At 40.3% G+C, this 121,896-nt stretch overlaps 8 protein-coding genes and 1 non-coding gene across 10 annotated transcripts; 3 read left to right on the forward strand and 6 right to left on the reverse strand.

Moving 5' to 3' along the window:
* The first annotated feature begins 27,157 nt into the window (after positions 1–27,157).
* Positions 27,158–54,322, forward strand: frmd6 (FERM domain containing 6). The gene is made up of 14 exons (XM_054613728.1): positions 27,158–27,335; positions 37,525–37,807; positions 38,564–38,654; positions 40,855–40,934; positions 41,861–41,937; positions 42,074–42,260; positions 43,570–43,725; positions 43,931–43,996; positions 44,623–44,691; positions 47,958–48,132; positions 48,671–48,979; positions 49,477–49,608; positions 49,933–50,024; positions 51,111–54,322. Exons 2-14 carry the CDS (start codon positions 37,709–37,711, stop codon positions 51,450–51,452), a joined length of 1,875 nt encoding a protein of 624 aa, XP_054469703.1. The 5' UTR covers positions 27,158–27,335; positions 37,525–37,708; the 3' UTR covers positions 51,453–54,322.
* A 6,353-nt stretch (positions 54,323–60,675) lies between these two features.
* gng2 (guanine nucleotide binding protein (G protein), gamma 2) lies at positions 60,676–76,003 on the forward strand. The gene is made up of 4 exons (XM_054613860.1): positions 60,676–60,924; positions 69,880–69,956; positions 74,166–74,284; positions 74,852–76,003. The coding sequence occupies exons 3-4, from the start codon at positions 74,198–74,200 to the stop codon at positions 74,978–74,980; spliced, it is 216 nt and encodes a 71-aa protein (XP_054469835.1). The 5' UTR covers positions 60,676–60,924; positions 69,880–69,956; positions 74,166–74,197; the 3' UTR covers positions 74,981–76,003.
* Positions 76,004–77,950: 1,947 nt separating this feature from the next.
* On the reverse strand, positions 77,951–78,033 carry trnal-cag (transfer RNA leucine (anticodon CAG)). Its single transcript has one exon. It is a non-coding gene; the product is annotated as a tRNA-Leu (tRNA).
* Positions 78,034–78,506: 473 nt separating this feature from the next.
* Positions 78,507–80,672, forward strand: dusp23b (dual specificity phosphatase 23b). 2 transcript variants are annotated; one of them, XM_054613447.1, is made up of 3 exons: positions 78,507–78,576; positions 78,832–79,111; positions 79,718–80,672. In XM_054613447.1, exons 2-3 carry the CDS (start codon positions 78,842–78,844, stop codon positions 79,901–79,903), a joined length of 456 nt encoding a protein of 151 aa, XP_054469422.1. In that variant the 5' UTR covers positions 78,507–78,576; positions 78,832–78,841; the 3' UTR covers positions 79,904–80,672. The 2 variants fall into 2 exon arrangements, with proteins under 2 accessions (XP_054469422.1, XP_054469423.1); XM_054613448.1 differs by lacking the exon at positions 78,507–78,576 and adding an exon at positions 78,644–78,717.
* A 784-nt stretch (positions 80,673–81,456) lies between these two features.
* LOC129103697 (afadin) lies at positions 81,457–92,599 on the reverse strand. The gene is made up of 22 exons (XM_054614282.1): positions 92,504–92,599; positions 91,276–91,468; positions 90,753–90,859; positions 90,538–90,665; positions 90,400–90,430; positions 90,327–90,369; positions 90,081–90,161; positions 89,786–89,985; positions 89,519–89,664; positions 88,896–88,990; positions 88,501–88,772; positions 88,055–88,198; positions 85,387–85,585; positions 85,181–85,272; positions 85,012–85,098; positions 84,867–84,932; positions 84,675–84,748; positions 83,764–83,882; positions 83,512–83,637; positions 83,335–83,429; positions 83,038–83,178; positions 81,457–82,374 (listed from the first exon to the last, which is right to left on the reverse strand). The coding sequence occupies exons 1-22, from the start codon at positions 92,597–92,599 to the stop codon at positions 81,457–81,459; spliced, it is 3,453 nt and encodes a 1,150-aa protein (XP_054470257.1).
* A 913-nt stretch (positions 92,600–93,512) lies between these two features.
* On the reverse strand, positions 93,513–98,271 carry slc22a3 (solute carrier family 22 member 3). The gene is made up of 11 exons (XM_054613446.1): positions 97,647–98,271; positions 97,394–97,497; positions 97,129–97,283; positions 96,331–96,499; positions 95,751–95,868; positions 95,532–95,635; positions 95,207–95,421; positions 94,990–95,098; positions 94,523–94,635; positions 94,303–94,402; positions 93,513–94,048 (listed from the first exon to the last, which is right to left on the reverse strand). The coding sequence occupies exons 1-11, from the start codon at positions 98,043–98,045 to the stop codon at positions 93,994–93,996; spliced, it is 1,641 nt and encodes a 546-aa protein (XP_054469421.1). The 5' UTR covers positions 98,046–98,271; the 3' UTR covers positions 93,513–93,993.
* A 1,355-nt stretch (positions 98,272–99,626) lies between these two features.
* On the reverse strand, positions 99,627–104,177 carry LOC129103698 (uncharacterized). Its single transcript, XM_054614283.1, has 9 exons — positions 104,072–104,177; positions 103,784–103,877; positions 103,575–103,628; positions 102,858–102,903; positions 102,643–102,773; positions 102,425–102,539; positions 101,239–101,361; positions 101,015–101,152; positions 99,627–100,678 (listed from the first exon to the last, which is right to left on the reverse strand). The coding sequence occupies exons 1-9, from the start codon at positions 104,169–104,171 to the stop codon at positions 100,571–100,573; spliced, it is 909 nt and encodes a 302-aa protein (XP_054470258.1). The 5' UTR covers positions 104,172–104,177; the 3' UTR covers positions 99,627–100,570.
* A 942-nt stretch (positions 104,178–105,119) lies between these two features.
* txlnbb (taxilin beta b) lies at positions 105,120–109,079 on the reverse strand. The gene is made up of 9 exons (XM_054613676.1): positions 108,857–109,079; positions 108,455–108,546; positions 108,177–108,347; positions 106,854–107,048; positions 106,494–106,613; positions 106,308–106,382; positions 106,122–106,214; positions 105,782–105,877; positions 105,120–105,650 (listed from the first exon to the last, which is right to left on the reverse strand). Exons 1-9 carry the CDS (start codon positions 109,077–109,079, stop codon positions 105,120–105,122), a joined length of 1,596 nt encoding a protein of 531 aa, XP_054469651.1.
* A 4,246-nt stretch (positions 109,080–113,325) lies between these two features.
* hivep2b (HIVEP zinc finger 2b) lies at positions 113,326–121,595 on the reverse strand. The gene is made up of 6 exons (XM_054613674.1): positions 117,722–121,595; positions 116,833–116,990; positions 116,486–116,661; positions 116,012–116,110; positions 115,144–115,928; positions 113,326–114,262 (listed from the first exon to the last, which is right to left on the reverse strand). The coding sequence occupies exons 1-6, from the start codon at positions 121,559–121,561 to the stop codon at positions 113,852–113,854; spliced, it is 5,469 nt and encodes a 1,822-aa protein (XP_054469649.1). The 5' UTR covers positions 121,562–121,595; the 3' UTR covers positions 113,326–113,851.
* Between the last annotated feature and the right edge of the window lie 301 nt (positions 121,596–121,896).

Here is a 121,896-nt window from a genome sequence, read left to right on the forward strand (position 1 = left end):
TGATACTGCAGGATTTAACTAAAATAATTATGTGCAAGTATGTTATACTATATTTTACTTAATATTAATTGTACTTACACGTATAGGTAAAAAACATTCCGACCTTTTTACATTTCAGGGTATCCAGATGAAAACAAAACTGTCAATAAATATATTTAGTTTGTTTGATTCAAAATGATCTGCTCTGTCTTGGACGTTAAGAGTTTTTGTACACTGTAAGTTTAATTTTCTATAGATTTTGTGGAACGCAGAACAGAATTTTTTTTCCACCAGGTAACTTTACTTTATCTGACTTTTGTTGAGGTTTACTTTGGATTACTCTTTGAATTAGTTTTTGGGATAAATGCATTTATCGTAATCTTCTGAACATCTTAGACTCCCTATTTAGCCTTTTATATGACTTGTAAATGTGATATATTTTGTAGTTTCTAGATATTAATTGTATGTTTTACTAACTGCAATTTTAAAGATGTTAAACTTTAATACAACTCTAATTTTGTCTAACTTGAGAATAACCCGGAGCTTGTGATCATGATTTAAGTGCCATATCACACCTGCAACCTGTTCTCTTGATTGCCTGATGAAGCATTCAAAACACAACGACCGCCCTGCAACTTGCAGAAAATGTTTTTCTGCAGGAAATAAATCCCATGAAGCCATTTATGCGCCGAAACTCTGAGTATATAAGAGAGTGGCTTTGCAGAATAACACCCGCCTGTGAAACTGTGAAAGTTTAAGTTGAATCTTTGAGATGTTTTATATGTTTTAACTGCATCTTAATCGAAACAGGAAATCTCCAAATGACAGCAAATTAATAAATCACACTCAAATAACTTATTGTAAAGACATCCATCAAACTCTAAGTTCAACGAATCCCGGCCTGTATCTTTGAGAAACATCTGTTCAAGATCTCACATTGCTGTCTGTTTATTGTTCTCTTTCAACATACCTGGAATTTAACTACTATAGTCACAATATTACTACTTAAAACTTAAATTTGAGCTCTTCACGCCACAGAAATCGAGACTTTTTTTTCCATCTTTTGGTCATCGACTTTAAGCTTACGGAGCAGATTGCATTGCAGAGATTTCACGCTCTATATGGAGACACATTCCTTCATGTCAGCTTGGATCCAGTGCTCTAAATGCAGGACAGGCTGTAACCTGTTCACAGCTCCCCTGACATCCTGCTGCCTCCCTCACAGCAGCGTAACCCAATCACCCACCTATGCTCTTTTTTCTTTTTTACAGGTCACACACGCTGGCTTTGTTCCACACAAAATAAATCAATTATGAGATGCATAAATTCCTCTTTTGAGCTTTAACCTTTTATCTTAACTAGTTGTTCAGTATAACACTGTTTTTTTTAGTTTTTAACGTTTGTAAAAGTATTTAAAGCAGCTTTATTGGACTAATCTCAAACTGAGTATCTAACAAAAGAGTCATGAGACAAAACCTCAAATTACCTTGGAGGTTTGTCCCAGTTTCTTGTGCTTGAAGATGCGGCTGCGTTCACTCCTTCAGTAAAAGTCCCTTGCAGGTCCGGACATGTCGAACAAACATACAGGTTAAGCAGAGCGCTGGATTTGAAAGATGCACTTTGACAACAGCAGAGTGTTTGCATGACATACAGTGGGTACGGAAAGTATTCAGACCCCTTTAAATTTTTCACTCTTTGTTTCATTGCAGCCATTTGCTAAAATCGAAAAAGTTCATTTATTTTCGCATTAATGTACACTCAGCAACCCATCTTGACAGAAAAAAACAGAAATGTAGAAATTTTTGCAAATTTATTAAAAAAGAAAAACTGAAATATCACATGGTCATAAGTATTCAGACCCTTTGCTCAGTATTGAGTAGAAGCACCCTTTTGAGCTAGTACAGCCATGAGTCTTCTTGGGAATGATGCAACAAGTTTCTCACACCTGGATTTGGGGATCCTCTGCCATTCTTCCTTGCAGATCCTCTCCAGTTCTGTCAGGTTGGATGGTGAACGTTGGTGGACAGCCATTTTCAGGTCTCTCCAGAGATGCTCAATTGGGTTTAGGCCAAGGGTGAAAAATTTAAAGGGGTCTGAATACTTTCCGTACCCACTGTATATCAGCCGTATTGTATGTGTGTCACTGACCGTTTTCTCTATTTGAATCTCTCATGTCTTGCACAAACATTTACACGCTTGTGTTCAGGACACGTTGATTTTTTTGGAGTAATGTATGTTATATTTCACTGAAAGGCGTTCTCTTTTCTACACGGAGTAACTTGGGGATAACTTCAGCCAGCAGCAGAGATTCTTATCCCATCATAATGCTTCATTAAAGGAAAAGTGTTTAGCATTTAGGGGGATTTCTTGGTAGAAATAGTATATTATATTGATAAATATGTTTTCTTTGGTGTATAATTGCCTTGAAATTAACTTTGTTGTGTTTTAGTTCCCTGAGAATGAGCCGTTTATATCTATATAAAGACTGGGTCCTCCTCTCGGGGTCGGCCGATATGTTTCTACAGTAGCCCAGAACGGACAAACCAACCTGCTGGTTTATTAGTTTTTGGTCTCCAGGGCTGAAAAACAAAACACGGGAAACTTTTGTTGTTCTTGAGGAGATGCAGCATTTAATTCTGCACAAACTGCAACTTTCATTGTGCATTCACTTCGGTCTTAAGACGCATACAGTCTTTCAAAAAAAAAAAAAAAATTGTCTTCACAGAAAACAAGTCCGTTTGGTTTAGGCCACAAAACTACCGGTTGGTAAGTTTTGGAAGAGATCGTCTTTTGGATTAAAATAACTAGGGAAGTCCTATTACTGAAGTACGCAAGCTACATAACAAAAATATCAATGTTGACTTCTTGTTCCATACAGAAAACGAACAGCTGTCTCCTGGCTGAAAGATCAGCGTTTGTAGAACCCATCCAGCGCCTCTAATGTCCACCCTTTGTGAGTTTTTTGCCGTCTTTATACTTCCTCATGGATAACATACATAATTATTTTGTGGGATAGCTACAAATTACAGCACATTTAGGAAGTATTATAGCCACGAATGGTGACACATTTTGGCATCGGACACCGTAGTTCTCTTACACAATTGGCACACATATCCTACACACTGGACCTCTAAGTTAAAGGCAAAACAAGTAAAAAAATTCCAATTACAGGACATCTTCTTGTAAAACGTCCCACCTGAATAACTCTGTAGAGAAAATGCAACTCAAAAACATCCTTCTGACATAAATAATAAATATAAAAAGGGAAATCTTCCTTTTCTGACCACTTTGTTTTTACCCATGTCATATGTTTATGTGCATTCCCACATTTAAATGACGTGTGGGAAGTTCCCACTTCTGCGTCTCCTCAAAAGAGTGCACATTTAAACACATCATCTACTTTAACAGCCGGCTATTTTAGAAAAGGAATCTGGTTCTCTCTGCGGGCGTCTCAGAAACTATCAAAGCCTCAGCATGGACGACAGATGCATGAGATGAACGACTCGTTATTTTTGTTGTTCTGTGCTCCGTGCCAGCGCGGTGGAACGATAATAGAGGGTTATTTGAACATTTCTACACCAACTAGTTTGGTCGAAGCTTTATCACAGCACAGTGGGATTTGTACAAGACTAATTATTTGGCATCACATTTGCATTCTGGCCTTTCAGCTCAAGGTTGATGACAGACATATTGGTTGTGGTTTGGAACGAACCCGTGACCCCTCTTGATGTGGGTCGATGTACAGTATCAGCGCTGCCACGGCTATATGAATTCACTTCAGCGTTGTCATTGGTGGTCTGTCTCTTAACGATTAGAGGAGAACATGGTGAGGACAAATGGAGGACAACTAAGGGAGGTTCACATTCCTTCACTGCACTTACAGCTTGGCTTGTTTGACTCTATCTGACACAAGATTCGCCATAAAAAACTAATTTCCCACAGTAACCATAACCACACTTCTTCCTTCCCTTGCATTTCTTTTGGTGTCAAACTTCTAACAAATTTCAAACTTCCTGGAAACTCTGAAAGCTGCACAATTGTCACATGTCATCCAGACGTCTCTCTTTGTTTGGAAACCTCCTTACATTTCAAACAAGTTCAGAAAAGTCAGTTTAATACTGAGTCCGTGTGATGAAAACCAGCCGTGGTAACTGTGCTGTACAGCAGGCCAGTGTGGCTAAATATGGTATTGCTGGATAATAGTCAGTTTATTTACTGATAAAATTCGACCACAAATCACATTGTACAGACCTTAAAGACAAGCACCCCAGTGGGGAAAGCGTAGCTATTTGTATGCCAACAATGATTTTTGATCATTGCCGAAAATAAGCTCTGTGGTAGACAAATGTTTATGAGACCTATGTTTTGTTGAACCTTTTGTTCATCAAAATAATCTTTACAAATTAACAACATTTTTATTATTTTTGAAATGCAAATCGCCAGAAGTAAAAATGATAGAGACACGTAAAAACTTCAACATTCAACCTTATTTAAGGCATCTAACCAAAGAACCCTTCAAAGAACCCATTGACTTTGAGATGAAGGACCAGGCAGCAACCTCTGGGTCTGAAAAGTGAAGCCAATGCAGGAGTGCTCTAAACTTGCAGTCTTTATAATGGCCATAAGGGAGCTTTTCCTCTGGTTGCAAAAAGAAGTCAGATTTCATAGAAATCTATTACAAAATGACTCTACTTCTCACTTGATTTATTGCCTCAGTAAACATTGTAAAGATGAGTTTATGGTCTCAATCACTAGTTCGAAGTCTTCTTCAATACAGCATGATGCTCATTTAGTAAATTATGGTCTATTTAGTGTAAAATAGACCATAAAGCAGGGTGTGCTTTAGGGGGGGGGCTACCTTGTGATTGAGAGGTTGTCCAGTCTGGGAGTCTGTCTTAAAACTTTAACTCTTTTACAGTTTGGTCTGGTAAAAATGTTCTCGCTCTCGTGTCACTTCTGGTTGCAAAAAAACAAGATGGCGACGTCCAAAAACCAAGATTGGCGACACCCAAAAATGCCAAACTCAAGGCTTCAAAATTGTATCCCACAAACCAACTGGTGATGTCACAGTGACAACGTCCACTTTTTAAATACAGTCTATGCAAGGAACAAATGTGAACTTGGAAAAATCTTTTCCATCTATCCATTCCATAAGAAGTACATGTGGCATTAATATAATAAACGGAAAAAAGAAAATATGAACATGATTGCTACACAGCCACATGTATGAGTCACAGGGTTTTTTTCTCTTATTGAGACCTAATTATTCATAATTTACTGTACAATGACAAAGCTACATTTTTATTTTTTTCTTACTGTAACTCAAATGGAATTCTGTACCACAAGCACAAATGAACAGCTTCGTTTTGAGTCTAATAGATAGTCTGTGGGTTTGGAGGCTGAGGTTTGACCCGCGGAAAGTGCTGCGTATGTAGTTAACATCAGCGAGTGCGTATGCTGCTTTCTAACCCACCGGTTGTGTAACAGCAGGATTGGAGCTGCGGCTCTAAATCTCAATTTGAAGGGAATGGAGGCGGTTTCCTCCCAGAGAACGAGGGTGGATCCAGTCAAGTCCGTACAAACTGGATGCTCGCTTTTTTTCAAAACTTCATCCTTGGAACAGAAAAAAAGCCAGATTCCACCCAAGAGGAAAATAATTTGCATCATCTAATAACGCAAAGCCTGAAACCATAATGCTTGTCAGATGAATAAATTATGCTGTGGAATGTGAAAATCTGTTGTTTTCAGTGAAAATATACATGGGCCATGGAGACTAATCCCACAAGGTTGTTGCCTCTCCAAACTTCCCCAGCACCAGTTTTGAGTTACAACAAAAGCATGTTCGCCCTGCCAAAACAGCCATCAAGGTTTTCATCTCAAAATTTATGGACTGTCATTAGAGCCTCAGGTTCACAGTGTTGCGAAATATCAAGGGCCTTGTTGTCTCCTTAAGACAATCTTAACTTTGAACTTCTACCAACCCTGTCTCCCAGAAACATTTAAATACTACAAGGAAACTTTTTCTTCCTGGAAAACATTTGCTGTTTTTTCAAGTCCATAAAGTGTACTCATTGTTTCAATAATTAATATGAAAACCATAACCAATTACTTTGAGTTGACTAAACACATAAAAATTGTAAATAATGCTTCAGTTAAGTATCATAAGTAAGCACAAGTTAAATATATGTTGTCAGTGAAAGTTTTGTAGATACTTTCTGTGTTCATTCATTTGGAACTATGTAGATATGTTCATTTAAAAATACACCCATGTTCTCTCTAAACAGTTTCTGTAAAGCCATGTTTGCTTTTTTTTCCAGCATTTTTTATTAATTTTCACCTTAAGTGATTTACCTGACTTGAGTTAAATTCATTTTTGCTGCAGTTTATGTTGTAAGGATAACATAATTAGGGTTGCGCATGATTTTAGCCATGCTAGCCATGTGAATCTTTTCGGTACAGTTTGTTCGGGGCTCAACTTTGGTTCCGACTAAAATATCTCAGAATCGGATCTATTAACAAGAAATTTAGTTCAGGCATACATGTCTCCTTCATGATGGATTGAAATAACTTTAATGATCCCTTTACATTTCCTCTAGCGCCTCAAAATGTTTATTTATTTGTCAAATACTTTATGACCAAGTACCTGCAGAACTCATGCCTTTCCCATCAGCCTCAGTTATACTTTGTCTTTTAGTGGTAATTAGAAAATGTTGGCACGCTAAACTAAGATGGTGAATATTGTAAACATCCTTCCTGTTTCAGTTGTTAGCATCATGAGCATGTTAGCATGCTATTATTAGCATTTAGCTGAATGCACCTCTGTGCCTCACTGGTTGTAGACTCTTAGTCTCCAATCTTTCATTCATGCGTAGGTTATAATCTGAGTTTGTCATTAAGCAAATATGCCGGTCCAAGTAAAAAAATAATTTAAGACCACAGCTCAGGCTCATTTAAAGGCTAAAGGAAGCCTAGTTACGCACTTCTACTGAAGTAACAGACCTCATAGTCACCATGTCACTTCAAAGACACCACTTCAGTTGCTCATAGCATTAATATTCTCTAAATGAAATGCATACATGGCGGAATAAAAGGGCCTCAGAATAGGAATAGTTGCTCCTGCGAGGCACAGGAAGAGACCTGTTTTGATAAGGCCTAAAGCTGGAGCTGGTTTTCCTCTGTGACGCTGGGGATTCGGCCCAACCCAGAGCCGGATCATAGCTGGAGGAACATCTGGTTCTGTTTAGGAGCAGTGTTTATTCCACGCATCGTTCCAGGGGCTGTTTGTAATGCGTTCATGTGTCTGTAGAGTCAGCGAGGTCCCAGAGACGGGAGTTCAGCCATGAGATAGCAAAGTTGATTCAGGTTTGTCCCTGAGCCCGGGTTGAAATGGATTTAATCTGACCTATCCTTGACCGTCGGATAACATCCCGTCCTTTTCTACCCCCTCAGTCTGCAGTTTACACTTATTGTCCTGTGGCTGTGTTTATCGTTAAAGGCAGGTGGTTTTCTTCTGCATTTAGACGGGGAATTTCCTCATTTAGCCAAGCAATCCGGACCACTAGCGGATAACACTACCATTTAAAAGCAGGCTTTCGTTTTGAGGAGGAGAAAATTGCACCGTTAAAGCCCTGAAATAGAAAGTGGACAGCATGACACATCCGTTACTCAAAGCCTATTTTCTGTTGCTCCAAAAAAATAAAGTTACTGAGCCATAAAAACAGCTGCACGGTTTATTTTTAAGTGTAGAAAACCAGCAACATTCCCAATGCTATTACCACCATCTCCACCACAGTCATCATTATCACCTCCAGGCCCAACCATATTCACAGTCCCCATGTTGCCATCACCTCCACTCAGCACTCCCAGCACTACCAGTTTCCTGACCCAGTTTATCACAACGACCACACTGATCTCACTGACAATTAGCAGGAAGTGGATGACCTTAGCCGACTTCAGATCAGGCATTGTGACCTGCGGGCCGATTATCAGGAGAAGCAAGGATACAATGAAGAAAGCTGTAAACATATCTACAGGCGAGGATTGTTTACGGAACCCTGTGGCCCCCAGATTTGGTGCCAGACCGGCCGAAGAAAAACAGGCAGACTAGACGACTAGTGTTGCCTGGAGAACACAAACAATACTCTTTACCACATATTGAGCTGAAGTGATTGAAAAACGAAACCATTACAGGCAACAGTAGCTAAACTGGTTAATTATTCATGGGCCTGAAATGTCACAATAATCTACAACAAACTTCCTCTACAGAACAATGTAATCTGGTTGCCAATTTATTTTCGGGAAAAGAGATAGTGTTTAATTGGAAAACTTAAAATGTATTAATTACAATTAATTACAATTACAGAGTTAATTACCATTACATTACATACATTACCATTAGTCTTTTATTCAGAGCATAGCAAATGAGCTTAACACACAGATATATATATCAATATATATATAGAGATATATATAGAGATATATATAGAGAGATATATATATTAATATGTATGTGTCCAGCAATAAATAAGGGACAAATAACCTCAAATTATCTCTTTTAAGGAGATTGTTCTGGAAAGAAACTATAAATTCAACACAACTATTTCCCCTACAATTAATAGAATATAAAATAGAAATTATGTAAAATACAAACAAACATTACCGGTCATTTCATTTCTATCTTTCATTCCGTCTGACCTTTTTTGTCCTCCCTTGCCTTCTTTAACTGATATGAAATCATGAAAATCCAATATTAAAACCTAAATGTCACTTTACATCACATTAAGTTATTTTATTGTGATACTTTACTTTTACATTTTACTGCTTGTATGTGTTTAACTCGTAATTTGAATGCATGACTTTTATTTGTAATGGATGGTCTCCCACATGTGTTCAAGGTAAATTAAAACATACATGGAAGTAGATTTTCAGAACATGTTGATAGAAGTTATAGTAGCTAAGTTGTTTTTTCAAACATCAAAGCTTCTCATTAATACTCACTGGTAGAAAAAAGGGCCTGGCAGTTGGTAAGAATCAGTTTTCAGTGGAGACAGACGGACTAATGTGGTTGTTTGGAGGGAGGAGTTGGTCTACAGGTGCTTTGAAGCTGAAGGTTTGATCACTGAAGTATTATATTGATGGTGGGAGGAGGAGGAGGAGGTGGGGGGGGCTGAACGCACAGCACGAGATCACACAGCGACAGCCGGAGGTGAAGTGGCTCCCAGAGAGGAAACAAGGCACCAGTTAATCATTACCTAATGTGTTTAAAGAGGAGGAACTACAACAGGCCCCCAGAGGGACGAATCACAAGTCAATATTATGTCCTCCTATCTAATGACAAGGTGCTTTAATAAGTTACCTCAGCTGTTTGGATTAACTTCTGGTTCAATTCAGCATGAAAACTTTTTGGGGAAAAACTTCCAAAATTGCCACTGAAGTAATTCAATAACCAGATACTCTAGAGATAAAAAAAATAAATAAAGAGTATATGCCAAATACACAGAGTGCTAGTCCTACTGTCTCTTGATATTGTCACACAAATTACTGCAAAAATAAAGATGATTTAACCAAATGTATGCATGATCAGTAATTGGTGACAATGATGCTTGCACTGTAAATTATTTCCAGAATTTCACCAGATTTAACTGTAATATTTCACAATAAATGACACTTGAATTCATAGGCTTCAGATGTGATATTTCATAATACTGTACTCACAATTGTGTCATGAACTGGGTGAGGGCAGACTATTACACAGGAAATATGAGTTTGACCTGCCCAAGGCATTGTGGGATTTCAAAACTGTATAATAATCTAACTGGTATTGTACTGTAATGCAGTAACACTACAGCAAAATACTGCTATATCACAGTAATTTGATGCCATAACTTACTGGGAAGTCCCAGTATAAAGCTGTCATTTTACTATAATTTATATATATATTTTTTTGTAAAAGTAATGCAACTGGTAGCCAGTGATTTACTGTAAATGTTCATAAATCAACCCATTTAGAGAATTATTATTTCCAATCATAATGAAATGTTTTTACTAACTAGCATTAATTACTCGGACATTTAAGAGGGAAAACTTCAGTCATGATTTGCATTTCATTCTCAAATCATAATTCAAAAAAAAGAAATCCTCATGGATACATACGTTTATATGATACAAATAAATTATATAATTATATATTTTATTATATTTCTATGGTTTGTATATGTAAAATTAAAAAAAGGTTTCTATATTTTATAAACAGTATTTAAAACCAGTCTCTTTAGCCTCAGCTGCTGCTCATTTACATTAATTAACCCCATTTACACTGAGATCATCGTTTCCTACTGGCTTATAATGAAACCAGATTATTTTGGAAACCGGACCCAGCAGTTTGTTCCACATCATTAACATAAAAAAACAGAAAAGTCTTTGAACCAGACATCATGATATAGACAACAGGTAAGGTTCACAGCGCGGCTCACACAAGGTGGGTGGCGCTCCCACGGGTTACTGTTGTCCTTAATTAGCCCATTAGTGGATGACAGAGGAACAGGCCGACCTGCAGGGGATTAATAGCTCACAAAATTCTCTTTGTATCCGACCAACAACCATCCTGCCAAAGCACATTTACAGTGGAGGAGAAAGCTGTAAAAAAACAAGCCTTTAAAATGAAATAAACAGTTACCAGGACTGTAATTACGGCCTGCCACACATTAAAACTGGGGCGTGTGGTGTGTGGAGATGGTTGCTTAAGAAGCAGGATTGATCAGCATGAGCAAGGCGGGTAAACATCCTTATCACCATAAACGTCATACCACGCAGGAATAACTGATTCAAGTTAAGTGGAAAGAAGAATATGTCTTCTCATGTCTTGTCATGTTGATATTAAGTCAGAGGATGGACACTCAAAGCAGCGTCACCGGGGGAAAATAACGGGGAGAGCCAATCAAAAGTCAGGAATTCCAGTTTGGGCGATAAACACCCGACAAGCCTGCAGTGCTGACTCAACGCCAGGATGCTGTTTAATCACGTACGGGGAATGTCCCCTCAGGTGTGTTTTTTTCTATTTTGTAACAAGGACCTTGCTCTAGTGTTTTTGCTTCATCATAACTCAGTCGTGTGCCAGGGTTGTCCCAGAGTTTAGACTTGTTTTAATGGGAAAGGAGAGGATTTACAACAGTAATGAACTCCATTTTGGGACTATTAGAAAGTCGAAATGCCTGCGATAAGTGCTCTAAAAAAGGCACTAAGCTTCTTGATATACACATTATTTTTTTCTTGAGTAGTTGATTGTGTTTTCACATCTGCACTCCTGCTGTTCAGAAACAGAACTTTTAGTCTGTAAAGTGACTAAATATGTTTGATTTAATCAAAGGAAATATGTAAAAATGATGCGAGAGAGACATTAAGAATTTGTTGAATTGTTCTATGCTGCAGCCACAGAAAATAATTTTCTACATGTCAGATATCGCTTCAATAAAGCACAAGATGAACACATAGAGATGATAAAATATATATTCACATTTTCACATTCATGTGTATTATTATTTGTGTTTGTTGATTTATGTCTGCTATTTTTATTCTTCTCTCTTTCTTTGACTGGAACTGAGTTGATGTTTTTCCTATCTTTACAGCTGCTATAATCAATATTTTTATATTAACTATGGATCCAACAACAACATGTATTTGAAATGGGCCATTAAAAGTGATGAATCCACCAATATTTCGAACACAACTCAGCAGTTCACCTATGACCTTTGAGACATCTTTTAACTTTCCAGTCTCACCATTAGCATCATTTTCATAAAAGAAAAAAAAAAGATTAAAAAAAGAGAAAGTTAGCCACTAGCTGGTGATCGTAGTGGAGCACTTAGCAGCTAAAGAGTCAGATGTTCCCCTCAGGAGGTGGTGGAGACCAAAACTGAGCTAAAAGGAGAGTGCATAATGGACTTATTTTCAACAGATGGCAAGAAACATGATTGGGTATGAATGTCTCATTCTAAGCTAATGAAAACACGACGAGTCTTAGTATCAGGTGATTATACTCTAAAGAAAACAGACTTAATAATATTATATTCGATTTCTATCAATAGATCCCCATAAATGCAAAACTGTCCCTTTAAGAGGGAAATTGAGTTTGAGAGTTATTGACCATTATTTACATGATACTCAAATCAGGATGTAACTTGGACTGTATAGTAAAAAAGTTTCTAAATATCCTCTGTGGATACATGCTTAATTTCAAGCTATTTGTTATATGAATATGTAACATATCCTATCAAAAGACTACAAGACATTTCCTTCCTGAGGAGTTATTGGAAAGTTGGAGCTAATCTGCAGGACGACAATATGTCTTCCTGATGGATTTAAAAACATAAGCAGTTTGTGGTTGACGTACAGTGTGTTACAAATGTTGTTTAGACAGAGAGACAAGCCGCTGCTGTGCCGGGCGAGGCCTCCTGCTGGCTTCACTTATGGAGGCAGAGTCACAAAACATGAGTCACGTAATGCTCATTTCATTCACCGGGAGGATCATAACTCTTCACTTTGCTCATTGAGTCTGAGTCGCAGCCAGGAAACTTCCAATCATGAGTTTCTTAATCGCTCTCTGCTGTCATGAGCGTCTCCTCTCTCGTCTTCTGAAGCCTGTTGCACAAAACCTCTGAGAGATCAAGACGATCGATGTGAAAGGTCTTTGGATGTGACGTGACATTGAGTTTCTTTCAAACAGGCCTTTAGGGAAATTTGAGTCAACGGGGGTAGAAATGAGGGTTAGATCAATGGCATGGAAAATGAACTTCGGATTTGTTTCTGAGGCACTTTAAACAAACATCAAAACGTGTTTTACGTGAAGAAAAGCTGCAAATAAAGATCAAAACCAATGATGAAACCACAAGACAGAACAGGACCATCACAAACTCTCTATGACCCAGTGTGTGTGTGTGTGTGTGTGTGTGTGAGAGAGTCTCTAAATGAATGAACAAGCAATCTTTTCCAATCATTAGCTCCAGTTTTTCTTTTGTTCTAATAGAGGCATCCGGTGATGGAAAATGTAGATTTATCCGGGATTTCTATTTGTGAGGGTAATGAAAGGTGAAATGAGAACCGAGGACAACATCATCCCACGTAGAGACGCACACCATCTGGAACAAAGAAAACTGTGCTGTCCCACCTTCCTGCGTCTCCACCATTTTGTTTTTCCAAAAGGGCTAAAGAGGCTTCTGAAAGCTGACTATGAATAATTTAAAAAGCGATTTCCCCGATTGTAGTAGTTTCATTGTTTGATGACATTTACTGCAAATGTTATGAACACAATTATCTGCCCACACTGGAGCGTATAAAACAAATTGAAGGACAAAAACAGGATGATGAATTATGGTTTTATATTTGCTCAAAAATGTCAAGCCGACAAAACAGACAATCCTTACGGAAGAGAATAACAAAGAAAGTTATGTTAGTTAGTTCAATTCAGAAAACTTCAATGTAGGCAGCTCTAAAATATTCCGTTCAAATAGACAAAGCTGTTGAACCGCTCCAAGCAGAATAATTTAACTCTGCAATCTCACAATTAGTGCAGTGGAGTTCCAGTCTGACTCGATGCATACAAAGTGCCTGTTTATGCTTCATTCTGTTCCTACAAAAATGCCCTTTTCATTGTTTGGTCTGATAATATGGGCTTTAGATGTTGTGACAAAATCGGAAAAACCCATCTTTATTCTAATTATAATAAAAATGTATCATAGCCAGGGTGGGACAAACTCTGGGATCTAGACTTCTTTTATAGAGCGCTGGTGAAATTAACCTTAATGTTACAGTGTTGTCATGTGTTTAAAAGTCAAGCTTGGTGTCCCCAAACAAAGTCCGTCTCCCAATACTTTCTGACCTCCTTACTCTGCCTATAGCACACTACTTAAAGCACATTTGTTCATGCTGAAGACGCTAATCTATAAAGAACGATAACAAGTATATATTTATTTTTTTAAAGGCTAAAAAGTGTCCTAAAAGATGGCAGCTGTGTTTTTCAGAAAAGATTACTCAAACACTAATAAATGGAACAATTTTTTAGGGACTTTTTTGAGCTGCAGAATAATACACATTTGCTGAACTAGTGAGTATTTACAGCAGTATTTTTATTTTTTCATGGTTTATTTGGTAGGGACAGTGTACATTAATTAAACATTTCTGTAAATGCCAGAGTTAGCCAAGAGGCTATTTTTCATTTGTACTCCCTAGACAGGTGCTACAAAGTCAACCTAAAAACAGAATATAACATTAAAATTACAAAGTGATGCACTATTCAGTAAAACAGTGTATGTGTGATTTACTCAAAATAAATGATTGAAATGACTGAAAGAACATGTGACCCAGTGCAACGGTGTGGCTCACTGATGTTTTTACAGCCATGCTAGTGTCTTGATCAAGATTGAAATATCTCAACATCTAGAAATTTTGCTCAGACGTTCATGATCCCCAGAGGATGAAGCCTACCGACTTTGATGATCCCCTAAAAGATCCCTTAGAGCCACCGTGATATTTTGAGATCATAAATATCGTAAATATTCCATTGCCATGAAACATTTTAATTTGTACCTTTCTTTGGCTTATGATCCAAATACCTGCAAACCACCTGCACAACAGCACACCCTGCTAAACATCAGAACGTTAACGCTGTCTGACACGACATCTAAGCACCTTTCAAAACTAACAAGCATAAATAAAAACCCGCTTCACTGATAATGACGTTAATGATGCTCAGTAACCCGTACGTCACCGTTGCAAAACACTTCGGGGGAGGATTTGAGCTCATTACCTCCCACTTAAGTACGTAGAAACCTTACCTGGAGGGTAAAAACAGACTCAAAACTATGTGAGACACATGATCAAAGCTGGGCTACTTTTACCACTATTGTATTTCATCGCTTCAGTCAATCTTAAGATTACTCTCTAAGTGAACCCGCTAACTTTGACTGAACCCTCTTGCAGTGATGTCGAATTTTAACGGAGACAGTGGGAGTTACAGATACAGACAAAGAGACCACAACAATGGCTGAGTTCTTTGCCTCTTCACAATAGCTCCACAGTTTATCTAACGGCAGCTTGGACAGGACGCTAGAAACAGAAGACCAATCATGAGGAGACGCTGGGATGTCTCACCAGTCCCAGTGGGAGATGATGTAATCAGATGGTGATGTAATTGACTGACAGTGGGGGGCCCACAGAGTAAACGTTGACCCCCACCACCACGCCCTGATGTCAGATATGAATGAACCTGCACTCTGTCAATGTCACATTGCCTTTACAGTTACCGACTGTAACGAGTTAAGTGTTCAGTCAGAGACAGCGGATGACCCGGTGTCTGAAACAAGCATCATGTGTCCTCGGGCGAGACAATACTTCAATTTATTCACTAAGTGGTACTCCACAGGAAATTCCTGGTGAAATGTGAAATCCACTAAATGTTCTGTGGAAGAGAATCAACTAACAATAAAAGTTAGATCTAGTTTTGACTTGTCACATGGCAGTAAAAAGGTGTAATATATTAAATCCACAGTGGACCCATTCCAATTATCTCTAAGGCATGAACCAGCGAGTGGAACGCAGCTGTAATAAGATTTATTAATTTTACGGCAATACTTAACTGTGAATTTGCGTGTGAGAAATGTAATTAATTATGGTAATGGTTTTGTTGTACATTGTTGTCATTTTCTGCTATTTGCATCTATTTAATGTTGAGTTGTAATGTGTTTAAAAGTAGTGATGAGCAGTCTTAACTAGCGATGATATATCATTTCCCTCAGGATCATACTGTTCTATTCGCATGTTTACACTCATTCATTTTAAATCGACGAGAAGAACTGCTGTACAAGGTCTCGCTTGCTGCTGAAACACCATCGACTTGAAATCACAATATACTACAAATATCGTAATCTTTTTTAAGATTCCCCTAATTACAGGCAGCCATTGATTCCAAGTTTTTATTTCAACACAGACTGGAAATCAACTTGGAGATACTCACAATTTCCTTTTCTCTCGTGATATGTAGAATTAAATCATCTTTATTTGATTTGTTTATTACATTTTCTTTTCTTATTCTATATTCTAGTGACCTATTGGAGCCCTTGTACACACAAAGAAGTACACTTTTACGACTGAAAGCAGAATAATGTTGACTTAAATCAATTACTTTACTTAATGAAGTTTGAAATATAATATCATGCTAACTATTCATAAACAGAAAACAATGCCTGCCTGGAAGGAAGGAAATCAATCTGAAAATGCATTTTGATGTTAATTAAAGTATGAAACAACATTTGTACTCGTTCACCTCTTTGGTCCTTCTTGTTGTCCTTTTTTTATGTCCTACACAGTGTTCCTCACATTATTGCTGTTTCAGGGAAAAAAATGTACAAACCTCTAAACCTTTAACAGGGAGCGCACAGCAGGACAAACTACCCAGAGGGCCTTGAAACATTTCACCCAGGCTGCTATTCTTAGCTTCTCTCTGGACGGGGCGGGACGTTTTTAGAGGGATGCATACGATGCAAACATTGAGCCTTTGTGTGAGCGCATGATGCAGACAGAACAGGACGGACCCTCCGCTCAATACATCTACTGTTAGCCTTTACTGTTAAATACCACTAAATGTCCACTAAACCTAAAAAAAAACATCTTTACAGTTAGTTACTGTAATTTGCATAGCATTATGCATATAGTGCAGACATTATCATTTTCAGTAATTTACTGTTTTTATTATATTTCCTTACCAAACTCCTTACCCTCCTCCTTTCAGTGTTTAAAGTGTTTTATCCTTTATACTTTGTACATTTTATGTTACCAGCATTTCGTTACTTAAGCTTACGTTTGTTCATTTTACCTGCCTGGTGTTTTGCATTTGGGTCCACGTTTCAAACTGAAACCATAACAGCACAGCGTAATCCTGCTCTTTATTGAATTAAGGTTACATTTACACTGCAGCAACCCGAGACAACAAAACCCTTTACGTTTACCAAAACACACCAGTTATAGTCGTCATCCTCAAAGCCTTTTCCCTTTATTGGGCTTAAAGGTAACAAACTGTTAAAGTATGAAACAAATATCTAAATTTATGGGTTATGTTTGAACAAAATCAGATTATACACTTTATTTCCTCATACTTATTATATCACAATTAACCTTCATACCTTTTGCATGAATCATTATCTGGATGCTGACTGATACATCTTCTAACAACAGTACACCTTGCAGAATCACAGATCACCAGTTAGAGATAAGAAGTCGGTTTCATCATCTGACTAAAATCCAAGAATGTCAAAGGTAAATCTGCAAACTGTTTTTTACTGTAATCTTTGTCATGCAATAACAAAAAGCTTGACAGGCATGGGAACAGTAACAGTGCTTAGCAGATGGCCAATTGAGGACTTTAAAAATGCTGATACTACTGTATGTGCACTATTATACTCTACTATGCTACTGTTCTGTTCAGGCAATACAGAATGTAATAAAAGATTCATATAGAGTCGTGAATCCAGGACCTCTAAGAATAGCACAGTCTGAGAATTAAAAGCACAAATATTTCCACTTAGGTGTCACATAAACATGACAAGTAGAGCTGTTATATAAATACATCAGTGGTGGTATTAACACCAGGACTTAAGAGTTTTTCTTGTATCAGTAATTGTGCCGATTTATTGTCTAATCCTTGAAAACTTCACACACCCCCACACAGAGCTCCTCTCAGAAAACTTAATCCAGCTGGCACTGCCGCTATCTCTGCCTGCGGAGACACAACACACAGGGAGTCGAACATGTGGGAGGACAGCGAGTCCCATCTATATCGGCCCCTCCATCGCATCGTTGGCAAGCTTTCCCAGCCTTGACGACGTGCGTCAACAGGATCTATAATCCTCCGTGCAGACAGTTCAACCGTCATAATCTTTCCACATTCTAGCAACAAAAAAAAAAATGACACACATGTAAAGGAATCCAAGGTCAAACAATACCTGTGGGGTCAGACTTCTCACTTTGGGTTTATGTTTACACTGGCTGGTGTTGTGTGTTTCAGTTTCGTCTGGCAGAGAGAGTTTTAGGTTTCTGGACTTTGGACGGGGTGCCCGAAACCCAAACACTTCTCCTGTGAGGGCAAATATTTGCCTTTAACCTTTTTCCTTTTCCTTAACACAACACGGTATTCTGTCTGCAGCCTCTTTGTCTGTTTACAACAGCAACGTGTCCTCTCTTTTATCCTGTTTTGTCCTCCAGCGTAGATTGTGTTATACTAAAGCGTTTAGTTTACAGGATACAGTCAAGGACTCGGATTTAGACTCAGCACAGATAATAAAAGCCACCATGCTCAAGGATGTTGTGCCCTACGAGGCATCTTCCGTCGTTGTACCCCAGCCGTGACCCCAGCCGTGACCCCAGCGCCTTCTGCTCAAGCGAAAGGAGACAGATTCACAGCAGAGCAGATCTGATCAGATGTTGAAGAGTAATGTGAACAGAAACAAGTACACAGTCTGTTCTTTTCTTTTTTGATCTGAACACATGTGATTCAGATCAATGTCATCTTAATTCTGCATCTTCACCAGGAAAACATAAAGAAATTGTTAAATATAACCACTTAAGGCCAAACGTCAGAAATGGCATAAAGATTAGTCAGTGAAATGGTTTTGGCCTGAAATATGAGTGAGTTAAGATTCAGATTAACACATATTTCACCCTTTAATTTTAAACTACTGTACCTATCATTATATATGCAAGCACAGAGAACTGTCATCTGACTCAGCAGTTCCCCTCAGCCTCACAACGTTTTAACATCTTGCAGCTTCTTATTTATCTTTTTCGTCCCCAAACTTTAATATTTGTGTGGTTCAGTCTCACTGCTCTCATTAGCATAGTTTCCATCTCTTTCCAGCAAAAAACACTCAGATATCCCAATATACACCGAATAGAAAACAGATAAAGTTAGCAACTAGTAGGTGAGCAAAGTTGAGTATTTCAGTTGCTAAAGACGCAGATATTTACCTCAGGAAAAGTAGTTTAATAAAGAATATTAAACCTACTTTGAACGTGGTGGACAGAAACTCGACTCCAAATGAATCATAATGTTTTCATGTCAGCTCTACTCTAGTGCTAACTAGAACCATATAGGGTTTTTCGTCTTATCCCAATAGGAGGTTCCACCTGGAACTTTTTCAGATGGTTCAAGAACCCACCTGTTAAAGGTTCCAACCAGAACCCCCAATGAAAGGTTCTACAGAGATCCCTTCTATGGTGTGATGGTTCCAACTAGAGCCCACTCTGGAAGTTTTATCCAGAACATTTCCACCTTCCAACCCATTTATATTCCAAGGGTCATCTAGAACCCTGGGTGGGTTCTAGATTTAAAATAGAGTTCCTCAGAAGCAATTTCTTTTAGGAAGAACCTCAGCCCTTCAGAAGGAACACTTTTTGAACCCTCATTTCCAAGTGTGGTGCGTAAACTGTTTGCCATAACAAGTACACGGTATCACTTTTAGAAAATGAATCAATTTCCGTGTTGTGTTTACAGTTTGCTCTGTTACACTCAAGTGACCAACACACATTCATTTATGCTACTTTACAGATTTATTTACATTTATGAGCATCAGACAACCTAAATCTTTTGTGTTTACTTATTTCCACAGTTCTTGGCTCGGGGCGTTGGATTATCCGGTCACCTGTATCATTGTTTTGGTCTTGATCGCTCCATCTGATAACCTAAACAAATGCCTTCTGAGCCATGCCAGGCTTTGATGAGCAACGTCAAAAATTCTGGACAGGGTTTTCAAATTTGTAACCCAAAATACTGGTGTTGCTGTTAAGGTGTATATTTCAGTCTTTCTGTCCCCCCACTCACTTTGCACTCAACCCCCAACTCACATATTTAGAGAATGTTTTTATTGCAGTCGTAAGAGGAGGGCGGGGGGGTCACGCTTCAGTATTCGGGACATACCACAGAGCCGTACTGACCTACCTGTGTTCAGCATGCAGGAACTGGAACATTAACCTGCGTGTGTTGACATTTATCCTTTGGGATGTTACATTAGCGTTAGTGCAACATTTGTGGAGCAGATCCTGAGAGTTAACAATGGGGAACCCGGAGCAAACATACATGCACATTCCATGCAGTGGGGGTGGGGAGGAGATGAATGGGTTGCGTGGGGGGGGGGGGGATGTTTGTTTTGTTGCCTCTGCTCGGCCTCTGGCTCTGTGACCTCCACGGCCGGGAAGGGATCAGCGATCACAATCAACACTAATCCCTGATACACACCAACAACAGATATTCTAATCCCCCGCTGTGACAATCCCGGTGCGAGATGTTGGACAAGGTGATTTATGACTCGGGAACAACCGGTGACCTGTAATTTGGGACGAGACAATAACCCCCGCTGACTGAAAGCTGCTGATTTCACCGAAAAGTAAACATCTTAGTTCACGTTAATGGACTCCGGATGTGCTGCTCAGCTTGGGAAGTATAACAATCAGGTCTCGTCTCACAGAGAGCAGCTAATCGCCCGTGTCTTAGGTAACGTTAGCTGAGAGAGAAAAAAAGGCTGGTTTTCAAGGTGTTCCGTGTTTGAGCACACAACATCAGTTACAAGGCAACTGCTTGCTCAGGAGCTTTTTCACTGACACACTTTAACCTTGACTGCCAGACAACACATTCTATTAAAATGTGGTGGTTATTAATAGCACGTCAGGACCTGTACAGCCGCCCAGGTGTGAGGATCTCATAGTTCAGTCGTGTGCTATTTTCATTCTTCTGTTCAATACACTCCTACAACAAATACATGCTGCAAGGACACATATTGACATGGAGGAAATTTATTGTCAACCCAAGCAGAAGTGGAAATCTTCTTGTGGCCTTAACCTCAGCTTGAATTTAGCCAGAGGACCAAACCACTGACCTTGCTCAAAGGCACAAAGACCAGCTGTAACGGACCAGCATCAAGTCCTTGATCTCCGGCTCTGGCTAATCACACTAAAGTTGAACCCCGCACTGACAGGCGGAGAGAATCAATAATTGTTTACGATTGTTATAAAAAGGTCCATTAGACATCCATCTCAGTAGCTCGATACTCTCCTGTCCTGATCGCTTCGCGGTCAGAGAGGCCACACATGGGCAAAACACATATAAATCTACCCATCATGCAATACTCAGAATTGCATTCAATACCTGCAATTAATAATTTAGCACATATACCAGTCAGTGATCTTTACGATAGGGATGCCCAGTGCCAAGGGAAGTTCCAATAAAAGTTTGATTGTTTGAGATCTGAGATTATGACACCTAGTCTGACAAAATGAACAGCGGTGCAAAAATAAATGCAAATGGTACAAAAAGTTTGTCAAATGCACTTTTAGAAGTTTAAGTGAGCATCTTAAGATCTTATAATTGCCAGATTCTTCTTACAACCACAGACTGGATAAAGGCTTTGAAAAATTGGATTAAAAAATCTACAAAAATAGTACATTTTGTCCATTACTTCAGTTTGAGTGGATTTCTGCTGCTGTTTTGGTTGATCTGAACAGCACTGAACCGTTGGTTGTGGTGGAAACAAGCAAACAACAGTGTTCTGACTAAGACTGTGAAGAAGCCAGAAAAAATGTCTGTAAACACTGCAGGCTGCAATATTTTTTTCAAATCTAATTTTAAATATTTTATGAGGATGGAAATGTAATCAAAGTGTTTGTTAGAATCCAATCGTACAAACAAATCTCTGGGAAATGTAGTGCAAGAACAAGCAACCAAAGTTTCACTTCAGTCAGTAAAGATGTGATTTCCTTGAATGAAGAACATGTAGCGATGTTCTTTTAAATGGACCTGACTCTATGAGCAGAGCTGACAAAGTGCCAGGTATGACAGCTGGTGCTTGGATCTGGCCCGTATTGACTCACAGCTCCTAGCACGACCCCGTGTTGCTACATTAGCCACGTGGACGGCATTTCAAAACAAAGCAACATGCCTTTGCACCCAAAACATACACACACACACACACACACACACACACACACACACACACACACACACACACACACACACACACACACACACACACACACACACACACACACACACACACACACACACACACACACACACACACACAAGACATATACTGTGTGATCTATCCTGGCTCATATTTCTCACTTCAGGGCACATATTGAGATGAAACACTCACAGATGATTCTCAGTGATGACAGTCTGCAAAAGTGTGGCGTCTGTATGAGGACAATGTACTAAAGAGCGCCTGAAAACGGCGTAAGCATGTGTCTCTTTTTTATTAGTGAGTTGGATGCTGACAAAATAATGATTGTTTTATCCCAATGTGTTTAGATTGTTTCATCCAGTACTTTGGTGGAATATGGACAGAAAACTTTAGTGTCATGTCTCAACATTTTAGACCAATCATCATAAAGACCAATGAAAAATAAAATAAAATTGGAATTAAGCCTACATAAAAGAAATTCTGACTTAGCTGTATTCCGCAACTCTACTGGTCAATATGCATACTGTATACTGATAAAACTGAATTTGCATTCCTTCTTTTCTTCTTCACAAGAATCTTTATGAAAAGACAGGTATGAAACAGTTAAATGTTTGAAACGTGCCTTTACAGATTGACCTCCTGCTCTCTGTTCCAACTGTAACTGTGCTCATGCATGCTTTTTCTAAGGAATAACAGATTATTAGATTGTTCCCTTTCTCTTTTACCTTCAAATAGATGTTGTTAAGATGATTTGGATAAACTGCTGGCTTGTTAACATCTTGTCTGATCATCTGACTGCTAGCGTTTCTCGCCCCATTGGACTTAATTTTAGCTTTGTGTTAACAGATCTCACTGTAGCATTTACTGTGGTGAATGCAACATTATCATGACCAATGGTAGGAAAAGAAACAAACATTAGACCCAAATGGTGATAAACCAGAATTATCCTTTAAGGCTTTTTTTTTTTTTCCTTTTAAGAGATTAAAAATATCCCCTAAACCCACTGACCTCCAATTCTTAATGCCAATATGTATCTCTGTATATATGTAAATAAAGTACTATGTCCATTAAACCGCATTAAAGGGATGTTTTTTATCAGATGACGTCCCGAGCCAGTGATAACAACGTAATGCTACATTGGGCATCTGATCCGCGTATACTATTGCGGTATAGTCTTACATAAACACGGTGAATGAAGCCAGTGTAGTGTTACCATTGTGTATTCTTTTCACTGTACCATCTGGTGACTCACACTCCTCCACCCCGCCGTCCTCTCTTCCTTTGTTTATGTTTTCCTCCCTCTCTCTCTCTCTCTCTCTCTCTCTCTCTCTCTCTCTCTCTCTTGCTGCCTGTGCATTGAGAGAAACGAGCTGGTGACTGTGCAGATGTGCGTATGATGCTCGGCCCTTTTGTGTCAGCAAATACAGCCGCAATTGTTTCAGCCAAACAATGAGACAGAAAAAAAAAATATATATAATTACAAGTGCTGTTGGTGAATGAGAACAAACAACGTTCAAATCTAGAGGGAAAATGGGGAAAATTCTCAGTAAGTGACTAACATTTGTTATCAAAAGCTTCATCGTGACAGTTTTGTGCGTATAATAATTAGACAATAGAACAAGCTGTCTAATCTCTGCTCCATTATTTCTGCTTACTATCCCATTTCTTGGTGCCACAGAGAAATTAATGGATTCTCAGACGGTATGTGAAGAGGGCTCTGGCACAATAACTTAGATCAATGCCCTCATCTATCTGCCTGCCTGCGGGGATCTTCATCAGTACTGTTCTTCAACTAGCTTTATAGCGCGCCAGGGCTTCAGAATTACGACCTGCACTTTCCTGACAATATTGCATTCTAAAAGGTTTTAAGTGACCTGTTTCATTATTGCTCTCAGATAGAATTACTGTACTCTTGAGTGTACCTAAGTCTTCCCCTCACTATAACACTTTGTAATTCATCCTTCCAAGCAGATACCCTTTCCCTATTTCCCAGATATTTCCCTCAGGGGTGAGAATATTGAATCATGCAACAGACCAGCCATCTGCCCTAATGGCCTCTGAATGGATCTACATTCAAACTCATTCAAAGAAACTACAGAAAATCAACACGACCATCAATATCACACAGATACTGTAGTACGGTTTGAGCTTCCACCTCTCTTGACCCGACATTGCTCAGTAAGATTGGTATGTATTCTTAACAGAGCGACCAAATGAGAGCAGTTAGACAACATCTGCCGAGCTTTTGACTGAACGCACGGCATCTTAGACTTCCCGTCCAAGCTCCAAGGAGATTAAAAAAAACATGATTGTTGTCAGATTTAAACTGCAGCAATTTACATGCATTCTCTTGAAAGCTAAGAAATAAAAATGTAGAAGTTCAGGGTCATCAAGTTCAGATATACATAACTGTTGTAGTGTGCAAACATAATACAGTTTCCAGTAAATCTGAGGAATGCATTTTCTTCCAACAACACCTTCCAGATACCATAATTCTCGACAAAGTACAATAAGGTTTGAACTGAATAAATGGCAGGTTGCAAAGGTTGCAACGTCCTCATTCTGATCCCTGTTCTCAGGTTTCAAAATCTTCCAAAAAAAGCCAAAACCAGAACAGAGCATGCTGTTATAGCAGCATATCAATGTTTTTTGCAATAAAACATTCCCAAAAAATATATTTTTGTATAATGTTTGGGTGTCCACATAAGTCACCTGGACGATATATATTCGCTGCTTGCTCATCTATATGTTTTTATTGAATAATATGTAAGATTTCTAAGGTGCTGCTCCACAAAATTCTTGCTGCTGTGTAACATAGAATATTTCCTCTGTGGTTGTTCACAGCTATTGTACATAAATGGTTTTTACCCACATCTGTGTTTTTATCATTTAGTGTCACAGTGCAGCAAAACAGAAAAAGGGTTGTTTTTACCTCCCTTTGGGGGGTTTGGGTAATAGCTCCATGTGTCACATTAAGCTAAGGGAAGGGCTAATGGCAAGGACTCTCCATGATGACTGAAGTCTGGCGATGGGAGTGGGGGGGTGGGGGCTACTCATCTTCCCCTGGGGGAGACAGAAACACAGAGGGAGTTATTTCAATTAGTCAGATACTGCCACAACCAAAAGCCCAACCTGCTCCCCGCTGCACCTCCACCACCGGCCAGAGACAAGTAATCAAATCAAGACCGGGGAGATGCAGACAAAAGGCTGGAAGCACTCTGCGGTATGAGAGGGAGGAAGATGGGGGCGGGGGGGATGTACGCTGTACAACATGCCACATGTGCCATATTTGGAGTGGCATTCGTTACAGTGGTTTTGGGTTGTGTTAGGAAAAGTTTTTTTTGGATGATTTAGGGGACAAAGAGTGAGAGCGGAGGAAAACTTGCTCAGATATCCAAAATTATGAATGACAATGTTTTGAATGTGTTGCGTTAACTATATGCCATTCCCAATTATCCACCAAATGACATTTTCATTTTCACTATTTTCTCAGCTTAAAACATGACTGTAAGCTGATCAGCTCGCTGTCTGATCCATTGATTTTGGAGTGCAGTTTCTTTCTTTTTGTTAAAGATTTTAGCCTCTTGGTAAAGCTTTGTTGTTCCCAGGTCCCTTTCTGATGTCACTTCAAAGCCGTGTGTGCACTCTGGGCCGGAGGGGGTTCAGCATGACTTGACCAGGCACACTTCCGTGCCCCTTTTCATGTTCGGCACTCCATTTCTCTCTCTGACAAGCAGTTTTGAGCAGAGTCTGGGCCCCCCGAGCACTAATTACAGGTCACCATGTCAACTAAGAGGGGGCGCTCCCCACTTTTAAAAACCAATGGCTGACATCATGAAGGGGGAGGACAGGGCTTTAGGGAGAAACATAAGGGTCCCGTATACAAGGACTTTATCTTAATAAACATGGAGATGAGGCATGTGTTCATTTGTTATCGTGGCTCAGTGGGTGTCCACTCAGAGCCTTCCTTTCTTCCTTCTTATGTAAGGTTGACGGCACTTTAATATCACAGCATCCTCTTGGATTCCCACATTCCTAGCTTCCCTACTGCTTGCTGCCTTACTACAGCTTTTAATTAGAAGCACAAAAACACAGTCTTCAAGTGCTTCTTTATTCCAGCCCCACCAATGATTCGCCAGCCTTGATGTTGTACTAAGGTACAAAACTGTAAACTTTTACAAGTTCGGTCCCTTTCACAAATTGTATAGTATTTCTCCTATTTGATATTCATGATTCTTGACTTATGTAGTTTTGCTTTTTCTTTTTAGTATATTTATTGTTTTGCACCAAGGTACAAACTCCTTGCATGTGAAGCGTACTTTGCAATCAACCTGATTCTGAAACAAACCAAACAGTAATAGTAGACATGATGTGCATATTATTGTGTATTCTAGTCTTTCAATTGACCCTATTTAACAGCACTTAATTTAACTGACATTTGATTTAAAGCCAATTTGACTTTGATCCAACACAACTCACTTACCCTGCTACAATATTAAAGCCTATATATAGGCTGTTTAAATGTGTCCATCTCATTAAGTTCAAAGTCATCTTACAGCAGCCTACATTATGATAATTTGATGTCTTATGATATAATATGATTGGGCATTTTATAAAGGGGACTTGGTATCCTTCCTTTATCCTTGTTAAAAGATTTATTACAGGGTTTCATAATGGTCCCAGTCAAAAAAAGGGCATGATGAAAAGAAACCCAGTTGTAGAGTGCTGGGCAAACATAAAAAAATAAACTGCCCTACATCTGAAAAACTATAATTTTTTCCTGAGCTGGCTTTTAATTCATGACGCCGGTACTATTTCTCTCTGCCGACTTCCAAAATGAATGCGGCAGAGTTCCAGACCAGCAGAGTCGGGAGGAATGGAATGAGAGGCAGCCGTGGGCGATACCAAGTGCGGATTTCATAGGGGTGTGTGCACGGCTATTTCCGGGATTAAAGGGCATAAACACACACACTAATAGGGTGAAGTACATTACTGAGTATGTTTTGACTTTATTAAATTATATCTATTTTACAATGACAATTTAAATCAGCGTCGTTGATAAAAATAAATCTCCTTTACCCCGGTGCACCCCTCCCCTTCTCCCCGCTTCCACCCACCGCACATGTATTCCTATCTACTTGTTAGAGCTCCAGCGGGGGCAGAATGTGGCTCCAGTCGCAGGCGGAGAGAAGGAAGACTCATATCCGAAAGTTGTTGCGCTCTTTCCAATCTGTGGATTTCCGTTCCTCCCTGTTTGTTGCAATAAACGCCATAGAAACCCGTTCGGATTAACCCTTTTTTTTTTTTTTTTTCTTTTTTGTTGTTGAAAGGAATAGTTTGTTTTCTCATTTAAAAAAGGTAAGTTTTGCTCATGCCTATAAAGTTAGAATATTTCTCAGGGAATGTTTGCATGAAATATGTATTCATATATATATTTTTTTGTTGCAATTTGAGGCAGTTTTTCTTTGCTTGATTATGGCACAAACAAGTTTAACGGGTAAGTTTAAGGGTTTTAAAACTTTATATGTTCGACCACTTTTGTTTCCATCGTGTTGCATGCAAACTTCCTCACATACCTTTGACCCAAAAACACTAACCTGCTGTAAGTAAGGTATCCTCCACAGATGCCTCCCTTGTTATTGTCGTGTGAGTTCTATGCTCATCCACGACGTCAGCTCCAAGAGTTCTGCAAACTAGATGTCTTGCTGAAGTGTGACCAATGCAAAACGACCCTGTTTGGAGCTGAACACCCCCCCTTTCTTCCTCCTCCTTTGAACAAGCTGCAAAGTTGTTTTCTTAGCACTCAGGAATGTCAACAATTTCCCCCTCTGCTTAATATTAGACCAGAGAGCAATCAGGGAAAAACAAAGGGGGAATGGGAATCATCAGGTTTTTCCCCAAAAAGTTGGACATAGTTTGGGTCTACCTCTTTTTTTTTTTTTTAAATATGATTAGGTGAGCCATGCTGTGTATTATCATAATACTTTTACTCTCAAGGAATTATCTAGGCATTCTCATTCCAGAGATGTCAAAAGTCAGATGTTAAACACTCCTTGGAGCTATTGGGGACATTATGTCTTGCTCAAGGGCACTTCAGCAGAGAGGATGCTTTGCTGTCTCAACTTGCATCCCGTGGTGACTTGTTTTAAGTACCACGTCACTCATATGCCAAGTCATAAAGAGGTAGGTATTAATGTAATATAGTAATATAATAAAGGTTGCACAATTATGTTTTTAATGCAATTTACAAATGTAATCAAAAGAATTGGCCGACACAGTCAGTCATTATGGATGGCTGACACTTGAATCTCATCCAGTACACATGCTAGGCTAATGAGCTACCTTGTGTGGCCCATTCCCAAGCATACACCGTGTGGCACGTCAGCCAGTTCTCTGCTCCAGCTGTGGACGGAAGGAAAACAACTTGTGTTTTTCGTGATTGCGAAGCTGTCTTCGCAATCACGAAACAAAGTGAGAGGGAGAGAGAGAGAGAGAGGGAGAGAGAGAGAGGGAGAGAGTAGGTGCAGGTGTTGTCTGGACAGGAAGAACATTGCCTGAATAGGAAACAAAAAAGGAAACGTGTGAACAAAGATGGTTGGTATGCGTGTAGGTGACTCATTCAGATGCGTCTGTGTTGGAATGCCTGATGGGATAGCCCATAATTGCACAAGGCATTCCCCTTCCCACTTAAAACCTAATGTGAGGAAGGACTATGTTTTGGTATCATGTTCTTGCACTTTTAACCTACTTTCACTCATGAAACCCCCATACGACATTACTTGTTACGCACACGTTTTTCAGTGAGTGCCGATTCTGTTGTTTTTCCTGAATTAATCAGGCCTCGGCTGAATCCCTAGCCTGGGGGCTGGCTTTCTCTGATGCCGAAAACCACGCCACGAATACAAAATCTGTTAGACACAGTACCTGAGCCAAAGAGCAAAGCATCCGTGGTGCTACACGTAGGTAACTGGAGATAACCTGTTAAATGCCTTTTTTACATAATGGTCTCCTCACTATGCAAATTCTCCCCACGAAAGCCTGATAAACGCTAGGAGGGCATTTTCATAGCGTTTCAGAAGCTTGTTTATAAAATGCTCCCTCCTGAACTTATCGCTCAATCTTGCTAGAAGATAAGGTGTAAGAGGAACCATATTTTGAGTACCGGGACAATGTAGTAGAGGAATGGTGGAGGATGAGATTACCGTTATTGCCATAAAGAAGCAGAAACTCTTATCTCTCAACGTCCGATTGTATGCGTTATCTCCACAGTGTCTGCTGTTCTTGGTGGAAGTTATACAGGTGCCCCGGGCTCTCCGCTCCTATCACTCCACGCTATCTCGCCCATGTGGCTGCTTTTGGATGCAGCCACATGAACTTGTATCTCAGGAAAGTCAGTTTTCTAAATAGTTTCAGATTAAAACAGGCACGTTTCCAGAGAAGTGGCAATGTGTTTTGAGAGATTAACCGCGTGTGTGTTTATGAGTGGAATTGTGTCAATATGAGTTCTGCAAATAGACAACATCCATGCTGCGTGCCTTTTCTGCAACTGCAGGGATGATGACTCCGCACATCCGTGCACCAAAGGGGACAGATGAAAGAAAATGGGTCATTTCTTCCTGCACTTGTCTCCCTTTCTCCCTTTTCCTCGGATTGTATTTGTATTCCCCCCCTCTGCTTACTCGGCCTTCTTAGTGTAGCGTGAGTCCTTTTCAAGGAAGTGGACCAGAGAGATTTAACCTGCCAGCTTCCCCCCTGAGGATATTATCGGCTTATCTTGCGCTTCTTACTTCAGCTCAGTGTTTCCTGTGGGATATTTTGTTGATTTTGGTAGGATTGGTCGCAGGTAGGCGTGTTACTGAGACCCAGGATCAGTCTTGGGTCAGTAAGACCAGATACTAGAGTTTAGGAAAAGCTCCGCCTCCTTGCAGCATATTTATACCCTAGTATTACAGTTGTTGGTCCAATTGGAAGTCTTTTTGGATTTTGGCTTTAGATTAAGAATCCGGATCTTGCATTATCTTTACTTTGTCCCTTCATTGGGGTAGTTTTCAGGCTGTGACTGAAGTAAATGGTAGCAAAATACCAAGTAACATATCATGAAATCACAAAACTTTGTGGCCAGTTTAAACTTTTTAACCCTGTAAAATATAAATACCACGTGTCGGTCTTGTGACTCTCCTCAGGTGTGACAGTACTGTAAACGTTAGCCGACATTCCTGTCGCAAAATCTGCACAATGGAAACGGATCACATCACCTGCAACAATCCTTCAAAACGGAAGAAACAAAACAACAGGGCTTGGTTTGGGGGTTTTGCTTTAATTGCAGCTCATTGTTTAGCCCTCCACCTTTAAGGCCGCTCGCTCTATTTCCAGCATTCATAATGGTCGGGTTGCTAGTTTTTTTTTTCCTGGGGTTACTCATGCTCCGTCCAAGCCTGAACGCTGGGCGGGGAGGGAAGGGAGCGACTGCTGACTCTGTTCTAACATGTCTGGCAGCGCCGGCGGTTTGAGATGTGTGTTAGTATGTGTGTGTGTGTGTGTGTGTGTGCGTGTGTGCGTGTGTGCGCGCTCACTCCACATGGAAGCCAGATGTCATGAATGTTGAAATTATTTTTCCATAGGTACCCAAGCTTAAGTTCTTCTTCCCTGAGATTTGAACTTTGCCGCTTGAGCTCTCTGTTACATATTTTGTAACATATTTCACCTGATCCTTCCTTCCATACCAACGGATTAGTTTAAAAAAGGGCGTGAGGAAAAAGTTGATTCCCATTAAAAAAATCTGTAGTCTTATTTTATTTTATTTTTTTTATGAAATCACCAATCTAAAAAAAATACATTTTCTTTAATAGAACTGTACGCACACATGAGAGTCAATCAGTGGCTTGTACTTAAACAGGGCAAAAGTTGGAAACGATTTGGATTAATTAACTATGCTATGCTTTCTATTACGTCATCCATGGAGTGCTGAATTCCTGCCAGAGAACAGGTCACCACTTTAGAAAAGCTTCCAGCCAGCTGTGATCGGACATATAAAATGACTTAGTGCAAACTGTTTTATTTCAGAAGACCTGTAGCTTTGTAAATATCATTAAGCAAGTAGTAGTGATCAGAATCACCATACAGACTGGAGACTAATGACACCCATCCCTAATGCTTTCACACTGGTGTAAGAGGATAAAAATAGTGCCATTCTTTTCTGTATTGAGCCGACAGTCTATTTTTGAACCCACAATAAAATATAAGATAAAAGAATTCCACCCGTTATTTGAACATTTATCTGTCCATAAAGCCTTTGCCAAGAACGAGCCGTGGTATGTCTTTCCACGTCAAATCTCTTTCCACTGATAGCTGGTGCCATAAGTCTTATACAAACGGCTCAACTAGTGCAGTTGGCAGAGAAGCTGGTGTGTTGGCATTTGGAAGGCTGTCATTGAGTAAGACTTTCCCTGTCACTTTCATAATTATATCTCCATCAAGAAGGAGAGTGATTCATCAAGCACTGGTTCGCTCCAGGTTCTCAATTCCGCAGTCAATCCTGGACAAATGATGATTAAAAGTCAAAAGCTAAATGATGTGAGAAGTCTTCAGAATTAATTTCCAGTAAGAAAAGCCTCTCCAGTGAGTGGAGATGATGTACATTTACTGTGTGAGCTGTGTTTCAGCCTGAGGCCACCCACCATCCCATTCCTCGACGTCTCTTTGTGCATTACGTAACAGCGTTACAGTGCCGCGCTGTGTGCAGGCCTGACCTTCGGGGGTTAATGAGCGTGACATTTGAGTAAGGAGGCCGCGCAGGCGTTTACTCTTCAGATGTTGGATTTGTTTGAGCAAACATATAGATTATACTTAGCGTGAAAGAGTATATTATTTTTGTACTGGATCTGTGTTGTGGATAATTACCATCATTCAGATCCTACATTTCATCAACTTGAGATAGGTCGTTAAAATCTGGTCGAGGTTCTCAGACTTTAAGTTTGACTTTAGGCCAGACGCAAATTGTTTATCCTCCCTGTTAGCTCAGTGGAAATAGATAAATATCTGTTAGATGATCTTATGGGCAAAGGATCATGGGAATCAAGGTCCTAAGTAGTGCTGTGTGTTTTCCCTCTGCCTCTCAGATTAGGCTTAACGGCTAAAAAGACACACACACACACACAGAGCATCCAGGTATTTATGGGGCAGCAGCTAAACATGGCTCCAGGCTCTATTAATATCAGCAAGTCACAGTTATTTGTTTACTCCGTCTGTTGACAGCAGCGAAAGTCAAATATAAGAGAACATCATCGGAGTCAGAGCAGCTTTATTTGACAAGTATAACATAAATATGAGCACGTTTCCGGTAATGACAGCCACTTCCCGACAGCATGAAGAGCCAGCCAGAATCCAAAAATAGATGTTTAGGCGATCCAGAAGTTATGGGTTTGGGTGGTCGAGCATGTCGCCCAACAAGCTGGCCTTTTCCTGTTTATTTTGTAACACTCAGCTCCTCCTTTCAGCGTATCAGTAGGTTAACCACGGGAGGGATGTCTCGCTGTGAAGGCTATTGCCGTCTTGTGACCAATGTGATTTAGAGCCACTCGTCAGCTCGGCAACATTTCTCATCAGCTGAATAAACAGATCCCTCAGCAGCAAACTGAGGGGAGCAAAGCAAAAAAAATTCCCATTCATCTCCAGGCGTTGGCACTATTTATAAAAGTCGTGCCCTTTTGAAAGGGAGCCCTTTAAATATTTCAGCAGGACAGTCTGTGGCAGCGTCTGCAGCCCATGAAACAGGCTTCCTCCCTTTTGATTGGTTGCGCAAAATTAGGATTAGCTTTGTCTGTGTGCTGAACACACCCAGCCCATTGTAAAGTCTTTTTTTAGCTCCGTGACATGAGTTTTCATTCTGTGAGCACCACAACTTTTTTTTTTTTTTTTTTTTTGTATTCTTTACGTCCGTCAGCAGGAAGTGTTAAATGCTTATCGGTGCTGTTCAGAGTTACTATTGGTTGGCATCACGTATCCCTACGTAGCTGAACAGTTTTTGCAAAAACCTTTTTGTAGTGTTCTTTAAATGATCTAAATATAAGTGTTGTTTGGTTTTGTTTTTAGTTCCGTCTATCTCAATGAATTTTTTTCATTGTCACTTAATGAGCTGATCAAATAATAAAATGACCAGCACAATTTCCCAGAGTCTTGTCTTGTTTTGTCCGACCAACAAAACCCAAAAGATATTCAGTTAAAAAGCAGCAAATCCTCACACTTTAGAAGCTGGAATCAACAAATGTTTACGTTTTTTTTTACTTGATTAACAGATTCATTTCGGATTATCTGTTCATCATTTAATCGATTAATCAACTAATTGTTTGAGCCTCAAACACAAAACAACAGGTGATCCAAAGTAGTGCTGAGGCTAACGATTATGTTAATTATTAGTTAGTCACTAAACTGTCGCTGAATATTTCCTGAATCGTTTGTTTGGTCTGATAAGATGTGAAATAGATTCACAATCTCTCTGAGGTCCAAAGTTTCATCCTCAGATGTCTTGTTCTGTCTGAGTAACAGTCCGAAACCCGAAGATATTCAGTTTACCGTCACATGAGACGAAGACAAACGACAGAGAAGCTCGAACGAAGTATTTTTTGGCCCTTTTTTTTTTGCTTGAAAATGGCTTTAATAATTATCATATTATCAAAAGACTTACAGGTTATTCTACAGTTAATCGACTAATCGATTTTAAGAATCTATCTTACTGGTCCGTGTAGTTTCTCAGAGCAGGTGAAGCCAAACAAAACCAGTTGGTGAAACTGGTCAACACTGTTCAGCTCCATATCAGGGATTACAGTGCACGTGTGCTGTTCCAGGTTCAAGGATGCTGTCAGAGGATACCGTTTGTGTGCGCATGGAGACGGCGTCGGTGCTGCTCGTTGTGTGCATCGGGAATCAAAGGCCTCCATTGTTGGAATGAGAAGCAGATGTTAGTGAGGAATTCTCCTGACTGCAGCAGTTTTTTCTTTTTTTTTCATGCCCTAAGCTTCGAGCGCTGCCTCGCTCCATCTCCCCATCTCCCCCCTGCTGCATATATATCCACCCTGTGCTCTCTTCTTTCCCTCTCTTAACTTTGACACAGGCTGTACCTGAAGCTATTCTGAAATCAGCGTGGTGACAGCCTCCTTCAGTTCCTCTTTGTCTCCAGGCAGTGGAAGTTTTTTTTTGTTTTTTTTTTGGGTTCCCCCGTCCAACAGTTGGACACAGAGACTCTCCAGCCCTCTGATGTCAATGGAGGAAGGAAAGAATGAGAAAGAGAGAGGTGTAGTTGTGACAGAGGCCCTTTTTCTCTGCGTCCCGGTGTGGGATGTGGTGGCTCTGAGGTTTGCCACGTTGACAGAATCACAGTTTGAAAGGCAGGAGGACGCTCAGCTGGCTGCTGTTTGTGCGTGTGCTGCTTTAGATGGACTTTAGTGTTGCATCACACTTAGCACCACAGTGAAAAGGTGGTGGGGTGGGGGGGATGGACAGCAGCAGCAGTAATTTCATTATCCACCACTCTCCTCCCTCACAAGGAGTGTAAGAGAATACACCCTTTAATTTCACAGTGGACATGCTCTATGTGGTGATGTCTCATGTTTAGACCAGACATGACACAATCGACCTTGAAAGCCATCAATAATGACTATACTCAGTTATGTGTGAGTTACCCCTGTCTCTGCAAGAGAGCCACAGAGGCGTCCGCTTTCACCGTTAGCATTCAACAATGTAATAAACCAGTCGTTAGTGGGATGCGTCCGTGGGAGTCTGGAGTCATATTTCTGGCTAAAAAATGCAATATGATATGACTTCAGCTGAGCCCACTTCAAGGGCCATTAGCGTTCCTACAGTGAGATTCAACTGGATGTGCGAATGTTTCCACCTTGTATACAGATTTCCAAACCCCTGCAAAAAAGACTTCCAGAAAAAATTGCTCTTGAAATGCACATTTACAGTCTCAAGTAATTTAATGAAAATGCCTTAACTATAAGAAAAATGACTGAATCTTTTCTCCATATTCCTCTTTCCCCCCCCCCAAACATTTGTGTAGCACAGCCATCATCAGGTTAGAAATGAGACGAGCACTGTTTTGTTAGTTTGCTGAGTCACAACCTCTGACCTCCTGCTCACCATCATCACTTAAAGCATATGTTATAATATAATATTAGAATCTAGCCAATATAGAAGACGACATTAATCAAGTTTAGAGGAAATATTTAAGCTATATACACCCGTTTGCTTCCCTGCCAATAGTTTGATGAGAAGATTTGTACCTGCCTTGTGTCTGTACAGTAAATATGAAGCACAAACCAGCAGCTGGTTAGCCTAGCTTAGCTTAGATAGCCCCGCTCTGTCAAAAGGTAATGGTTGTTTAATCTGTGCAAAAATATTGGTTGCGGTTTAATGAGGAGGATGGGATGTATGTGTTTCCAGACTGATGCCAAAGTCTTCCGGTAGTCTCCTGCTCAAATAGAGAATGTAAGCACAGTTACGATGGGGAATATATGATTAAAGCACGATACGGCCTGATACGTACAATACACACATCGGTGCAATCAGAAGGTGAAATCCAACGCTTCACTATGCTGTAAATGTAAAAACATATCCACCTTGATAGCACAGTATAGTAGTATTTTCTTCAAATACTATATCTGTCCTAGCTTGCCGGCATCACTCTCGATCCCTGGAGGGGAATGAAGGTGATGTAGAGAAGCGATCCAATTAGATGGATCTCACTTCTAATTAAACCCCGCTGCCTGTAGTAGTAGCACCTGACATATGGTAGCGGCAAGAGTACAGGAACATGCTGAACGTGCGATATTTGTGCATCCGATTGCACGTGTGTTTTATATTTTCCTCCACACACGTGTGCATGTTTGTGTGTGTGTGTGTGTGCTGACGGTGCAGCAGTGATGTGTATAATCAAGGTCAGACGCAGCGCAGGGAGCCGTCCCGTCGGTCATGGCTCATCAGCAGACTTTGCTGAGTGGCTAGTCGCCCGCCACGCTGCACATCCAATGAGCAGCGCTAATGAGAACTGATGCTGTATGTCAACAGTGTGTGTATTTATGGCTGCCCTGCCCACAATGCTCCCTGTCTCTGCTGCAACAAAGCAGTGTTATATGTCCACAGCAGGCGTATTGAATGGGTACTTAGTCCGAAAAGCACTTTCTGACGTTGCAGCAGAGGGCCAAGCCCACAGTTAAAGCTGTTGTTTATCGGCATCACTGCACTCAGTTATTCTGGTGTTGTTTCCACTTCTGCATGCTTTGTTACAGTAACAAATTACAGATTTTTAAAGCTGCTTTTACACTTTATATTTATTGTCCTAGTTTGTAAAGGCAGAACAAACAGTGTCTGACCTAAACCTTTAATTCTCTCATCTAATCTTTTCAAATGCTAATTGTTTTTTCACTCTGTAATGCGGTCCTTCCTATCTGTTTTTAATGACAACATGTCTTCAAGGTGAGTGTCTTTCAACAGGAAGCAGTGATAATGTAGATTGATTGTTCCTTTTCCATTCTTTTGTCTGGTCTGAGACTTCTCACACCCTCTGAAGGCTCACACGTCCTCAGGCTAAGTTCATGCTGTGAGCTATTTGCTGCTCACAGCACAACTGTTAATGTTTGAGGTGTGTGTGTATTTTCTCTCTATAGAGTGTGTGTGTGTGTGTGTGTGTGTGTGTGTGTGTTTGTGAGAGAGAAAGGGATATAGTCGGTAGGAAACAAGGAAACACTGCTGTCATGTAACAGAAGCAGAAGTGTGAATGTTTAACCTGACTTGGGCTGAGGTGTGGAGGAAAAGGCAAAATTCGCAAACACAAATTCACTGTACAAATATGTTTTCACATTCCTGCAATACTACTTTGATAACAGTTTATGTTTTTTTTTTTAAAAAAGCAAGCATTGCTTTCAAAACAATACCACCGCAAAAGAGAGGTACATTTTTGTTTCGGGACATTTTAAAATACTTGCATTTCCCAAACACGAAGCCACAGTCTGACTCGCTACGGCACACAGTGAAGGAATTCAATTCAAACAGCCAAAAGCATGTCAACAGAACCGAACGAGTTCACAAAACCAAAGAAGGGAGGGATATGTGGAGCAGTTTGGTTTACAGAGCCAACAAAGACACACCCAGTCGACATCTTAACCACTGTGCAGAAGTGTCTTAACAGCTCTTAAAGCTTGTATACTCTTATTTTATTTGCTGCGTTGTTCTATTTCTGGTTGGTTCAAGTCCCCTAAAGTAATCGTTGAATTGCATCAGTTCTTCTCCAGACAGATGTTCATTCAGGAGTCCCCGAAAGTCCCCTGAAAAGATGTTCATGAACTCAAACGGGAATGCTGCCCTTCTTTTTTCTCTGCCTCTGTCTTTTATTGTCACGATCCTGTCAGACTCTTTCAGTGAGAATATATACCTCTGCAGATTTGCTATTTTTAAACGGTTAAGATCTTCAAACAAATTCATCATTTTAATGTCAGCCATGCAGTGATTGCACATCTTCCTAAGCTTCATCTTGTCCTTTGTGTCTCCACAGTGGCTGACTGCAGCTCTGGTCCCCATGCTCTGCCTTGTGAGTGCTGCCTGGCCTGTTGAGCCCATAGCTGCTGGTGTGTCTTTACTGGGCTGCAGCTGAAGCAGGAATACAGTGACTGGTGGAGGTGGTGGTGGTGGTGGTGGTGGTGGTGGTGGTGGTGGAGGTCGTCAGAGGCCACACGAAGATGAACAGACTGCCCTTCCACAACAACAAAGCCATGCAGGACCGCCGCTGTGTCTGTGTCTTTTTGCCCAATGATGACACGCTCAATGTCATAGTCAATGTGAGTGCAAATGTAAAAACGTATTCGTAGCAATGCTGCTCAGTTAAACTTTATGCCTAGATATGAAAAAAAGAAACACTTTCCCATGTCTGCTCTGATTTAAAAAAGAAAGTTAAAGAGAGAGTTTAACGTTTATGAAATGCACTTATTTGCATTTTTTTTATTTGCTTTCATTTAACCACAGCACATATGGCCCCATGAATTGACAACGTGTCATTTTTAAAATGAGCTTTTTGTATGAATACTTCAAATTGGATATAGTTTGTTAATAAGTGAGCATTAGAAGTGACTGGTATGACCATTCAACAGAGCAAGGCTAACGGTTTCCCCCCCGTTTCCAGTCTTTATGCTAAGCTAAGCTAAACATTGAGAGGTTTCTAATTACATATTAAATTGTGGTCAGTGTTTCTTGGCGCCTGTCAGCTGCTACTTATGAAACCGTTATCTGTGGGAACCATAGGAATTTATTTAATATCTGTAAATTAACAGCTGTTTTATTTATTGTCATTCTATTATAACTGCTCCATATACGATTTTTCATCGTTGGATGCTTCCTACATTAATTTAAATACATTTTGTGGTTTATTACAACATGAAATACATACCAAATATTTAGCAGTGTGGTAGCTTTTGTGTGACTATATATGTTAAAAAATAATATAATGGCTCACAGATGATCTTATGATACTAAAAGCGACCCTCCTCCTCCTCCTCCTCCTCCTCCTCCTCCTCCTCCTCCTCTTCTCTCCTCCCCAGGTGAAGACCTTGTGCCAGGAACTGTTGGTCCAGGTGTGTGACCTCCTGAGGCTGAAGGACTGTCACCTGTTTGGACTCAGCGTTATTCAGAGTAAGACTTCTCATTTCAGGGAGAACAAACAAAATCTCTGTTTGTTCGGTTCCATATGGTGTTTAGTGAGATGACGCACACAGTTTATCTATAAATGAACTTGTTTACCTCTCAACTGCACAGAACAGCTTATTTTCTGCCACTTGACATATCCGTCAAGTGCGTGGGGTGTAAATTAAATATATTATTATTTCTTATGACTATGTATAATCAAGTGGAGACTAACCGTTCAGTTGTGTCGTTTAAATTCTGAAGTGAATGCAGTCCCAAAGAGTAGGAGGGCCTCATAAAAACATTGTAGCTAGGCGGTTGCTTTCCTCAGACCAATAACTTGGCTGAAAAACAGGAATCCACCCTAAACGTAGCATCTCTCACCTACGTGTCATGGCGGTCTCCCAGGAACCAGGGCCTCCTCGTCATGACTGGCTCCCATTGTGCAGCGAGGCCAACGTTGTTGTTTTTTTTCCGGGTGACGGGATGGTGAGAGTCGTACGTATAGAATGAGTCACTGCGGCGGCACTGCGGAGAGGCAGACAGCGGCTGACAGTTCGTAGGCAGCTGCAAAGGGAGAGTAAATTGCAGAGGCAGTGTTTTCAGACAGCTGGCCTCCAGATGAGATGACGGCCCAGCAGGTCAGTGGAGCAGGAGCCAATGGGTCTGATTGTGGGACATTCCTGAAGTGCTTGTCTCAACAGCGTGAAATCCCCAAGGCAAACAGAGGCCACCCAGTCCCTGTGTGTCCCCTCGACCAGAGTGTCCACAGCAGACACGGGTTCAAATACGTCTTTGTTTGCTTGACGTTTTGGAGGATTTAACTCGCATGAAAAAACAATATATGTCCAACATTGATGATGCAGAAAGTGTACTTTTCTGCGACTGTGGCTGAATGGCTATCTTGAAGATGTGTGGCGCTGAAAAGATTAGTAGATTAGTCAATTAGTCGGTCAACTGAAAATAAATGCAACTGTTTTGAAAACCAATTAATCGTTACAGTAACAAAGGTTCCAGCCTCTTGAATTTGAAGGCTCCAAGTATTTTAGACCCAAAACAAGCAATAAGATGTCATCTTCTTGAACCCACTGTTTTTGGCTTCTATAGGCGAACAAACGATTCATTGATTCATGAAGATAAAAATCAGTAGATCATCTGTTAATGGGGGAAAAAAAGGCTAGTTGCAGCCTTAAAGCAGTGTTGGATAGTTGTTAGCAGACATGTGATTAACAGTTTGAAGTCAAAGCAGGCTGTTTTTCTTTTTTAATGTTCATGCAATCTTTTAGAATTTGTGTTTTTTTTTGACATGATATTCTTTTAAAAGACCACAAAAAGTAAGGTTCAGTTTCCTTAAACCTTAAATTGTACGTTTTCTCCACTGACCCCTGGTCTACTTACTTTACTGGAGATGTACAACCACAAATGGTTCTCAATAGCCCCTTTAACAAAGAGATTTCACAATACTGCTGTCAAGAATAACCGCTATTATTCCGGCTTTACTTTTTTTCACACTGAACCAAACAACGGCCGCATAAAGCCACTCCAGTTTTTGTAAGTGTGTAGTTCCACCATGGTCAAGGTCTGTGGATAAGCCTGAGAAGCAGCCATGTTTTTCTTTCTGGAAATGTCATATTTGGATTCTTGAAGCACCACAAATCAAATTTCATTGACCTCTATTGTGTCAGGATGGCGGCAGGAGTCTCTGCGGTAGAGATCTTAAATTTTCGCCAAATAAAACCCAAACTATCTTCATGTGAAGATATCACTCTGCTTGACAGCTGTAGGGCATCATAGTTATGTGTTGCTACTCAGAATTATGTGTTGCTACTCAGAATTGAAGCTTGTGTCATAGTTAAAGTCTTCACTACTGTTTACAGGTGTGGAAATATGTTTTCATTGTATAGAAACTCAGAGCTGTCACATCAGCAGCGATGCAGCTCATGAAAGGCGTCGCTCCAGGAGCAGATTAATGCATGAGAGAGTGAGGTGAAGACATGAGAAGGAACACCAGAGGCTCTGAGTACAAAGGGAAGTGCAGAAGCTGTCTGATGTGACGGCTCTGAGGCCTGAGTCTTTGAACAGGGCGCATTCAGGGGGGATTTCTCTCTGCTGCATGCACATGAAGGCACCTATACATCCACACGTACACACACAGATGATGCAGAGTATGAGTTTCAGTACTAAACCTCTTCCCCTCCTCCTCTGACAGATAATGAACACATCTATATGGAGCTGGATCAGAAGCTTTCCAAGTACTGCCCCAAAGAATGGAAGAGAGAAGCCAGCAAGGTGAGAAATGATGTGCCGGATTATTGACTTTCAGTCAACAGTCGAACAAAGAGGATCTTAAGTCTCCGTTATTAAGCTGCACTAGACAAGATTTAGTTTATGACATAACTTGACAGCCTAAATCACGAACCTGGATTTAATAGATCCCCCAACCTCAATCACAAGATAGAGCCAAATAAACTTCAGCGTCAGGTAGATGTGCTTGTTTTGGCTTTCTTTGCTCACTTGAAGTGTAAGGCTTCAAAGACTTATTCCCGATATTAACCATATAGATTGCGGGTGTATTTGTGTGATTTGAAAATGCTGATTTAATTTTTTTGTGTGTTGAAAATAAATACTTTTGTGAAACTCACTTATTCACAAGAGATGCACCTGGTGAAAAACAGTTTATAGATCTCTCCAACATTTCTGTGCCGGGCTTCAAGCTATACCGCCAGCTTTAGTTTCTATATGTGATATTACCACACCATGAAACCTCACTGTGACGACAAAACTACAGGAAGTCACTGCATCCTTTTACTATTAAGTCCCAAAACTAAAATCATTGGGATTTTATTTTGCATTTATAGACATTACTGATGTAAACAAACCTTGAACAGCGTCAGAAAACACAAATAACATAATTTAGCTGTTGTCTTTTTTTTGTAGAACAGTCATTTGTATTTATGTGGTGATATTCCAATTGGATCACAGATTGATTATTTAACAGCTACCGATACTGAACTCGGCAACATAATGTGATATTTTGAGTCCTTTTTAACTATGTTAGTTGTGGATATAAACTGATGCCAGATCAGCTTAGTTAGAAACATCGGTTTCCAGCTTGAGACGCAGACGTACAAAGTTTCCTAGCTGCTGATTTGAAATGTTAAATTCTTCCTCTGTTTTAGAAAATAAACACAGATTTCCACTTGTTTCTTTACCAGGGCATCGACCAGTTTGGGCCTCCAATGATCATCCACTTCAGAGCTCAGTACTACGTTGAGAACGGGAGATTAATCAGGCAAGTGAAGCTCCTCAACCGTCTGTAAACAACTTAGAGTCAAAGTGAAACACCTGTATACATTTATCTAGCATCAAACAGTTTAACACCAGTTAACCTATAATCCGATTATTTCTGCTTTTCTTCCGCCCTGCAGTGACCGGGCAGCCAGGTACTATTACTACTGGCACTTGAGGAAACAGGTGCTGCTCTCACAGTGCATCCAAAGGGAGGAGGCCTACTTCCTCCTGGCAGCCTTCGCCCTTCAGGCTGACCTCGGCAACTTCAAACGTAACAAGCACTTTGGGAAGTACTTTGAACCTGAAGCCTACTTCCCCTCATGGGTGAGTGTGTCCAACAAGTACCGTATGTGGGCCGAGCCCTAAGGTGTGTCAAACTTATCAGAGGAGAAGAGGTGATTGATGATGACAGACCATCATCCTGCACGTTGCTTTAGCTTCCTGTTCACACCAAACCACATCTGGGTCCTTCTGCACCTGCACCTGATCACATCTTGCATCAGTATCACAGACAAACCTGGACATATTTTCTCCCTGCCTCTTATTTAAAATAGGTTGATTTGCTCTCCTGGCTTTGGGTTTTTATTTTCATGTGTATGACCTGATTTATTAAGATTAAGCAGGGCTACTTGGGCAATAGCTGAGTTGTTTTACTTGGTGATTGCTTTTAGTATCTTGTTTTTTCCAACCAACAAATCTAAAATAATCAATTAATTTCGATATGCACCAAAGAAAAGCATTTTAATTGCCTTCCGGTGCTGCATACATAAGAAGCGTAAAGCAGTGTTAAGTATGAGTATCATAAAGTAAACACGTCACCGTATTAAACCACTAAATCCTTCTGTGGTAAGTCTGTCTGATACTCCAGTGATGCACAGTGACTTAAATAGGTCTCAGCTGAAAAATACCAAAGAATAAACTGCTGTATCACCGACTGAGAAGTTGAAATATACAGTTAAGGTGTGCTTAAGGCTGTTGGGATGTTTTCGGTGTCCTGGCCTGCGTTTTGTACAGTATGTGGGTCTGTAGCCACCTTCCATTAATCACTCTGACCAAACCCTTAACGACAGCTCCACATCTGAGCATGTGGGATAATAAGAACTGGGCCAATAGGTTTATTTTTGTCCCCGGAAAGGAGCACACACTGTTGTTGTTTTATTTTATTTTTTTTTTCCCGGAGAAATGCTCCGACTGACTTGGTTATTCTTGCCACCACCAGCATCCTCCACCTCTCCGTCCATGTCTGCCACACCCGTCTGATTGCCCCTCACTTCCTGTAATTTGCCTCCTGCCTCCTTATCGCCACTTGTAACCAGCGGTGACAGGAAATGGTTTGATGATGAGCGCTACCCTACAGTAAATCTCCTACAGATTTAGGAGCTTAGAGAGCTTTTTTTTTTTTTTTTTTTTATACAAATTCCTCAAAAAGCCACATGCAAGGCTTAGCGACTGCGTTTTTTCCGGTTTGTGCCTCTGGCTCTCGTCGAGTCTCTTCCAGGTTGACATCTGTTTGCCCCCTGCAGCAGGAAGCTTCATTACGCTCATTGGAAAACTGTGCTACCAGTCTGTTGTAATGGGTCTGTACAACTTCAGGGCAGCCAAGCCTAACACTTCCCTCTCTCTCTCCGCTCAGGTGATAACCAAGCGTGGCCGCGAGTACATCCTGAGGCACATCCCGAATATGCACAAGGACCAGTTTGCTCTCACAGCTTCAGAGGCTCACCTTAAATACATCAAGGAGTGTGCACACCTGGATGACGTCACTGTCCACTACTACAGACTCTACAAGGTGAGAGATGGAGAACAGGATCAGACGTACAGTAGCTTTATCTTTACCCGTCTATTCCAACACGGATGTTATTAGTGTTTCTGTCTGGTTTTGTGTTTGGCTAAGAGAGCATTTGATGCATTAACTGCTCAATAGATTTCAGGTTATTCTACTCTATCAAATGGGATTTAACCTTTGCCTCATATGATCTTATCTCTTTCATCAGGACAAGAAGGAAGTAGAGGCTTCTCTCAGCTTGGGACTGACTTTACGTGGAATCCAAATATTTCAGGTAATCCACGTTTCTTACTTAACAATGACAGTTGTGTTTAATGTGATTAGACTTGTTGGATTGTTTTGCTGTTTGTTTCCTGATTTATGTATTTCTGAAAATAAGAGGACTGCCATCTGATCAATTCATTTGTGTGCATTGTATTAAATCATAAAAGTCTTAAATCTGCCATTTAATCAGATTATTATTATTAGAAGTAAGACTCTGTTTTCTAATGTAAACATTGTAATTAAGCATCAACCTGAATTTTGTCATATATCTGAATCTACATTTTGAAGATGTCAACAATGTCTCTGGGCTATCTTTTAATATTTTCTAAAATATCATAGCCAAATTATGCAATTTAAGCTAAAAATGAATCAACAGTGTAAATAATTGAAGAGAGAATAAATCATATTTCTGAACTCTTTGGGTCTTGATTTGGGAAAATTACTGAAACAAGTTGATAGTTGAAATAAACAAGGATAAAAATAATACTGTACTGGGATTTCTTACTTGTTTCAAACTACAAAACAGCTGAATATTGGAAACTTCTATGGTGGTTGTGCAGCAGCGTTGTCTTTTTAATCAGCTGATCAACGTACCTGTAACGATTGACATCATGTGTCTTTGCTTCTGTGTTGAAGAATGTCGGATCCGTGAGGCAACTCTTGTACGACTTCCCCTGGACCAACGTGGGAAAACTGGTATTTGTGGTGAGTCAGATGCACATATTTCATGCGTTCGATTTGTTTTTTTTTTTATTCAGAAACCCAAGCATCCTTTGGCTTACGTCGATTGTTTTATGAAAGCCTAGCTCTCGCTCAGGGTCATGGAATTCTTTACGCTTCCTTTCTCCACACTGCTGTTTTATCTTCGCCCTGCAAGTCCTCTGGAACTAATCATGGCTTTAGGAAGACTTTCCTTGCATGCACAAACACACACACACCAGCAGACTGTATACTGTATACATATTGTCATGTAATCAGTTGCAGTATTGTCTCTCATATGATATACGTGCCTCTAGATTTATTCAAATTATCAATCATCACTGGTTTCCCCTCTGCCCTTTAAAGGAAATCCTGTTAAATCTTCTGATCTGAGCTCTGACTCAGCCTGTCGTTAAGCTGAGCACAGCAGTCGGTTAATTTGATTCCAAAGGGTTTCTGTTATCGCAGAGAGGCACAGAAGCTAACTATATATCTGCTTCACTCTGATGGCTTCACGTTTACCGCCAGTCTGCTATGAATCACCATCCAGAGGAGCTCGTTATTCCCTATCACTGCTGTTGCACAAAAACAAGCCATTGCAACTCTAAGTTTGGCTACTTCTTTATTTATGGGACTTTATAAGCAGGTTTCATGACTGCGAGGCCCCTTGAGGAACTTGCTTTGTTGTCCCTGAAGGTTTAGTGGTGAGCTTCGGCCTAATTTTGGAGCAAACAACAGTCGCGTCCGCCACACGGTCCACGGCGAAGACGTCCTGTTTTCCTCATTCTTGTTTTTTCGGTGGTTTCCTCGCGTCTGCCTTCCTCAGCGCCGTGAGAGTGAGCCGCTGTGGTTTCACTGTGGACATGAAGGGCCTCTCGTGGCCCTGGTCCCACCCTTCTCCTGAATAACAGTCCTTCTGCTCCGCCCGACCCACCAGTCACGTCATCCAACACCGCTGCCACCACGGCTGCAGCTACTTGGGCCGAGCGAGCCAGAGCGCGGAGCAGGGCGGAGGGACGGGGTGGGTCAATAAACACCAGATGTTGCAATGGTTTCAGGGGGATTTTCTATTCAGGATATTTTGGCCGGGACGACTTTAGCCTTTTTAAATCAAGGTTTAAGGGGGAAGGTTGGGATGCATTTTCTTGTTCGGTGTTGGAAAAGGTGTGTGTCAGTGGTTGTGATGCTAAAAGAGGAAAAAAGTAGTTACATAAACGCTTCCTTGAGCCTGTGAGGGTTTGATCTACTCCCACTGGAAGCTGAAATAAAGTAATCGCCCTCGTGTCCCGTGACGTTGGATCTGAGACTCGACCTCGCCAGCGGCCTGTCTGGTTGATGCCGGTCTGTTTGATGGATTGTTGGATTAAAAAACGGCCCTGTGGGTGATGCGGGGAGTTCTCGATGTGTGTGGCCTTTTTAGGGAGGTCTTGTTGGAAAGGAGAGAAAGTTATCCAGCTGTCCTAAGCAGAGAATATAGATGGAGTGACCATGTGTACTGCATGACACAAGAAACTTTTATAAGTGGCGTCTGGGCACTTTTTTATACCCTGCCACTTGACACCAGTCTGCTGCTGGGTGTATTTGGTCTGAAATAGAGTTACCACCTGCAGGGAGAGCCATTAATTCAACACGTTTGAATTTTAAATTATCCTTAAATAGTTAAACCCTGAGAGCCTGATAGATGCGGTTGTATGACAGGAGAATTGTTACGTGAGGGTTACAGATATTGGGCTTTGCCAATACAGCTCTATAGCCATAACATTTGGGTTTAATTTCCCTTAATGATGGAATTTGGCTCATATGAGTCATCGATGTTTGTTTGCTTATCAAGCAGATCCATATTGTTTAATTTATGACTTGGATGTTTATATTTACAAGTCAGAAACTCATCATTTTAGTAATTGCGAAATGACATGAATGCGGCAGAAAGATAAAGGTAACTGGCCCACTTTCTCAAAGCATGATGGGAACTGGGGTGCCAAAACTCATAACATTTGATACGATATAAAAAAATAAATAAAAAACAAGAGTGGCAAAATGAAAATATTGGGGGTTTTTGCAACATCAATAAATCTTATTTTGAGGGGCTAAGGTTACTCCCCTGGAACACCAGACATTCTCCTCTATCCTTTCTATTTTTTTTCAAAAGCATGCAAAACTCTTTAAAAGTGCATTAAACCTACAAAGAAATGTCCTAAGCACGTGATTGACCACTTACAGGGCTGTCTATGACACTTCTGAATAATGTAACTTATCCTAAAAAATAAAATGTACATTCATATACCTTTCTAAAGCATACAGTAGATTAAATAAGTTAACCAACCAAACCATCCGAGGATACAAAGAGTTCAGATCACCAGGGACAAAAGAGATTTCCTGCAGCAGTAACCAGCTTTGCATCACTCCGTTTCCCTTTTTCTACTTTGTTGCTGCCCAGTATGGTTTCTAATGGTTGCCAATAGACGCTGCAGAGAGGTAGTTTGAGGTTAAAGACAAACACTCAACTTCATTTTCCCACCCAGAGTTTTCCTGAAGGTTCAGGGATTTGAACAGGAAGTCTCTCAACCTCAAGGATACTTCTACCCAGAGAAAATTATATTTGAAAGGAAAACCACTGTCAATGAGCAAATGTCAGTTGATTTTTATGACTCATTTCTCCATAGTACAAAGCTGAATACCTATGATACGCTTACCTACCCATGTACAGGCTTTAAAGACTTGGATCAAGCTGCTTTTTTTTTTTTTCTTCCTGTAAATAAAACATAAGCTCAGTCTTGCGGTTAGAAATGTGCAGGTTTGTGCATTTTCCTCGGCTTTAAACCCACCCCGCTGCCTTTGAAAGTCCAAGCCCCCGCAGAAATGTTTATAGGTCTGTATAGAAAACAACCCCGCTGACACTAAAGACAGCTGTTTTTGGGTCGAGCCTTTGCCAAAAAAGCGCGGGAGAAAGCACAAAACCACCATTTTAGTTTTTCCGTGCGTTCGGCCAACATGTCCTCTCCCTGGAAAGTCCTCAAAACTTCTCAAAAATGCTCAGTTTCAGTCTCTGTAGGAAGAAATGAAGAACAGACACATGGACTGATTGTTCCATTGTGTTTGGCTGCAGAATAGTTTTCAAGAACAGACTCTCCTCTCCTGAGGTTTGCCTTCCTGTCCTGTCTGGCACTCAGTCATAATTTGAAATTCACATTCCGATTTCATAATCTTATAATATTGACTTCTATAAATCACTGAGTCTTGTAATTAACATTTTTCTCCTCCTACTCTCGCAGGGGAAGAAGTTTGAAATCCTCCCTGACGGTCTGCCCTCGGCCCGTAAACTCATCTACTACACGGGATGTCCCATTCGCTCTCGACACCTCCTGCAGCTGCTCAGCAACAGCCACCGGCTCTACATGAACCTGCAGCCCGTTCTCAAACAGGTCCGCCGGTTGGAGGAAAACGAAGGTATTTTTCCAGCAGTTTTATATCGTTCTTGCATTTCTTATCATTGTGTGTAAAAAAACACAATTCCATAAAAGTTGTAAACCTCAAGATTTTGGTTTAATACTTCAGCAAAAACTCAATCAATACTTTCCTGGAGTGTCAGAGCTGGTCGTTGCTCAGAGAGCCAAAAAATACTCTTGACACATAACCCTCTTCAAAATGTAAAATTGTAATTTTTACAATTCGTTTTTTATACAAAATAAACAAAATAGACATAATGTGTTAATTATTGAGCTTTAAGGGTCCTGGTAGGCAGATTTTGTTGCCTTTGGACAGAGACAGGCTAGCAGTTTCCCCCTGTTTCCAGTCTTTGTGCTAAGCTAAGCTAACCAACTCTTTGCTATTGCTACATATTTCCTAGACAGATATGAGGGTTATATCGATCCTAACATCTAATCCACCAGAAAACGTGTAACTCTTGCTTTAAGGGTTATAAATTAAGATAATATTAAAAAAACATTGCAGTTAATATTTTGAACTCTATCTAATCTGATTTCAGAGAAGAAGCAGTACAGGGAGTCGTACATCAGCGATGCTCTGGAACTGGACATGGACCAGCTGGACAAGCGTTCCCGAGCCAGCGGCAGCAGCGCAGGGAGCATGTCTCACCACAAACGCCTGTCTCGCCACTCCACGACCAGCCACGGCAGCTCCCACACCTCCGGCATTGGGACGGACAGCTTCAGGGCCTCAGGTCAGGCCCCACACAGACCCCTGAGGACCTGCAGCTCGTCCACGACCAGCCACGGGAGCTCACACACCTCCGGCATCGAGAGCAGCGGCAAGGAGCGCATTCTAGATGATGACGGTAAGATCGGGGAGTTGATGTTGAGTTAATGATTTAACCCCCCCCTATAAAACATCAGGGGTGTTTTAACTAAAGATAAACAAAGACACCAACATTTCTTATAGTAGTAGAAGTAAACACAAGGATGGTTCTTAATTCATTGTTTTCAGTGTTTAAGTAACAGCATTTCCCACAGCCGTTTCATGAAATATTTGCTTTTATAAAGATATGAAGTTATGTATTTGACATATTGTGACGTTGTCTGTTCAAATTAGCATCTTAAACAATTAGCATAACTGTTTTATCAAAGACAAACACCTGTAGAGACTTAAACATCGTCAATAGATAAATACCTTGCTGGACACACGAATGGCTGGTCAAGGGATTTCTGGGACTTGTAGTCCAAAAATCCAACAACTAAATGATTATAGAATACCAGTTGAAAGTTATAGTCATTTTAGGGATTTGTTGTAGTTTGTTGTAAGTTGTAACAATTCAGACAACATCTGTTCCTGCAGAGATTGAGATGCTTGTGGACGACCCCAAAGACTACGAGGAGCTTCATGAGATGGCTCTGGACCAGGAGCTGTGTATCCACATCACTGAGGACATGTTGACCATGTCGCCTGATCAGACCAACGGATACACAGGTACAGATGCTGTCTCACTGTTTCTGCTCTACTTTTACGACATTTTATACTTTGAGTGAAGACTCCTCCAGGGCGCAATGTAACGTGTGCAAAACATAAATAATGTTTTATTCAAGTAAAAAACAGTCCAACAGTGTACAGACAGAACACGTAGCAGAAAGCCATAAAGGAGCAATGGGGGTTGTAATAAACCCAGGGTGAATTATTTCTCTGTCTGTGGAATTATTATTTTAACGGCTACCACCAAGCAGGTCCACACTGAGCCGAGTGAAGATGAAGAATGGTTTCATTCTGCAGCTGAATGTTATGATCTGTTCTCCCCAGGACTGATAGTAAAGGACGTCAGCTCCTCCACCTCCAGCTCCTCGGAGACGGTCGTCAAGATGAGAGGACAGAGCATCGAGTCTCTGCCACAGGTAACTGAAGTGCGTTTTCTGTGGTTAAAAAATAGCTGTTTGGTCTCTGTTTATTTTTCTGAATGGCACATGAGGATATTTACAGTGTAGATGTTTCATCAGCTATTTGAATTCTAAATGGTAGAAATGTGAAGTTTTGTTGTCTACAGAATCGAACAATCTAATTTGTAGTGATGTTCAACATTCACACAGAGAGCTGCATCTTAGGAGATCAGAATGTAAATGGGGGTTTTTTTTTTGCAATTAATACTAGAAATGATAAAGGAACTTGCAAATGACAAGGTAATTCAAAATATAAACCATACTTTGGTGGCAAATTTTTACCTGAAGATCTACAAGCAGTAATTGCAGTGTGTGTTTTGGGATCTGAATTCCCAGGGATTCCAACAGTGATCAGTAATCTTTTTCCAGGAAGGTCAACACAGACACCTAGTATGTAATACTGCAAATGCAAGGGTTTTCATTGTTGGGCCAAAGGCTGAGTCACCATTGTGTTACTGATAGTGATTTGGCAATAGATAGTGACTCAACAAACATTTATTTAAATAAAAATCTTTAAGATAAGGTTATTACTTTAAGAGAGAAAGAATAAATATGAAACAAAATTCAAATCTAACCTCTAAACTATAAAGAAATCAACAACAGCATCTTGTATATTTTACATATTTTTCCATAAGAAAATAAACATTTTAATAACAAAGTGAAAGTGGATTTATACTTGAGACAAGTTGACTCCCGCTACTGATATCTACCGTGTAGGTTTTTATTTATAGTTTAGTTTCAGTTTGACATCCCGACCACAACACTATCGTGATCCTGTGTCAATGTTCTTTCATTCATTCATGTGATCAAAGGAACCAGTTGGACAACATATTAGAGGAGGAACACGTCGGCTACAGCAGCTACATAACTACTTAATCAGAACTATAAATCAAGCTTAACGGTACTATAGAGATAATAAAAGTTTATTACAGTATGACTTCAAAATAAAGAGTGTAAATGTTTTGATGGCTGACTTTTCCTTGATGTCATTCCCGTTTTATGCTACCATATCATAATATTTGATTTGTTGCTCTCCGCCTGCAGACTTCTGTGTGCAGGAAGCCTCAGTCTTCGACCGACCGACACAGCCAGTCCTTAGACGACGTCCGGCTCTACCAGAAGGACTGCCTGCAGTGGGCGGAGCTCTGCCAGGACACCGCCCACAGCTACACGTTCGGGTGCGCCCAGGAGCTGAGTGATGGAGGAGGCGGTGGCGGTGGAGGAGGTGGTGGCGGTGGCGGTGGCGGCGGCGGCGGTGGCTATCAGGGTCTCGCCGATCAGCGCGCCGGCATGCTCGGCGAGCAGCACCCGTTTCCCATCAAGAGAACCAACAAGTACTTCTCCCTGGATCTGACCAACGACGAGGTCCCAGAGTTTGTGGTGTGAAGGAGAGGAAACGAGGCGAGGTGACCTTTTTTATTTTTGCTCCGATGTAGAGATGCTTCAGCCTCAGGGAACGAGAAGAGAGAGTTGGAGAGGTGGTTTCTAGGATGAGTAAACTGGAAACAAGTCGGCGGTCCCTTCACTTACCACTTCGGACGAACAACAAATAATAAATGAACAAACATGGAGGACTCCGGCTGAAAAAGGGAACTTTAAGACACTCGGTTAAAAGAGATCTGCATCTTTACAAAGTAACCTGAGCTGCTCTCCTGTGTGAAAGGAAACAAAAGGGATCGTGCCATTTAAAAAAACAAAACAAAAAAAAACATTTTTATTCAAATCTGTCTCCTCCAAACTGGTTTCATGAACCACACGTTGCGTTTGCCTGCTTTATTAAGTCGTAAACAGACAGTGCTTACAGCAGACAGAGACTCGTGCACAGACGTGAGCAGCATATCAAAGATTTTCCTCTGGAGGAAACGGAGGACGAAAATCACTCTGAGCTACGAACCAAAGACGAGAAATGGAAATAAACTATGTCCAACTTTTTCCTCAGTGTGTAGTCATGATGAAAGAACATCACAAGTCATGCTGGGAGGGAAGAAGAACCCATAATCCTTTGAGAGGAAGCAGCCTTGGTTTTCTTCTTCTTCCACGCCGCTTCATTTGACCTCAACAGGAGGTGCAGTGTGCCAACTCTCCTTCGCTCAGACTGGACTCTGAATCATGTGAACACACTCCCGATGTGCCTTCATCACACTATGCAGGTGTCAAACCGTCGCCTTGACAATCACACACCCTCATCATCGTCATTTTTAAAGATCAAAACATTCAGAATTCAAAGCTCAACATTGTTTTTTAAATGTCTTACACACACACACACACTTGAAGACGGTTCTTCATCATCTTCAATGTCAAAAAAGTCTTGATTTCAAACTGTCATGTCCTGTTAACTCTGACAGATTTCCCCGTAGGAATGAGGTCGAGTCAGTTCCTACATGTCCTGACTTGCGTCGAGTTTTCAGCCACAAAAGCTCCCCTGTAATCTAGACTCAAAATGGAGCCCGGTTGGCTGGGGGCCAAAACAAACCGTACATTTTGATGCATACATGTGCGTCTTCCTTTCTGCTCGGCTGTCTTTCACTCTTGTTGTCTTCCGTTTCGTTTCATCCATCATTTTTCAACTGGAATTTGTCGCGTTTCTTTTATTTTTCATCCTCTCGTTTTACATGAAATCTCTTTACATGTATTTTTTGTATGAGCTCTCCAGACTTGTGTATGTTGAACAGTTAATCTGCGTGCAGTTGATGTAATTCAGTATTACAAGCAAATAATATGTGACAGTATTAAGGACAGGTGATGCTTGTGGCTCTGAACAAGAAAGATACTTTTTTTTTTTATCTCACAGTAGGATTCAAGAGAACTGAAGCCTGTTGTAGCCAAGGGTGACAAGTTCAGGAGGTTGTGGCAGGTTAAAACAACAAACAAGATTCATTTTTTTTTATTCATAAATCATGCAGCTCACGTTCAAAGTGCCACTGTTACCGCTCTGTCTGATTGAAATCAATAATATCATGCTTTTTTAAAGATACAACCATAATATTTGTAACTCTTTTGAATCAGGAGGAAAACATTTCTCCGTGATCTTTATCATGAAATAACAGTTTGATTTAAGAATGATCTCTCAAGATGAGTAGGTTCTATATACAACTTTTCAAGTGGTTAAAATCATCCCATTAGTTATTGGGGGAAAAAAATCAAAAAAAGACTGGATTCTGCTGATGATGTGTGATATTTAAGGATTAGTTCATAATTTTGGGGAATGCTTTTGATACAAATTTGTGCCAAGAGTTGGACGAGAAGCTCAAAACCACTCTCATTAACATGACGCTACAGCCAAAAGATGATTAGCTTAGCATAGCATAAAGACTGGAAACCGGGATAAACACCTAGCCAGGCTTTAACCAAAGGTAACAAAATCAACCTAATTACCAACTGATAGCTGTGTTTTTTTGTAGATGTAACAATCTATAAGATATAACAATATATAGAAGATAATGTGATAATTAGTGAGCTTAAGAAGGGCTGTTTGGTGGATTTCGTTACCTCTGGACAGAGCCTGGCTAGCTGTTTCCCTTTGTTTCCAGTCTTTATGCTAAGCTAAGCTAAAAGACTGCTGGTGGTAGCTTCATATTTTCAAGTATCAATCTTCTCATCAAACTCTTTGCAAGAAAGTAATTATGCGCATTTCACAAAATGTCAAACTTTTCCTTCAAATGTTTAGTGTTCACTGTGTTACATGTCATCTGCAGATAGGATGTTATCATTTTAAATTCAAACAGGCTTTTAAACATCTTGAGCTCCCAGAGTTGTTTTAAAAGACATAAGTCAGCAAGAGCAATAGCATCTGATCAAGGTTTTAAAAAATACATTTATGTAACAAATAAACACAGTTGATACTGCTATGTATGTTTTTTTCTTTCACTGATTTAAACTTGTAATTATTTCTACTCATTAATGGAAAATGTCTAAGGTCATATTTTGATGGACAATGATGTTTCTTATATAAAAACAGTATGTGTTAAGGTACATAGCCATACTCTCATAACCCATGTCCTTAAAAGTCTTCATAAGTTGTTCTAACTTCCTTTTTCTGACTTCAATATATGGTCATGCTTACACTGAGTAAGAGTCTGTATGTCTGTGTCCATTTAATCCTTTCTGTGAAAGGATCTCCCTTCAGGAAAAAATTAAAGATTTTTTTTGTCACCCTGTAGTTAAAAAAATATGATTTGTTATGATGAAGTCTGGTCCGTGCCTTCTTGGTACTAATGCCCTCAATATCCAATAAAAAGGTACACTTATTTGCCAAAGTTCTGCTGTTTTGTGGTGTTTTCAAAGTGGTGCTATATTGCAGTATTTGCTTTTTGGCATTTTAACAATATAATGCGGAAATGATACAAAAGGAAAATGGATTCTCCTTTTTGTTCAGGATCTTTGTCCTACCCATAACAAATAGAAAAGTAATTATCTGTATGTTGAACACAAAAAAAATAACAAAACTATTATTGAGATATAACAAATGTGGTTAATAAATAATAATATTATATGTTGGTTTTGAGTAAATGTGCTGTATCACATCCCCAAAATGTTTCCTTGGTTTGTCCTGACCTCTGGTGTTCAGACTCGTTCATGTAATTATCAGGTTGGCCTGAAGGTGGCGGTATTGTCTGACACTTGAGACATCAGCAGTACTGTACTTGTCCAGGTTTCCTTTTGACTATTTACCACCTGTCCACTTTAGATTTTATGTAAACACACAAATAACTTTTTATAGGTCAAAACACAGAAAATGTGTCGCATAAATATACATGTTTTAACTTAGATACTGTGTAAATGTGTTATTTAAAATACTTCTTTTGGACCATAAAGCACACATTTTATTATTTTATCATGGAGTAACTGGCTTTGTTTTGATTTAAAATATAACAGCATAACATTGCAATTTAATGCAGACGAAGCACAAGTTATGTTTCCTCTCTGGCCTTGTCCCTGAGATGAATTAAAGTTCCTCATCTGTTAAATGCACCTCATAAATCTAGGTGACACTGTTGACCTGGCATTGACTCTTGAACAGCACGTGAGGTGTTTGATTTATTCCCGTTAGCTCATCTAGCAGAGTGTCAACCTCAGGCTCATTGTGCTTTTAAGAAAACTGGTAGCAAACCTTGTGTTGAGAGCAATTTTGCCTCATTTTTTTACCAAAACAAAAAGCATGAACATAGAAAAATATGTATGGGTGTGAAATGGGCAATATCTACAAAAAACGGCGTAAAACCCAAATCGTTGTAATTGCACTCTGACCCTAAGTTAAGGTTCTACAGCTAAAACAAGAGCTAGCGCTAGCTAACCGTGATTAACTTGATAATGGTCAACGCTAGCTAACCTTTATTAACTTGATAATGGTCAACGCTAGCTAACCGTTATTAACTTGATGAAGGTTAACGCCAGCTAACTGTTATTAACTTGATAAAAGTTAACGTTAGCTAACCTTTATTAGCTTGATAAAAGTTAACGCTAGCTAACCTTTATTAACTTGATAAAGGTTAACGCTAGCTAACCGTTATTAACGTGATAAAAGTTAATGCTAACTAACCGTTATTAACTTGATCAAATGTAATGCTAGCTAACCGTTATTAACTTGATAATGGTTAACGCCAGCTAACCGTTATTAACTTGATAAAAGTTCATTCTAACCGTTATTAACTTGATAACCGTTATTAACTTGATGAAGGTTAACACTAGCTAACCATTATTAACTTGGTAATGGTAAACGCTAGCTAACCTTTATTAACTTGATAAAAGTTAACGCTAGCTAACCGTTATTAACTTGATAAAGGTTAACGCCAGCTAACCGTTATTAACTTGATAAAACTAGCGTTATTAACTTGATAAAAGTTAATGCTAGCTAACCGTTATTAACTTTATAAAGGTTAACGCTAGCTAACCTTTATTAGCCTGATAAAGGTTAACGCTAGCTAACCTTTATTAACGTGATAAAAGTTAATGCTAGCTAACCTTTATTAACTTGATAATGGTTAACGCTAGCTAACCTTTATTAACTTGATAAAAGTTAATGCTAGCTAACCTTTATTAACTTGATAATGGTTAACACCAGCTAACCTTTATTAAATTGATAATGGTTAACGCTAGCTAACCTTTATTAACTTGATAATGGTTAACGCTAGCTTACCTTCAGAAAGCTAATGTTAGCTTTTGAGATGGCAACGAATAAAGCTAACACACAATTTTATTGTTTTTCTCGTCGCCGTTATCTGTCATTCAACAATATGCATAAAGATAAGTCAGCTAGTTATTCAACATATACAAATGTTGCTGTAGCTAAGTACACTTACGAAAGAAGGAGGGGGGGCACTAACGTTACTGCTAAAGCTAACTAGCTTAACGCTTGCAGAGTAGCACTAACTGCCATTTCAGCTTCTGACTCAAGTTGACTTAATATGATTTGTAGTAAAGATACCTTAACATGACATCAATAATGAATGAATCTACAATTTAATATGTTTAAGTGGATTATAGACAAATTGGTAGAATTCAGTTTAGGATAAATATTAATGCAGTAGGAGACAGATTTCAGACAGAGACACGGCTGTGTTTTAACTTATTAAATGTTTTAACATATCCAAATAAAATGTATTATTTTAAACAAACAAGATACTATTATTGCTAGGTAATATATATCCTCCCATATTCTGTGTAGATTATCTAGAGGCAGCGTTTCTGAATTACCAATACCTTGACAGTATGTTTGGTCTATGACTGTATAATCAACCCACAAGGTATGAAGTAAGGAGGCATTACAACATTTGTATCTGTTACAGTTTTCCGGCCAGCCTGAAAATGTGCTCTCTGCCTTTGAACTGGCCCCTGCGCTCGCAACCACCAAGTAAGTAGACCTTGTGTTAACATTTTTATTTTATGTATACTGTATTTCACAAACACTGACTTCTGGCCAGGAGTGGAGGAAGAATTCAGATTCTTTACATAAGTAAAAGTAGAAATACCATAGTCTCAAATTACTCCATAAAATAGTCAAACAGTACAAAAGTATTATCAGTAAAATAAAGTGAAGGTCTTTATTATGCAGTAAAAAGTAATTATTATGCAGAAACACAACTTCCTGCAATAACGTTACATTAACAATACCCTGTATTATTGGATTTATGGCTTAATGTTGTAAGTTTGTCAATATGTTTTATACACCAATGCTGAGTTTAATAGTAAAGCACTGCATCATATTTCATAAACTCCTATTTTTGCCTTTAAAATCTTAATCTGGAAAGTAATTATGGTTGTCAGATAAAAGTACAGTATTTTCCTCGGAATTGTAGTGGAATTGAAGTAGGCCTATAAAGTAATATAAAATAAAAATACTCCTCAGTAGTACCTCAAAATTGAAATGTACATTACTTAAGTAAATGTACTTAGTTACTTTCCACCACTGCCTCTGGCTGCAAATTTTGTGTGAGCTTCCGACTGTTCCCTGTTTCAAAGAAGATTCCTAAATTAAATAAAAAAATTGGCAAAAAAAACATCCAGGCAGAAAACAGGACTGACCAGAGAGACTGATGATGTACAGTTTAAGAGAAAAACATGGATGCCTTCCTCAGTGAGCTCCACCTCCTTCCTCCGACACAGATAACGTGTCTCCCTCTCTCTCTCCCCTCCGAGCTCCACAGCTGTACAGGAAATCAGTCATCCACCATCCACTGCTGTCGCCATGGCAACACAGAGGGGGGAAATCCATTCTCTTTCTCCGTCACCTCCCCCCTTTCCTCCACTCTCCTCTCCTTTCTTTTGTCTTGTGGAAATAGGTGCTAAGGCAACGGTAATGTGTTGTTTTTTAAATTTAAAACAAGCTGACCTTAATGATAATTTGTTCCATCTGCACCTTTTTTTTTTTTACACTCCTCATCTGACAGTGTTCTTTCTACAGGTTTCCTTCCTGCCACCTCCATGCATTTTATCTCCTCATCTATGAGCGTGTGTGTGTGTGTGTGTGTGTGTGTGTGTGTGTGTGTGTGTCCGATCATTTGAGCTGATTGTTACGAGAGTATTAGGTGACAGTGTGTCTCCAGCAGCAGTGGTGACCTCTCCGTAAATCCCATGGGGCATTGGGGCGGCTCTGCTCGGCTCGGGCCAGCAGCTGCCTGGAGGAGCCAGATGGTTGCAAATCAGAAATGAAATCCAGCCCCGCCCCACGCCCCCCCACCCCAGCCTAAATAACCCCATCCATCGTGCACGCAAAAACACACACATACACTTAAATAAACGCTGCTCTTACAGGATCATTCGAACAACCTTCATCCTCCTCTGCCTCTCCCAAAAACCTTGTTAAATATGGTCGTATTTTAACTTAAAATGACGGATTACTATCGCTTGTAGGTTAAGAAAAACACATTGTTAGTTCTCCGTTCCTGAAAAGCTGACATGTATTTCATCTCCACCCAAATACTATTTATCACCCTAGAAAAGTCAATTTTAGTTATTCCAAGTCTGCGAGTCACCTCATCTGCCCGAGTCCTCCTAGAAGTGGATTAACAGCACTTAATAAACCAGCCTATTAACCAAAACAGCTGCACCGACACCACAAGGTTCAGAGATGATCCCCAGAGCCGATAATGAAACATAGTAATCAGATTACAAATCTCTGGATTTATCTCATCTCCAGTGATGAAGGGAGGGAGGGGTCTCACTGTTGCTGTCTCTGATGAAGCTCTGCTGAGGCCGTAAACATACTGTAGCTCCCAGCCGGCAGCACTTATACCTTAGGGAGGATTTCTGCAGCTGCCAGGACGTACGTGAAAAGTTGTGTGCTTGACAACTAGTTAGCAAGTGAGCAGAGAAGTTGAAATAGCTGAAAGTAACGAATTAACAGTTTAAATACTTATGCTTATATTTATAAAAAATGGATGGATGAGTTGTTGAAAGGTCCAGCTTTTGTAGTAGGAAGTAGTATGAACGGAAACTTAGGCAACCAACCTAAACATTGATGATTCAAATGTTTCAATATATATATATTTGCAGCAATCTCCCCCTCTGTATAATTAATAGTGTTAAATAACATCCAGCGTATTTTCCATTCATAAGAACATATATTTGCATCATGACAGATGATGGTGTACTTGAGCTCATCTGTTGGAGGATGTCAGGATCAAAAGGTTGGAAACCGCTGGCTTAGGGGACCCAGGAAGGGCTTTCACGGATCACTGTGGTATCCTGGTGACGGAGGCTTCCTGTGTTTTCCTCCACAGGATCCATGACTCACTTATTCTCCATCTTCCTCCTCCTCTTCCATCGTCCTCCTCCTCCTCTCTCGGTCTTTTACTTGGATGTATACTGTTACTGTACGTTTCACGGAGAATTACGTCTGCCTGAATGAAGCTGAGGAAGATGTGATTCACAGAAAAACGTGACGTTGAGCTCAGACAGTAAAGGTGAAGATGAGTAACAGTTGCTGAGCTTAGCCCTCAGGCAAAGCACGCACGTGCATGAGAGCAGATGTAGAGTATGCTCTTACAAACACGAATACGTGGATGCATGCATACAGTCAGAAATATACAAGACAAACTAGGAAGCTCTTTAATATCCCGAGTACAATCCTCATTATTTATATCAGATGTGATAATTGGTGCTCTTTGTGTAGATTTTTCAAATTTGGTTGCAATTGCTGAATGTTTATCATGTCAAACCTTTAAGTTTATTAGCTTTCTAACAATTGCTAATTAGAAAGAAAAACACAAAATACAGCTGAGGATGATCGTTTTAGTAACTATAACCAAACTATTGGACAAATTAGTATTTTGACCTGATGATAGTGCAAAATGAAAAGTCAGAGTATTACTAATGTTATTACAAATCATCCTTAAGGGAACATGAATGTCGGTACCAAATATCATGACAATCCATCCAGTGGTTTTTGAGATATTTCACGAAAAACAAGACATATATATACAGACAAACATATGGGACCAAAAACATATCCGCCTTGGTCATGTTAATAACTCCCCTTCTCATATACACACCAGCTGCATGTATACACTCTGGCATTTGTTTAGTTCATCCTGTACATGCAGTAGGTAAACACTCAGATGTGTTGCTGCACAGTTGCAGGAACGTTCTTTCTTTTTTTATGTTTTAATCTTTGATGGTTTCCCTGTAATATAAAAGTGGTTTAAAGATTAAAAGCCTCAACTCTTGCAGGGCACATGTCGTGCGGCAGTGCAGCATGATGTTGTTGTTGTTGTTGAGGGGGGGAAAAAAAGAAAATTCTTCTCATGCAATGCCTGGAAACAAACACAGTTGCATTCATTTGGTAGGCGAAAAAAAAAGCTCAACTTAAATGTGAGTTAAGAGGAGGGAAAATGAGCAGTTGAAAACGTATTGCAGGGGACATTATGAATATTTATCAGGACGTAAATCCAGCTATTCCAGACTGTCAGCTGTCCTGGTATGCATTTGTTTACTGTAGGTGTTTAGAGAGACAGTCAAGGCTTTTTCCTGTGGACCTTAGGGAGACGGAGGGAGTGTGTCCTGATAGCAGAAAAGAGATGGAGGGAGGAGGAGGAGGAGGAGGAGGGCAGTTTCTTTCAGCCGGAGCGTTTGGCTTGAAGGGTGGAGACTCAGAGCAGCAGTGAGGAGGGAGGCAGGGAGTATCTCAGCTGGAGCAGAGAGAGAGAGAGAGAGAGAGAGAGAGAGAGGGGGAGAGGCGTACAGAGAGAGGAGTGTGTGTGGATGTACTCCTGCCTCGCTGACTGACTGACTGACTGACTGACTGACTGTGTGTTTGTGTGTGTTTGTGTGTGACAGAGCGAGGGGAGGACGCGTGGATACTACGCCACAGGACTGGATGTGTTTGGCGTCACAGAACGAGACCACGCATACAACCACAAAGGTAGGATTTATAGATTTTCTGTGGGGTGCGTTTTATTATTTATTTTTCTGTGTTTTTGGTGCCATCTGGGTTACTCACATCCAAAACAGGGTGTGTTCAAGAGGAGGAGGGGGGGGGTTCATATCCACGCTGTCGTTTTGCCAGCACTCGAGGGGCAAGATTGATGCTGATGGCTGCTTTACATCATGGAATCCCCTCCTCCCTCTAACATATCTAAAAACATCCGTGCTGTCAGGTGAGCCCCCCCGGCATCTTGCATCTTGTTTCGTGTGAGGGGAATAAGAGAAAATACTCCCTTCTCTTCTTCCTCCCTCCTAAGGATAGGGCATCTGTTATTCACAATAAAAAAGAGGCGGGGGGGGGGGAAAATGAAAAAGGGTAAGATGTGGAAAAGGGGACACAAAAGACAGCAGCAAACCGGAGAGGAAATCCCAGAATCCTCCTGTGAGGTTTTTCATCCATTCTCAACTCTCACCCTTTATACCGTGAGGAGAAAGCAGTCGACCACACACAAGCCCCATGTAGTGGTTGTATGAGGCAGATGGCCGGTAGATGAGGAAGAGGAGGAGGAGGAGGAGGAAGAGGAGGAGGTGGGGTGGTGTTTTTATGTTGCTCATAGAGAGATACAGTCGCTGACAGCAGCATGCGTTCAAAGAAAAAAAAAAACCCAGAGAAAACCAAGACGACGTGTTGTTTTTTTTCCTCACTCTTAGCTCGTCACACGAAAGGCATCGTCATACACAACTCACATTAAGTCGTCCAATCATGTGTGTTGCACATCCAGGCCTGTTGCAAACGCACACAGCGAGTCAGAATTACGCAAGAGCTCGACGTCCGGGGCGTCTCGTATTGTATCTCTTGGGCGAGCTGCCTCCAAGGCCACAGATTGTTGTTTCACACGTGCACGTCGATGTTGAGGCTAGAAGAGCAGCTTCGCTAAGTGTCCAACGATAAACAAGAAACATTAATCACGATGACAGTTTTTTCCGGAGAACATTGGAAATCGTTGAGATGAACAGATAGATGAGCAGAGAGGGAGTGAGGGAGGAAGGATGAGCAGCCGTCCACGCCTTATTGATCACTTTGACCTCTCTGCTCCCGTCACTGCCTCCTCCCTAAGAAATACATCCAACCCTGAGCTGAGCTTCCTAAAAGCCTGATTGAAGGAGCAGGAGGTAGGAAGGATGTTGTCGTAGTTAACGCTTCGACCTTTGTACTCAATGCACTTGTTTACTCACAGTGTTGATTTTGGGTTTTAAGCATATTCTATCGTCTGTTTGGATGGAAGCATCCAGAGCAGTTTTTTCTTTCTTTTGGGGAAAGACAAAGTTAAGCCAAGTCTTGTCAAACCAAGTCTCAAGTCTTGTCCAGCTTACTCTCGAGTCAGTAAAAACATGAGAGTGGAATATTTTTGCTTTTAAGTCAAGTCTTCAGGTTATCAAATGAAATATTACAGCATTACAGTTCAAGACATGTCTTGAAACCAAGAACCAGGCAACTCCCAAGTCTCAATTAAAGTCTCTAGTCCTAGCAAAACATCAGATATATTTGGAATTCAAGTCTCACAGCTGTCATGCCTATGTGAGGCTCCAAGTCCTCGTTTATTTTGTTGAGTAAAGTCAGACTCAAGTCCAAGTCTCCAGAGCTGTTTTTATTTCTTTTGAGTCAGGTCTCATGTCTTGTTTTCACGGCAAAACTTTGCAAACTTTGAATGTTGTTTCTTTCAAATCAAGTAAAGTATTTCAGGAATCAAGTCTTAAAATATTGTCCAAGTTCTCATCTCATGACTTAAGTCAATATCTCAAGTCTACCAATGTTTTATTTTTAGCCTCTTGACAATGAGTCTAAGCATAACACTTTTGTTGTTGTATTTGTTGTTGTTGTGTTTCAGGCTTAAGTCAGCTCAAGCCTTTAGGGAGTCTTGTCTGAAGTAAGATGACTTTCACACCAGTCAAGTTTGACTTCATTTTCACAACTCAAGGCCTTGAGGGCTAAAAACATATAACTTGAATGTGTTTGCTTTAAAGTCTGTAGTTCTCACAGCATTCAGGACCGAGTTTTGAATCCTCTTTTTTTGATATCCTCTATGACTTTTAAATCTTTTGGGAGTCTAGTCTTCCAGCAGTCAAGTCAGCATTTTTGTGACTTATGTCTGACTCGAGTCCAACTCTCAAGTCTTCACCCTTGGAAGCATTAGCCACAGATGGAAATCTCTGACAGCTCGGATGAAATCACTCTCAAGACTTTCAGCCAAACCTTCAGTCGTAGAAACGGTCCGAGCAGCGCACTCAGACTCTCAGCAGAATCTAAACAAGCCCGGATGTTTGTAATATTGTTAACAGCCCAGGAGTCTGGCCGTGTTATTCTTGGCATGCTGATTGATTCCAGAGGAAAAGTATGTTTATGCCTCCTCACTCAAAGCAAATGCAAAAAATCCTGCTGACTCCTCACAGTTGAAGCACGGAGAAGAGAGCTTTAATGTACACAACGCTCCGTCAAACTATCATTTGTGACACACTTGGGAAAGTTAACCCTTTAAATCTGGCGGCCACTTTCAAATATGATTTCCATATTGGGAAAGGAGCCATCACATGACGGCCAAAAAATAAAGGGGAATTTAAAACGGTCCTTCTCACTCAAAGCCAAAATTCACCAGCAATATTTGTCAGGTTACTGGTGTTCCTTTTCCACCATGGTCACAGAAAAACACAAGTTATTTGGTCTGCTTCTAAAGAACGTCGCTGTCCCTGTGACAGCAGTGTCGGGCATTGCTTCTACCCCACTAACCACATTGCTGTTACATCACACGCATTTCAAAGGTTTTAAAAAGCAAGTCTTTAAACGTTTGAGGAAAAGACAAACCACTCGGTCACTGCTTTAATCCAACAAAAGAAGAAACATGCCGGGCCTTGATCGTTTGATTTAATAAACATAATAGACCACATTTGTGCTCCCTGGAGCAATAAGCCACTTCCCTGCTGCCTCCTCGACTCCCGGAGGATGCATCATTTCCTGGGCCACTGCCTTCACCCCTCCCCCCCTTCTGGGACCTAGATTAACCCCCCAACACACACACACACACACACACACACACACACACCCACACATCACACCACAATCTCTAAAATGGCAGGATGGGCAGGGCACGCTGGGGGTGGCACAGATGTCCGGGCTAATCGAATATTCACGGGTGGTGGTAGTCTGACCGAGAGGCAGCGGCACAAGGAAGGAGAGAGCAGGAGAGTTAGGATTAATGAACACTTTAATAGAGGCTAATACATCGAGACATAAACCTTTCATGTCAAATGTCTTCTTTTAGGAAAACAGTAAGAAACACACAACTATTATTTGCCAAAATTACAAAGATGCTGGGTAATTCACGTGGAGATTTGTGTGTTTTTTTTCTCTTCTCAGTGGTTGAAAGTGGACGGGCTCTGTTGTTGGAAAAAATTTGATCGTTGAGCTGAATTGCCATTTCATTTCACCTTATTCATTCAGTCTGACATCATGGTCATGTGAGCCTGTTTCCTGTTGGGAGACGGGGTTATTTTGGTTTGTTTTGTCACATTACAAATCTGTCCCATCAATGTCATCTTCAGTCGACACAGAAGCTTTAGCTGTTGCTTGGAGCAATCAACACTTTTCAAGAAAAAGAAAATGACATTTCAAAGTATTTTTTCTGTAAAAAATTTTTTATTAAAACAACATCCACTCGTGAACATTTTTGTGTAGACGTTTTTGTCACGTTTTTTTACATGACAGATAATGTACCATTTCATCCAACATGCGAGAACCATCAATGAGCACAACGCCAGATCTATTTGTAGCGCTGCAGTAGAAAACAACCCTTTGTCAGGTATTTTCCATGCACCTTTATAGATTTTCCAATAATCAGAATCTAGTTTCAGAAACACATTTGTTTTTAACTTTAATTGTTGCAACAATTAACATGTTTCCAGTGTTGTTTTTCATATTTAAGAATATTGTAAACCCCTTGAACATACTATTTCAGGAATAATCTGTTTGTTATTCCTGTATTATTGCGTGTTAGAAGCTGTTTAGAGCCTGGAGGTCGGCTCCAGGTGTCTAACAGAAATAGTGATGGAGAAGGACGCCCAGCTGTCACATTCGGCGTCATCTCCCCAGACGATCTTTGCCTGACAGCTCTGCTCTCTGTGTGCCATCTCTTTATCTTTGTGTGCAGAGGGAGGGGCGTCCTTTCTCCTATTCAAGGGCGGGGATCCGTGCTGTATTACATTCAATTGTCAATATCCGACTTGATTGTGTTCATTAATAACTTGGAAAGGTCAGTTTTATGTTACTCATCCTTACCTCGCCGTAAAAGCCACGCTGAAAAAAGATATGAATGTCACATCTTGGCCTCTGTAATCCTCCTGATAAACTTTATTCCTATTTATTTATACCCATTCTGTGCAACCTCTCCAATCAATTCATGACTCTGTTTGTTTAGCTGAATGTGCCCTTCACTGCCTCCTGTTTCGCGGTGACATTGCAGTCTCATTGTCCGATGACACAATGAGGATGGTTACAGTCACTCTTGTGAACTTGTGGAACGACTGCGAGTGCTTTTGCATGCTCATGCTCCACTGATGTCTAGTCTTTTGTCTTCTTGAGATAACTAACAAAACATTTATAACTTTTTACAAATCTGCATCATTATGTAGTTATTTTTGGTATCCCTTTTGTAAGTTTATTGCAATTAAATCACAGCAAAATTGTTAATTTTGGGTTCATACAGCTGTAGTTAACCAGCTGACGTGTGGCTTGCTAGATATAGTGAATACAGCCCGATGAAATTCACAGATCAGCTTCGGATGATGTTACAGGCGTTTAGTTTCCCAGATATGTTTGATTATCACAACAAGAACAAAGCAGAAATAGTGGTTATGTCTAGTCAACTTTTACAGTTACAAAATTGGAGTCAGAATGGTTTGTATGATAAACAAAGTAGCATCCCGTTTTTTACTAAAGGGTCAGTTCACCCAAATAACAAGAAAACATATTTTTTTAACTGGTGGTATTTTGATATGAACTTGATTACAAGAAAGAAGATCTTTTAGTGGTACATTTCCCACTGTTTTCATTGAAAACTTGACATGCATAGCAACAGTATCTAAGAGGGGTGGGGATTATTGACCTGCAAAACTTATCCTGGGTTATCTCTGAGCAGGGGTCCCATCCTGTCTCCTCGCGTCCCTGCAGACCCTTGCAGGTTAATCACTGGCTTTCCAGAGTCCAGATGACTGAGCAAGGGACGCATTTTTAATTACCACGCTCTGATTTCACACCCTGGGCATCACAGAGGACAGAACTAAATTTATCTCATAGGATGGTGTTAAAAAAAAAAAAGTACAATAAGGTGTGCACTACAGAAAGAGAGCAGGGGAGAAAGGGGGAGGGAGGACCGAGCTGGGACTCAGCATATGTGAGAGTGCGGTACAGATCATCACTCTCGACAGGCCAGGAATTATATTTTCCTCCCCAGGAAGTTTCCTGTGGCGCTTAATCACCCTTTAAGTCAGCGACGCCCAGAGTCGAGCTACGGCTATAATCACATCTGTGGAGGGCCCCGTCATGAACACAAACCCCCCGAAAAGACGGAGGAAGGGGTTCAAAACGGCCCCAAATGGCAGGGGAAGGATGGTGCAGGGGGTCAGATTGATTCGGTGGTGTTAGCAGCAGGACGGAGCGTGCTGGGGGTGTTTCAGTCTCATCACCGAACACCTGTCAGCCACAGAGGGAGGGATGGGAAGCAGAAGGCTAGAACACGGGAGAGAAATGGATCAGCAGCTACATCCCATAATACACCTTTTTCCACTACAACGTCATCTCAAGATGCTTTACTCGCACAAAAGTAGAGAACAATATTGCCGAAGCGTTAAGATAAGTTTCAACATTCACTCTCTCTGTCTGCTGCACTGCAACATAAATATGATGACATAAACAATTCACGTTGGGAAACCAAATTCAGCAACGTTTGTTTTATTTTTTTCTGTTATTATTTTTTAAGAACTGTCGACTTTCTTGCCACTTTTGCAGCGTACAGTAAACTGATCCAAAAGTAGAGAGAAGAAACTAAAAGGAGACAGTGAGAGATGTAAGAGTGCAGTCAGGACTTTGAATTTAATAAAACACTTTGACACCTTGGTGTTGCCTCAGTACAAAACTTTTAAAATATCACGGTTCTACTTTTTAAAGCTTCATCTTCTTGGATCAACTATATAAATCGAAAGAAATATATATCAGAATTAATTAAAAATAAGCTAATGCTCCCTTGATCAATGCATGACAATTGTTGGCCATTTGATGGCAGCAGAAACAAGCTATAAACAAAACACTGACATATTATAATCTTTTAAGTTGATACGTCGTACTTGATACGTCGTAAAAAAAAATGCTAATTTATTCATCCAGCAGTTATGGAGCAACATTTGCATTCATTTGGAGTCTGTGTCTCGCCACCTGATGAATATAACTCACTGAATCAATATTTACTCTATTTAAGCTCTGGTTGGTCTATACCAACTCCCAACAAAAAAATGTTAAAACAGTAAAGTTTTGGGCTGTAAAACCAAAACAATTAGATTAAAGACACTAAGAGGACACCTTTCCCATATATGTAGTCATTAGGTGCATTGTTAAGGTAAAAACATTGATAACATTGCTTTAAACACAACTGAAGTAATGTTTATTCCCTTTCACAGTTTTTGATTTTCTGATATGTTTTGACAGACCAATTCTTTTGGTACTTTCTAATACTTTGTTTACAGAATAGAAATCAATCAGCAGAACCTAGAAAGTCTTACCTAATGTTTCAACGGTGTATTAATAGGTTTGTCTATTGTATGGAAATGATTAGAAACCAGTTTCCTGGAACGGTAGACCAATAAATCCACGTTTGTAGAACACAGCAGCAATGTTTGCAAAATTGTTAGCTGTAATGTAAAGTGATTTATAATAAATGGCTAGAACATACATGAGCACTGGTACAGTACTTTTAACATTCAGCAACTACTGCAGCACACACAAACTGTGGAATCATCCCAATATTTAAAAAAACTTTTACTTTGATGACCAGAAGCACACAAACAGCAGATGATTGTATGGTTTTCATGGGAAACTCCCAGATGTAAATGTGACTGATGGGTGATGAGCAGTTTGCTCTGAGCAAATAACATCATAACACAGTCACAAGTTACAGGTCATGTGACTGTGAAAGGTAATGTCAACAATGGAGATTTAGTTGTTTGCTCTTTGTTTTTCAAATGAACAATCTATGAGACCCGAGAAACGCCTCCAATGTCTTTCTGGTGAAACTTTAAAGAAGTCCTGCTGGAATATGTGAGTAATAGACACGATGTGAGCAGATGCTTTCTTTTATTTTCCATTTGGATCATGAAACGTTATATACTGAGTACTGACAACATGATTGATGAAGGAACTTTTTCAGCCTTAGACAGAATGCAGGGCATTAAACCCCAATGCATTTTTACTACCGACCGAAATGTGTCTTATTAGCCCCATTTACTAAAAACTGTCAGGTACCAGATGGTGACAATTTTCTCATGAGATATTTCCAGATTTAAATTAGAATATTGTGAATTATAGACAATTACAGGCAGAGTTCTCAACATTGTTTGTTTTTAGACATTTCACATTAGAGAACTTTTGTTGGAAAAGAACCTTTCCAAAATTTTAATTTATAAAAATAGATGCTTTTGTTTTGTGAAGCACCCCAGCTAATAGCTAAAGAATCAATGTACTGATAAAGGGACTATACAGCTTGTATAACACAGAGTAACGGTGTAGATTAATGGCTCCAGTGAATAAGGAGGTGTGACAGCACCGTACAGTAAGATCTGCTCTTCCTTGGTTTGTTTTTAAAACTCTAAGCAGTTTCAACGTTGCTGAAATACCCTGGCTCAGGGGTTTTGGCTGCTGTTGCCGATGTTTTTTTTGTGATTGGATGCTTTTCTGTAACGTTGCTTTAACGTTGCTTGCCTTGGTGATTTACGATGGGTGGAATTCCCTTCCTCTGCAGATCTGCTCATGCAGTTTAATTGGCCCATTTATCAGAAGCAGCAGAAAGTGAGCTGCAGAGTCAGAGATGAATGAATCTATTGGACCAGAGAAAGGGAGAAAAGGGGGGAAGATAGTCAGGAAGAGGAGGAGAGGTGAAAGGGTCAGCACCAAAAAAAGCTCAACATAAAGAAACAGTTTGGAAATACTATTTGTCAAATGAGAGCAATGACTTCCTGAAGTAGTCCAGCACATAACCCAGTCTTCACGCTAAACTAAGCTAAGCTAAGCTAAGCTAAGCTAAGCTAACCATCTCCTGACTGTAGTTTCATATCTAAGGGACAGATATGAGAGTACTATCGATCTTTTCATCTAACTCTCGGCAAGAAAGAAAATTAAGCTGCACATTTTTGGTTCTAAATATTACTAATAACTGATATGGATGTCCCTTTTCCTGGCAAATAAATATTCCCAAAGACATCTTCCCCTTAGTTTTTGTTAGGATTTAAGTTAATTAGTGAATCTACCCACTGGAGATTTAATTCGATTTGGACAAGGCCAAGCAAGCAGTTTCCCCCTGCTTCCTGTCTTTATGCTAAGCTAAGCTAACCGGCTGCTGCCTGTAGCTTCATATTAAACATATCAATCAATCTTCTAACGCTAGGCAACAAAAGCACATCTACCAACATGTTGAACTGTTCCTTATTTGTCCACTCAATTATCTTTCACTTGCATCTCTTTCATTAGTTCGTTGTGGTGTTTTATTCTCAGTGAGAGTTTTGTAAGAGCGAGGACACAAAGACTCGCCGTAATTTATCAGGAATGTAGGAATAAAAAAAAGGAGCAGCTCTTCAGCCTTTTGATACTCATCCTTCTCTTCAACCTCTCTTTATCTATTTTTCTGTCTGTTTGCAGAGAGCTGGGCCGACACAAAGTGCTGACTGAACTGCAGACAGACACCAGGGCAGAGTGCGGAGGAGTAAGCAGACAAGGTAGGTCAAGACAAGCAAGAGGAGGAGGAGGAGGAGGAGGAAGAGGAGGAGGCACTGTGGCATGCTAACATCAGCCAGTTTCATAATATTACAGCATGAGCCGCGTTACAACTTTCCCAGGAAGCTGTCGACAGCCGTCACATTGAAGGCCCCGCGTCCAGCCGAATGTATTATTTATCAGCGCCCGTTGGGATGTCACCGCTATCAGCATGTGAACACCATGTGCAGCATCTCAGGGTGGTATTTTGGGCTGCTGACAGATAGGAAGGAAGGAGGAACAAGAGGTTTCGTGGATTACAGATGAGCAGAGCAGAAGCAGTGGAGTTATGTCCTAAAACTCAACACACTATAAATATAAAGACAGGAAACAATCTACTGTCTTTATTGTTTATTTAACACTTTTAGTTGCCTTTAAGGTCGCAGCTATTCTTCCTGGAGTCGACATATACATGGTCATCCTCTTCATGCCACCAACACCCCTCCCTCACTAGATATGAAAATGTCAGGGTGGCATTTTCGCACGCTCCAACGACAATAAGCAGGAAAATGACTTTGTAGACACAGTTACAGCTCTGCTAAATAGTTTATGAGGTATTTTGTGTTCTGCGCTTTTACATATTTTGCACAGCCGAGTGAAAATATACGTGAATATAAACACAAAATGATTGTAGGTGTCGGTTAGATGCTTCATATTTCTGGAAATCCCAGAATTTTTGATTATTATAGCTGCTAAAACACCAGCATGTCACCATCATCATTGTGAGCATTTTTGCATGACGACGTTAGCATTTAGCTCGATGCAAAGCTGTGGCAAAGTACAGCCTCACAGAGCTGCTGGTTTGGCTGTGGAGTTTTTGACATGAAGCAGTGTTTAGAAAAGAAGTTTGAAGACTCTCGTTTTCCAAGTCCTTCATTTCAAAGGAGTTCAGCAGGTTCGGCAAATTGTTTTATGTGCCTAAGTACTGGGCCAGCTCTCCAAAGTCATCAGAGTTAGCACAATACAAATTGGATGTGCCTATTCTTTCGTCTCCCAGCCGCTCGAGGCACATTTGCTTTTATGGTATTTATTTAGAAAATCATCTCACTGAGTCAATTCCACTCAAACTAGGCTATTGTGTCACAGTGTCTGATTTTTTTTTTTTGTAAAGAACAGAGCCCTACTTTTGCTTCGACATCCCAGAAACCTTAAAGATTGACATCTGTTCCTATCAATAGTCTGGTGTATACGCTGGCCTGTTTTGACATTTCCCCTGAGTGTTGAAACAATATTATGGCCTTGATACAAAATACGCCCCAAAGACTAATTTCTACTTGTCAATCAGAAATTTATAGTAAGTCCCTCACCTGTTTTTATATTGGTGACAAAAGTGAGGTTTGTAAGACTCCTATGATATGTATACATCATTCCCACTTAAAAAGTACATAATTCATTATTATCCTGACAGATATTACAAAATATGCTGGAAAACTCTGTTTGTTATTGCAGGAAAGTTATTTCAAAAATAAGCCAGGAGTTCATTGATGTAAACAACGTCCTAAACAATGTCCCACAGAACTGTAACAGATTCTTAAGTACATGTCTTAAACGTCTTAAATTATAAACCAGATAAGAAATATTAATAAAAAGTTAAATAACAGAAAATATTTCCAACAGGTCCGAAATGTTACAACATTAAATAAAATATGTAACAATTATTTTCTAGATATTTTTTTCTATTTCTAGTAATACTACATAAAACTGATTTCCTTTAAATACTGACACCAAAAATAACACAAAAGGTTATGTTTTTTGACTCCCACCTGAGTTTAAATTTAAACACCCTAAATGGTGAAACCGTCCTCAGAGTGAGAACGTCCAGGATCCCTCGGCCTCAGTGACTGTAAAACATAATATTTATGTTACACTGTTTATACTGTGCAGTCTGCTGCAGACTTGTGCTCATAAATCCTCTTCAGATACAGTCGTTTAGTTTCATCTGACAGTGGGTCGAGATTTTACAGACAAGTTTGGAACAAATCGGTCCTGAAAATGTGTCACTTAAGTAAAAATGTTTCACTTGAACTTGAATTTTCAAACTATAAGCGGTTTATAAAGATATAGGTATCACCTCAAGCTCTAAAAACAAGTGATCTAGCCATTGCTATCTAATTAACTGACATTTTATGGAGTGCACAATAATGCAATTAATCTAAAAAAGTAATTAAATGACTAACCACTCCAAATAGTAATCACATTAACCTGTATTATAATTCAGTGAAAATGGAAAAAGACAATTTAAAACCCGTTATCTGCTACATTTGTTCACAGACACTCTAGCAAACTGTCAATCACTAATAAATCAAACTATCATGTGAAACACCTGTAACCAGCGACCCTGTTCAGGTTCTAATTGATGATCGGGTCGTCGGGGTTCGGGTCTCTGTGAACGCAGCAGTTCCCCTGATGAGCAGGTGTTGCCACCGTAGACCATCAATATTCACGCTGAGCTCCAGCACCTCGCTGAGATCAGTCTTAACCGCACACTGAGTCATACCACAGCGCATACAGAGGGACGACGGAGGGAGAGATTGATCACACGCTAAGGAGGACGCTGTCACAGAGCGCCCACCGCTTGATCCATTTAATCAAAGAGGTTATAAAAGAAACCGGAGCACCTGAGAACACAGAGCTGAAACGGTGTACCGATACAGACAGGTGACATAGCTGAATGGATTGGTAAAGAAATGCCGACACTTAAAAATCACAATAAAACGTATGAACTGTTTGAGGATGCGTGATGTACTGTAAATATGTATTGGTAACTAATATATTTGATACAGCTGTTTCTGTAGGGAGTTATTCCATATAGGCTGGAAAAGAAAACCAGTGTTGTTTAGTTTGATAATAAACGCTCCGTTTTCAAGAACAAAATGTGTATCACTTCTACTGAGGATGAAAACAAGTTATTAACAAGTATTAGCATTGAAATATACTTCAAAACCATCAAAAATAAAAGTACTAATTCTGGGAAATGGCTAATTTTAAAAAGCTATGTGTATATTATTAGATAATTATTGATGCATTAATGTGTACATCACTTTAATGTTGCTGCTCCTTAAGATTTATAATTTGCAAGGTAGTTTAATCGATAATACATCATAATTTATGAGTTGATCATATTTTGTATTCAAAATCTAAATATGCAAATGATTTAAAGCTTTAAACCGCCACTGTAGAACAGATAGTTTGCAGACAGGGTACATATCAGAAACAGAAATGCAAATACAGCATTGCTGAGACTTTGTAACATCGGCCGCCTGTGAGGTGACCTGTCTCACCTCGAACTCAATATATTGATTTATCGTCCTTCGCATGATACAGAGGGAGGTGTTGAAAGGAATGAGACGGCTTTGTATTTAACATTCAGAGCATTTATCGAGCAGCAAACAACGCTTAGCTCTGTAAATACATCGTGGAGTAAAGCCCTGAGCTGAGATGATGTCACTCTCCCTCTGTTGAATAAACAAATCTATTTACTATCATACTGTTTTTTATAACACTCACATCTTTATTTACTCAGACAGAATCTCTTACTGGAAATGTAGTCAACCTCTACTGCTTTATCGTGTACAACTGTCCTGAAACAGCTATTTTGATGATTATACTTTAAGAGTAGTTTAAACTTAACTTTGTACAGAAAATATAGTTTTACATCTTACAGGTAGGGCAAGAGTTCTTTAAAAAAACAAACTCATGTCCTGAAGGAACAATAGGGCCAATGAAATAGTGATAATAAGAATAAATCTAACTGTGCAGTAAAAAAATATATATGTTAAAAAATAATATTTTTTTGCAATCGAAATACTACCAATCTCAGATCTTGCACCTTTAAGAAAACCAGCATCACCAGTGCATTAATGTTTTTTTCTCCTGTCGAAACCAGTGATGTTCGTTATCTGTTTATCTGTTTTAAATACGGTGCTGGACAAAGCACTGCCCCCTCACTCCTCCCCCTCCTCCCCCTCACTGTCATGGGCTGCCTAGCAACTGACACCATAAATAATATGCTTCTTTGTGTGTGTGTGTGTGTGTGTGTGATAATCAACAGGGTTATCTACCAGCACGCCTCTCTGCATGCCTGCTTTATTATAGCGCTGGTCCTCATCAGTGGCACACAGTGGACGAACTGCCATGTTCAGGATTTTTGAATCTCTTTCTCGTCTTCGTAGGCAGAGCACACGAGAACTGACCGACAGCGGCCATGGCGAGCAATAACACGGCCAGCATCGCACAAGCCAGGAAGCTGGTGGAGCAGCTGAAGATGGAGGCCAACATCGACAGGATAAAGGTGAGCAGACACATGTCATCCATGAAAAGATGTATTTTCTTGTAGGTTTCAGTCCATTAACTGTCAGTTGCAAGCATTTCACACAATTTCCCATCGTCCAGGCGGGCATTGTTTACTGTTTAAACCAGTTGCAACTTGCATATAATAAAAATGTTACTGATTTACTACATGTAGTCAATAACAGCGAACATTTAATAACTGTTAATCTGCCAAGTGAAATGTACTTTATGCCTAAAGTCTGAAAGCAAGGGGGCAACAACCAACCTGGCTCTGTCCAAAATACATCAAAACACCTATCAATACATCTGAAGCTCATTTATTAACATATTGTATCATGCTTGTTGAGTATATAAACAAACTGAAATGTTAAAGCAACAGTTTGTGGTGTTGCATGCTTTGAACCGTTATGCTAAGCTAGGCTAATTACTCCCCTAGCTCTAGATCTATACGTAAAGTAGGCGGGCATCCTCTCATGGACGAGAGTTCTAGATTAAGGACGGCCTCCTAACTCCCTTTAACTTTATAAACTGACATGTTGTACACTTGTGTGTTTGTTTTTGATTCCAGGTGTCAAAAGCAGCGGCGGACTTAATGTCATACTGCGAAGCTCATGCCAAAGAGGACCCTCTGCTATCGCCGGTGCCGGCGTCAGAGAACCCGTTCAGGGAGAAGAAGTTCTTCTGTGCCATCCTGTAAACCCGGCATGGCCCTTCAGCAGTCTGCTCAGTGTGGGACTTTGAACGCGGACGTTCAAAATACGTAGAAATCTTCTAGTAGGAGGGCAAGTTATTGCCCCTCCCCCCCTTTTCTCGGACGGCACCTAAATAGTGCGAAAATTTTAAACCCACAGAGTTTACATGTAACTATTAAAGGGGTTCTGGTTGTGATATTTTTAAAAAGGGGTGTTGCAGCATGTTGAAGGGGTCTGTGCTTTAAGATGACACAAAGAGGAGGATGATGATGATGATGATGATGATGATGAGTGTGATGATAACCCAGAGACGTGACGGAGAACCAGTCAACCTACAAAGTGTTCAGGTTGTGATGTGTACAAAAACAAAAACAAAATAGATAAAATGAAAATAAAAATAATTTGTGGTTCTGTTCTGGGACTTCCAAATGTTCTGTTAAATGGTTTGTTGGTGGGTCGGGTGACGTAGGACAACAAACCCGAATACACCGACCATTAAACACCACCTGATTATTGGAATGTTGTTTTTTTTAAGTTGTTTATGTTTCAGCTTTACCTATCACCTAGATATCTTTCTATAACTGTACGTGGAACAGCTCTGTTTACTTTTTATTTGTTCGTTTTTACACCAACCGGTTAGTGAAAGCTTTTTGTTTTAATAGGATGTTTGAAACATTCGACTCTGTGATTCTTCTTTACAAACACCCGTCTGAAAATCAAGTCTCCGTGTATCGACATCTATCCGGCAAATGTGATGCAGTTTGTCTCCTTCAGATACAAAAACCCTCTTTCTACTGTTTGTATAAAATGACTAGCAAGTAAACTGTGCTGTGCTGTGAGTTCTGAATGTTTGTGTTTGTATCATTAACTATTGCATGAAATGGACAAACAGTCTTTATTTCCATTCATGTGGAGGTTGTATAAAACAGAGGCGGCCTCCATCTGGAAGTGCCAAAACGTATTAAAAACACCAGTGATTCAATATGGACTCAACAAGGACATCTCTCACATATAAATAATTCTGGATACATTACATTAAAAGCTGAATGATCACATTCAGGTACTAATTACATATTTAAACTGCAGATGACATTAAATGTTTGGACTGATTTGATTAAGATTGCTTTCGATATTTTCAGATATATTTATATGTATTTATGCAAACTAAAACACAGATATTCCCTTATGTTTCTTTAATTTGAGATAAAAAATAAAATAAAAAGCTTATCCTGAATACCTAACCCGCTCATGAGCAGGGGCCCCTTCTATAAAAGTGAATTTCCCAAATACGCCAGGCTTATTTTGGTTATCCTGACTTCTCATTTTCAGTCGATTTGGTTCCATAAAGAAAATCAAACATAGTTCAAGCTCAGTTACTATGGCAACTTATGCTGTGAAGTTAACCTGGTATGTGGCAGTCTGAGTTGTTGCTTAACCAGAGTCCCTGTAACATTGACCCAACAGGAAAAAGCAATGATTTTACCACTGTCTTTCCAGAGTGAAGCCATATTATTTGACTTTATTGACCAATATCAGTCAAGAAAACGCCTAAATTAATTTACAAAAAAATGAATAAGGCATAGCTGCTCAAATATATGGCTTATACACATATATATTGTCCTGTATGAAAGGTAAGAAGTTAAAGAATATGACTCCAGTGAAGGTTAATTAAAAAACAATTGCCATTCCAGAGAAGATTTGGAAGCAATGAAGGAAAACAATAACATTTTTATCCTCACCTAGTATAAAATACTAAATTACAGAGGCAATAACATTATGATGCATCTAAATGTCTTCTACTCATTGACTTCAACTGTAACTACACTTTAAAAAAGTGAATCTACTGAAAACGCTAGTGCGCATGCTCCATGGGCCGGTGAATTCGGAACATCCGGGTATTTACGTCTGAATTCTGAACCTGTCGTGGAGCTTCTTCATGGTTCCCGGATGAGAGCAGCAAATAAAAGAGTTGCAGCCGAATTTCGTGTTCATGATGCACTTTTTAAAAGGTGAGACGTTCAAAGAGTGAGACATATTATCAGCACACCTGAATATAAATAACACGTGCATTAAAGCATGTTAGTGGATTTTCCCCCACTAAACTAATTTGTAAAAAATAATAAACATTTTTATTTATGTTAAAGTTATGTACATTTCTGAATATGTTAATTACTTTAAAAAGACCTTTCTCAGTAATCCCAGACAATGACTGATATATTTGTGTTCAGCCTCCAACTTGCTTGTATTAAAAGAGTGTTTTTCCTGGTTTAAATTTTGAGCAATTTCAAAGTAAAAGTCCCCCATTTTGGATACTATTATAGAGTTGGTGGTGAAGAGTAATATAGTATTAGTAATATATATTGATCTTTTAATGATCTTTCAATGTTCAAATCAGAAATCAAAACTCACCTCTTCAAATCTGCTTTTAATGTCTGACCAATGCTGTGTGTTTTAAGTTTTAAGTTTTTAGTGTGTAGCTTTTAATGCTGATTTTAAATGTCTGTAAAGCGTCTTTACTTTGACAAAATAAAAAACCAACCAAATGTTATTCATAAAAGAAAATTAAAAAAACAAAGTTTTTTTGTTTTATTATTTTTATATAAAAGTGAAAGCTGTAATATATTTAGAGAAGAAGATGCCAGTTCATGTTGTTGGTTTATGCTTTTAGATGCTTGTTTAAGAAAGGAGATGCACTTATGACTTCTGGTGACTAGTAGTTCTCTTGAATACCTATGTTGAATACACTGATTGTAAGTCGCTTTGGATAAAAGCGTCTGCTAAATGACTGTAATGTAATGTAATGTTGTGTATTTGGTTTCATTTGTTTTGTTTTGAGCACAAATTTCCAACAAATAAATAAAATATATTAATTAATATTATATAATATTATTATTATAATATTAAATCTAACTTATATGTTTATTTAGTAGAGTAATAAAACCTACATGTACCAAAAAATAAACAAGAAAAGATGATGTCAGAAGTGGGATTCGAACCCACGCCTCCAGGGGAGACTGCGACCTGAACGCAGCGCCTTAGACCGCTCGGCCATCCTGACTTGTGTAACCAAACTGAACCACACTCTAAATAAAGTTAATAAATGATAAAGGTGCACAGCTTTTCTGATTTACAGTGCCAGCTGGGTTATCTGATAGCCGCACCTCGTATTACTAGCGTTGTTATATAAAGACTGACCTATGTAGGCTTGTTGTCTCTCTCTGCAGGAAACGTAGCAATAAATATAAAAGGAAGCACCAGCCTGAACAGTAGCGGAAAACTGTTAGTCATTTTGCAAATAATGTGCTGTACATTAATGTGTCTGTGCGCTTTAATAGAGGGGACATGTAATGTAAACAGCTGGGATCTATATTAGCACTTGCATTGGCTATTCCACCACATGTGTGACCCACACAGACTGGAGTCACAGTTTAGTTTCTGTATCACTTATATAGTAATGTAAAAGTGTTGGGTTTCATCCAGGCCAGTAGGGGGCGCTAGCGGGGCGTTTGTGCCTCAGGGGAAGCTATTTCCCAAAGAACATGAGCTCCTCCTCATTCTGCTGAGAGCTAACTAACAGAACTGTCTTTTCCCTGTAAAACAGGTTAGTTTGGTTATCAGCCACATAAATCTAATAGTTGTATGTAGTGTGTAAGTATTGTATTATAGGAGTGGTGCCTAACTAATATGTGTGTTTGACTTCTGGAGGGATACTGAACTACTTGATTCTGCAAGGATAGACTAAGTATATTGTACAGATTTTAATGGCAGGTGTTCACTGTTTTATTTGGTGTAAAGCATGTAGTTTATGCAAAGAAACTGGCTTGATCTCACTGGTGTCCTTTCCTTCTCTTCCCAGTTTGACCAGCATGGCTTCCACTCCTCCACACAATTTCTCCTGGGTCGATCCAGACAAACTGGCCGGGCTGGCGCTTCCCAGGATGACATCTGAATACCAGTACCTGCTGGACAATGGGATCAAACACCTGGTTTGCCTGTGCGAGAGGAAACCACCTTACTATGACTCCTGCCCAGAGTTACAGCTGCACCACATCAGGATAGTGGACTTCACTCCTCCTTCACCGGGTCAGATCGATACATTCCTCTCCATCGTGGAAGAGGCCAACTCCAAGGGAGAGGTAAGATATCGGATAGACTGTCATTTATGGATGGTGATGCTTATAAAGTACTTTTAGGACTCTTACAAGCCACAAGTACTGAAATCTAAAACGTTTTGCATCAAGTTGACAGTGGAAAGGAAAACATTTAGGCTGCAGAAACTGTGTTTCACAGCCTAAATGCTCCTCCAAAGTGCATGAACCAAAAAGTAAAAGGAGAAAAAAAAAAAGCTTTAAATGATATAATGCTAAATAATTTAAGTATATTTTAGTGCATAGCAAGCATTCTTTTTTATTCTCAAAAAGGCTTTCAGCACCAATGTTTATTCTAAAGGTTAGTCTGTTGTTTGAAGTATCTGACTTACTTCAGTCAGGGTGAGTATTCCTGTTCTTGCATCATTTGTTCTATAAAAAAATCTGTGAAATCCAAGAAGATGTCTTCAAATCGGTTGCTTTGTCTGATTAAAAGTCTAAAACCCAAATATATTCATATACCACCACTTAAGACACATTTAGTTTTTGCAAGCTCTACTTGCGAAGAACAAAAGTACAAATTCCTGTCTCATAGCAGTAATGCAGTATGGGTGTGCCGTGTTACTAAACTAATAAGGCATTGTTCCTCTTTAGGGTGTGGGAGTTCACTGCATGCACGGTCATGGGAGGACGGGGACCATGCTGGCCTGCTACCTGGTGAAAACCAGGAAGATATCGGGGATCGAGGCCATCACTGAGATCCGCAATCTGCGGAGAGGCTCCATCGAAACTCACGAACAAGAGAAAGCTGTGGTGCATTTTTATCAGCGCACAAAGTAGCTTTTACAGCAGGAATACACATTTCTTTACAGTTAATAAGCTTAAAATAAGTGGAAGAAGTGCCTCAACTTTATTGCTAAATGAACAATTTATTATCTATGAATAGGAAAATACAAGCATTTAATTAATGTTTAAACAGATAATAAAAAAATGAATGTCCTGGAAAACAATACTGAACCCAGTATTGACGTCACACGCCGGATGAGACGTTTGACAAACATTTCTAGGGTAAATACATCATCACACTGTCTCTTTACATGGTACTGTAATGTATACTCTCATTTTGCTTGGCAAATTACTACTTCTGTTTATATAGACATGTGCCTCCTCTGAGGTTCTCTGTTTACAATTCTTCAACCTTCATTTATGCACTGAACGCCAGAGAAAAGAGACGCTGACGCTCCTTGAATGTGAGCTTTTCTGGAGCTGAGGCCCGCCTGGTTTTCTCCTCCTGGTTTCTGTGAATGAACAATGATATTAGCTTAAATACTTGAGATGTTTTAAGGGGGAATCACTTCCGGGGACGCAAACAGTAGCCTGTGCTGTTTTACAATGTATTAATAGAGTAGTTAAGTAAAACAGGGTTTTACTCAGGGATCTCTTTCAAACGCTGTTTTTGGAAAAATTATGTTGCAATAATTTAACTATTTTAAAAATGATTAAGGAGCTTGCATTAAGTCACTATTAGTAATGCTGCATAAATATGTGCTTGTTAGATTTGATTGAATAATTTTTTTGAACAGTTTAAACTCACTCTTTTGATGACATGTTGTTAAAGTCTTGACTCCGTCCACTTTGTCTCTGATCTGCCAGAAAACATTAAAATATTGTCAATGTGCAATAAAATAAGATGTCTGATGAGGACGGGCTCTTTTGAATAAATGAAACCGACAAACAATTACCTGTCTTTGCTTTTGTCTCTGCCTGCTTTTCACACTCAGTGTTGACGTTTCCAGCTGAGCTTGTCTTATTGTAAAGATGAGAAAAATGTATAAATAAAGGGTATTGTGGCTTTTTAATTAACGGCTTTATCATTCAGATTGATCTTTAGTTCACACAGAAGTATTCCATTGTTGATTAAAGTTATTAAGGTGATTAACAAATATATATTTAGACATTTTAGTTGTATGCAATGTAAGCTTATGTAATATGTTTCCTTTCCCTTTAGGTTTGGAGAAACTTTACATTAAAGACTTTTAGGTTGTACACCAATCTTATTAAGTGTTTCAAGAGGAAGGAAACGCATTAATATCTACTGGTAAAACACTACAATATTATATTTATAATATCATTTAGTAATAATCTATAGTCCATATGAACACATTATAAACATATTTTAATGAGTTATGCAGGTAGGGTCAATGTCCCGTAATCATAATTCTTAGTGTTTGTAAAAAAGTATTTGTTAGAAACATTACTTTTTATCTGTTATATATAGTTAATATGTGATCATGTACCATGTTTGTTGTACTTACTTTCCTTCAACCCACTTAATCTACTTTAGTTGGTTATTTCCTACATTTCCCAGAATGCTTTTAGTGTGGATCTTTCCTTCAACTTACATCTGTGTGGGTCTTCACCTGTGCTCTTTTCTCCAGCTCCTGTATTAGCACCATCATGTCCAAATCCTCCTCATCCTCCTCATCCTCCTCATCCTCTCCTCTCTGCTGGACCTCCTGCAGCCTCTTCTGAAACTGCCACTCCAGGCTGAGCCTTCGGAGCCGCTCGTTCTCCTCCGCCGTGCGCCTCGCTCTGCCCTGGAGCTCCTGCACCTCCTGCTCCAGGAGCTCCACCATACGGAGCCTCTGCTGCTTCTCCAGCTTCTCCTGGGCCTCCCTCCTCCAGGGGTCGGACCTCTCCTGAGGGTCTTTTGGCTTCGTAGGTCCCGTGCCCTGCTTCTCCTGAGTGGGAGGTTCTTGGAAGGAGACATGTTTTGTCGGGGGGATGCTCACTTGGGGTTTTGAACCTTGACCCCTGTGAGTGGTGGATCTCTGCTGCTGTGAGAGAAGCGAAGGCCGAGGCAGCTTCTTGGTTGCAGTAATGGGACACGCATAGATAGGATCCGCCCTGTGTTTATGTCCCTGTACTTTAAGGGTTTGGCTCATCCTCGCCGCCAGCAAAGATGAACTCTGGAAGGTGGTGAGTGGAGGACTGGTGTGTGTGTTCACCGCTCTGGTTACAGGGATGTCGATGCGTATCGGCTGGTTGGAAGGCGTCGGTGTTGGATGTTGTGAGAAAGGAGTTCTCCAGACGCCGGCGCCACTTGTGCGGCTGCCCTGCTGCAGTTTTGTAGGAGAGCAATAATCTGAGAGGATGTCATGAGAGGAAACACTCGAGCGGATCGGGAAAGATGAATAGTGGCTCAGGGTTTGCTTTGCACGCTGCTCCTTCTGCTCCCACAAGCTCTGCCTTTTGTCCAGCAGGGGGCCTCCACTGTCCACACACAGGTCCTCCTGTGACAGAGCTTGGCGCTAGAAGGATAAATACAGAGATTTTGATACAATTTACCTTAATGTATTATGTGTATTTAGTTATTTTATGAACAATCAGTAATGGAATAAGCTCCAACATCTATTACTTAAAACCTGGAAGTACTCTGTTAAAGTACACAAAAGCAAACTGGACTAAAAGTACTGTATAATGTAAGTAAAAGTCATAGTATTACAGCTAGTACAGGTAGTTTAATCCTGTGGTTCCCAACCTACAAGTCAGGCCCTCCAAAGGGTCACAAGATAAGTCTGATGAGTCGTAAGATGATTAATGATGATTAACACAATTTTGTATGTTATTGCAATAGAAACATACTGAAAATAGTCTCTTAGGTGAAAATGCTGGAAGGGAATAACGGGCACTGCTTTTTTTGAAGAGGTCACAAGACAAACATATTGGGAAGCACTGTATTAAACTTTAACAATGTATTGTATTTTATAATCGTATATGTTTTTTTATTTAAAATTCACTATATGCAAGTAAAGCACACGCACCTCTAAATTGTAAACCACTGGAGTTAATGTTTTTATTTACTTCCTACCGCTGTGATCTACAAGTTTACTTCTCCTTTTCTTAGTGAATAATAAATATGATGACACATTATGGTGCCAGAGGGACATTAGGACTCTTTAATAAATACTTACCATGAAGGTCCTCTTAGTGGAGTTCTGTCCATCTAAAGGCCTCAAAGACACTTTCACTGTTTGCTGTGGTCGACTGGTTTCAGACACGTTCTTGTCCTGGGACTTTGGAGTCGGAAGTGTCAAGTATTCCCTGTGAGATGTCTAAATACGGACATAAAAACAAGTCATTTTGTCACACAAGTTCAGTTAAAAACAATGATTTCTTGTTTGAGCATTTAGCCGACATTTCTTTAATAGTGACTGAATGTTTTACAAATGTCACAATGAATTAAAGGGAGAAATCTAGAATAATCTCACGTCATCACAGAGGTTGACACTGGAGACAGCAGCCATGTTGTTCGCTCTCACAGCAGATTCAACAGGTTCGTCTCCATCCTCGGGGGAAAAACACGCTGAAATAGGAGAAAATAAATACTTACGTATTAAGTGTATGCACCCAGCAGTGTTTCACTATAACAGTAAAAGTGCACCCACTGTTCATGTCGGGGTTGGAGCGATAAAGTTGTCTGTTTCTCTGCATTATCTGGTCTTTCGACCTCTTGCTGCCTCCATGGAGCCGCTCTGACGGACCAGGATCCACAACTCTGTACAGCATGAGCGCTTTACCGTTTGGCTTGGTGTGGCTTGTGTCGCCTTGTGAATCAAGAAAAAGGTCTTAATTAAGTCATGGAGAGCAGAAGTGAAAAAAAACAACAACAATGGTTTTAGTTGTATTTGTGTTTTCACCTGTGGTCCTCTCTGATGTCGGGTCAGTCAGCAGAGCTCCCAGGCCGTGGTAGTTCGCTCCAAACTTTGCAACCTGTAAGGTCACAACGGGGCCGGTTTGCATCATGATCGCTGCTGCCCTAAATCATTAGAAGAGTTGTGTCTATTATATATTTAAGACTGTATACCCTTGGTCATAATCTGAGAGTAAGACTCACAACTATTTCATGTTGAATGAGTTTGAAAGTAAGAATTTCGCTGCAATAACTTGTCTATTTGAAAATGGTTCCATGGAAAAAAAAAATACTTTGTATTGGTTCAATATGTGGATACCTAGATGATATTTGCCAACCAAACACACAGTTTTGTATTTCAGCACTTTTATTGCATGAGAAAAACAACAATAGTCTACCACAGCCATGCTATCAGCTCTGTGAGTGTGTATTTAGGCCCAGCGTTGCTTTTAGCAGGTAGAATGTTTACCATGTTCACAATCTTAGTTTTACACGTTTAATGCACATGTTTAAGATGCTAACACATGCTAAACATGTCGATTAAACACGGTACAGCTGAGGTCATTGGGCTTGTTGCTTTTGCGTATATTTATTAGTAGTATTGCACACATTTATTTGTGCATAAATTTGACGCCAGATAAAAAGTAATCACCAGTATTTCAGTTCATCCTGAGGAGAGCATGAATGTCTGTGACAAATGACATGGCAATCCATTCAAACATTGTTGAGACTTTTCACACAGAACCACTAGAGGAAAAGTTGTGAAAGTTCTTAGGGTTCATCCTCTGGGGGGAATGAATGGGTGCTGCACAATGTCACGGCAATCCATTAAATAGCTGTTGAGATATTTCGGTCTGGACCAAAGTGGTGGAACGCCAGACTAATGTATGTCTAAACATAAACCTTAATGCAGCTAACCTTTCTTGGCTGAGGCCGACCACACTTTGACCATCCACACTCAGCAGCTGGTCCCCAGCTGTTAACCTGCCATTCTGTACAAAGTAGAGATTTTGTCTATCAGTTCAGTCTTCCCTTGTGTAATTCCATTAAATTATTCTGTACAGTGCACATCTCAAGGTAACATGAATAACAAAATATGTTAGATCTCACCATCTCAGCTGGTCCTCCCTTTACAATAGATTTGATATAAATCCCAAGGTTTTCTTGCCCTGCTCCCTGTAGCAAAATAAGAGGGTGAGCATCAATTATTCAAAACATTTAGTTTTGGTCTTTGAATAGTTTTCAAAGCACTCACCTTTGCAGCCACAATGCTGACCCCCATCCCACTGTTCAGAGGTTTGTTCAGTGTGATAGTCACAATGTCTGGCTCTCTGTGTGCTGCCTATTGAAGACAACATAAATAATTGACATGTATGCTTAATTTTATGTTAAAATTAAATGATACATTATGTGTTTTTGCTTACCAAACATGTGCTCTCTGCAGAGGAAGTCGGGTCACTGAAGTACACGGTCCAGTCACCTTTAGAGTTTGGCTGGGGTGTTAAAAAGCAGAGACCTGAAAGAGAAATAAAATGATTTTAGGTTTGTTTATCTTAGATACACAACGTTCCTAGTACTCTAGAATATTTTCTCATTTTGCAAATATGACAGACTATTAAGAATCCCCAACCTTTACGGCAAATTGGCTCCAAAAATTCCCTAAACCCTGGAGGGATTCCTCTCACGGTGTCACAGGAGTATCCTCCCTCCGGCAGCAGGAAGGGCAGATGTAGGTCGAGGCTCTCTTCCAGCTGGACATCCCGTCCTTCGCTCCGAATCAGGTTATCTGCTGAGGCCTTCGCAGCCGTCACTACGGCATCGATCAAATCCTGCAGCGAGGATGACAAGTGGATCAGACAGCGGAAAAATTTCAGGAAAAGGTCGTTCTAGTGTATGGATTGGCATTTTGTCATTCTGTGACAGGGCTTCAGGGAAGCAACATCCAATCTGCCTGCTGTGACCCTGAACTAAATACTGATGACCTTCCTGCAGATGATGCTGACCTCCCAGGAGAGGTAGAAAAGTACAACATTAAAGTAATCTCGTACTAATATTCTACCTGTGACTAGACTGCAGTGTTACTGTAGTAATAGTCTGGTGAAAAGTACAAGGACTTTCTTTCAAGAACTATACTAGTACAATTTTGAGGTACTTTTACTGTGCTTGTCTAGTTACACTATATAATACTTCATACTCCTACTTCACTACAATTACTTTACATTAATTTAACTCATATTAACTGTACAGATTAAGATTTCACATACAAAACCTATAATCTTCTTATAGAATATAACGTTTTTTTTTTTTTACTTCTGACACTACCTAACAGAATAATGTACTTAAAAGCTCCACCACTAAACATTATTAAAGTCCTATTAACATAGAACTGTATCTGTGAATATCCAATAATATATAACAATAATACTGTCATTCTGCAGCATATTAAGTACTTTTGCTTTTGATGTTTCAAATAAAAATTAATTGATGCTTTTTTGACTTTTTGAGTGTATTCACATATTAAATCCTCCCTGTCATCAGTGGAAGTATCAGTTTGCTTGTAGTGGCAGTTAGGACCGTTAGAAGCAGCATCTGTACACGTTGCTAGGAGACGGAGTAGCGCCAAACTCGCAGCTAGCTTTTTTTTTGTTATCTATATCAGAGAATGTCTAATATGAGACGGGCTCTGTCTATATACATCGATTAAGCCCCGCCCACCACGGCTGTCAGTGTCGCTACGCAACGCTGCTCGCTAGCCGTAGGTTAGCTAACTCTACGAATGCTAACGTTGCGAAAACGTGCTTCAAATGAGCAGCTTCCTGTCCCGATGTCGACAACCTGTGACCTAACTATGTGCTGCCTGCTGCTAATATTAGTCAGTTAGTTAACGTGAGTTCATGTTTTGGGTCTGTTCTGTTTGTGTTCGTCTTAGCTAACTAATGCTATGAGCTAACTAGCTAGCTAGCTAGCTAACACCACCCCGCTCTCTTGTAGGGCCCCACCTTGTTAGCTTCTTTATGCTCTTATGCTAACATTTCTATTTGCTTCTAGTATTTGTTGTGTTGTTGTGGCTGAGCTCATTTTTGCATGGTTGTTTCACACAAGCCAAAATAGTGTCATTTTTAATTATCCATGTTATATATATATATATATATATATATATATATATATATATATATATACAGTGTTAGCTTATTTATCTTTAGCATGAACTACATGCAAGTCACATAAACTAGCATACGTCAAGAAGGTCTTTTAACAATGCAAAACATAAGTTTTAAGTTATTATTCAGACCCCCAGAGACTCATACAACTAGTTGTTATATGCATAAAAAAAATGGTTTGAATTTTGCATTGAATTTATTAATTAATTTCCCATTTGCAGCTGTATTTCCTGAATCAAACAAAGATGGTAGCCGGACATTTAATGGCTATTTCCTTGCTTGTTTTGCACGACTTAAACAAAATACAAAGATAAGATAAGATAATCCTTTATTAGTCCCGCAGCGGGGACATTTACAGGATTACAGCAGCATAGATGTAGTGCAAACAAGGTAAAAAAAAAAAACAAGTATTTTAAATAAGTAAGTAAGTAAGAAAAATAAAAAATCCACAATAACTAAAAAAGGCATTACTATTTGTAATATAAGTCAATATAAGAGACTCCAAGAGACTCTAATGTACATGAGCGTGAGCGTGTTTCCTGATGTTGGTATTCATAGTGGGGAAATAGGATGTTTGTTTGAGTATATGTTATGGGCTGAATTGGATTTGAGGCATTTTTCCTACTAGGTTGTTGTAGCAGTTTTGAATGGTAAACCCAGGTTCTAATAGAGGGCGGTATTGCATTGCTGTGGTTTTGGCCCACAGCCCATTCACAAAATGATTTCCCTGTAATATTGGCTTAATGGGAAATGTCTTTTGTCAAACAGAATAGGTACACACACACACACACACACACACACACACACACACACACACACACCTTATATAACGCAACATATTAGAGAAATATTTCACTCAAAGGCAATGGGTTTATGTGACAACTCACTTTACAATTCGTGATACATTATTCATGATCCTATTCATCATTGTAAATTATTCATATTATTAAATCTATACTGCTGAGCTCCTGTTCTGTGGTCGATTCTGCTGCTGCTTCAATGAAAACCATAAGCCTATATCTATACTATGATTAGTAGTAGTACTTACGTTTAAACAGACTATTTGTCTGACAGGATTTGTCCCAAAAAGCAGCATCATAGAAGTAGTTTCAAAAAGGTAAAACAACAGGTACTCACAGGCGTAATGTGAGGTTCATTGGTTGCATAGAGGTAGCCGGATAGCAACGTCTGGAGCTGCAGTGAGTTCAACTTGAAACAGTTATTCTGGATGGCCTTCACGTCTTGCATTGAATACTTGTTCATGGTCAGGATCATGGTTGCCTAGAAACAGCAAGGCAATGCTATTTTAACAGCTTGTACTGACTGAAATATGTGCTCTGACACGTAAATAAAAGCTGGGATAAAAACTGCAAACCATCAACAGGATCAGAAATATATCATCTTACAAACAAGCTCATATCATGCATATAGAAAAACGATCATTTGATTCAGTCAGTTTTACTGCCTTTTGAGGTAGAAATTCTAGCAAAATGGTGGTAAAAGACACTAGTTCCATATTTCATTAAGGCCCAGTCTTAGATAAAAAAAATGTACTTGGACATGTAATGCAGGGAGGGACTGACCTGGATGATGTGTCCGAGGTGGCAGTCAGTAGCCAGCTCCAGGCCCTGCCTCTCCGCCCACGCTTCGATGGCCGTGAGCCTCTGGCGGAGAGAAGCTCCCCAGTAGTGGGAGCGCAGGCCTGGAGGGTTGGCCTCAGGGCTCATGAGCTGGTTGAAGAGCCAGGCGCTGATGAAATGGAAGAGCTGAGAGAAGAGCTGGATGGTTAGGGCAGGGTTCACCCGGCAGCGGCGTAAAAGGGACATGGTGTTCATCAAGGTGTTCAGCACCATCTCTGCAACAGGCAAGACAAAACGTTTACATTATTTGAACAGGGAGGCAACATCAGCTCTTCCAAGAGTCCTAAATGATGTTGTGGACTGAATAATTATTACTGTACTAATAAAGAAACATTTACCTATACCCGCTGGCAGTGTGCCATGTTGCTCAGGATCAATCAAAAATGTTGGCAAGTGCTTCCTTAACTCGTTCTGCAGACACTGTAGCAGACAACTAGGAGAACACACAAACAAAAATTTAACATTTACGGCTGCATGATTTTAGCCAATAAGCTGCATATTTCCATTATTTGTATTTGTATAATATAATAGTTTGCTTTTTCTGTACTGCAAGAACTGTTTTGTTTTTGTATATCTTATATACATATCTGATATATGTACAAAAAGTGATTATCGATTAACAAATTGTCTATGGATGATATTTACAGACATAGTAGGAAGAAGAAATGCGTGTGGAAGTAACACAGCGTTGAAGTTGTTTTTTTGTGTATACTGTATGGTTGGGATTTGTGAATTCAGGGTTGCTATTGCTGTAGAAAATAACCTATTTTAAAGTTGTTTGTTTTTGTGACTGGAGATTTGTTGAGTTTCTAAGAGGGCAAAGACTTGACTCGGTAGACAGCTGGGTCAGCAGGCTAAACGTGTGATTTTAGCTGCACCTTTGATGACATGTTTATAGGACAATGACTCTGTTTGGATTCATGATCTCTGGATCTCTATGGTCAGGTCTCCTCGTTTGTACCTGAAAGCTTTGTGCACCAGGTGGGACAGATCCAGCTGACTTTGCCGTGTGAGCGAGCCGAGGTCTTTGTCCTGCTTGAAGAAGTTCAGCAGCTCAGAGGAGTTGGCCATCCAGAAGGCGAGAGCACCGGCCATGGCCTGCTGCCTCTGCAGGGCAAATATAGCAGCAGTGTCACGCAAACGCACAGAACGGAGTGTTTGCTTATAGAGAAGATATTCTTTTTAATGTGTGCAATTGTAAGAAAAGTAATGAGGTTCTTGTTCTTGCCTGGATGACCTTTAATGTCATGGCCACCATTTTGCTTGCAGTCAAAGTAACACCGTTTTCGCAAAGTGATGAGCCTCGCCTGTAATGGCGTTGCAGAGCAAAGCGTCCCACGGCATAGAGGATGTATGCAGGTGAGAGCTTGAAATGAACTGTGGAGCTGTTGGTGTAATTTATGACTGCAGACAGGAAGGCTTCCTCAGCTGAAATGTACAAGATGCCAGCAGGGGGCAGGAGGACATTATGACAAGTATCAAAGTAACACTGTGGAAGAAAACTTGTGTAGTTCAATACTCACAGCTGTCACAGAATTTAATTCCAATTGGTAATCCAGGTTGTTCTGAAAAATCCGGATACAGATTTTCTGTGTGCGTTCCTCCTGTATTTTAGCAAACAGAAGTCATCAGCCACCCTGTTTATATCATATATTATAGTTCACATTGATTGGAAGTTAAATCTACTTTTACTTGATGAATGGGAAGTCTGGGTCTTATTCATGAGACTGAACTGTTCGTCATTTCTATTTTTACTGCAGATTACTTACCCATGGCAGGCTGCCTCTGTTGCTTTTTGTTTTCTGTGCAGCTCTTTTTTTTCTCATGGTTAGACACACAAACGCTGTTGTTGTTCAGGAGCTCCTCAGTTGACCTGGATATTTATTCAAAAAGAGTAGACGAGTTATTCTGACCGTTAGGCAGGCCTGAAGCAAACAGTCTGGAAAATAGAAATGTGATTGTGAACGTTGAGCATTTTACCCGATCTCATCATCTGAAACCTTGTCAGTCGCTTTAGCTTTGTTCTTCTCTTTCTTTTTCTCTTTTCTTGACAGTGTCCTCTTGAAGCTTTGGATCACGCCTCCCTTTTCCTTCCCGTGAAAGTTTTCCTTTATTGTTTAACACACATGCAAATAACAGAAGTGAGATTATGTGAAGAGAGAGGGTCAAACTGCAGGAAATGGTTTGAGTTATACCTCCAAACTCTCTTTGTCTTTCTTGAGCACAAATCGTCCTTCTCTGTTGTCGGTGTTCCAGTTTAATAGTTCAACCAAAGGTCTCTCGTCCACATCCAGTTTACGTTCTTACTCAACATACAAAACAAAAACAAACGCTCAGAGAATATTCTTAAATCAACTGGACTTCCAACACCAAAGCAAAGATTTGATTTACAATTCCTTTCGATATCAAGACATCTTCAGGGAAGCCACATCCAATCTGCCTTCCTGCAGATGATGCTTGTTGATTTAATCAATTAATCTTTTGGTCATCTTTGGTCAAAACCCCCCAAATATTCAATTTGCTCTCAAATGACACAGTAAAGCAGGACATTATTTTATATTTATAATTGTGAACCAGCACATTTTTGGCTGAAAAACATCTTGAAGTGATTAAACGATTATCAAAGTTGTTGCTGGTTTATTTTCTCTTCGGTTGATTCATTTATTCATTGTGTTGACCTTTTTTTAACAACATATACGGTATGAGTGAAGTGATTACCTTTATTGCCGTGGATCTCATACAGGGAATAACGAGCAGTCAGCATTTTCATGTCAGGTCTGAACTTCTCTGACAGAGTTTCAATAACCTCGCGAGTTGAAGAGTTGCTGCAGACACGCAGGCACTTGGTGGCCACATTTCCTCCAACACGATCCTCAAAGTAGAAGCGCATCACTCCATGGAACTCCAAGTTCTGCCAGAAAACCAGTTTAGTTTAAGTGAGTCCAGTATTTTCAGCTGATTTCATTTAACATTTCTACCTCTAAATCTTGGTCAAACCATATTTCTGAATAGGCTTTCATGATGAAAAGGCCAATCTTTCCTTTTTTATAAAATACTGCTTTGGATTTAGGGATTTGTTAAGCTTTCAAGAACTCCCTAAATACCTAAACACAGGAATGCAGATCAAAGTGGTTAGGAATATTTAACTTGCACCAAACCCTTCAGTCAACACTGTTAACTAATCGCTTACTAGTGTTTGAAGTAGTAATATTTCTGTTACTAATCTCAGTTGCACAACCTTAAATGCTGTCCACACTGCCGTGAGTAGATTTCTGTAGGGGAACCACTAACCACTAACCAATAGTTTCATTATCGTTTCATTATCGACTAATGGCTGCATCACTAGATTTTTGTATTTACTTATTTATGATAGTGGTGGTGTGAAAATGATGTCCTATAATTCACCCTTCCCTAAATCCCGCCTCTCGGACTGACACAGGGGTTGTTGTTTAGTTTTTTTGCAACTAATTCTTACTTAAATATATTTTTTCGATCTGTTTTTGTCATTATAAGCTTTCACAAATAACCCAAATATTACGTTTGCCAGAAATATATATATATTTTTTTTTTTACCGAACAAGGTAGATTTGTAGATTTTTCTGATCTTATGCACTGCGAGTAAAGGCATCAACCAATCACGTTGTGCTGGAAGGACTTATTCAAATCATAAACTATGTGTACAACAACATGGAGGCTCTGTGGTCAGTTCCAAAGATGGCAAATTGTATTACTCAACTTTGCCATAGCAGCGCATACTAGAGGAACTCTACCCTTCACAATTACAAATGTATTTAAATCTTTTATTGAAAGTATGGCAAATTTTCATTGCGGCCGGTATGAATAGTTTATTCACACTCGAGTATTTCATAAATAGGCTATTACAAACGTAAACAGAGAATCGATCTGAAGTATGACCCCTGTCTGATGTCTGCAGGCTCAGACTCACCTCATCCGGTTGACTTATTTCAAACAGGTCCAGTCTGTTGTTGTTCCACTGTCTGATGACTTCGGCTAATTTCTCCCGTTCTGCCTCCTCCGGCATTTTTCACCAATTAACCTCAAAGTTTCTATCCGACCGGCTGCTGTAGAGTTTTCTCCAGAAAAGGACAGAGAGGACGATCCTGTGACAGTAACGTTTGTGTCTGTCTTTGCTATTGTATCTATTAGGACCCCACCCCTTCTCCAATCTATTCCCCATTAGCTATAAACTCATTGTACGGCGCAGTGAGTCCTCGTACATAATTGCCTGCTTCCTCCCCACATCCACATCCCCTCTCCGAGCCCTCACCCCCACCCCCTTACTTCATCTAACGGGTCAGTGGATCTCTGTTATGTGAGGCAAACGGGTTCCTAATCATAATCCGTCCCAAAGGATTCCCATCTCTATAGTCCAGAACCAAATTGGATCTGTCATTTTCTTTTTAATCTTCATCATATCATTTCCATGAGAAAAAGTGCATGTTTTGATTTCTCAAGAGTGTTTACTCGCACAATTTTTTTTTTTACATGTATTTAAAGCTTTTATAGTATATTTTAACCATGCTGCAGAAGTCCTCGTGCGATGCTGACAGTGTCCCAGTCACCATGAGGTATTTCCATCCTTGTTTTTCCGCAGCAACACAGATATCTACGCTTGAGGGAATCCCACTTCTCATGCATACCAGGGATTTTCAACACAATTTATGGTTACATGTTTACCCATTCAGTCAACCTTATGAATGTAGGGCAGCTTTTGTTGGCTGCTGTGAAGCTTTCTGGGTGAACATACAATGGAACAAAAGCCTGAACTCAATTAGATATACAGTATACCATTTAAAGAACTTAACAATCCAGGGTATTGTTGTCTGGATGTTGGAAAAATGCAGAGAAGACGCCTTTCAGTAGGAGAAACATATGATGATAGTATCTGCCCTGATGATCCAGTTGAGAAACATGAACAAGGCTACAGCCCATCAGCATAATTCTTTTTATTTGCATTATGAAATTGAAAGAACTCAGAGAGTGCTGTGTCAAAGTTACATAAATCTTCCACATTTTGTTATATAAGAAAAGCATTTTATGAATAGTATAAAAGAAAAACTTTGAATTGACTGATGCGGCCATGATTTCTGGAGGATGAACAATCCGCTCTGGAGTTATGTCCATTTAAATTTAGCATGCTGCTGTAGCGCCACATACTGTAGTGTACGTCCTTGTACAGTTTATAGGGTTGCTTCGAGTTGATATGTGCATGTCATTTGACTTTTGGAAACAAGTGCATGGTGTGTTGTAGCAGTTGATGTCAGACAAACCTTTTGGACTTTTCTACTTATGATACTGATCCATAGGATCTTCTTGTTAGTAGGATTGGTTTCTGTTGGTTTTGGTCTTTTCACAGGATTTATTTACTTATTAGAAAATATGTACAACAAAATAATACAGTAATGTTCCAGGTCTTTAAGGCTTCAATCCTAAAAGGAAGCCCTCTGCATCCTTGGACTTGTCTTTCCCTCTGTCAGAAAACAGAAAATACAAATTTACAAGCATATTCTTGTCAGTTTCAGAGATTTTCACCTTTTCTGGCACCTTTCATGCCACCTTCCCAGCTCCTGACACTTGCCTGTTATGTCCTAACACTTTTCTGCTTGATCTATTTACCTTCCTCTTTCCTGTCATACTCAAACATTTTTGAGAAATAGGGAGTTGTATTTGTTGTCTTTTTGTTGTTTTTGCACTTATAATGTCATTTTGAAATGATCATTTTACCTCTCTAGATTCTCCACGTCCTCTATGGTATCTGGCAGGGCGACTCCGCTCATCTCTGGCAACCATGTCACCAATCCGCTGTACAGCACCGACATCACACCTGAAACAAAGGTAAGGCACTTTTTTGCTATGGAATGGTTTTAATTGTCCGTATGTATCGTTTTCGAGAGCTAAAGCATTTGACGAACATTGTGGCAGGTAGAGGAAGACTGAAATTTACCGTAAAGTAAAAGAGGCAGATCCTGCCAGATACTGGCCAGTCTGTAGAGCAGAAATGGGGCCACAATTGCTCCAAAGTCGCTGGCTGAAGAGCACACTGAGACACCCATATTTCTGTGAGAAATTGAAAAGCAAATCAAGCCACAATCAAGTTAGACCTTCAGAATGTCTTTTCCTTTTAGCTTGCAGATATTGTCTGCTTCTTTCCAGACATCTGCCGCTCCATATTTTTCTTTTCTTCTTTCTTTCCATTCATGGTTCGAATTTCACAAAGTAATGCTGCCTTGTTCTTTTTGTCAATATCGTTGAGTATGTGGTTGCCTTGTTTGAATCAACTCTATTGGAATTGTGGATGGACAATGTCGATCGATGCGTCTGAGTTTACGTTCAGCATGAACACCCACATGCTGATTTTACATAGCACACGAAAAACAAATGAATATGTGCCAACTCTCATTGGATTCTCACCTCAAAGATGTTGGATACAACTCTGTGTTTGCAAAGTTCAAGGTCTCAAATCCAATGGCAACAGCAAGCCTCCCAAGGATCACCACCGACTTTTTCAACCAGGAAAAATCTGTAGTTAAGACAGAGAAGACAAAATCCAAGCAGAGGCCAGATCAATTTACCAACCAACAACGGTTTTACCTATGATTGTTCAGAAATGACGTTCAGCTGCACCTACCCGAGGAGATGAAGGGGGTAACGAGGCAGGCGATGCCACCGGTTAAGTTTGCGATGGACAGGAGGCAGCGTCGGCCGACTCTGTCGACCAGCAGGTAGAAGATGAGGCCGGTGGGGAGCTCCACCGCAGCAGAGATGAAGAAATCCAAGAAGACGTTGTCGCCTGTGATCCCAAGCCGCAAGATCAGGCCTTGAAACACAATGGTACTGGTAAACCTGGATGAGAGGAATATTGAGTAAAAAGTATTTTTTTTAATTACCAGCACATCCTAATATAGTATTTTATAGTATCATGTGGAAGGAAGTAACTTTTCAAACCCACTTACCAAGCATAAATTAATATTAGTGTGTTTTTTCTTATACTTGGTGTCCTAAACAAATCCACAACGGATACATGATTCACAACTTTCTTTTCTTCCTGAAGAAGTATCTGAAAAAGAATGTATTGAACGGTTAATCAGATTTCCAGATTTGCATTTGCATTGACGAAGGCAAAGGTAATTAAGGATTTAAGCAGGATATACATTGTAGACATGCTGTCATACCTCTGGAAGATTATGTGGTAAAGATCTCCCGTTGCATTTTGCAATTTCCGCAGCAACTTTCAAGGCCTCTGTAGTTCTTTTTTGTGCGAACAGCCAACGTGGAGATTCTGGAACAATCCTTTAACAACAAAACGCAAGTTTGTAGCTTATTGTATTTTACAGCTACCTGCCTATTAATAAAACAGACATACAGCGCTCGGCGGGTATACCGCTTCATCCTTATGCTTATAACTTTATAACACAACAATAAGTAACCCACAACTTACTTTTTTTTAACTGGTAAAACACCATGGCACACAATACACAACAATGTATAAAACTAATAATCGTACATTTACAAATTAACATCGCTGAATGGCATCATTTTGTGGGTCCAAGCAAAACCTTAAGTAATTAAAGACTTCAGTATATACATGATGATACTACAAACCTATATAAAGGCAAAGTCAAGTAAAAAAAATAGATAGAAATACTGTGATAAACCGTGAAACTGCAAGAATCCTGAAAAAAATACTGTGATACAGATTTTTGGCCATACTGCCCAACACTACTGCCATATTTGAGGAAAATGTATGTATACCAGTGGTAAAAGATAAACAGGATGCAGGGAAGACTCATGATCATCTGCAGAGTCCTCCAGGAGGACAGGGAGTAAGCCAGACCTGGCAGGATGACCATACCGATGGAGTAGAAAGTCCGGCTCACCATGGACACAAACTTTCTGTTGTTTGATCCAAAGAACTCTATCACTGTAACAAAAAATATATATGTTTTAGCAGACAGAATCACCTCTTCCACATATATTTGCCAAAATACAGATGACAGGCGCTGGTTATAAAACATTACTATCAGACAATATGACTGACATCAATGAATAGAATAACACTGGGAATTAAATAATTATAAATAACTATGGTGGCAGGTATAGGATGACTGAATAATTATAAATAAAAAAATGTCCAGTCATCAAAAGGCTACTCCGTATACTCAGTATACTCAGTATGTAGAATGACCCATTTCAAAAATATATATATTTACGGTAGGCCTATGTCTTTGGATTATATGTATTGATGCATAAATGTGGCATCTGCAAAAGGTTGAGCTAATTTAACCACTTTATATACTTAATAAATAGGATATATACATCTGAATACGCAGAGTAGCCTTACTAGTAACTAATATTGTCAAATAAAAGTAGTGAAGGTAAAAGTACAATATTTCCCTCTAAGATGTAGTAGAAGTAAAGAGGTACTTGAGTAGCCTAAATGTACTTAGTTACGTTCCACCACTGCCAGAACAAACATTTACAGAGCGCAAAGTTTATCATAGATGTTGCTTCTTAATTTTGAACAGCAGAATGATCCATGTTGGAACATACCAAGCACATAGGTGGCCGTCCATGCTCCCTTTCCGCAAAACCCTTGTACAAACCGAAAGACAAGCAACAGCGGGTACCATGGCGACAGCATTACCCCTATGCCTGAGATACCAAGGCCAACCATCGACGCAATAAAACAGGGCTTTCTGCCAAACCTGTGAAAAGACCATTATTATTATTATTTGAACATATTAAAAACTCAAAAGCTGCTCAGTGTAAATTGTAAAAGGGGGGAGTTATTGAAACTAAACAGTGCGTAACAAACCTGTCAGCCAAGTAGCCAGTGACAAAAGCGCCAATAAAATATCCAAATGCCAGGAAAACTTGATTCAAATCAGCGAGCCAGGATTTCTCACAGATCAATAAGAACTAAGAGGAGAAAAAAACCAAAAACAAATCTTAATTAGAAAAAAAAAGGTATATTATCTATGACATTATAAGATGGCGGTGCAGCCTCATATTTTCCTATTTCTAACACGATTTATGTTAGTAGGTAAAAAAAGGGCAATAGACCTTACCTCAGAAACAATCGTGCTGTGGCTTTTATCGAACACCCACCGGCCATCACAAGGCACCAGCTGGGTTGCATTATGAGCCGTCAGCCAGTCAAGCTCATTGCATTTGTTCTGGCTTTTGCTCCAGTCCAATTCAAACCTCTGACAGCTGCTGAAGGGTCCCGACTGTTCGGACTGGGGAACAGTGACTTCTCGCACCTCCAAATCGGTCCAGCCACATTGCTCCTGGAGGAGCTCGGATCCAGGACTCCAACACCAGTGATCTGGAGTGTGCCCAATGAAAACAACCCCGACAAGTGTGAATGCAAAAAATATCAGTGGAATTGAACCAAGCGTAACAATCTTCTTCTGAAAAGGCCCAAAGTCTCCTATGTGGTCAATGAGTTTGTCTACATTTGCCATCTCTGCTGATTTGTCTAAAGGCTGAAGTAAGATTCTGAGTCTGATGGAGCAGCCGGGAAGAGACGGGCTTTTAAGTAAACGAGCGGAGCACGAGATCAAAGTCCTTCTTTCTTTCTCACTTCTTGAGTTAACCGATCATATTTTCAAGGAACTGAGCAAGCTTATCTTGAAAAAACATATACTTGCCTGTGATTTATGGACCCTGGGCTTTACTTAATTTTATCAACATTCTTCCAATCAGGGAAACACATTAACTTTCTCTTCAGTGGGCATTTGGATCATTGCTTTTATTTTTAATTAACTGAATTAATACATAATCTACGAAGAACCCCATCTGTAGCACAAAGGTTTGTTTAAACTAATGCACCTTCCGGAAACGCTTTGTCCTTATTCCTTTTTTTAAATCTCCTTTTATCTCCATTGCCATGACATTTTTACAGACATTCATTGTCCCAAGATGATGAATCCTGATGACTTGGTGACTTGGTGACCTTGGAGCCATCAGAAGGTTGACACTTTTTGATTTTAGTGAAATATCTTGACAACTAATGGATGAATTGGGATGGCACTTAGTACAGTAATCCCTATCTCCTCAGTATAAACAATAATAACTTTATCAGGTCATTTTAATGTAATAAACAGTGTAAATGTAACACTAAGATTGCGTCCTTGGTAAACATTATACCTGAGACTAGTACAACCTTCACCTACAGTGGCCCATGGGTGACAGTATTTGCAATAGTTGCAATGGCATAAGAACATTTGGCAAGAGTATTCCTAAACATTGAAGTCATTAGCTTAAGTTTTGCCCCGAGCCTCTGTGAAATGTATACATTGATTTAGCATAATTGTTCTCCCCATGTTCTGGCTACCAAGTAGAGGTTTTTACCCCCAAAAACACATGTCAGGGGCCTGTGCCACAAAGATGTTATGATGTTATGAAGCTAAAAGTTGTTATTACAAAAGATAGGGTTTGAATAAGTAATCAAAATCATTTCTGTACTTTTGAATATCGGCAAACGTGATCCGGGGCCCGTCTGGATGAAATTAGAAAAATGTTACCCATAATATTTCCTCATGGTAGTTTCACCAGACAAAAGCATCAAACCACCTTGTAATGCTTCCTATCCCTGTGGCTGTTTTGTCATTTTCACTGAACCCTTAACCCTTAAAAATACACTCAATGTAGCAATAATGTAATCATTAACCAAACATGCAGCATTTCAGAGAAACAAGATGCACTTTAATCAGTTACTGAGTTTTGCGCTTGCAAAAGCTAATATAATATATTCCAAGAATGACTCCTATCATGATATAACTGGTTAGACAACCTTTCTGTTATGTGCTTTTCTGTATGGTGCCAGTGCACATGGAACCATACACTGAATATGTATACAGTATATTAGATATGTTTGGTAGTTTCCTTAGTCTTCAACTTGTGAACTGAATATTTTTTATAGTAGTTTTTAAAATAGTTTTTTTGTTGGTTGGACAAACCATAATTTAAAGACGTCACTTGAACCCTTGAAATTGTGGTTTTATAGACAGGACAGATTAATAAACGAATCAATAAAATAGTTTTTAAATTATTTATTGGTGAAAATAACTGTTAATTGCAGCCCTACTTATCCACAAGTGTATTTGTGCAGTCTTAGTGTGCACAGAAATATTTATTTTGTCACATCAATGTACGCTGTTAGGATTGGAACAAAAAAAAAGAAAGATCTCAGTGGACAAAATAATAGAAACACCTAAGAATATAACCAATTGCAGAGATTACATTACATTACAGTCATTTAGCAGACGCTTTTATCCAAAGCGACTTACAGTCAGTAGTATATTACATATCATTCAATTCACACACTGATGACAGGCTACCATGCAAGGTGCCACCATCAGACTCTAACTAACATTCATGCAACATCCAGTCCACACCGATGGCAAGCCTTCGGGAGCAACTTGGGGTTAAGTGTCTTGCCCAAGGACACATCGACTGCCGAAGCCGGGTATCGAACCACCGACCCTCTGATTGGAGAACTACCTTGCTCTCCACTACGCCACAGCCGCCGTGTCGAGATTACAGTCTCGACACCTTAAGTAGCAAATCAAAGTTAAGATTTGTTGCAGGGTTTTCCTTCGGATCTAATTCATTTGTTGGGTGTTCCTGTTATTTTGTCCTCCCGTTCTATATGTTGCAGTGAAAGGTATAACATAAGAGGAAGCTTGATGGTTATATTTTATACCACACTGGCCGACTGCTTTAAATGCGATTTTTATTCGAAAGTCTGGTAAATTGTATCATTAATACTTTATTTAATGTATCCATCACATCACATCTGTTATCAACAAGTTGACATCTTCTATTTGTTGCTTAAAGATGCCTGTCGCACAATATTATGAGTTTACAGCATGGTCTGTAGCAATTACTCGTATTTTAATCTGGTAAAAGAAGCTTGTCAGCTGACATCACCTGTTTTTTTGCTCTCCTTTAATAAACCTGAGTGGTGCATGAAGGAGCTTTATCTTCACTGTGCAGATAAAATGTCTTCCACTGAAGGTCTGTCTACGGGACTCTGACAGCAGTGAGCGAGCAGCACCCTCCCATGTTCGTCCAAAACAAAGTCGCCTCCCAGCTACAAAAATACATAGGAAGCAAAATGTGGAAATGTTAAAACCTAAATGTTATTAGAAAAATACATGTATTATATAAAATTGTTAAGAATGGAAAATTAAAGTCATGAATTATTAATGTTTATTTTGAATGCACATTTTTTTATCAGAAATATATATTATCTGAACTCAAATGTTTTATTCTTCACCCTCACATAGTTCAGACACATTTGCACATGCGCTTCCTTTTATTATTGTATTGTTACTGGTTGAATAAGAAGTTTCACTGCAGAATAGACTTTACGGACATAAGGCCTCAAATGTCTTCTCTTCTACTTGAAGCTGCGAGCATTATTCACCTGAAACATGTCGTCTTGAATCGATGGAAGCCCTCTTGGAAACTCCATGTTGTCCACCACGTATTCAGCATAGAGCAGCATGTTCCTAAAGTTCAATACTTTCTTCACCGACGCTCCCAGGCCGAATGCAGCGTACATCTGCAGCAGGCGACAGAGTTTACCGTTATTAGGAAAGGTTTGAACTGTGTATTCTGTATTATCGTTGCCTGCCGTTGACCTCTGACCTTTCTCTCAGGGTCCAACAGCATGTCGTACTGACAGCTAGTCTCCTGCAGCCAGTGTGAAGCTCCCTCATTACAGCCGAAAGAAACCACCACCACCTCAATTGAGTGTGCATCCAGGGAACTCTGAAAAGTAATGACATATTTACTGAGTTAAATGTAATTTATGACAGATTGAATTAAAAAACTGAGATTAGGGATGATAGGAAATCCAACCTAGATTCACTTACTTAATAGTCATAACTGTAAGAGAACATGCGCAAGGTTTTAAAGGAGGATTGTAACATCCGAAGACAGCTGTGCCAAATATTGAAGTCTGATTTTCCAGCGTTCTTTTTGTTTTTTTCAAACAGTTAAATGATTATTTTAGAGATTGAGATGCTGCATAACTGTAGTTAATGGGTGGCTTCATTTGCTTCCTTACTGACGAGCTTTCTGACAGGAACTTGACTGGACACTTTCCAGTTTTTTGCTCTCTGATTATGGGAAATACACTTTACTCAAACTTAATGTGATTATGGACCTATAGCTCATAACAGAACATGCTTCAATTCCCAAACAATTTTTTCTCAATTATTTTATTAATTAAATGAAATAAAAAAACTACATGCATGCCAAGCATGAGCACATCATCATGTTTTAACTATCTGCACTCAATACAGTAGAAGTAAAGTACAAGATGTGCATGTAAAATGGAGTGGTAGGCCAAGCCATGTACACATATGTGGTTTAGATAATGACCAGATATTTAAATCCAACTCCTTCATGATTTTATTCCACAACAAGAGTTTCATTTTCATATAAAAAAACATTTGTGTTTTTTGCATTTTCATATTAAAGTCTAAAATACCTGCTTCTTTTACAAAGTAATTAGTTTAGCAACGTTTTGGAGGACGACTGACGCGTGGTGGAAGTCTAGCGCCCACCCTTTGGTTTCCCCTCAGCTCTGTCAGCACGTTTGCTGTAGTTTCAGCGCTAGCAGTCTCAGCACCGTTAGCTACAAGACGCTTGCTCAGGTGTCGCCATGTTGAAAGTCCTTGAGAGGCAATCAAAATGCTCACAATCTTGTATTATGCATCTTTGAAAATCTCTCATGTAATATTGTATTTTGCAGTTGGCTACTGTAGTATCTGTCTGAACAGGCGAGGAACAAAAGTATTGCAGTAAACATGAACTCTCCAGCGTTTACCTGATTCTTCTTTAGATCCTCAAGGTGGAGACGGCAGAGTAGACAGGAGAACTGACGGATTAACACCAGCAGGATCTTTTTACCTTTCCCAAGATATTTCTCTAGTATCACTGTTCTGCAAAACACATCGAATAGGCCACATTAACACAAAGGTTTTAGGCAGATTATGAAATTTTGAACTTGCAGTGTTTATTTGAATTTCAATCAATGAATCAAACTTACTCTCTTGTCTGGCATCGATGAGAGATGTTTCTGGTGAAATACATTTTGACTGATGGTCCCTGTCTAATGTTTTAGCACTCAGTTGTAACTCATCATCCAAACGCTGCATGAAGGCATCCCACTGCACCTGTGTTACATCGGCCACAGTCAGTAAAAAGTAAATGCCCTGATGAGAATATTTTTGAAAATATTTACGATGTCAGTTACTCACTTCTAGTTGCTGAAAGTCCTGCACAGCGTTCTGCAAAGCAGCACAGCTGGAGACGTCACAATAAAAGTTTTTTACTATTGTTTCAGTTTATAGAGACTTTGAGATTTTTGTTATCCCTCAGCAGATTCTCAACCACGTCAGCGTGAAGGTTACAGCAGCTTTGGTGGCTTCAGTCAGACTAGATTCTCTACAGTATTAACATGCTGAAATACATTTTGAAAGGTGTAAAAATAAAAGTTTAAGCTGTGTATTTTTGATGACCAGGGCTAACTAATTAATCAAACATATATTTAAATAGTCATTCCTCATTGTGTTTGGAAGTTTAGGTGCAAATGTTCAGAGATCAAGTGACTTGCTTCATTAAGAAGAAAATATATTTTCTTCACTCTTACTAGGGCTGCAGTCATCTTTTTTTCTAAATGATTAAACTGCTTAGTTTTTTCAATTAATAGATTAGTTGTTTAATCTATAAAATGCCAGAAAAAAGTGGGCAATGATTTCCTAAAGCCTAAATTGATGTCCTTGAATAGCTTGTTGTGTCTGACCAAATCAAAAATGATTGTTTTATTATCACATATGACAAAGAACCAAAAACAAATGATCACAATCAAGAAGCTGAAACTAAACATTTGGTATTTCTCAAAACGATTTGAAAAACAATAAATTGGAGAATATTTTTCTGATCATCACTTCATTTTTTTCAGCTTTAGCTCTTACTGATTGTTTTTCCTCCAGATGTCTTCTGCATCGTTTTTCCTCTTAACAGACAAACTGTGAAATTAGAAAAAAAAAAAGTAAACACCTTATCTCTGCATGTCAAAAAAAGCAAAGCTTAATCTGTTCTGCTATGAAGTTCTGTTGACTTTTTTATTTTAGCAGAAATGATATTTATAGCCTGTTTGTATACTGTGTGTACGGCTCATGACCTTCTGTACAAAGCTGCTCCGGCTTCAATCAGACCCAGCACAGACTGTTTTTGCTCGATGCGGATTTTCTGCCTGATGAATACGTGGATAGAGTCTGCATGGGATAAAGTGAATGACTTAATGTTTGACAGTCTTTAGGTTCAGTCTTTAGGTCTAATGATTGACAGGCCTCATGCTTTCTCCCACTCATGGTACAACCATTAATCTTGTGCCAACTGCGGAGCAAGCTGTCTGCATGTCTTTTTTTTTTTTTCTGTGCACACGTCGTCCCCACAAAAGGCTGCCTACCTTCTCTACTCTCCTTCTCGGCGATATACAGCAGAGCTTTTCCTTTTTCAACAAAAGCTGTGAGAGCTTTCGCTGTAGCACGGTCTGCCTTTTCAGCCATTTTCTGTCTTTGTTTGGTTTCTAATAGTTGCATAAGAGATGCAGGTTCTTATCAGTGCACGTGGTGAAATAATCTCCGCTTTCTATCGAAGTCCACTCTCGGTAAAATGGGGAACAAAAGGTTTTCAGTTTGAGCTCATTTTAAAGGGTACTCCACTGCTTGAGAGAATGGTTGTATAATATGTTATGTGGCTCTGGAAGGAGCTTTGTCAGTTCTGAGAAAGTTACTGATTTGATAACACATTCATTTATTTTGGAAATGCAACGCAAAACTAGAAGAGTGCCTGTAAAAGTCTTCTGGTTTGTAGGGGTAAAATAACAGAATTACGAATAGGTGGATCTGAGCAGCTGGAAGTCTTTCCCCACATTCTGTAATCTCCTACATTTATTTTCTTTAAACAATAATCATTGTCACAATCACAATTTTACATAGAAACACAGGATTTTTCGGAATTTGTCAGCTTGTCATCGGGGATGGCTCTGAATACTACAATACCCATGAGCCTCGGCCGCTGTTTCTAAGGAGAAGAAGTCGCAAATGCAGATGCACAAATTTCAAAATGCTTCTGTGTTGTAGTTGTTACCACAAAACATGGCCTATAGTGTCTAAATTATTTTAGAATTGAACAGATTTTAAGCTCTGATTGGATGTCTCTTGCTGAAGTTCACCTTGGGAGTCGTAGTTCACTTTTAGTACACAGTCTTGCACCTTTTCAAAGAACCAGATATTTTCTTATGCAGTTGTTAATCTTTTGTATTGATGATCAATCACAACAAGCTAAGCAGTGGACGCGAGTCAAAACTTTTGATCTGTGGGTTTGAAAAGGCATAAAACTATTTATTTGTAGTTGGACTTCAAACACTGAACACAAAGCCAGCTTTGCCATTTTTCTTTTTATTGCTCTGTATCTCACACCAGCCAGATTTCTTCACCACGTTAGTTTCAGCATTAATCAACCGACTCCATTTCCAAATCTCTCTCTCCTTGGCATCCGTCGTCTTCGACCTCCGGGAGGTGTTCGCCGTTGGTCTCCTCTATGTGGTTCTCCCCTGTGTGGTTCTCCTCTGGCTCTTGGACGCCCTCGGAGAGTTCTTGTGATTGGCTGACGGCTGTTTCTGTGGGTAAAACATGAGAGATTGTGAAAGAGCCGGCGATCTCCTTCAGGCGGCTCTGCTCGGCCTTCAGTTTATCCAGTTCCTTGGTCATTGGGGTTTGGGGTGTTGGCTTCCCAGCGGGGGCAGCGGAGGCGGGAGCTTCAGTTTCCTGGACGGGGTCTGCGTCTTTAGGGACTTCAGGGGTCACCAGCTCCTCGGGGCCCTCTTTCTCCGTTGGCTCTGCACTGTTGATGTGTGGTTGAGTTCCAGCTCCTTGCACCTTCTCAAAGAGAGTCTTCCTCTCCTCTTGCAAAGCCCTGCACAGATTCTCGAGCTTCTGGTTCTTGATGTTGATGAGCTCAAACTCCTTTTCCTTGATTGCTTTCTGTATTGGAATATAATGCAAGAAAAGTAAAATTTGGTGGAAACTTTTGTCTATTCTTGTAAAAAAAAAAAGAGACCAACAACCAAATCTTTGTATTGGGCTATAAATGACCAAAGAAAAATGTTCCTTACATCTGAAACCATGTCGAGGAGACTCTTGTTGCAGTTATCAAAGCGACTCTTCCACGACTGGTTCTCTTTATCCAGCTTTTTCATTTTCTTGGCCATCTACACCGCAAAAAAAAACAAAAAAACACGTTACAGAGTACACAACCAAAGCCACTTCCCAAAATAGCAGCCACAATAGAATGTATGATCAATACGGTTTGTCAGATTTAGTGTTAGCGTAAATCTCATGGGAATAATTTTTCTTATTTCTGTTTTTATCATGTTATCATTCCCAGATAAACTAAATAACATAACAGATATCACGAAGCCAACTTCAAATGTTCTGTAAAACCAGTCTTCTTACTTTGTCCATGTCCTGTTTGAAGTCGCTGTAGACGCTGTTACTCTTTGATACCGTGCCCTGGAATTCATCAAACTTCTTGGAGTACATCTCGAGCTGAGGAGAGATGGTGAGAAAAACGTTATGCGTGCCTCTATAGCGGCCGTAAAAACAAGTCGATTTGGCTCCTGATGGCCCCCGCTACTGTACCTGGATCCTCATATCGTTTTCTTGCTCCCTCATGACCTTCAGTTTCGCTTTATATTCTGTCATCTGTTTATGCATCTGTTGGAAAATTAAAATGGTCGATGAAAATTAGCGTTAGGGATTTTAAAATGCAGACATGTTCTTAGAAAATGCTCGGAGCGCTTGACAAATCTGATGCGCGAAACGTACCAGCTCTCTTTCCAGCTTGTGCGTGTCCTCCGTCTCCTTCAGTATCATGTTGGCCTGCGTGAGTTTGGTATCCAGCAGCTTTTCTTTCAGGTCTCTGTGTTTGAAGACCTTTTCCAGGTTCTGGAAGACAATTTATTAGAGAAAGCTGTTTCATTTCTTGCTCAGGGAGGCTACATAAAACCAAAAATACTGTAGCTAATACATGTAAGACCTGTGAAATGGGCAAATTATTTATGTGTGTGAAACTGACACGGAGGCCCAGATGTGTGAGGTCTGAGCACGGTTCAGGTAGTGTCGGGATGCATTGCATGAAAGTCTGTTTTGAACCCATGTGTGCTCAGCACGTCTGGGGATCCGTACCGCCTCTCGCTGGTCGTATTGTGAAATGAGTCCCTTCAGTTTCTCTGCCAGCGCGCTGTTCTCCTGGCACAGCTTGGTGTTGCGGCCGCTGTGTTCCTCGATTTGGGCCTGAATCTCACTCAGCGTCCCCTGGAAATGGGTGGTGATCTCTTTCCTCTTCAGGTCGTCCTCTCTGCACCTCTGCAGGGTCTCTTCCTGCATTTCAGAGATGGATGTTAAAGGTCAAAACAACCTGGTATATGACACAATCAGCATATTGACATAGAGCTAGGGTCATCTTTAGTTTGTCATTTGATTTTATACAATTCCCAGGAGTCCATGCAACAGTGAAATGTGTAAAATAGCTGTGGTTAAACCCTCTGCCCCCCCCCCCCTACAACTGAACAGCCTGACAAATGGGAAGATATTAGAGCAGCAACACATTATTTTCATTATCGATTAATCTTCTGATTATTTTCTCATTAAATTTTGGTTTGGTATAAAAAAAAAGTCAGAGGAAAGTAAGAACGCCTTTCACAATTTCAAAAGAATTGACAATGATGTCTTGAAGCTGCATATTTTTTAATGACTAACGGTTTAATAATTAAAGATATATTTCTAAGTTTACTGTCACATTAACCCTCACATCTGAAAAGCTGTAATCAGATCGTGTTTGGCATTTTCGCCAGAAATTGAATGGTAAATTGATAATCAAAATAGTCGCTGACAATCAACTAATTGATTAATCAACTAATTGGTGCAAAGAAATTATTTGCTATTATAGTTGCTATAGAAGTTAGTAAAAAACACACTTATGGTTTATAAAATACTTTCCCCTGTTATATTCTGTTATTACTTCACACCTAAACTACTCAAGATGGTAACCTTTTAACCTCTTAGATACTTGGTATTATTAAAAAATGTCCCTTAAGGAATACATAGAGCAACAACATTTTCAGTAAAGCTTGGAGTGAAATATCTGCTCCTTTACATGCAGTGTAAATATATTGTAGATGTATTCAATATCTTGGTGAATTAGGAGGATCTCTTCTAGTACAAGATGTGAAATTGTCTGCTTGGCGTCACATGATTTGTGTCAGTTTGAGAGGTCAAATCCTGAGCTATGCCACAATTGTTGATCTTTGGTGCCAGCTGGTGTCACCTCCTCTAGAGCACAACATATGGTCACAACAGCCGGCAACGGAAATCAACCAACAACTAAACGGCAAATTCCAGGAGCTCAGATTAGATGCCATGCTTTTCAAGAGGTTTGGTGTTTAGTTATTCCTAAATATTACTTCCACTACTGAGAACAAGGAGCAGAACCGACAGGAGCCGGAGTACCTTTAAGGTCTTGTTGTGCCTCTGCAGCTCTCGGCAGAGACTCTCCAGTTTACTGCGAGCCAGCACGGCCCGGCTGTGCTCGCTCTGCAGCTGGTCCTTCTCCTTCATCACCTGGAGCAGCTTCTTCTGCAGAACTTTGAGCTGCTTCTGGTCACTCCGGTGCTCCTCCAACTGTGGAAATGCACAGAAGAATCCAACACATGCCCACAGGGGTAAAGATACACACCACTTCTATGTTTATCTCTTTCTATTTCATTTTCAATATTGCATCCACTCACCAGCTCAGCGTGCTTCTTGATGATGGCTTCCAGTTTCTGCTCTGGAGTGTTGAGTTTGTTCAAACTTTGCATCAGCAGCATGGCTTCTTTCCCTGAACAGCCACAGAGAATTAAACATCACTAGTCATTCACAAGTCAAGTTTGAGCTTAAATCATTTCGACTGCCCCTGTATCGAATATGGGACTAAGAGAAGTCTTATGCCGACTGTAAAAGGCTTGTGGAAATACTATTTTACCATCCTTTCTTTTGCAGATGGATGCACTTACACGGCATTACAGCTCTACTTACACACCTATCAGTTTCAGTGCAACTTGGACTTTTGCTGACGGAGCTGAATGAAACCCACCTTAGCTAAAAAATCAATAAAACATTTTGAGATTTATATAAAAAGAAAAAGAAACCTAGATTTTTGAGCATCTTCTTCTCCAGTTTCTGGTCCTTGCGGGTGTCTGGCACTTTGACGGCTGTGACCTCCTCTGTGTCCTCTGGCTCAGCGGGAATATCGTCAGCCTGGTAGGCGCTAATGATGTCCTCCAGCTGCTGGGCCAGGTCCTCTGTCAGGTCAATGTGCTGACCCTCGGCTGGCAGAGCCTCAGGACTCGTGGGTGCAGGACAAGCCTCCATTACTCTGTTGAGCTGTACTGGGAGAGAAACAATTGGTTTCTCTATATGAATAGGACCAACCGGTGTCCATCTTGGTAATGCGTCTTGGTTACCTTTTGAAGGCTAGTCTTGAATAATACTTAACTCAATGAACTTCTGTTTAACTGAAAGATAGATTTGTACTTTTCATCATGCAAAAGCTTTAGGCCTTTATCACAGCTGGCACTTTGCCTTCCTATAACAGGAAAACACAGGGGTGTTCCTAATAACATTAACAATGGCTGTTTACTATTTAAGTGTCCCAGTAGGTGACAGCTTGCACAATACCAGGATCCTGAAACTGAGTTATTATGTTATATTATTTATACCTGCGCCTTTCCTACTGGAAACGTGAAGAAGACCTAAATCAAAACTGATATATTGGCTGATAAACAGGATGATATTAGAGTTTTGCTGATTAGAGCTGCAGAGTAAGTCGATTAATCGATTAGTCTAAATACAGAAAATTAACTATTTCGATTACCGCTTTAATCATTTTTAAAGCACAAAAGCAAAACATTAGCTGGTTCCAGCTTCTCAGATGTGAGGATTTACTTCTTTTTTTTCGTGATATATGACAGTAAACTGGTTATCTTTGGGTTTTTGACCGTTGGCCGTACAAAACAGGGCATTTAAACCAGCTGTATATTCTGTGCTGAAGGAGCTCAGTGATAAATATAAGATCCCCTTTTGTAAACAATTGGAGCTGTGAAAGACTATATTCTTGTTCTTGAAAGCACATAATGCTTTTCTCTTAAGACAAGTCAAATTCAAGAAAATGCTTCCTTCTTTGATTAAAAAAAAAATGATTCAAGCCCAGTAAATCAAAGCGTTAGTGAAGCTTATTATTGTACCACAGTGTTTGTGCCTGTCTTACAATCTCACAGCCAGAGCCTGTTTACGTGCATAAAATTAGTGCAGCCTTCACACTGCTTTCACAAGCAGAGCACATGGCACCTGTTCCAGACCCCACAGGCTATTTTAGGAACTTCTTAATATGGGCAAGTTATTTATTTATTTCCAATCCACTCTTATTGATGTCAATGTCAGTGGTTGTGCGTACAAAAGCTGCATTTCCAACCTTGAAAAATGTCTGTATTACATAAGTGACCTCATCTATGTTCAATATTTTTTAAAAGGAGACAGATATCCAAATGAAAATTCCACTTGAAATAAATGACAGTCGGAAAATATTATAAATATTCATATCTTCACTGTGCAAAGGAACAATTAGAGGTGGTGCACAATCAGATAATCCAAACAAATATTAAGTATTGTTTCCATTCTTTACAAATGACTCGGGCAAGTCTCAATTGAGTCTCTCTCCTTCTCATTTTCAACAAAGCTTCAGAAAGCCATCAAATTCAAACAAACGGTTATAAGTACCTTTAAGAGCAAGAGAAGGTTTGGAAACCACTTCAACCACAGAATTCAAGGTTATTTGGATGCAATTCAAGTGTAAATGTCACGGAAGAAGCAGGGTAGCGAGCAAACAGGGTCTTACCAGGACCAAGGGCCAGAGTGGGAAAAGGAAGAGTGTGGAGGGGCTCGGGAGAGGGAGCCACCACAGATACAACAGCTGTGATAAGACCACCTCAAAATAAACCAGAGGAGCAGAGCTCACTCTGAGCAGAGAGAGGGAGGACAGAGGCACGGCATGTCTCTGTCCAGGACACCCATCGTCCTCTGATTGTAATGCAAGCGGGAATTGACACACAGTCGCTTCGTGTATGAATGCAATCAAAATGCTTCATCATTGAAAGTTTTTTATTTATTTATTTTTTCTGTTTAGATCTTGAGCAGCCATTTTATGCGATGCCTCTGCTGCTTAAAGCCATCGCAGCACTAACTTTATTTTAAGCTGCGATGCTGTTAACAGCCATATAATTATTCTAACAAATGGGCCTGACAGGCATAGTCACTGAGCAGGATTGAGAAAAAAAAAAAAAAAAAAATTAGATCTGTGTCTGTGATTGGCCAGAATTAGAACATACCTCCTCCCAAACCCAGAGAAGAGCCGGAATAGTGCACCACAAAGATCACAGTCATTTCCTCCCTTAATAAGTGGTTCACACATGCAGTAGAGTGCAGTACACGCTGAATGGGCTGTCAGCGTGTAATTTGACGCATCCTGAAAGTGGTTGAATATTACCCACAAGGTGAGAACTATTTTTTGGAAGAATTCATTTATTTCTCTTGTACCATGTTATGACTGCAGTAATCATTTTCCACCAGAGGATGTCACTGGTAGGAGTCTCACCAATTTTTCACTCTGGAGAGATTTCTTTTTTTTTTTTTTTTTTTTTTTTTTGTCCACCCCTCCGCCTGAAGGTAAAATGTGAATGATTTCATCTGATTCCCTGCGTGCTCTAATTCAAACAATCGTGAGTTATGCAGGAGGAAAGGCATGGAAGCCATTTTGAGTAATAAAGTCAAAGACATACATGAAATAAACTGCAACACACATCCTTGGGTTAGAAGTATATTCTTTTTAAAACAATTCTGAATTTAATCTGAAAAAGTAGAGCACCAAACAATAAAGTCCCCATAGCATAAAAGAGGCACTCCGTCCTGACTAACCAGTTTCGATGCAAATAGCTAAACAACGGGTTGGCTACTGAGGTGTTTTTTTTCCCTCAAAAGATCTTAGCTGAGAGGTAAAATGATTCGTCCTCTGTGTGATTTACAGGGAATTTCATAGACATGAGAGGCACAAAGCAGTTCAGTAAATATGAATACACAATTAAAAACGAAACACAAACACAATCTGAATACATACTGTATGCCAAAGCAAATGGAAGGCTTCACTTTCCCTTCACACGTTATGAGCATTCTGCACCGTCACGACAAATAAAAATACATGAAATCAAAGCTACAGACATCTTCAGAAAAGGGAAACACAGGATTAAAGCAGTGCACCTTTTAAATTCTTTTATGTAAACATGAGTGAACAAAGTGTTTTTTCTGATTTTGAAAAATTCATACTCAAACTGGTATCACAACCACTAGAAGATGTGAATACACTTTCTTTTTTTTTTTTTTTTTTAAAGATGAGACACACGGTGTTAGCGATCAACACTGTGCTATTTTCGCCCTCATTAAAACCTCCGTTACGTCAACTGCAGACTTGTTACCTCTTAAAGAGATATAAACAATCCACATAAAAAGTTCTCAGAATTCAACACTGCAAAAATAGTTTAAATCATAAAAATACACATATATGTACAGAGAAGAAGTAATGCATTTGGTGAATGATTACTTACATTTTGAGCTGAAGCACAGTAACAGTCAACCAACTCACGCTGTTAACATCATTACTTTAGCATTACTTACAGTAAAGTGATATTGATTCATCCAGTTACACTTGAAATGCAAGAAAACATACTATTGACTGATCATCATAGCCCCTTGAATTAGTTAGTGTGCAACATGTTTCACAAAATGAGAAACGTGAAAAAACGACTGGAATGTTTCAAAAACCACAAGAGAACATAACATGTTTTACTCCCTTATTTTCACTGACCACGTCAGTTAAAAACATCAAAGATGAAAGGATGAAAGTGCATCGTCAAAACTCATAAAATGCTTATGGTCATCTGTATAAGAGAGAGAGAGAGAGAAAAAACGCTGTTTAATCAAAGCAAATACATGAGATCAAAAGCAATGCCAGCGTGGCTCACTGCATAACTGCATCACTGCTGCATAAGTACAGATATACCATATAAATAGTAGTCAAATATTTACCAGTATCAATAAGTGCTCACGTTCTAATATATAAATACATCTTACAGTATTCATAATTACATAATAACTTCCTCTATTTTTGTGCAATAGCAAATCCCATGCATTTTTACCAAGATAAAAACCACAACATTTAGAAAAATGCAACAGAAGAAACATTTTTTTTTAAGATTGTTTCACATAAATCAAGCTGCATCCGTCTTGTCTGCACAACTGACGGAACAAGAAAGAAAGAAAAAGCTTTTCCTTTTGAGCGAACTCTTTGACAGCGCTGACGCTTCTGAATAAAGCCTACCTCGACATATTTCCTTATTCTCACAACAACCTTCTCATAACAAAATAATGAAAAGCAAAAATAAAGGCACAGACCCTTGCCGCTTGATTAGAAGCACCAAACTGCACAAGAAGCACTACTTAAAATTTGGTCAGACTGTTTCATAATACACATACTTTTCCCCTTATAAATAGTCTTTATTTACTGCACTACTGCGTCACACCTTGATATGATTACATTAAACAACAGTCTATTTTAAAAGTACACATACAGTAAAATACACTGTTTGTATGCATCTAAGAAGGAGTATATGTTAAGGACATTTGTACAGAATCCATAAATATAATTTATGTGCAATAGTACGCAAACTGCTATGTCAAACGAAGGCATATTAGCATAATATCTTTCCATATTGCACCTGCACCCAATAATGATTCTCCACCTCGCATTACATCCTGCTGCTCGTCCAATCATTTCAAAGAGTCTCTGAAGGGAAGCGCACATCAGACAGGGTGGGTTTCTTCTTCACTGTGAAGGTTTGATCTCCACTCAGATTTAAAAAGGAGCTGTCTGGAGTATGTGCAAGACCCGAGGAAGCGTTATTATATTGCCTCTAATTGGATAAGGATGAGGTTATGTGCCTAAAGGGCTGAGGACGACAAGGTCGCAGGTGTAGCGTGGTGAGGGGTCGTCTGTTCCTGGGTCAAATCAAGGAGACAGAAAAAAGGGGGGGGGTGTTTCAGTGAGGGTCCTCTGTGGTGATCTTCAACGAGGCGATGGCTTTCAAGCAGGTCTGGACGTTCTCCTCCTGTCCGCCGTCCCCGACGCCGGGGTCGAGGATTTTCTCCTGATAGGAGGACAGCTGGATCTGGCCTCTGGTGTCCTCTCCTCCATACTCAGGCCCGTGGACAGATCCCTCCCTGCTGCTGCAACACCGGCCCTCGCTGCTCTGGGGGCTCGGCATGGAGGAAAGGGTGACATCATTGCTGGAGGAAGGCGGGGAGTGTAACATCTGGAGCCCTCCGACAGGAACGACGGGGAGCAAACTGTGGGCCTGCTGCTGGGAGTGAAGAGGGAGGTGGCTGAGGATGTTCTGGTGATGGGAACTGGCAGCAGCGGGCAGACTGGAAACCAAGCTGCTCCTTTGATCCTGAAACGACACATTGGCAGCGTTAGGAGCAGATTCAACAGTGCCAGGATCATTTCTCATGTGAAAATACATCAGTGAGCAAAAATGCAGAAATGTGAGAAATACGTGACTAAACTTCAGACAGCACTTGGATAACACATATTCCCCGCTTACCACGACTGCACAATCCATTTAACGATAAGGCCTGTGGTATTCTTTATTTCTGTTATTGTCAGCAAATCCAATGAAAAGACCAAAACCAACAATGTGTTGATGTCTTACTTCACAACTTTACTACACTCAGTTCCAAGATCAGAACTTCCCACTAGAGACGCAACTTTTAAAGAATGGGTCATGAATATCATTTTTAAAATAAAGGCTTAACAACTTTCCTAAACAGGTGGGCACTGTAGTTTTTAGCAAACGTTACTAAAACAGTGTTAAAAATTATTTTTGTTGGGGACTATTTTCAGATGAGAATTAACACACATTTGGTGAGAATTTTCAAGCAGAAAGCAGACATTAGTGTTATTGACTCTAAATAAACTACAGTGTGTGGTCATGGAAATAAAGGAATATGTCACCCAATGCAACAGTATGGCACATTGTTGTGTTAAAACAATGCAGCTCTAATGCAAAGAGGAATAAAATACATATATATATTTTGGTCTTCATGTAATTTGTTGACAATAGACATATCACCAGACTTTTTACAATAATAGGATGCAATGTTTCAGTCAGGTATTTGTGGCAGTTCATTTGAACATTGTAACATTTTTCAAACTGATCTATCTTCAAGTATTCAGAAAAACCTCATCACCTTTGCCCATGGCCGAACCTTCCACCAAATACCATCCAAATCTAAAAATCAATTTGACAGAGTATCACTTCATGATACTTACCATCTCCATTTCAAAGGCTCCATGTTGAGCCATCTCCATCTTTGCCTGGTGTCGGGTTTTATCCCCACTGCCTTTGTGTTGGTGCGAGCCTCTCCGCGGTGAAACCGCCCTCAGCACGACTCTTTGCCGACCTCTGACAGAGGACTCTCGCTTTCCAGCCAGCTCTGTTCCAGGAGACACGGGTCGCTCAATAGAGACCGGAGAGAGGTGCTGAATGGGTGTGAAGCCGGGCGAGCCAGGCCTCAGCGGGGAGGTGTCCCATCTGGGAGAGGAGCGACCTCGCGGAGAGAGTTCTCGCCTCGGGGACGGGTAACGAAGACGTGAAGGGGAGGGCTCCCTGATGGGAGACTCCCAACCAGGAGAGAGCAGACAAGAAGAGTAAGGGTCAAATAGGAAGCCGGCCTGGTCTGGAGAAAGCATAGTCAGGGAGTCTTCATCCACGGACTTCTCTCTCTGGTCCGTTGAAAGGACGGGTCGATGGTCCGAGCCGGTCCGCCTGCCAGAAGACTGTTGGCGGACATCGGCGCCGGGAAGAGAGGTGAGGGAATAGACGTGGAGGGCGGCGGTGGCTGTGACTGACAGAGAAGTAACTCCACACGGCTGAGGACTCGTGCTTCTCGAACGCAACTTCGGAGTAGAGTCGCCCTCGTAATCGTCGTCCTCGTCGTCGTCTTCGTCAATTTCGTCGACGTCTTCGTCCATGCCGTCAGAGTCATCGGCGTCTGAGAACTGGTGTTTGCTTGTGACCGCCATCTCTGTCTTTGAATCTTGTTGGCTGTCGTCCACTTTAAAAGAAAAACGTAACAGTTTTAGTTGGATTTGTTCTGCCGTAGTTCATGAATAGATATTTGATATGTTGGTATCTTACCATGTTCCTGGATATCCGCGTCGTCCATCGTCACTGACACTCCCAGTTCAAGACACTTCTTCATGTGTGCCTTTGACTTCATATGTTTAGTCAGGTTTCCTGTAAAAGACCAAACAAGTAATAATTAAGTTACCATTTCTGACCAAATAAATAGCTACATTTTTCTTTAAGGAGCAGATTTCAACCCACAGTTTATTTTAAAGGTTTTATTAGTTAACATGCCAGCCAAGTCCAGCTCTGAAAGGTCTCCCAGAAACAATAAAAGAGAAAAATGAGGAGACAACTGCTGATTTTGCAACATTCAGTAGTGGCTCTAAATAGCAGTAAAAACTACAGAGAATTCACTGCTGCAATTGTCTTTTTCAAAATCTCTAGACTTCCACTTGTTTTAAGCAAACATTGTAAACAGTCGGTCCTTTGTATCGTCTATATAATCGATATTTTTCATTCTCTATGAGCGTAAGGAATACTCACCTTTAGTTTTAAAAGCAAAGTTGCAGACCCTGCAGATGTACGGTCTCACATCTGTGTGGGTCCTGATGTGTTTTTTCAGCATGCTCGGCTTCTTACAGCGAATACCACACTCCTCACAGATATATTTCCCCCGGCCTCGACCTCTGACATACACGTAGTCTTCATTGGACTTGTACCTGAAAGACAGAAACAATATTCTAATATTCAACAAATACATTAAACAGGCCTCAATAGGTAAAAACAGCATTGACGGACAGACAGTGAATGCCCCAGCATCCTTAATATAGCTGCTGTATTTGCTGTCAGCAGAACTGACAAGTGTTATGATAACTAATATCTTGACTGACCCTCCCTCGAAGATCTTAATGCGTGTTGGCACTGTTTGGGTTGTGGAAGCCTCCCTCTCTTTCCACTCCTCCTTGGCAGTTTTCACTCTGCAGCTGATGTCTTTCACCTTCTTCCCGTATGTGATGTCCACCTCTTTGGGCTCCGGTTTCCTCTGCAGCTGAATCAGATGAACAAACATTTTGTTAACATCCATTTTAAGTGGACACCGCATCGACAACGTAACGCGATGCTGCCAATATTGTGTGTCACACATGGCGTTACAGGGCATGTTTTGCAAACATGAATTATGGTGCTGCTAAAAAAACCACTACACATCATTCAAATGTAGTTGCATTTCATGATTTTACTCTCTCAAAGCTGAGTTAGGCATGTTTTTTATGTCATTATTAATTCATCTTATCAGGCTTAATCCAATGCAACAGAGAAAAACATCCCTTTGCCAAGACACACGAAATTTACTTGAATATAATTTTGGTTTCTGGTATTTTCACTGCCAAAACATATTTTTTTTTATAATCTGTAGTGATGAATCAAAGCTTATAACATTATAACTAGCAGCAGGCAAATGATTTCCAGAAACCTGCCAATAGTGACTGAACCTTCTGCCAAATAATTTGAAGTGTGCAGTTTGCCAGATTGTGGTTAATAAGGTCCTTTAAACTTTTTACATTTCAAACATTTATCTCTTGCTGACATAACGGAGTACCAAAGTGGAAAACTACCCAGTGCAGCTTTTAAGAATTTACTTAAAGTTTTAATAACACTAGCAAGACCAATTAAATATGTCATCAATAGGGCTTTTCTCTTAAGGTCGAGGACAAATCTTTTTGAATGTTTTAGACAGTGGAGTGCTTTAAAAACGATGCAGAGATGGGTCTATTTTATCACCTGTTCCATGGTCTGCCTCCACATGATGAGGGATGACACCAGTTTCCCCGACCCAGGCTGACACATGGCCGCCACGGTGTATATGACCTTGTCTCCCCTCTGTTTGGACCTCAGCAGAGCCAGAGCAGTACTGGTGCTCAGCTCGAGAGGGTTCGGGTTGTGGGAACTCACACACCAGGTGGTGTACACGGAGGAGAAAGGGGCATTGCTGTGAGAGCAGCTCGGCTTGGTGTAGTTGAGGTAACACCAGCTCACTCCCGTGGTCGTGCGAAGACTTGGAAACTGAGAAAGCAGTCTTGAATTCTCTGTGTCTGAGATCAGGACGTCTTGACTGCTGACCAGCTGTGCCACCATGTCCATCTGCGCTCGTTTCTCCGTGCCAACTTCTTTAACTTCGCTGCATGATATCATGGAGTAGGGAGGTGAGCTACTTTCCATAGCTGACTCAACGCAGTGGTCGGTGGCCTCTGTCACTTTCTGTTGAAGTGTGATAAATTTACTCATACGTGAGTCATCCTGACCATGAGGTGTGGATGCGCCCTGCATCTCTGACCTGTGGCCCTGTTCTTCGCTCAGATTACATTTTCCCAACTCCACAGCACTCAGCTCCTCTACTATCTGCCCAAACATTCTCTCCTCTTTCACCCGCTTTTGCTGCTTGACCTCCATGAAAAGGTCCAGGCTGCTGGCAGGGGACAGCATCCGTTTGTTAGTGCCACCACTGGAGGCGTTAGTGGTTGAGATAGTTCTGGAGGTCAGAGAGAGAGGGATGCCCGTGTTGAGCTTAGCTGATGACAAATCAAGGGCCTCAACATTGAGGCCGTGCGTCGAGGGTGGGCGGGTGTGAGCTAATACATTATGAGAATCAAGAGTTCCAGGCAAACGGGAAATCTGATTCTGAGAGGAGGACGTAGTGGAGCAAACGCTGTCATACTGATTGTCAAAAATCTGTGATACTGAAGTGTATGTGATACTGCCGAAGGATGGCACATGAGTCTGTATTCTTACAGGAACTAAAAGGCTCGGATGTGACAGCTGGGGGAACGTATTCCCCGTGGAGAAAATTGGCAAAGACTGCGGCAGAACAGCAACTGCTGTGAATGGAGGGGAGCTGCTGCTGAGGTGCTGCGGAAACACTTGTGACGGGACTTGTGTTACCTCAGTGTCCATATTCAATGACTCCTGCCGCACCAAGTTTCCCCTCCTTCTGTCCACCGGTCTAACTTTGGACGTTGGAGAAAGGCTGCCATAGTCAAACGATATGCTGCGTACCTCTGGGAACTCCTTGCGCAAGTTACACGGCGCCTGCTCTGAGGAGGAGCGTCTCATTTCATGTTGTTGTCGCTGGTTGAGCACAGAGAGGGAGTGCCCACTCCCTGGCACCGCTAAGAGCTCTAGCGGTTTGCCAAATTCATCCTGCCTGGCTGGAGAGACTGACTTCAAACTCTCCTCCCTGTCAAAGGAGAAGGCGGAGCAATAGGATAAGTTGCTGTCTTGGCTCGGGCTGCGGGAGAGACTGGTGCAGGCCGACTCGAAACTCGATTCACCAGAGGAGTGCTCGATATCAGCTAAGCGTAGCCTTTTCTTCTTTGGAGGGAGCTTTTCTGGAGGGAATTGTGCTAAAGTTTCACTCCTTTGAGGCCACTGAAATTCCTCCACGTGCTTCTCCGGCTCCTTCACCTGCACCTCTGGAGCTTTTTCTGGACTGTCAGGCTCTACTGTGACCCTGATTTCTGGGACTTGTATGTTGGGCTGCCGCACAAGTTTGGGGCCCAGTTGAAATGACTGCCTCAGCCTGCTATCACTCCTTTCCAACTCATATGATTCACTGGCCTCCATAGCTTGAAACAAAGTAATACTATCCTGTCTCGGCCCATGATACTTGTATGATTCTGACTGTTCACAGTGAGGCCTGTTTATGGAGTTTGTGTGCTGGATAACAGATATTACATTCCCTAAAGTTTTCCTACCGGATATTTCAGGGCTCACTGATATGTCCATGTCACACCTGTCCATCTGCGTTAGCATACTTGAAGAATGTCCTTTTCCTAATGCCATAATGCCCAGAGCAGCTTGTTTTAAATCATAGTCCTTACTTGCGTCAAACATCTCTTCACACTGTTCATGGTGGACCTCGTATTGACCTGGCAAATCTTCCTCTTCCCTCTTCTCTTTCCGACGCTTCCGCGTTGCCAGTTCCATTGCGTGTCTCTGTTGGCTCATGTTAGATGCCATGGAGGGGTAATTTTCCATCTCCGACCCTGAGGGTGAAATGCCACTCTCGGTCATCTTTCCGTGGCTGTCCGCGTCTGCGTGGCCGTCGTGTGCCGAGTGTTCGAAAGCAGCTTGCCTCCTGAGCCTCCTCATGCCCCCGGTGCTTGCTCTCTCATCAAAAGAGTGGCTGCCTCTGAGGGCTTGGGGCATAGGCAGACACACTACCGAGGACGTTGGCATTGAGTTGCTCCTCATCAGAGTCCCCATGTCAGAGCCGCCGTCTAACTGCGGATCTTTGACCTCCTCCCTCGTGAATGACTTTGTGTTTATTTTGATTGCCTCAACGGTGTCTTTCTCTTGGGTGAAAACACGGGAAACACCTTTCTCCGAGCGTCTCCCCGAGTGTTCATTTGAGTCAGCGCTACAAGCCTCAAAAGCGGCCGCCTGTTTAGGGCTCGGCCTGTAACACTTCCCGAACATAATTTCTTGATAGGACTTTGCGTTAGTGTTGGGAGTGCCGGTCTGGTGCTCGGTACTCTCGGAGCGCGAGAAGTACCCGGAGTCCGTGCTGCCCTTGCTCGACTGACTCGGGAGGGACAGATTGTGGTCCGAGTCGCTGCTTCTTTTTTCCGACAGCCGAAGTGCAAGCCTCTGTTTGATCGTGCAAGATTGAATTGCACGGCTAGCCTCGGCGGTAGCGGGAGGTGCATTGATTTCTTGGGGCTGGGATGAACCATCCTGAGCTGACATCGACGTGGCTCCCTTTTTCTGAGAGATGAGATTTAGTACTTTTACAGCAGTGTTATCTGATCCCTCCGCTGGAGAGTCCAGCAGCAGCAGCGGGTCGTTAAGAGTGTCCTCATCCGTGTCCGTGCTTTGCTCAGCATCAGAGAATAACTCTCCTTCCCCTTCAAAAGACCCCTGGTCCGTGTTGGCATTGTAAGAACCAAGTTCTGAGAGTGGCACTGTTCCAGCTTTGACCGCGTGAGCGTGGGACTTTCTGTGTTTGTATAAATTACTCTTGGTTTTGAAGGAGAATCCGCACGGGACACACGGATAGGGCCGCTCTCCGGTGTGTGAGCGAATGTGTTTCTTAAGCACGCTGGGTTTGGCACATGCCCTTCCGCAGTAGTCGCAAACATACTTTCCAGGCTTTTGCGGTTTCTGCTCCACCTTTAACGCAGCCTCTGACAGCTGATCCAACCCTGAGTGGGAACACTGTTGATGGACTTCAGGTGAACTGGTGGACTTCCTGTGAGACGCAGGTCCAGGGGACTGTGCAGAAACTAAGTGACCTACAGCTTTCTGTCTGTCAACGGGGAACGGTTTGGTGGACTGTACTGGATACGAAGACACCTCATAGTCTTGATGGCTTGTGGACTGAATTTGGGAGTGCAGATCTTCTAATTGCAGTGATTTCCCTGAGTCAGACATTTCTTTGAAACCACATGTGTCTCGGCTCTGACTTTCTTGAGGTTGTTGGTGCCACCCCTTGCCTTCCAATTCGACTGATGGACTCCTCCTGGTCTGTGCTGCCTCTGAGGTGCATTTTTTCTGTGCAACAACATTTCTGTCCTGACCCTCAGTGGAGCTTTTCACCCCAGCAGTAGTTTCAAGTGACTCCATGAATCCAATGTCACTTTCTTTGGGATCGATTTGCAAGGACGCTACCTGTTATGTAACTGTAGTGATGTTAACATACATCTGAACTGATTGCAGGGAAGGGCCACCTGGAAGAAATCAGACAGAAACTACAGTTAGACAAATGTGGACGTATGATGAACAATCACCTAAACTAGGACCACATACAGATGCACAAGTAATCACTTGAAGTGTAATCAAGTTACATAACTGGAGTTCAAATCTCCTCCTTGAGAGTGAGAGCTGAGCTGTTTCCCAAAAGTCCTTCAAATAAAATTGGAGTATAAAATTCATAACGAGCTCCTTCACAGCAGGAATGG

This window comes from Anoplopoma fimbria, chromosome 15 (assembly GCF_027596085.1).
Source record: "Anoplopoma fimbria isolate UVic2021 breed Golden Eagle Sablefish chromosome 15, Afim_UVic_2022, whole genome shotgun sequence".
Classification (NCBI taxonomy): Eukaryota; Metazoa; Chordata; class Actinopteri; order Perciformes; family Anoplopomatidae; genus Anoplopoma; species Anoplopoma fimbria.

What these genes read in the sequence shown, in the direction of transcription:
- frmd6 (XM_054613728.1), top strand. Translation starts at nt 37,709, where the DNA reads ATGAACAGACTGCCCTTCCACAACAACAAAGCCATGCAGGACCGCCGC. An exon ending in CGCTCAATGTCATAGTCAAT is followed by an intron (nt 37,808 to 38,563) that starts GTGAGTGCAAAT and finishes TCTCCTCCCCAG; the next exon opens with GTGAAGACCTTGTGCCAGGA. An exon ending in GAGAACGGGAGATTAATCAG is followed by an intron (nt 41,938 to 42,073) that starts GCAAGTGAAGCT and finishes TCCGCCCTGCAG; the next exon opens with TGACCGGGCAGCCAGGTACT.
- gng2 (XM_054613860.1), top strand. Translation starts at nt 74,198, where the DNA reads ATGGCGAGCAATAACACGGCCAGCATCGCACAAGCCAGGAAGCTGGTG. An exon ending in CCAACATCGACAGGATAAAG is followed by an intron (nt 74,285 to 74,851) that starts GTGAGCAGACAC and finishes TTTTGATTCCAG; the next exon opens with GTGTCAAAAGCAGCGGCGGA.
- dusp23b (XM_054613447.1), top strand. Translation starts at nt 78,842, where the DNA reads ATGGCTTCCACTCCTCCACACAATTTCTCCTGGGTCGATCCAGACAAA. An exon ending in AGGCCAACTCCAAGGGAGAG is followed by an intron (nt 79,112 to 79,717) that starts GTAAGATATCGG and finishes GTTCCTCTTTAG; the next exon opens with GGTGTGGGAGTTCACTGCAT.
- LOC129103697 (XM_054614282.1), bottom strand. Translation starts at nt 92,599, where the DNA reads ATGCCGGAGGAGGCAGAACGGGAGAAATTAGCCGAAGTCATCAGACAG. An exon ending in AATTAAATTCTGTGACAGCT is followed by an intron (nt 89,986 to 90,080) that starts GTGAGTATTGAA and finishes TGTACATTTCAG; the next exon opens with CTGAGGAAGCCTTCCTGTCT. An exon ending in GGAGCCAATTTGCCGTAAAG is followed by an intron (nt 85,273 to 85,386) that starts GTTGGGGATTCT and finishes TTTCTCTTTCAG; the next exon opens with GTCTCTGCTTTTTAACACCC.
- slc22a3 (XM_054613446.1), bottom strand. Translation starts at nt 98,045, where the DNA reads ATGGCAAATGTAGACAAACTCATTGACCACATAGGAGACTTTGGGCCT. An exon ending in ACAGCACGATTGTTTCTGAG is followed by an intron (nt 97,498 to 97,646) that starts GTAAGGTCTATT and finishes TTCTCCTCTTAG; the next exon opens with TTCTTATTGATCTGTGAGAA. An exon ending in TACCACATAATCTTCCAGAG is followed by an intron (nt 95,636 to 95,750) that starts GTATGACAGCAT and finishes ATTCTTTTTCAG; the next exon opens with ATACTTCTTCAGGAAGAAAA.
- LOC129103698 (XM_054614283.1), bottom strand. Translation starts at nt 104,171, where the DNA reads ATGGCTGAAAAGGCAGACCGTGCTACAGCGAAAGCTCTCACAGCTTTT. An exon ending in CGAGAAGGAGAGTAGAGAAG is followed by an intron (nt 103,878 to 104,071) that starts GTAGGCAGCCTT and finishes TATCCCATGCAG; the next exon opens with ACTCTATCCACGTATTCATC. An exon ending in GGAGCAGCTTTGTACAGAAG is followed by an intron (nt 103,629 to 103,783) that starts GTCATGAGCCGT and finishes CTAATTTCACAG; the next exon opens with TTTGTCTGTTAAGAGGAAAA.
- txlnbb (XM_054613676.1), bottom strand. Translation starts at nt 109,079, where the DNA reads ATGGAGGCTTGTCCTGCACCCACGAGTCCTGAGGCTCTGCCAGCCGAG. An exon ending in GGCACAACAAGACCTTAAAG is followed by an intron (nt 107,049 to 108,176) that starts GTACTCCGGCTC and finishes TCTGAAATGCAG; the next exon opens with GAAGAGACCCTGCAGAGGTG. An exon ending in TCAAACAGGACATGGACAAA is followed by an intron (nt 105,878 to 106,121) that starts GTAAGAAGACTG and finishes TTTGCGGTGTAG; the next exon opens with ATGGCCAAGAAAATGAAAAA.
- hivep2b (XM_054613674.1), bottom strand. Translation starts at nt 121,561, where the DNA reads ATGGAGTCACTTGAAACTACTGCTGGGGTGAAAAGCTCCACTGAGGGT. An exon ending in GGAGGCAGACCATGGAACAG is followed by an intron (nt 116,991 to 117,721) that starts GTGATAAAATAG and finishes CATCTGATTCAG; the next exon opens with CTGCAGAGGAAACCGGAGCC. An exon ending in GAGCCTTTGAAATGGAGATG is followed by an intron (nt 114,263 to 115,143) that starts GTAAGTATCATG and finishes GTGTCGTTTCAG; the next exon opens with GATCAAAGGAGCAGCTTGGT.